General features: G+C 43.5%; 2 protein-coding genes and 1 long non-coding RNA gene across 3 annotated transcripts; all 3 read right to left on the reverse strand.

Moving 5' to 3' along the window:
• Window positions 1–258: 258 nt before the first annotated feature.
• KCMF1 (potassium channel modulatory factor 1) lies at window positions 259–83,267 on the reverse strand. Its single transcript, XM_055378197.2, has 7 exons — window positions 82,822–83,267; window positions 27,489–27,656; window positions 20,358–20,497; window positions 11,835–11,936; window positions 9,219–9,393; window positions 5,836–6,118; window positions 259–2,356 (listed from the first exon to the last, which is right to left on the reverse strand). The coding sequence occupies exons 1-7, from the start codon at window positions 82,859–82,861 to the stop codon at window positions 2,095–2,097; spliced, it is 1,170 nt and encodes a 389-aa protein (XP_055234172.2). The 5' UTR covers window positions 82,862–83,267; the 3' UTR covers window positions 259–2,094.
• An 8,319-nt stretch (window positions 83,268–91,586) lies between these two features.
• Window positions 91,587–129,063, reverse strand: LOC129531654 (uncharacterized). Its single transcript, XR_008676962.2, has 3 exons — window positions 127,707–129,063; window positions 113,714–113,799; window positions 91,587–92,273 (listed from the first exon to the last, which is right to left on the reverse strand). It is a non-coding gene; the product is annotated as an uncharacterized lncRNA (long non-coding RNA).
• A 9,270-nt stretch (window positions 129,064–138,333) lies between these two features.
• Window positions 138,334–139,237, reverse strand: LOC101146120 (small ribosomal subunit protein uS5-like). Its single transcript, XM_055378163.2, has one exon. The coding sequence runs from the start codon at window positions 139,231–139,233 to the stop codon at window positions 138,352–138,354; it is 882 nt and encodes a 293-aa protein (XP_055234138.2). The 5' UTR covers window positions 139,234–139,237; the 3' UTR covers window positions 138,334–138,351.
• Between the last annotated feature and the right edge of the window lie 4,942 nt (window positions 139,238–144,179).

Here is a 144,179-nt window from a genome sequence, read left to right on the forward strand (position 1 = left end):
ATTAAACTGCTCTGAATGGACTTACAGTTGTTCCCTAAAACCATGTTAAAAAATGAAGGCTTTCACGTTTTCCCAGAATTTGTGCAGAAAAGGGAAAGTACATAATTGGCATTTATTTCTCACATCCAAAATAATGCATTCACACAAAACCAGGATCTCCCATGTTTAGCATAAAAAGAAAAAAAATACTGGATTAGAGATATAAAATCTCAGAGTAATGGTTAGGTTAATCCACCAACACCAAAGAAATTCAAGTGGTCAACAGTCTTGAAAATGCTTTATTGAAATGTGTGACTTATGTGCAGATGTGTTTGAAAGACCACAGCTTGAAAACTGATTTTTGAAACTTCTCAACAACCAATTGAAAAAAAATGAAAATCCCTAATGGGCTTGACTTCTAGTGTAAAGAAGCCTGGTGTAAAGTTTTCCTTTAAACATTATCCATTACAGAACTAAAGAAAACAAAGCTATTGTATTTGGAAATCGTTGGAGTTTGAAGTTTCAGAGGAGAAGCAACAGTTTTTCAGACATGTAGGGTGACTTCTTTTTTGGTTACATTTGGATGAACATGGATTTCACAGTTCTCGGAAGAACACCGGAGGGGTGTTCAAGTCTGTATGCTTGTCATGTTGAAGAAACGGAGATACACGGACAGGAAAGGAAAAGGATGACAGGAGAAAGAGAGGAGACTTTGAAAAGGGCTCAGAGAAAAGAGAACTGGAACGAGACATGATTAGGTTAAGTCTAGTTATAAATTTATCAGAAGCTGTGCGCACCTTTTTAAAAGTCCTAAATTTACATTCCAAAAACTGCCCTCCCAACCCCCAAACCCACTGTCCCTGCCTTGGAGCTATTGTGAAAGTCTATGCACAAAAACTGAAACAGGAAATAAAAAATAACCCGGCCCTTCCAAACCCCAAAACAAACCCAAAAAAAGCTGTACATTTTTTTACACATAGGATTAATAATATAGGCATATAGGTGGCATGATTCAATTAAAAGGCTTTACTTTTTATGCCAGAAAAAACCCAATAAATAAAAGGTGCTAAAATTAGCATTAAGAATTTGGTTGTAATATATTGACAAATCTGGGAAGGCAAATCCTCAAAGCTCCCCTGATACTGATCTGTCTCAGCAAACTACAAAGCAAATACATAAATAATGCAAAATATGATTGAGAATGTGAGATTTTTAAAAACAAAGACAACATAATTCAGGTTAACTCTGTTGAACAGTCAATAAATGAAATTCATCTACACCTGAATAAAACATATTTTAACAATTGAAAAAATTTTAAACAACCACAAAAAGTAAAAACTTTAAACAAACAAGAACAGGATTTGTTTTTAGGGCACACAAAGGCCCCTGCAGCAGATTCCAACAGTAGCTTTACTGGTGTGTCTTCTACAGATGAGTTAAAGAGACAGGCTGAGCTCCACACAGGCAAGATGACTAACAGGGCGACAGGACAGTCACACAGGGCGGAGTGCCACACCCGGCTATAATCCCCAGATTCCACTGCAGAGCTGGCTTTGTGCGTAGGAGGCACACAAAGAAAGGTGATTCAGGCAGACATTATTCAAAAGCTACTTCGTCGTGTAACCATTGAATAATGTTTGGGAAAGCTTTGGGCTTTGTATTTTTTTTTTTAAGTTTTACTCCTTGTATTTAACTTCTTAAATAACAAGGTCACTAAAACTCATGCACGCTGCAAAAAACCTCATGCAGTAGTTAAGGTAAACCATCCAAGCAGTTTTTATTCATTAATATTCATAAATACACACAGCAGCTTCATTAGAGATTTCAATTTTCCTCTTCAGTTTGAATGTGGAGTATTAGGAGAGCCTTTTGCATGTCAAGGTACAGGAAGCAGAGATCACCCCTGCACTGCTACCTACATTTACCTGCTAGAAGTAAAAATTAGTTAAGTGGAAATGATTATCATATATATTTTCTCTCTTCCTTTTGAATGTACACAATGTAACAAGAGTGACAGACCTGAAATTACAATCACCAAACAAACCCAAGATAGTTGTTGTCCACTTTCATTGGCAAATACAGCACAGAGGACATTGTCTGCGAATTGGGATGTCATCAAAGAGGAGGTGGTGGAGGCTCATTTCCTTTATTACTCTCTTTTAAATTTAGGTTTTCTAAAGCAACATCTAAAGGCATAATATCTACACAGCCCATAGCACCAAAATCTGCCATCTCCCCCCGATCATCCTCATCTGAGGATGAGCTCTCTTCACGCACTAAAGTGGACAGAAGGAGCTCTTGGACAAACAGGCTGCGGTCTGCACGCTCGCTTTCCATGGACTGGCGCTCCGTTTCAGACATTTTAGGATCATTCAACCTGTGTAAGTTAAAAAGAAAAGACCTTATTGTTAAAAAGTCAATGAACAATGGCATGGCCAATTTCTACAGTGCTCTCCACTGTGAAGTTTTATAGGTGGCAAAATTCAGAATGAGACATTGCTGGAATACTTGGCTGTAATTTATCCTCAATTATGTTGAGACGAATTCCCCACACTTGTTGCAATACTGTTACCTGGAGGTGCAAATCTATGCTTTAATTAGACTCAATGAGAAAAAAAATACATTTAGACTTTTTCCACTCCAGAGAAAGCTAGGTGAAAATTTTCTAAGGAAAACAGGATTTCTTACAGATTAGATGCTTGGGAAAGTATCTAACCAGAATTTCATGTGGGGGTAAATAAAAAGAGGAAAATAAAACACAAAAACAAAATCTGCAGTGAACAGAATATTCAACTGAAAAATATCCTAAAATTTCCTCTGACTTTTCTCTATTACTCTATTTAATTCTTCCTGGTATATGCAGAAGCTAGAGAGGGCAAGAAAACACATACATACAAACTCCTACATTTCTTCTACCAAGGACCTACAGTGTAGCAGGGCAGACACAAGGTCTACCTGCCTGACTTGCTCCCCTGATGCATGTACTTATGAGATCTGGGCTATGCTGGGAAACCTGGCTCATCTGCACAGAGACTAGACAGATTTCTTGATGAAATATAACATTTAGGATATAAATGAAACTGCAAGGCTTGTGAGGATCTTCAAGTTGGGGTTAGCAAAATGAACTGGTCCCACTGTCAAAAGATTAGATCTGGCCAGGCACGGTGGCTCATGCCTGTAATCCCAGCACTTTGGGAGGCCAAGGCGGGTGGATCACCTGAGGTCAGGAGTTTGAAACCAGCCTGGCTAATGTAGTGAAACCCCATTTCTACTAAAAATACAAAAAATTAGCCAGGTGTGGGGGTGCATGCCTGTAATCCCAGCTACTCGGGAGGCTGAAGTAGGAGAATCGCTTAAACCTGGGAGGCGGTGGTTGCAGTGAGCCGAGATCGTGCCATTGCACTCCAGCTTGGGCAACAAGAGCGAAATTCTGTCTCAAAAAAAGACCGATCTGACTTACACACTCCAATAATCACTTTCTAAAAGGTCAACTATCTTGGACTTCAAAGAAACTGTGACCTTACCATCAGTTGCAGGGCAACATGAATAGGAACTGCCCCTGGTCAAAGAAAAGACCAAAAATAAGACTTGGGCCCTATATATATCACATAAGAGCTGTGTGACCAGAGAGCAGGATCTCCCCTGCATACACTGCAGCCGTTCTCCTTGCCTTGAAAATTCACAATGCATGTTAATATATTTGAAGTTCTGAGAAGCCCAACAGTAAATAATCTCTTAATTTTTCTTACTTTGCTTTCTGCAACCTTATTAATTGGGGGTGGAAGAACATAAGTAATTACATATATTCCTTTGAATATATGAAGTTAAGAGAGTATTTCTGGGGAAATATTGCCTTAAATAAATCATATGAATATAATACAATAAAAGATGTGGAAAGTGGTTTGCAAACTGCATGGTACCATAGAATGTAAAGTATCAGATGATAGAAGGGGGATTTCAAGAAGCTACAACCAGAATCCACAGACAGCACTCAGAGGTCACTCATACCATGCTCTCAGAGTTGGGTGTGGAATAAATGCACAGAAAAAAATTACACATCAAGCTGAGTAGTTTGGGTCTTAAAAAAAAAAAAGGACAGGGCAAGGGTGGGTAGGAAGATGTCTTTTCCAAAGGGCACTGGCAAGACATTCCACCCACAGTTCTGTGAACTCTCAGTAGAAATGCACGCTAGTAGATCTCCTTATTGAGGTAGGGACTTAGATCTGGTATGTTATAGACCTGCTGCTGGTCAGTCCCTATGGGGAAGGCTACATGGCAGCAGGCAGCTCCATCTGTGGCTCTTGTGGTTTTCTTACATTAAAGCAGCATTATCTGGTAATAACCAGGCACAGTTACTGACCTTGCAGAGATAATTCAAAGGTAAATTACCCATTTAAAATGTTTTTCTTGGTTTCATAACAAATGATGATAACGAGTACCATTAAGTGGACCTTTACTATAGGCCAAAAACTGAGCCAGACCATACACATACCAGTATTCCATTTAATCCTCAAAATAATTCTCTCTCTAAAGGCAAAACTTCTGGGATACTGATGATAAAATTGAGGTTTGAAGGAGTGAAATGACTTGCCTGAGGTCCAAAACTTGTAATTGGCAAAGCTGGGGCTCTAGCCCAGGGATTTTCAAGCATTTTTTATTCTGCACCCACAATATGTTATTTATAACTATACACATGCACCACTGTATTAACAGAGTATGAGATAAAAGAAATATAAGTAGAAATTATAATATTTTCCTCTAACATCCCAATGAATTGTCATACACACTGCATTTTGGAAATAATGATGTATTACACAAACTTTATTCTTCATTTTACAGTTCTTCCTTTATATTCCTCTCTGCTCCCTTAAAAGCCCAATTAGTCCAGGTTCATTATCTGTTGAGGCTAAGTCTCCACTCATCATTGCTCTTTTTAAAATTCTTTATATTCCTAAAAGTCACATAAAATGCCTGTGAAGTTTTGGCAGACAAATACATGCAGTTGCTAACAGTTTCAGAAGTAAACAAGAACTCCATCCAGTAGAGTAGTTTACTGTTTTACTAAATATTATTTATACCATAGGAAGCCATTTTTGTTAACAGTTACTTTTGTGTGCCAACCATAAAAATTTAAATCTAGCTTTTTTAGAAATTCACAGGAGAAAACTGCCACTGTATTATGAAATCCTTCTTATACTTTTAATATTTCAAAGCAGATTAAAACTGGCAATAACAAGCAATGTTAATTATGATAAATACACCTAATATGAATCATATACATATAATGATATAGTGTTTAAGTTTTATGGGTACTATGGCAAAACAATTCATATTATATGATGATATATACCTTGAGAACAAGACCAGTTATTTTATTTTAGAGACAGGGTCTCACTCTTGTCACCCAGGCTGGAGTGCATGGTGCAATCTTGGCTACTGCAACCTCTATCTCCAGGGCTCAAGCGATCCTCCCACCTCAGCCTCCTGAGTAGCGGGGACTACAGGTGCGCACCATCACACCTGGCTCATTTTTGTAGAGGTAAGATTTCATCATATTACCCAGGTTGGTTTGGAACTCCTGGGCTCTGGCGATCTGCTTGCCTTGGCCTCCCAAAGTGCTGGGATTACAGGTGTGAGCCACTGGGTCTGGCCCAGTATTCTTAATTTATCTAAAATAATTACTATGTTTCATTCTTGGGGAAATACTGAATATGCGTTTTAATCAGAGATCTGTGAGTTTTAATCAAACACAAAATTTTAAAGAAATATAATGCACAAAAGAGAAAAGATAATTCCAGACTGTAGTGGCAATAAAATATTACTTTCCAAACATAATTCTATTAACAAATGAGCTACCTTGTTAAAAGAAACTGGGAATTCTGGAGAGTCTGCTGACTGCTTTCTGTATTAGCTATGTTGGTTGTTGCTGTGGATTGTGTGATTGTAGTGGTGACACTGCTTGTGTTAGTACGCCGGGTTGCGTTGCGTGCGGTCTCCAGTTGTTGCCGTGCTGCCTGGGCATGCTGCCGTTCTAGCTGCAGCTGCATCTGCAGTTGTTGTAACTGAGAAGCGGAAGGGCCAGAGGAATTAAGCTGTCCTCCTGCAGAACGTCTCACTCCTGATAACTGAGATAAAAGCTCTGCCAATGGAAATGAAGACAATTAATGTCTGCTTAATACTGAGGAAAACAAAACGCTACAGATCACTCTTTTACTGGAACAACATCAAAAGCATTGTGAACAGGTAGGTAACCACCACAGCACACAGTTTCAATTAAGAGCTGGAACCTTCTAGAATGCCTCCTGAAGGCAGGAGTTACTGTGTACAGAGAATGCAAATGCATACGAATATTAACCCAGACTGAATTATGTTTGAAGTAAAACTTAAATTGTCTTTAAAATTATTTGCATAATAGACTAATTCAGTGAAGCTTTCTCTTAGTATTTAATGAAGTGGTTTATCTGTGGGCCCAATTATAATATAAGCTCTCTCAATATGTGTTCCATGGAAGCAGGGATGAGGTCTACTGTTGACTATATTCCCAGCTATCAGAACAGGGCCTGATATAGCAGGAATTCAAACATTTACTGAATGACTGAATGAATTATTAGGACTCAGTCCAAGAGGCCTGGATCATTTCTGATGGTGGCCCTTGCACACTCTCTGCCTCTGCTTTCTCCCTCTAGTACCTTCTGGTACTGCTGTTTCAGAGTACCACTGCAGTAGATACCACTACCAGTGCTCAGCAAGGCTGACTGGCTCCTGAGAACCTGCTGCATCTGACTGTACAGCCTACTTAGTGGCCTGTTATGATCCAGACTGTCTTGTGTCCATAAGGTTGTACTCATTAAGAGAGGTGTAAACTTTTGTCCCCGCATCCTCATCTAAGTAAGGTACAGTGAAATGCCTTCTTCCAAGTGGAGGGTCCACCTTGCTTATAGGGAATCGATGACTGCCTTGCAGACACTTTCATGCCAGCAAAAACTCTTTATCATTAAAACTCATTAACAGTTTGTTTTCTTGCTCACTGTTGCTTTATCCCAGGCTTTTCATAGCACTCTTATACCACTCTTTCATGGAATATACAGTCTATCACTAAAATAGACTAATTTTCACTGACAGAAAAAAAATCAAATGAAGAAAATTTCTCAATTTTGAATTTTGCTCCCAGAAACTACTTTAATTTTTAGTGCCTGCCACCAAAATAGCAGGTAAATATTCCCTTTGGATGAAGAAATATTTTTTAAATTCCCCAAACTCAGTTTATTAGGCTTGTTTTTGTTGTTGCACACCCAAATGTCCAAAGCACATTTGGAATTAAAATTTTACACAGTGTATCTAACTTTTAAATAACATGATAGGTATAAAATTGTTCTTAGGTAGTTTTTCTTTTTTAAATTTTTATTTTAGGTTTGGGGGTACATGTGAAGGTCCATTACACAGTTAAACACCTGTCACGGGGGTTTGTCATACATATTATTACATCACCCAGTACCCAATTAAGCCCAGTACCCAACAGTTACCTTTCTGCTCTTCTCTCTCTTCCTACCCTCCCCCAGTGTCTGCTGTCTCCTCCTTTGTGTTCCTAAGTTGTCATTTAGCTCTGATGTTCTCAGTTTCTATTACAGATTTACACTTATCAATGTTTCAGGTGTTCTGCAGGGTGCTCATGGCTTCCAGGTAGGTGCATACTTCACCACATGGACACATTTCAGAACTGTTCCTTTAAATGTGTGCACACTTCCCATTGTCTTACCACTTGTCTGCTTGGTGTGTCTTGCAGATTACCAGGCTACAGTGATTTCTTGTATTTTATTTTGACCCTGTGTTCTGCTACCAACTTCCCAGGTTTGTCATGTACTAGACTCAGTGACATGGCCAGGTTCAAAAACTGTGTTTTTGGTTTTTTTTTTAAGATTTTTCCCAAGCTATTAAACATGTACCTTTCAGTATGTTCTACAACAATATAGTTCTCAAATCAAGGTCAGGACATTAAGTCCTACTTTCCTTTCTTCCATGAGAAGAGCTTAATTCTTTAGTCTTTTCAATTAGCTATAGATAACAGTTCTGAAATGTGTCCATGTGGTGGAATGTGTACCTGGAAGCCATGAGGTGCCTTGTACAACATCTGAGATAGGCATAAATCTGTGACAGAATTTTACACATAACATGTTCTTAAAAATGTTAGCTATACCTTATAAAACCTTAATTTCAAATGTGCTTTGGACATTTTTTTATGTGTACTTATGGAGATTTAACCATGACATTTTGGCGGTATTCAAGTTGAAATCTTTTATGATTTCCTTGGGCTTCAATAGAGGCCACAAATACAACATAAAACCATTTCTTATCATCTTATGTCTCTAAGAACAGTAGTCTCCCTTTACCTGCAGGAGATATGTTCCAAGACCCCCAGTGAATGGCTGAAATGGGCATTTGGATAATACAGAACCCTATACATACTATGTTTTTTCCTATACATACTTATCTGTTGTGCTAAAGTTTAATTTATAAATTAGGCACCTAATTTATAAATTAGGAACATGAGATTCCCAACAAAATAGAGTAAATCTAAAAATATACTATGAAAGTTATGTGATGTGGTCTCTCTCTCTCTAAGTATCTTATTGTCCTGTACTCACCTATTTTTTGACTGTAGTTGGTTGTGGGTAACTGAAACCCAGGAAAGCAAAACCACATGACGGGGGGGCTACTGGACTTAAGCAATGCCAGAAGAGTATGAACTACTTTATGTTAAGTGTCTGCTTTTAACACATTTTACACTTTTAATGTATTTGGGAATTTTGTGAAGGAACATGGCTTATGATCAGAGAGGTGAGACTTAAGAACACAAATCTCACAAAAAGTTTTTTTTTTTTTTTTTTTTTGAGACAGGGTCTCACTTCATCACCCAGACTGGAGTGCAGTGGTGCGATCTCGGCTCCCTGGAACCTCCACCTTTCAGGCTCAAGCGATTCTCATGCCTCAGCCTCCAGAGTAGCTGCGATTACAGGCACCCACCACCACATCTGGCTAATTTTTGTATTTTTAGTAGAGATGGAGTTCTGCCATGTTGGCCAGGCTGGTCTTGAATTCCTGGCCTCAAGTGATCCACCCGCTCCAGCCTCCCAGAGTGCTGGGATTAAAGGTGTGAGCCACCGCACCTGGCATCACAAAAAGTTTTAAAAGGAGCTCCTCCTTCCCCTGCCATTTCCCTTATTAATGTGAAACTAACTTACCAGCTATAGGATCCATGGCTTCCCTATTGCTTGGAGAATATGAACTCTGAGAAGAAGAAAGTCCACCAGTAGAACTGCTAGTAAAGTGCATGTTTGATCTACGAGCACGAGGACCTCCTAATCCCCGGCCAGGGTGAAACATTCTACGTACATGTCGAACACCACTCGATTCATCATAACCCAAAAGTTAAGAAAAAAACGAAAGTATTTCACAGAAAGAAAAAAAAATCACCTGAGTCCTTGCTAGACAGATATAAAGATTTCCTGAATTGTAAGCATTTAAAAACAGCACATTTAACTTAAAGTGCAAATGTCCCAACTCTATCTATGAGGGCTATTAACCCTAAAAAGACACTCAAATGTAAGGCAACATGTGAGTGTGTGTGTGTGTATTGGGTGTGTGAGGTAAGAAAGTTTCTCTATATAGCTCATGAAATCTCAAATACCACCTATAATGAAAAAGGAACAATATTGAATTTATATTCAGCAGATCAAAGATTCCTTTTGGATTATTAGTTTTAATCTGTCTTCAAGCTTCTTTCCAATGCCGCTGCTAAGCAGAAAACAGATTTGCATTTCTTGTATAAGACACACAGATAGATTAACATGACATTTATCACGAAGTCAAATTCCCAGCAGCCTCAACCATCTTACACAGCTGAGTGTGAGTCAAACTGAAAAAGGTCCTGAGTTGCAAATAGCTGTCAAAACTCATGAAGACAACCTTACGTTTCCACAAAGGCAAATGAGAGGTGGGGGAGGCCAGATCATATAGAAGAGATTTTTCCTTTAAAGTACCAAACAGACCAGCTTTATAATGCAGACTAATTTTTTTGCTGGCTTCTCAGTTTTTCAGCTGATGGTTCTGGAGTTATTTAAGGACCGGATGGGTAGCTCCAAGAGGCCTTCAGGTGTCACGGTACATGCCCTGTTCCATCATATTCATGAGGATGGTTTGGGTTCTAGAGAAAGTGATATGATCATATTTATATATTTGATAATTTTATATTATGATTTTATATATATATATGTATCTTGAGACAGGGTCTCACTTTGTTGCCAGGCTGGAGTGCAGTGGTGCAATCATAGCTTACTGCAGCCTTGAGCTCATGGGCTCAAGTGATCCTCCTACCTCAGCCTCTTGAGTAGCTGGGACCACAGGTGTGTGCCACCAGCTGAACTCATTATTTTGGTAGAGATGGGGTCTTCCTATGTTGTCCAGGTTGGTTTCGAACTTCTAGGCTCAAGTGATCCTCCCACCTTGGCCTTTCAAAGTGCTGGGAGTATAGGCATGAGCCACTGTACCCAGCTGGTGACAGTTTTAGACGAACAATTCATAACCTGAAATCAGAAGCATTGAGTCCACAAAATTAATCGCTCCGGTAGGCCAGTAATCTCAGGGAACATGCCAGAAACTGTTGAGAGACAAGGAAGGGAATGCAGAAATAAAAGCAAGAGGCTGGGCGTGGTGGCTCACGCCTGAATCCCAGCACTTTGGGAAGCTGAGGTGGGCAGATCACCTGAGGTCAGGAGTTCGAGACCAGCCTGGCCAACATGGTGAAACCCCATCTCTACTAAAAAAATACAAAAATTGGCCAGGCGCAGTGGTTCATTCCTGTAATCCCAGCACTTTGGGAGGCTGAGGCAGGCAGTCAGGAGTTCGAGACCAGCATGGCCAAGAGACGAGCCTGGCCAATATGGTGAAACCCCATCTCTACTAAAAATACAAAAATTAGCTGGGTGTGGTGGCGGGCACCTGTAATCTTAGCTACTCGGGAGGCTGAGGCAGGAGAATTACTTGAATCCAGGAGGCGGAGGTTGCAATGAGCTGAAGATAGCGCCATTGTACTCCAGCCTGGCTGACAGAGCAAGACTCCGACTTTAAAAAAAAAAAAAGAAAAGAAAAGAAAAGAAGAGCAGGAAAGGAAATTTAAAGCTAGAGCTGACCTTATGCTATCCTACTCAGGAACTCGGCAGGAAATGGCTCTCTCTGGAGAAGGGGACCCCAAAAAGGAAAGGAACACCGAGATGCACACCTGTCCCCACCATCTCACCACACCACACCCACAACAGGGTAAGGCAGCAGAGGAACAGAGAGGGAAAGCAAATAATGCCTCTTCATATTTAACTAATTAAATTTTAATTTGGATTAACATTTTCCTCTTTTGTATGAAAACGCCATCCTGGAAGACACAATTTGATCAAACTGCCTTAAAAAAAATCTAATTGTAATGAACTAAAGATGAAGGACAAGTCAACTTTCACTTAATGAAAATGGTTCATACAACGGTGATAGTATATAAAAAGAGAAATAAATTGCATCTCAGCACTGAGTCACTTTTAGGAAAAGTTCAAATAAGTAAAAATAATTTAGACATTACTTTTCCTCTTTTGGGGGATATTATCCTTAAAAAAAATCAAAATGACAAGCTGGATGCAGTGGCACATGTGTGCCTATAGTCCCAGCTACTCAAGAGGCTGAAGCAGGAGGATCACTTGAGCTCAGGAGTTTGAGACCAGCCAGGTCGACACAGCGAGATCTTGTCTCTAAAACAAAAAATCAAAATGACAAACATTACAAACAACTCTTTTCCTTCTCATCTCTTAAAAGGATATTAAATCTCTAGGGGCTCTGTGTTCAAGTGTAAGATGAGCTGCAAAGTCATCCGTGACATGATTAGGATCGCCTCCAGGTAACGCTGCACATATTGGACAAATCTGAAATGGAAGTAAAGAAAGCAGCTTAATAAATGAACGTCAATAAGACATCTTTCTGGACGAGTATTCTGCTGTAAGTTTTACTATTATCAAGTTTTAACCGACAGAAAACACAGCAGATCCTAAATCAGTGAAAAGCAGTAGAAGCCTAAGCAAGAACTGTTCACACAAGGTCCCTCAGGGTCAAACACAACAGTTTCAGACACACCAAACTTGATCTCTGGCAGGGCCTTCTAACAGCCTGCCTGATTCATTTGTATGGTCTAGCAAAATAGTTTCCATTAAAAAAACTTTAAAATGTGCTATTTAGTGCACATTTACGTGTAAGTCCAGTCTTGAATGGTAAAGACAGATACAAGCCTATGGCACACTTCTCCAAAGCAAGCTATACTTGAGAGCCAATTCCCAAATAAGACAGCAGAGGTCTGATTAAATGCAACTGTGCAAACATTCAATAGACATGTTGAATGTAAGACAAATTATGATTACTGATAATATGCAAATGTGGTCTATAAATTTATGAATGTGACTTCCAAGGGGAATATGGTATGGAAGCCCATTTTTAAACCTTATTTCCTGAAGAAATGGGTGGTAGGCCAGAAGCTTGTAACCAGGTCAGGCTCAAGGAGTAGAAGAACAACTTTCCATGGGCCTTTTGGCAAGAGATAGGAGAAAGTAGGAATAAAATGGTGTGTACACAGTCACAGTTCGGGGAGCAGGTGACAGGTTGGGAAAGTGGTTTCTACAGTTAACAGAATTGGTGAAACAGAGGGAAGGAGAGGGGAAGGCTAGAAAGAATGAGGAACTTTTTAAAGAAGAAAGGCCCTTACTCTTCCGAAATTCAAATGGACAGATAATGTTCTAACAATGGTAGCCAAGCCTTGAAGTATGAACAACTTCAATCTTAAAGAACAGGGCCGAGAAGAAAGGTCTGAAGCAAGGGGCATGACCAAAGGGAGCCCCAGGAAGTGCACAGTTCAAGTTGTAGACCTGTGTCTTTATCCATAAATAAGAAGGTTAAAGACAGGATATGTGATTCATCTTGCCAGTACATGTGCCGAAATTCTTTCACTTAGGCAAAATCTAGGCAATTGGTCAACCTTATTGTCTGCTGACAGCACAGTGGGAGTAGGTGGTAGCGCTGGAGATGAGGGGAGATGGAAAAGGTGAGACTTGGAAGGACAATCCTGGGGTACGGAGGGAAAACAAACTGCTCTGATTCCTGGAGCCCAAAAAAACACAACTTTCCATCTTCTAACAACTAGAAAGCAGAAGTCCCCTGAGAGTTCAACTCTGATTTGATATCAGTCTCTCTTATGCCTAATCAGCTGTCCTGATTATGTGACTCAGGACTCTCAGAAATATCCTCAGGAAAACCTAAATATGTTCATGAGAAATAACATTTAAGCATGACAGTGTGCAGAAGAACTAGACAGGTCACAATGGAATGTGATGAGGCAAAAGAGAAAAAGAAGTAGATAGACCTGCCTATGCCTTTCTTAGAAGATGCCAGGAAGGTGGTCAGATTCTTTCCTCTGTCAGAAAAGTAGCTGTATGTGTCAAAGTTTACAGATTATCCATCCACTCTCTCTTTATGAGGAATTTAACTTTTACTATCTGTACCATTCCTGTACTCTGACATTACCTGGTTATGTCTGATATACGTATTTTACTTTTCACGTGCTTCTGGTCTTACCTAGCTAAACTGTAAACTCTTTGAGAGATGCAGGACAGTGTGATTTGTCTTTGGTTTTAAACTCCGGCCAGACTTGCTTTTTAAAAAACAAAACAAAAAAAAGACCAGCAATGTTTGGAGAAACAGAAAACAAGTTCCAGTTATTTAAAAATAAAACAAGCTACCTTAGAGACTCATCATTCTGAAAAAGTTAACAAGTGCTGGGTTATAGTTTTATTACAATATTATAAGGCTGTATAAGATTTTTATTTAAAGAGAAAATAACCACCAAAAGGAAAAGGCATCTTTCTTCTAAGATACTTTCCTTTAGATTGGCCTTCGGGTAAAATCTATAAACAACTTGAGCTGTCCAATGATAGCTGCAAAGGCTTCAGTACTTGAGGGGACATAAAAATGTTGGTAGATGAGAAAAGTCTCCACAAGGATATAGATTCCTAGAAGGAAAACAGAATGGGAAGCAGAGACATCAAACGTACTAAGAATGGCCTAATAAGATAGATAATTTAACAAGTAGAAAAGCACCTTCGAGACAAGGATGTAAAATAAAGATCCTTCCTTATCGTGTACTGACTTTGGTTCTATACTCAAAATCTTTTTTATTTCATTGCAGTAACTCTGCTAAGATGGCAGGATGAAGGTATTCAGAACTGCTTCATTCATAGAGAAATAATATAAAACCAACCAATCAACCAACCAAACTTCCATAACTACTAGGGATAAAGGACTACTGAGGATAAGAAATTACTGTGGTGGGAGGATCACCCAGGTTGACAGCTGGCATAGAAAAATCAAGAGGCTAGGCCAGGCACGGTGGCTCATGCCTGTAATCCCAGCACTTTGGAAGGCTGAGGTGGGTGGATCACAAGGTCAGGAGTTCGAGACCAGCCTGACCAACATGGTGAAACCCCATCTCTATTAAAAAATACAAAAATGACCTGGGCATGGTGGCACATGCCTGTAATCCCAGCTACTCAGGAGGCTGAGGCAGGAGAATCACTTGAACCCGGGAAGCGGAGGTTGCAGTGAGCCAAGATCGCACCACTGCACTCCAGCCTGAGCGACATAGACTCCATCTCAAAAAAAAAAAAAAGAAAAGAAAAAAGAAAATCAAGAGGCTAGATTTAGAACCAAGTGGAAGATGTTGCCACACTTGGATCACATAAAGTTAACTCAAATGACGACTTGGAAAGGAAAACCAAGCTCAGATGCTGATGCGATCACAGAGGCCTGGTCATCTTTTAGGTTTTACATTTTGTATTTAGCAAGCTAACTCACGCTTTAAGACAAAAATGCTTGTTCTCAAGACTGTGTTTTCTGAGAGGAAATGAAGGGAAGAAGAGGAAGAAAGAAAAAGGAGAGCAAAGCGGGGCAGGAGAAATGGAAAACAGGTGGTGGGGAGTGGGAGGAGAGACAAAGCAAGCCACTGTGCCACTCATGGGCACAAATACTGCTTAGTTTTGAGTGTGTCTTTATTTCTACATCATGGTGCCTAATATCTCTTACAGGACAGGAAAACTCGACACAAAGGGTAACTTTAGGGTACTGACCCTAAAATTACGACAGCTTGTCAACATTAATATTTATCATACTTCCACTGCCACATGATAGAGTAATATCTATTATTCGTATGGAAAAATTCCATATAACACACAAGCTTAAAATTATAACAACTTGTCAATTAAGATTTACTTAACTGGCTTAAGTCAGTATTTCTTTAATTTGGCTAAGAATATAAATCATCTGGGCCGGGTGCAGTGGCTCACGCCTACAATCGCAGCACTTTGGGAGGCCAAGGCAGATGGATTGCCTGAGGTTAGGAGTTTGAGACCAGTCTGGCCAACATGGTGAAACCCCGTCTCTACTAAAAATACAAAAAAAAATTAGCCAGGCGTGGTGGCACATGCCTGTAATCCCAGCTACTCAGGAGGCTGAGGCAGGAGAATTGCTTGAACTTGGGAGGCGGAGGTTGCGGTGAGCTGAGATTGCACCATCGCACTCGAGCCTGGGCAACAAGAGCAAAATCTCCGTCTCCAAAAAAAAGGAAAAAAAAATTGTATTCACAAATGTCCTTGCTATTCTCAGTGTTGTCTCTGCTATTGCTCGAGTTTCCTCTTCTCCTTCACCTTGCCACTGAGGGTCACCATCAATCTTGCTTTTTATCTGCAGCCCCTTTGGAAGCCTTTACCAATTGAGATGAGGTCCCATCCCAAGAATGTACAGAGTCTCCATTTTTCCACATGGTTCCAGGGCATGACTACCAGCCAGCAACCAGTTAGGGCACATTATAGCACAGTTTGTTGCCAATGTCTTTAAAATATACCTTCTGAAGTCATTACTCCACATATAAACACCGAGTCACTGCTGAATATACAGAACTTTTCCTCTATGAAAGCACCTAAAGTCAGCATGCCTGATTTTTTTTAAAAAACAACAGCTCCATACATTCTTCCCCATACAATTATCAACCATTCTAAAGCAAGTTTGGATTTCCTCTGGCCTCTCTCTTGAACTAATACAACTACATCAGACAGCATTCTCTTGATGGGTACTATTCACAGCTTAAAAAACTATTCTTTATAACCACATTCCTATTTCTAGTTCAAGGATCTATGCTATGAAATCCAGGTAAGTTGGTAAAGTTAAAGTTCTGACTGGCTAAATTTGTTATATTATATAATTTTGTTACCATGGACTAATCCGTTAAGCACTTACTGAGTACCAAATCAGAACTAACTTAACACTTTAGGTTAAAACATTATCAAGAAATGAGCATAGTTCCTGCCAACATTAAAGTTCATATGAATTTCATCTCTTTTTAAAAACTGGGGCCAAAATTGGGGCAGGGCACAGTGGCTTATGCCTGTAACCCCAACACTTTGGGAGAATGAGGCAGGGGGATCACTTGCAGACAAGAGTTTGAGACCAGCCTGGGCCACACGGTGAGACGAAGTCTCTACCAAAATATTTTTTTTAAATTGGTATTTTTCATTATTTCTTCAAACTGGGGTACAATTCACGTCTCTGCTTTTGAGCGGCTCTTAGAACTCAGCTACAGAAACACCCAGGCTTAGTATGCCAAGGGATTTTCTGATCACCTGCAATACAATGGGGGGAATGGGGTTTAAAACACTGTTTTTCCACAGAAGAGTAATGACCCAAAAAGAGCCATCTAAATTTAAAGCCATCACACAAAACCTGTTGACACGTATTATACTTTAGTGCTTATACAAAAAAAGAAAAAAAAGAAGAAGAAGAAGAAAGACATTCTACTGAGTTAACTAAATGCCACGGCCAATGACAACTTCAGGCTTTTGGATCTCCTGCCCAATTAAAAGTATTAGTTGATCCTACAAAATCTGCAGATATAATGAACACAAGACTGAAATTCAAGTCTTGCTTGGAGAATATACATAAAGGACTAGTGGATGATCTATGCTATATGGTCAAGAAACTCCTTTTGGGCCTTGTAGAACCGTCTAGCTTGTAGCCACCTGCACCTTGGCCATCCATTTTGCCAATATAAATAAAGGTCCTTTCAAGAGTTGAGTGAGCATACTGTTCAACTAGATTACAGTCTAATTTTCTGTTGCTGCAGTGAACAGTTATAGTAAGTGTTCAATTATAAGTGAAATTAACTTATAATTGTGAATTACTTCATATTAAATTATTTTCCCTCTCGATTCCATTCTCCCATCATAATGCTGAAGTTAGATTTGTCACTGGCTTCTAAAGAGCAGCATTTACAAGTTAATTTAGAAAGTCCTAAAAAGCAATTATGTTTTACTTTTAAACATGGTTCTTGTACAAAAATTTATGTGTATGATGACATCTTGGGAATTCACAAAACTTGAAATAGTATTAATATAATTTAGCTACACTGAAAAGTAATTCCAAAGAAATCAGAAGGCAGTTCACAAAAGGGATTGCGCTCCTGTGAGAATCTAATGATGTTGCTGATCTGACAGGGAGTGGAGTTCAGGCGGTAATGCCCGCTGGCCCACTGCTCACCTTCTGCTCTGTGGCTCGGTTCCACACAGGTCATGGACGGGTATTAGTCTGGTCCCGTCCGTGGCCCAGGGGTTGGGGAACCCTGGTCTAGAGGACACATGCAGGTAACATGGGGCAAAGCAAGATAGCAAACAGAGCATTTAGAAAGGAATATGTTAAGAGGAATAGAAAAGGAGATATATAGCAAGTTGCTGTGTAGATATAATCTCCTAAACCAAAATGATGTAAATCACTCTTGAATTCCCTAATTAAAAAATGCAAAACATTGAGGGGTGAGAGGGGACACACAGTAATATCACCTGGACATTTACATATAACCGTAGCACACTGGAGCTGATAGTATGTTTCACATATATGCAGAGAGGCATTCAAAACACTTAACAACTGGTACGGCATAGGCACCAATCCTTCAGAATGGACACTAGTCAGCATGCTACACTTGGCTATACCTGCTGAATGTCAACCCTGCCTCTAGGACTTGACCCACATGACCTGAAGAAATGCTGTATTTTTATATTAAAGATTCTTATCTGCTTGCCATTTTTCACTTTGAAACGTCTAGGTGTATGGGTGGGAACATATGTAGATATAGTACTCATGCAAAGATTAAGGGCTAATGAGGAGAGATAAATCCTTAAAATACTCCACAAAAACCAATATGAAAATAGAGTGACAACTGCCTTGGGCTATGTACTAAAAGCCTGGAAACTTAATGAAGGCATAAACACAACTCACAAGAAACAGACCATGATAGCATTTGTAGGTGGTGGGTATTTAATTTTCAAACTGTGTATCAGGTATGCCAGAGTGTAAACAACAAATTTTGAGTATTTACTTTCAGGGGCAGGAAGAGGGGGCATGGGGCAAACCAACCAGAGGCAAGGTTATGTAAAACTGAGGAGTTGCCTTGCCCCTGAGGGGTGATGAAAATACTATACTAGGGACTACTGGCTGATAATAATAACAAAATATAATAATAAATATTATCAATTAATGTTATATATATCATATATTTATTAATAATATATTTATATATTATATATTATAATACATAATTTTTTTTTGGAGACAGGGTCTTGTTCTGTTACCCAGGCTGCAGTGCAATGCAGTGGCACAATCATGGCTCACTGCAGCCTCAACCTCCTGAGCTCAAGCAATTCTCCCACCTCAACTTCCCAAGTAGCTGGGACCACAGATATGTGCCACCACGTCCAGCTAATTTTTAAATTTTGTGGAGACAAGGCCCCACTTTGTTGTCCAGGCCAATCTCAAACTTCTGGGCTCAAGCAATGCTCTCACCTCAGCCTCCCAGTGTTGGGATTACAGGCATGAGTCACTGTGCAGTCTGATAATGATTTTAAGGATGCCTAATTTACAATAAGAACTCCATGTTTGTGTTATGGTATTTAGGTAAAGGACCCAAACTTAACAGAAATTAAATCAAAGAAAAATGACTGCAAGTTTTCTACATCAACCAGCATGGAGATGCAACTGAGTCAGGATTCTTCATACTGTTATGTAGGACTGTACCAAAAGGAAGCAAAGTCACTTTACAGAATAAAAAGAATAAACTAAGAATAGTAATAAAATGTGACAACAGTAGTCTGAGGCTCTCCTAGGTAAAAGATCAGAGCATTTCTGAGCTGTTAAGACAGTAAAATTTGGCTTGATATCTATAAAAAATAAATTTACCTACTGTTTGAACTATACATGTTATAACAACTTCAAACATCAAACTAGCAGTGTCAGTGGGAATAAAAGTAACCCTATATTATATGCATAGCTGTAGCAGAGTTAAGTAGAGACTCTGGAACCCAGAGGGACTCTAGCTGAGTCCAAACACCTGCCCCTACCCCTGCCCCTTACTAAGCTGTTATGTCCTTGAGCATGCTACTTTATTTCTCTGGGTTTCAATTAATTTGTTTTGAGTACATTTAGGGGCTTATTAGTTGATGCAATATGCAATTACTGTGCCAAAATTCTCCCAATTCAGTATCTATAGTTCCATATAAAGCCTTCACTTTACCTATTATTATCAATGGTAAAGAGGTGGGGGAGAGACTCTTAGGTGTACTTTATCATTTCTTGAAGGTGGATGCATGCTGACTCAGATGTCAAGTAAAAAATCCAACAAGCTTTCAAGGTAAGACTTTCTTTGTGTATTATTCTGGGTCCATGGCCTTTAGCCACTGGAAAGATCAGGATAGGAAGAACTTCTAGGGACCCCAGAGCTTGACCTAGGAAGCAAGAGATGTGATCTGATGAAAACCAGGTAAGATCAGCGATATGCTACAATGAGATGTGACAATGGATTATTATGATACTACCAAAGGTTTTTAAATTTCCTTGTGAAGCTCCTTGTAGAAGAAAAGTTAAGCAGATAGCAAGGATACTATACAAGAGATGCACTGCAGGTTGCCATCCTTTTAACCTTTCACAATGCATTGAATAAAGGGCTCCTGAATTTGGTCAAGACTCCATGCTGTGGGTTTAGCTACAGGTTAAGAAACCCAGTGTGGACAGTAAGAGGTATTATTTTGCAAAAATGCAGCCTCCCATGATGTATAAAATTTGTTGTTAAAAGATGATTTTAATAACTATGCAAACGGTATCATTACACTGAGCAGGAAGCAGATGACAGTGACCTAGCTTTATTAATGTTAGAAATAATATACTTTACAACATCATTTTAGTCATAAGGTTGCTGCTTCACTTACCACTTCTGTTGATGTTTCTGCATGTTCAGAAGTAACATGTTCTTGAAGAGATGTCTCCGTATAGCCCATTTTTCCACAATAGGGACAAGTAAAAGACTGTGGCTGCTCTACAGAGAAAGCTTCCCCACCATAGTATAAATCTGAAAAATAAGGTAGAATTGCATTGAGGAATATTAGTTTTTAAACATATGAAAATGTAATCGTACGATACAATAATGTAAAAAAGAAAGTGTGGGCCAGGAGCAATGGTTCATGCCTGCAATCCCAGCACGTTGGGAGGACAAGGCGGGTGGATCACTTGAGGTCAGGAGTTCAAGACCAGCCTGGTGAACATGGTAAAACCTCGTGTCTACTAAAAATACAAAAATTAGCCAGGCATGGTGGCAGATGCCTGTAATCTCAGCTGCTCCGGAGGCTGAGCCAGAAGAATCGCTTGAACTTGGAAGGCAGAGGTTGCAGTGAGCCGAGATCATGCCACTGCACTCCAAAAGAAAGTGTGCCTAAAATATTCAACAACCTCACGTGATCAAGGAGTGCTTAGGTACCTGTTTACATTTGTAATATCCTTATTCCCATGAGGACTCCATGTTATTCCTCCAAAATTCCTTCCCCAGATAGCTACTACATATATAGCCTTAAGAGAGAACGAGACAAACAACTCCATCCTCCTTCATTTATTTGAAACATTGGTCATTTCACATCTGGCTCTAATTTTATTGTAATTTATTTTTTCCTTATCTGTATATACTAGGGCAACACTGACACTGACAGTAAAAATCAGCAGGGTCTACCATGTAACAAGGACAAATGTGCTCAGAGGGAAAGAACAGACAACCATGATCAATATGAGAACTCCCAGATGTAGCTAGTTGTCTATAGAACACGCTGCTTTTAGAGCAGGAAGGACCCTGAACATTCATTTTTTTGTAAATGCTAACTTAAGACACTACCAACAACATTAAGAAATTTTTTTTGAGACAAGGTCTTACTCTGTCGCACAGGCTGGAGCACAGTGGCATGATCACAGATCACTGCAGACTCAGTATCTGGGCTCAAATGATCCTCCTGCCTCAGCCTCCAACATAACTGAACTACAGGTGTGTGCCATCACATCCGGCTAATTAAAAAAAAATTTTTTTTTTTTTTTGGAAAGATGGGGTCCCACCATGTTGCCTAGGCTGGTTTTGAACTCCTAGGCTCAAGTCATCCTCCCACCTCAGCCTCCCAAAGTGCTGGGACTACAGGCATGAGCCACCATGCCTGGCCTGTCACAAAATATTTTGCCCAACTGGGTTACTGGAAAACTAACCAGTTAGTCTGTGGGAATAATTTGTTCACCTTGTAAGTGTATCTGAAGGAATAAGTCTTTTTTTTCCAGTAGGTAATTGCTATGGTTTGAATATGGTTTGTCCCCACCAAAGCTCATGCTGTGGCTTCATCTCCAATGTGGTGGTGTTGGAAGGTGGTGTCTTTAGGAGGTGATAGGGTTGTTAAGAGGTATTAACACCTTTCTCAGGAGTGAATTCTCGCTCTCTCAGGACTGAATTAGCTCCCTTGAGAGTGAGTTGTTTTAAAGTGAGGCTGTCTATCACTTACAACTGTTTGGTCTCTTTACACATGCCCACTTCCCCATCTGCTTCTCTGCCATGTTATGACACAGCTGAGGCCCTCACCTGAAATCGACCAGATGAAGCTGAACAATCTTGGCCCCTTTAGCCTCAAGAATTGTGAGCTAAATAGACCCCTTTCCTTTAGAAATTATCTAATTTCAAGGATTTTCTTATACTAAGATAAAACAGAGAGACAGAAACATAAAATAAAATTAAAGTATATTGTGTGTTACGCCACTACAAAGAATTATTTAATTATTTAGCATAAAACAAACACCAAATTTAAGAGAGCTTTTGTGAGAAAAGAAAATGGAAGGAAGTGTTCAGTACGTGATAGATTTGTTCATATTCATTTTTAGGGAGATTTAAATGATCATAAATGTTTTATGTATTATGTATATATTGACCATTTATTAGGTGCACAAGACTTGTCAGGTGGATTTGGAGTAGCTGGGGATAAATATATTAAAAAGAACAGAACTTCCTCATCTGATAAAGGGCATCTACCAAAAACTGAGCAAACATCATTTACTGGTGAAAGACTGGATGCTTTCCCCTAAGATCAGAACAAGACAAGTGTGTCCACTCTTGCCACTCCTATTTAGTATTTTACTGGAGGATCTATCCAGAGTAAATGAAAGGCATCCAGACAGAAAGGAAGAAGTAAAATGATTTTTATTTGCAGATGACATGACCTTGCGTACAGAAAGACTTAAGGAATCCACTAAAAAACTCTTGGCGCCGGGCGAGGTGGCTCACGCCTATAATCCTAGCACTTTGAGAGGGAGAGCGAAGTGGGTGAATCACTTGAGGTCAGGAGTTCAAGACCAGCCTGGCCAACTCTAGGAAAACCCCATCTCTACTAAAAATACAAAAATTAGGCTGGGCGTGGTGGCTCACATCTGTAATCCCAGCACTCTGGGAGACCAAGGTGGGCGGATCACCTAAGGTCAGGAGCTCGAGACTAGCCTGGCCAACATGGTGAAACCCCGTCTCTACTAAAAATACAAAAATTAGCTGGGCGTGGTGGTGCACGCCTGTAGTCTCAGCTACTCAGGAGGCTGAGGCAGGAGAATCACTTGAACCCGGAAGGCAGAGGTTGCAGTGAGCCGAGATCGCACCATTGCACTCCAGCCTGGGTGACAAGAGCGAAACTCTGTCTCAAAATAAATAAAATAAAATAAAATAAAATAAAAATAAAAATAAAAAAATTAGCCAGACATCGTGGTGCATGCCTGTGATCTCAGCTACTTGGGAGGCTGAGGCAGGAGAATCGCTTGAAGCCAGGAGGCGGAAGTTGCAGTGAGCCGAGACTGCACCACTGCACTCCAGCCTGGGCAAGAGAGGGAGACTCCATCTCAAAGAAAACCAACCAACCAACAAACAAACAAACAACTCTTGGAATGAATAAACAAGTTCAGTAACACTGTAGGTTATGAGATCTATATGAAAAAAAAATCAATTGTTTGTCTATATGGTTGCAATGAACAATTCAAAAATAAAATTTAAAAAACAGCCGAGCATGGTGGCTCATGCCTATAATCCCAGCGCTTTTGGAGGTGGAGGCGGGGACCACTTGAGCCCAGGAGTTTGAGACAAGCCTTTACAATGTAACAAGACTTCACCTCTACAAAAAAATTAAAAATTCAGTCAGCTGTGGTGGCATGTGCATGTGGTCCGGGCTACTCGGAAGGCTGAGATGGGAAGATCACTTGAGCCTGAGATTGAGACTGCAATGAGCCATGATGGCACCACTGCACTCCAGCCTAGGTGACAGTGAGAACCTTTCAAAATAGATAGATAAATAAGTAAGATAAAAATTCCATTTAAGACAGTAAAAAGAATACAGATGCTCCTTGACTTACAATGGGGGTTATATCCTAATAAACTTGATAAACCTATTTTAAGTTGAAAATGCACTTAATACACCTAACCTACCAAACATCATAGCTTAGCCTAGTCTACATTAAACGTGTTCAGAACACTTACGTAAGCCTACAGTTGGGCAAAATCACCTAAAACAAAGCCTATTTTATGTAATTTATTGAAGACCGCACTGAAAATGAAAAACAGCATGGTTGCATGTCCTTAAAGTTCTGTTTCTACTGAACATATATTGCTTTTGTACCACTATAACATAAAAAAATCATAAGCTGAACCATCATAAACTGGGGACCATCTATTCTTAGGAATAAATTCAATGGAAGTGCAAAACTCATACTGTAATAACTACAAAAGTTTGTCAAAAGAAATTAAAGACCTACAAAAATGGAAGCATATCCCATGTTCATGGATCAGCAGATTTAATATTATTAAGATGGCAATACTCTCCAAACTAATCTACAGATTCGACATAATTCCATTCAAAATCCTAGTTGGCTTCTTTGCAGAAACTGACAAGCTGAATCTAAAATACAGAAATGAAACAGACACAGAATACCCAAAATAATCTTGAAAAAGAACAAAGTTGGAAGACTCACTCTTCTTGATTTCAAAGCTTACTATGAAGCTACAGAAATCAAGACAGTGTAGTACTGGCATAAAGACAGACATGTAGGCTTGGCACGGTGGCTCACGCCTGCAATCTCAGCACTTTGGGAGGCTGAGGCAGGCAGATCACTTTGAGCTCAGGAGTTTGATACCAGTTTGGGCAACGTGGAAAAACCCCATCTCCACGAAAAATTTAAAAATCAGCTAGGCGTGGTGGCTTCCACCTGTGATTCCAATTACTTGGAAGGCTGAGGGTGGAGGATTGCTTGAGCCTGGGAAGCGGAGGCTGCAGTGAGCCAAGATCGCACCACTGCACTCCAGCCTGGGTGAGAGTGAGACTCTGTGTCAAAAAACAAACAAAAACACCAGGCATATAGATCAATGTGAATAGACTGAGAGTCTAGAAATAAACCCTCATTTATAGTCAACCTATTTTTAACAAGAGTGCCAAGACAATGCATTGGGTAAAGAACAGTCTTTCCAACAAAAGATACTGGGACAACTGAATATTCACATGCAAAAGAATAAAGTTGGCCCTTTACCTCATTCCATATATAAAAATTAATTCTAAATGGGTCAAATATCTAAATGTAAGAGCTAAAACTATAAAACTCTTAGAAGAACACACAAGTTTAAATCTTCGTGACTTTGAATTAGGCAGTGATTTTCTAGATACAGCATCAAATGCACAACAAATGAAAAAATACATAAACGGGACATTATCAGAATTAGAAGTTTTGTGCTTCAAAGCACACGACCCACAGTCGTGAAACTGTGAAAAGTGAAAACACAACCCACAGAATGGGAGAAAATTTTTGCAAATCATCTGTCAGATAAAAAAACTTATATACGGAATAAAAAACTATTACAATTCAATAACAAAGACATATTATCCAATTAAAAAATGGGCAAAGGATCTAGGTATTTCTTCAAAGTAGATATACAAATGGCCCATAAGCACAAGAAAAGATGTTCAACATAATTTATATTTCAGAGAAATATAAATCAAAACCACCTGAGATACTACTTTACACCTACTAGGATGGCTGAAATAAAAAGGACAAAAAGTGTGGGCTAGGTAAGAAATTATAGCACGAAGCCAGGCGTGGTGGCTCATGTCTGTAATCTCAGCACTCTGGGAGGCCCGCAAGTGGATCACCTAAGATTAGGAGTTCAAGACCAGCCTGGCCAACATGGTGAAACCCTGTCTCTACTAAAAATACAAAAAAAAATTTCTGGGCATGGTGGCGGGCACCTGTAATCCCAGCTATTCGGGAGGCTGAGGCAGGAGAATCGCTTGAACCCAGGAGGTGGAGGTTGCAGTGAGCTGAGATGGCGCCATTGCACTCCAGCCTAGGCGACAAGAGTAAAACTGTCTCAAAAAAAAAAAAAAAGAAATTATAGCATGAAACATTTATATATTTTCTTACAATGTCTTCTAATCAACTGTAGAAACAATCTGCTTTTTTTTTTTTTTTTTTTTGAGATAGCGTCTTGCTTTGTTGGCCAGGCTGGAATGTAGTGGCACAATCAGGGTTCACTGCAGACTCGACCTCCTGGGCTCAAGTGATCCTCCCATCTCAGCCTCCCAAGTAGCTAGGGCTACAGATGCATGTGCACCACCACATCCAGCTAATTTATTGTATTTTTCGGGGGTGGATGCAGAGACAGGGTTTTTGCCATGTTGCCCAGGCTCATCTCAAACTCCTGGGCTCAAGTGATCTGACCATCTTAAGCCTCCCAAAGGGCTGGGATTACAGGCGTGAGCCACCATACCCAGCCAACAATCTGTTTTCTGGTCACTACAAAAGCTACTATTGCTGGGCATGGTGGCTCACGTCTGTAATCGCAGCACTTTGGGAGGCCAAGGCAGGTGGATAACTTGAGGTCAAGAGTTCAAGACCAGCCTGGCCAACATGGTGAAACTTCATCTCTACTAAAAATACAAAAAAATTAGCTGGGCAAGGTGGCACACACCTGTAGTCTCAGCTACTCAAGAGGCTGAGGCACGAGAATTGCTTGAAGCCAGAAGGCAGATGTTGCAGTGAGCTGAAATCCGGCCACTGCATTCCAGCGTGGGCGACAGAGTGAGACTCTGTCTTAAAAAAATAAAAAATAAAATAAAATAAAGCTATTATTTGTGTGTTAATAGCACGAACAAAAGACAGAGCATATTTCTTCTTTACTGAAGCACTCTTCTATTTCATTCCTTGTCAGTTGTGTATATTTCTGAATGGTTTTTTTAAACAAGTAAACTATGATTAAGATGAACAGACAGAATTACTTAGTGTGTAAAAAGTAAGGCCGGGCGCGGTGGCTTACGCCTGTAATCCCAGCACTTTGGAGGCCGAGGCAGGTGGATCATTAGGTTAGGAGTTCAAGACCAGCCTGGTTAACATGGTGAAACCCTATCTCTACTAAAGATACAAAAAATCAGCCGGGCATGGTGGTGCACGCCTGTAATCCCAGCTCCTTGGGAGGCTGAGGCAGGAGAATCGCTTGAACCTGGGGGGTGGAGGTTGCAGCGAGCTGAGATCACGACATTGCACTCCAGCCTAGGCTACAGGGTAAGACTCCTCAAAAAAAAAAAAAAAAAAAAAAAAAGCCAGGCACAGTGGCTCACGCCTGTAATCCCAGCACTTTGGGCGGCTGAGTCGGGCGGACTGACTGAGGTCAGGAGTTCGAGACCAGTCTGGCCAACGTGGTGAAACCCTGTCTCTACTAAAAATACAAAAAAATTAGCCAGGCGTGGTGGTGTGCACCTGTAATCCCAGCTACTCCGGTGGCTGAGGCAGGGGAATTGCTTGAACCAGGGAGGTGGAGGTTGCAGTGAGCCAAGATCGCGCCATTGCACTCCAGCCTGGGCAACAAGAGCGAAACTCCATCTCAAAAAAAAGTAAGATTTATTTCATGTTTAATGAATTTGGGGCTCATGGTATGCTGCTGGGGAGTTTTAGAACACTTTACCTTTACTTCTTCAACGTACATAAAATTCTAAATGATGTAATTCATTAAATTTTTAATTACTTACCAAAATCTACCCTTGTTAATATGCACTGCATTGGGTGGTCAGTTGTATGCCTTGTCGTTGTTGCACCACTTTCATAACAAGATGCACAAAGATCGTAATCGTAGCAAATTAAACACTTATATCTGCGACCTCGAAAATTTCCTTTTAAACATGCATCACAGCTGACACCTATAAAAAAAAGAAATATCTTTAGTTACCAGTTGTAAAGGCCACTCTTGATTTCATTTTTATGAATGTTTCAGGTGCTCATTTAACCCCGTATATCCTTTCCAAAATGACTAGAAATGACTTAGTAAAATGATACAGGAATTTTTAGCCATGTGCTGGATTCATTACTCTGATTTATACTCCACATGAAAATAATTTAAAATGACTGATACAGGCTGGGTGCAGTGGCTCACGCCTGTAATCTGAGCACTTTGCAGGGGTCGAGGCGGGTGGATCACTTGAGGTCAGTAGTCCAAGACCAGCCTGGTCAACATGTTGAAACCCCGTCTCTACTAAAAATGCAAAAATTAGCTGGGCGTGGTGGCTGGCACCTGTAATCCCAACTACTTGGGAGGCTGAGGCACGAGAATTGCTTAAACCCAGGAGGTAGGGTTGCAGTGAGCTGAGATCGCGCCACTGCACTCCAGCCTCGCAACAGAGTGAGGCTTTGTCTCAAAAAAAAAAAAAAAGCCTTGATAAGCCAGCAAGAAGGTAAAAACCAAGATGAAGAGGAACTGGTGACTGGAAGCACTAAAGAAGGCTTTTCACCATGAGGGTATTTGCCCAAGCAGGTAAAAATCTAAGCTTAAGTTCCACAGCATTACTGGACAAAGGCCTAGTGAAGGTGGGATAATTAACAGAAGATTCCTCATAAAACCAAGACCCTAATATACTCTCAATGCATGGGTAGGCTAGAAATCCTCCCTAGGGGATTACAAAAATTACCCCAGTGAAAGCCCCCTGCCCTAGGGGCACAAAATAACACAAAAAGCCATAACCACAAACCAGTCCTCATGGGTTTATAGCCCAAATTCTATCAAATGGTTCCAAAGACCTTGCGTCAAGAATTTTAAGTGGTCTTAAATTAGAATTGATACCAAGCATCTGGCATATATAAACATCCAAAGAATAAGTTCATAATTTAAACCACAAAATACACACAAAAAAACAAAGCACCATCAGAAAGAACTAGCAGGAGCAGCAGAATCAGTCATGAGTTCATATCAGAATTGGACATCAAATAATTCTTGACCTGTTAAAAGAAATAACTGGGTGTGGTGGCTAACACCTATAATCCCAAGCACTTTGGCAAGGCGAGGCAGGGGCATGGCTTGAGGCCAGGAGTTCAAGACCAGCCTGGGTAACATAGAGAGATCCTGTCTACAAAAAAATTTAAAAATTAGCTGGGCATTGTGGCCTGTGCCTGTAGCCCTAGCTACTTGGCAGGTTGAGGTGGGAGGAATGCTTGAGCCCAGGAGCTCGAAGCTGCAGTGACCATGATCAAACTACTGCACTCCAGCTTGGGAACAGAACAAGACCCTGTCTGGAAAAAAAAAATAAAATAAAATAAAATAATAATAATAATAAAGGAAAGAAAGAAGCTTGAACAGGGCTGGGTGCCATAGCTCACACCTGTAATCCCAACACTTTGGGAGGCTAAGACAAGAGGGCTGCTTGAGGCCAGGAGTTCAAGACCAGCCAAGGCAACATAGAGAGATCTCATTTCTATTTGTTTAAAAAAAAAAAAGTTAAAATATGCCAGGCGCAGTGGCTCACGTGAGCCTGTAATCTCAGCACTCTGGGAGACTGAGGTGGGCGGATCACCTGAGGTCAGGAGTTCAAGACCACCCTGGCCAACCTGGTGAAACCCCATCTCTACTAAAAATACAAAAATTAGCAAGGCGTGGTGGTGGGCGCCTGTAATCTCAGCTACTTGGGAGGCTGAAGCAGAAGAATGGCTTGAACTCAGGAGACGGAGGTTGCAGTGATCCAAGATCATGCCACTGCACTCCAGCCTAGGCGACAGAGTGAGATTCTGTCTTTAAAAAATATTTTTAAAAAAAGTTAAAATTTAAAATTCTGTAGGTGGGTTTCATAGTTTTATTCACATGTGATATGCTTGTTTATGCTGAAAACCCAAATACAGCTAAGTTATTAGAAGTCGTAAGCAAAGCTGTTAGATAGAGACCTCCTAAATAAAGTACTGATTGTATTTCTTCACTGCAAAACAGACAGAAAAAATATTATTAAAAATATGTCATTTATTACAAAAAAATTAGTGAGGTATGGTGGTGTGTGCCTGTAATCTCAGCTACTCGGGTGGCTGAGGGAAGAGAATCACTTGAACCCAGGAGGCAGAGGTTGCAGTGAGCTGAGATTGCGCCACTGCACTCCAGCCTGGGTGACAGAGCGGGACTCCTATCTCAAAAAACCAAAAAAAATGTCATTTGTGATTCCATCGAGATGTGCCAAATTCAAAGAGAAGGAAAGTAGAACAGTGGTTGCCAGAAGCTTGAGGAAAGAGAGAACGGGGAGTTACGGTTTAGTGGGTAGAGAGTTTTCAAGTTTGGGATAATGGAAGAATTCTGGAGATGGACAGTGGTGATGGTTCCAAGAATGTGAATATACTTAATGCTACTGAACTGTACACCTAAAAGGGGTTAAAATAAATTTTATGCTATGTATATTTTACTGCAATAAAAAAATACGCCATTTGCAACAGCATTTTTAAAAAGTGCCTCTGAATAAATCTAACCAGAGATAGGCAGCCCTTTATGAAGCAAATTAGTAAAAAATGTATTCAAAGACACTAAAGGACTTTAAAAAATACAAATACCAACTTCATGGACTGGAAGGTTCATAATAAAATGTCAACAGATTTGTGGATTCAATACAATTAATAACCAAAATTTAAAAAGAATTTTTCTGTGGGGCATGGTAAGCTGACTCAAATGTTGATGCAAGTTACAAAAAGGGCCAAGGAGAGTCAAGATGCTCCCAAGAAAAACGAGATAGAGGGACTTGTTTTATATATCAAGAGCTAAACTAATAAATAATAAGTAATACCATAACAAATAATAAACCTATAATAACTATAATAAGATGGAATGGCACCAGGGTAGAGACAAACTGGCCCATGGAATAGAATGGAAAGCCCAGAAACAGATGTTGAAATCTGTTTTACCACAGCAAGGTCACTAAAGAGCACTGAGAAAAGAAGGGAATGGACAACAAATGGTGCTGAACAGGTGATTATCTGCACGTGGAGAAAACAGAATTGGATCTCTCCCCATATCCTATACACACAAAAAATCAATTCCACATGGTTTAAAGACAGATTCAAAAGAACAATGAAAAATATCTCTAGAAGACAATATAGAATACTTTTATGAGTCTAAAGTAGAAAACAATTTCTTAAATCTTTCTCTTTCACACACACACACACACACACACACACACACACACACACACACACACACACACACACACACTCTCTCTCTCTCTCTCTCACTCTCCAAATCAAAAAGTAAGAGATAAGTCCAACTACGTTAAGACTTTTTCTTCGTCTTTTGTTTTTGTTTTATTTTTTCGAGATGGAGTCTCACTCTGTCGCCGGGGCTGGAGTGCAATGGCGAGATCTTGGCTCACTGCAACCTCCGCCTCCTGGGTTCAAGCAATTCTCCTGCCTCAGCCTCCCAAGGAGTTGGGATCATAGGCGCCTGGCACCATGCCCGGCTAATTTTTGTATTTTTAGTAGAGACGGGGTTTCACCACGTTGGCCAGGCTGGTCTCAAACTCCAGGTGATCTGCCCACCTGGGCCTCCCAAAGTGCTGGAATTACAACAGGCGTGAGCCACCACGCTCGGCCTTTTTCTTCGTCTTTTCACAGCCTACATTGATTGAAAATATAAGGTTCAGAAACTGGCGATATGTACAACATACATGACAGACAAAAGTTTGGTATTCAGAATGCATTATGAACTCTTACATATCAGTAAGTAAATGATGAATGCTTAGTAGAAAAATGGAGAAACCTGTCAAAGGGCACTCAAAGAACAACAAACATAAATGGCCAGTAAACATATGAAAAGATGCTCAATCTCATTAGTCATCAAAGAAGTGCATGATTAACATCCGTGAGCTAGCATTTTACATTTACCAAACCGGTAAGAAACTACAAGTTTCATGATATCGAGTGTTAGTGAAGATAAAGGGCAGCAGAAGTGCTTATACCCTGCTGGTAGGAGTGTAAATCAGCACAACCACTTTGAAAAATTTGTTCATATTTTTAGTCAAGTTAAACACATATACCTCCTATGATACCGTAATTTCACTCTTAAAATAAATTCCCAGGGGGAATCTTTTGTCTGTGTGCACCTAGAGAATGTGGAAGAATGTTGACGGCAGTTTTTGTAACTGAATTTTAAAAAGGCTATTCAGGGGCTGGGCGCGGTGGCTTACGCCTGTAATCCCAGCACTTTGGGAGGCCGAGGCGGGCGGATCACAAGGTCAGGAGATCGACACCATCCTGGCTAACACGGTGAAATCCCGTCTCTACTAAAAATACAAAAAAAAATTAGCCGGGCGTGGTGGCGGGCGCCTATAGTCCCAGCTACTCAGGAAGCTGAGGCAGGAGAATGGCGTGAACCCAGGAGGCGGAGCTTGCAGTGGGCTGAGATCACGCCACTGCACTCCAGCCTGGGCAAGAAAGTGCGAGACTCCGTCTCAAAAAAAAAAAAAAAAAAAAAAAAAAAGGCTATTCAGATTCAAAGGCTCAACAGTTCAATATGCACAGAATGAATTCGAAAAAGAATGAATCACAGAATTCGAAAAAGAATGAATCACAGCAACGGTAAGAACATCTGCCTCAGATGAGTGAAAGGAAATCTCAAAGAATACATACAGTATTGGCTGGGCGTGGTGGCTCACGCCTGTAATCCCAGCACTTTGGGAGGCCGAGGCGGGCGGCTCATGAGGTCAGGAGATCGAGACCATCCTGGCTAACACGGTGAAACCCCGTCTCTACTAAAAATACAAAAAATTAGCCGGGCGTGATGGCGGCCTCCTGTAGTTCCAGCTTCTGGGGAGACTGAGGCAGGAGAATGGCGTGAACCCAGGAGGCGGAGCTTGCAGTGAACTGAGATCAGCCACTGCACTCTAGCCTGGGCAACAGAGCAAGACTCCGTCTCAAAAAAAAAAAAAAAAGAATACATACAGTATAAAGTTGAAAACCAGTATCTAGTTTAGGAAATCAAACATGTAGTAAAACTATAAAGGGAAAATGAGGGAATGATAAAATTTTGGTCAGTGGCTCCCTCTGGGGGTTAAGGGGATGAAGAGATGAGTATGTGAAGCTTTTACGGATCTTGAAATGTAACGTTTTTACATCTGGCCAAGAGGATCTGTGGTACCATTCTTCTCTTTTGCATTTATTTTATGAAAATTCTCATATATCCAACCAATATTTTATTTTTAAAAGTCCCTTCCTTCCAAACAAAAACAAACAAACAAAAAAATAGAAAGCAAAGCTGGAATTGTTTACAACCACCTTTGGGCTGTCAGTGGACTGTCAGGTGGAAAACTGGAAAACCAACATAGTTTTGGCAGATTGTAGATTTTTGAGACAAGGTCTCACTGTCACCCTGGCTGGAGAGCAGTTGCACAATCTCGGCTCACTACAGCCTCGACCTCCTGGATTTAAGCAATCCTTCTACCTCAGCCTCCTGAGTAGCCGGGACTACCGGTGTGCGCCACCATGCCCGCATAATTTTTGTATTTTTTTTGTAGAGATGGGATTTCGCCAAGTTGCCCAGACTGGTCTCAAACTCCTGGACTCAAGCAATCTGCCTGTGTCAGCCTCCCAAAGCACTGAGATTACAGGCATGAGCCACCGAGACCAGCCTAGGTTGTAGATTCTTATTGTTTGTTGAATGAATATGTTTTTATTAAAACAAAAAACAACAACAAAAAAAAACAGGCCGGGCATGGTGGCTCACACCTGTAATCCCAGCACTTTGGGAGGCCGAGGCAGGTGGATCACCTGAGGTCAAGAGTTCAAGACCAGCCTGACCAACATGGTGAAACCCCATCTCTACTAAAAATACAAAAATTAGCCAGGTGTGGTGGCAGGCACCTGTAATCCCAGCTACTCCAGAGGCTGAGGCAGGAGAATTGCTTGAACCTGGGAGGCAGAGGTTGCAGTGAGCCGAGATCGCACCATTGCACTTCAGCCTGGGGAACAAGAGCAAGATTTCTTCTCAACAAAACAAAACAAAACAAAACACCACGGGATTCCCTGTTATTACTTAGCCATTAACAATAAGCATTTAGACAAATCAATGTTCTCTGCTCAATTTTTCTTCATCTATGAAGTTTGCTACGAGAATCAAATGAGAAAAAAAAAAGACATGAAAGTCCTAAATTTTAAAGTGGTAGTATTATCTCATTCAGATGCAGTAAGATTTTTTTTTTTTTTTTTTTTTTTTTTTGCGACAGTCTCGCTCTGTTGCCCAGGCTGGAGTGCAGTGGCGCAATCTTGGCTCACTGCAAGCTCTGTCTCCTGGTTTCATGCCATTGTCCTGCCTCAGCCTCCCGAGCAGCTGGGACTACAGGTGCCCGCCACCACACCCGGCTAATTTTTGTACTTTTAGTAGAGACAGGGTTTCACCACATTGGCCAGGATGTTCTTGATCTCCTGACCTCGTGATCCGCCCGCCGTGGACTCCCAAAGTGCTAGGGTTACAGGCGTGAGCCACCGCGCCCGGCTGCAGTAAGATTATTTTATCACTTTCCCAGAATACAATTTGATCTCAATAATATACACAACCTTTTAAATTAGTTTTCAAAATATCCTTCGAGATCCTTGAGATCTCAAAAGCTACAGTGAGACTCCCCGATCAACTTAAGACAACCAAATGATGGCATCATGGCAGCAATTTTCCAGCAATTCAACAAATATTGATTATCTAATATGTAATATGTTTTAGGTGCTGAGGATACAGCAATGAACAAAACAAAGCCCTGCCCCCAAGAAACTAACATTTAGTGCGTGAAGACAAGCATAAAAATAAAAGTTGGCTAAGTGTGGTGGTGCATGCCTGTAGTCCCAGCTACTCAGGAGGCTGAAGTGGGAGAATTGCTTCAGCCCAGGAGGTCGACGCTGCTGTGAGCTATGATCATGCAACTGCACTCTAGCCTGGAGACAGAGCAAACCCTGACTCCAATAAAAGAAAAAAGTTGTAGAGCAAGGTGGAAGTAAGTGCTGTGGAGAAACATAAAGCAGTGAAGGACAGCGTGGGCAAAGAAAGTATTACTAAAAAAGATACTTGAGCAAAGAGATGGAGTACTTAAAAATTTTCTTATTCAAAATAGCTTCCAGGCCAGGCGCAGTGGCTTAGGCCTGTAATCAATACGAACACTTTGGGAGACTAAGGGGGACAGATTGTTTGAGTGCAGGAGTTTGAGACCAGCCTGGGAAACATGGAGAAACCCAGTTTCTACAAAAAACATACAAAAATTAGCCAGGTGTGGTGGTGAGCGTCTGTAGTCCCTACTTCTCAGGTTGAGGTGGGAGGATCACTTGAGTCTAGGAGGTTGAGACTACAGTGAGCGGAGACTGTGCCACTGCGCTCCAGCCTGGGTGTCAGAGTGAGACCCTATCTCAAATAAAAACAAAAAACAAAATAGCTTCCATGCATGACGATGCTTTAAGCATAACACTGAATTAATCAATGGGGGGAGATACCTATGATATCTATTTAGGTTCACGAATGAAAGTTTAACATGATAGCATAATAATATTGACAAACAATTGTAGTGTGAATTTAGGTGCCAACCCAGCTCTGAACTTTTTGGTGTGTAGCCTGACATTATTCTGCAGGCCTGCCTTTTCTTTCTGAGGTGGGGATGCCTACTGGCAAGTATAGATGAACAAAGCTTAAGGCAACTGTGCATGGTGATACTGACACTCTACCTTTCAGTAAAAAGATGCTGATACTTATCCCTTGCTCGCTCTACTCTTGTGATTTAATTCAAAGCTACCTAAATGGTTCACATAAGGGATAGGGGGTGGTAGCCTCAGGCTTCACTTAAACCCAGCTAGAGTTCCGTAACTGTAAGCCCTTTAAAAAGTTAACAGGGTTTTTTTTTTTTAATTTACTATCTGTTTTTGATAAAATCATTTCTGTAATATATATATTTTAGCTTCTCAAACACCGAAAGGCCTTTTATGATTCAAGGTCAGTATTTCAAATACAGATATATATATACATACGTATGTATATATACACACACATATATACGTATATATATACACGTATATATACACACACATATATATGTATATATACACACACATATATATATGTATATATACACACACATATATATGTATATATACACACACACATATATATTTAAGTCAAACAGGTAAGTTTACAGCAGGGTTTCTTACAACATAAGATTCACTTTATTAATAATAATCTATGTGGCAGGCATGCTACAGAGGGTTTTTTGGTGATTAGCATACTATGAATAAGAAGTCGAGGGAAGTAAAAATGTTTTATAACATACAGTTTTTCCATATAGCCTGCTATCATCCTTTCTCATTGTTTACGAAAACTCTGTCCTTTAATTCCTTCTGTTGTCATAAACTTTTTGAAGTTAATATTTAATTTTATAGAACATTCCATACTACCTAAGTCTCTAAATAAAAGTACAGAAGCACAGGCTTTTTCAGTTTCTCAACAGTAGCCCATTGTCCCCTTTAGAATGACTCTCACTCAATACAGAGGCCCTCCTAAGTATATGTGTCAGAATCTGTGTCATTTTATGACACAGACTAACAAAACCTGCTCCACTACTGTCAACTACAGGTAATCTAAAGTTCCTATGGGAGGAAATAAGTTAGCTCTTTGCTGCAGTCCCTTGGTTAACAATAGTGATTTTACCTGGTATCACGAAGTCAGAGAAATCTGAAACAGAACAGATACATGGCATATGTAAAACTATCAATTCCTTCACAGGAAGAATGAAGTTGCTTCTGATGAGATATCAGTACACTCTATTTAAGGTATTAAAAAATCAAAGTTCTGGCTGGGCGCAGTGGCTCATGCCTGTAATCCCAGCACTTTGGGAGGCCGAGGTGGGCGGATCACCTGTGGTCAGGAGTTCAAGACCAGCCTGGTCAACATGGTGAAATCCCATCTCTACTAAAAATACAAGAATTAGCTGGGAGGTCGAGGTTGCAGTGAGCAAAGATCACGCCACTGCATTCCAGCCTGGGTGACAGAGCGAGACTCTGTCTCAAAAAAAAAAAAAAAAAAATCAAAGTTCTGAAAAGTATTATAACAGAAACAAGAGTTCAAATATTGTAAAATAATGCCTTGAGAGGCAAAGCTGAATAACCACTAGTTGTCTAGATAGCACTGACATCCATTACATTAAAAAATATTTAGGTTTCATTTATCTTATACTACATATATTCTGCAAAAACTGAGTTAACCAAATAATAACATGTGCAACCCATCACTGAATAATCTAGCTTAGTCATGGCTGGGTGCAGTGGCTCATGCCTGTAATCCCAGGGCTTTGGGAGGCCGAGGCGGGCAGATCACCTGAGGTCAGGAGTTCGAGACCAGCCTGGCCAACATGGTGAAACCCCATCTCTACTAAATATACAAAAATTAGCCTGGCGTGCTGGCCTGTGCCTGTAATCCCATGTACTCGGGAGGCTGAGGAAAGAGAATCGCTTGAACCTGGGAGGCAGAGGTTGCAGTGAGCCGAGATTGCGCACTGCACTCCAGTCTGGTGACAGAGCGGGACTCCGTCTCAAAAAAAAAAAAAAAAAAAATCTAGCTTAGTCATACTGTGTCATAAAGAAGTTCAGAAATCACTAATTTGTAAAACGCTAACTTGAACAAGCTACATCATAAGGTTACGGTGTTATATTTGTAATCCCCCATCCAATCAAGTTCACCTAGCAAGATAAATGAAAATGCTAGGACATACAGTTTAACCCCTTTTTCAACACTGTCACAGATAAAACCTAAATGAAAAAAATGGTGTATATCTGACAACCACCTATCTGAAAAAGTTATATCTGAACACATTCATATTATCAGCATATATCTTGTATTTAGCAGTTCTGTAAAACAAATGAAAGCTATGAACTAAAATTTTAAGGAGAAAAGGATGCCCTCTAGTGGGAACACATTTTTAAAACGCCACTGAAATAATACGTAGTCTTTTCTTTCTTATTAAAAAAAAAAAATAAAAGAGGTTTTTAATATTTGTTTACAGCTTTTTAAAGGAGAAAATCTCAGGTTGATATACCTTTTACTTTTTAATAAAATTAGTTTTTAGCTAGGGAATAGAGAGTTGATGAGAAAGAAAAGGTCAACAAAGGGCAAGTTACTTTCAAGAAACACACGGAAAAAAGAATACAACAGGAAGTCGACCTCATTTGGAATTTGAAGGCCTGGGATTATATAGCACTTGCCATTGACAGCCGATTTTGACTTCTAGCTATCATGTGATTTGGGGGGGTGGGGTGGAGGGAGGGAGGGCCTCTTTTCTATTCTGTGAAATGTCTGTGTATTATCTCTTCAAGGCCCTTGCATCTCTCCAAGTGTGACTTTTTTTTAAAAAGGGTGTGTATCATATAGGCTATATAATTTTGATACTGAGAACTACACAGAGAACAATACTATTAAATGACAGACAATCTCCAAGAAGAGACTCTGCATTTAAGCAGTTGAAAAATTGTGCAACCCTTAGAAGAGGATCTTAGATGAACACAAAAGCAAGTAAAAAAGATGAACTAGGCTGGGCACAGTGGCTCACGCCTGAGATGGGTGGATCACCTAAGGTCAGGAGTTCGAGACCAGCCTGGCCAACATTGTGAAACCTCGTCTCTACTAAAGATACAAAAATTAGCTGGGAGTGGTGGCGGGTGCCTGTAATCCCAGTTACTCAGGAGGCTGAGGCAGAATCACTTGAATCCAGGAGGTGGAGGTTGCAGTGAGCCAAAATTGTGCCAGTGTGCTCCAGCCTGAGTGAAAAAGCGAGACTCTGTCTCAAAAAAAAAAAAAAAAAAAAAAAAAAAAAAGATAAACTATAGTATAAGTAACTCAATGAAAAGCAGAAGTAACCAGAATTATTTTGCTTAAAGAAAATGGTCAAAGGATACTCCCAGATGTGAAACTGCTGGAGAAAGGAAATCTAAGACAAAGTTTATAATGCTTCATAAACTGGGAGCCTAGATCAGGAGTGGAGAGCTGTTTCATCTTCTACTTAAGAATCACAGAGGAAATATAAATCATCCCTTGCCAAAATAAAAAGAAACTCTAGGGTTTGTCTGGTTTTTTTTTAGAGAGCTTTCCTTAGTTATTTTTAGAAATAGGAAGAGAATAAAAAGATCTATTAAATATACATATAATTCTATATACGCATATTTTTAAAAACCTATGCCCTGTGTTTAAGGGACAGACTCAAGAGGAGAGAGAAATGGGGTATCGAGACCCGTACAAACATACTCTTCAAGAGAAAACCTATGGCTAAAGAGATTCCACAGCAGAGAAAGAGAAATGAAATAGGGGGAGAGCATGATCCAGGAGCAAGATCCAGAAGAAAGAGAACCGGGAAGGTTAGTAAGTAGGTTTTGCAATATGTGTAGTCTTCACGCAGTAGTCTTACTTGAAACTGATACATTCATTCAGCATTTAAAACATTTAAAACAACCCTTTCTGTACTGGAAATCGGCTTTTCTACTTTTTTTTTTCCAGGTGGAATTCTGTGAGTCCTGTGATATGTAACAACAAGGAGCATCCACCCATCCTTTCATTATTTATTATTTATTATATGCCAAGATACAGCAGTGAACAAAAATATTTGCTGAGGACACAGCAGCGAATAAAAATTCTTGCCACACAGAGGTCCCTCTAGTGGTTTAATAGCAAGTTCCTTCACTTTTAATTATGTACCTAATGACTTACATATATTACTTTGTCAATCTTCACAAAGTCATGAGGTAGGTGGAAAGTGTGATAAAACTTCTTTTGTGGCTACAGATGATTTAAAGCTGGTTCAAATCTGCCCAACAAAGTGAATAGAAAAATGGGTGAAATATTGTATTTAAAGAGTTCTTTATGAACTTTGTGAAAGAGGGAAGTTTAATTCATTTCTAAAAGTTTTCAGTATAGAGGAACTTGGTCCACTTTGGAATAACTGATTGGTTTGCCTCATTTTAAAGAACTGATCTACACTCTTTTATTTGTTCATAGAAATGCATCCCTGTTCTGAAAACAGAAACTTATCTTAGCAACAATGGACTTGCTCATGAGTGAGCTTAGGAACAGTCTTTCAGAGCCTCTTATCTGGAAATAGAGGAGCTTCTATATTACTCAATCTACTATTATACTCAGCCATGATTAGAGCTGTTTTCTGACTCATAAAATGAAGGAAGAGGAGGTGGATAAAGAGTGCCTGGGACAATGTGGGAATTCAATAATATCTGTTGAATGAATTAACCAAATGAAAAGAAGGGGACGTTTTCCTAGAGTAATTAGATAAGAGCTCAAAAAGAGAGAAGGGAAAGGAGGGGGGATTAATGTGTGTCTGTAACAGACTTTTTTTTTTTTTTTTTTGAGATGGAGTCTCACTCTGTCACCCAGGCTGGAGTGCAGTGGCGCGATCTCGGCTCACTGCAACCTCCGCCTCCTGGGTATAAGACTTCTTGACAGAAGAATTACTGAATAATGAAAGTAGAGGGGGGAAAAAGAAGGCCCTGAACAAGTACTTGTTTTCTACAGGAGAAAAAAGTAGATAAAAATGCTGTACCAAATACCTCTAGGAGTAAGCCACCAGGTGGCAACAATAGCCCAGGAGAACTAGGTTGCAAGTTTTAACATGTAATAGGGTGGTTAGTGGGAAACAGGTGGCTTTGGGAGGCTGAGGGAAACACTTTGGGAGGCTGAGGCAGGAGGACTGCTTGAGCCCAGGAGTTTGAGACCAGCCTGGGCAACATAGTAAGACCTCATCTCTATTTAAAAACACACACACACACACACACACACACACACGCACGCACGTGCGCGCCAGTATTTCCATATACATGTGCAATTCAGTTTAGTTGCTTTAAACAATGCACACTAGATAGAAACTGCTCTGTTCTGAAAATTCTGCAGACAGGTCTGTGGCAGCAAGGCAAAGAGAGCTTGGTTTAGGCTCCAACTTTCCCAAAAAAAGAAAAGCCCTTTTAAGGGAAGGTGATGATTTTTAATCTGCTAAAGACCTAGTCACTGAACTGTTGATTCTTTTACAGATGGATAAACTGAGGCACACAGGCACTAAGTAATTTGCTCCAAAGGCAAAGAGCCATTACATGGCAAACCAGTGATTAAGATAAAGGGTTGCCTACTGAAGCACATCTTTTGATAATAATCCTTTTTTCCCCATAAGTAGATGCCTTCAGAACTTTATTTATTATGATATGGAGATATATATTTAACACCTTGTTTATTGTTTTTCCCTTGACTTCTTATTTTTTAAGAAGATTCTACTAATTACACAACTTCTCTGGAATGAAATCCTGAGATTGAGGAATTACTCTTGAGACAGGTGCTTACAGATATTTATTTTCAGAGGTTTATCACCAAACAAAACTCTACTTAAAGTCACTATTTTAAGTTCTTACTCTAGAGTAGTGTTTTCTCAACTTTTTGAAAATTACAGGCACAACTTACAGGCAATGCAAAGACTGTGTACCACTGAGCACTGAAAACAGGGTCTAAGAGCTGTTTAGAAAGCCTTCCCATCATATACTCGGCTAATAATATATGCACGGCAACAGGTGACCTCTGGCCTGAAAAAGACACACTACATGTTAAGAGAATAATGTCATTTCAAACAATGAAAGGGGGGAAACACATTTAATGTCTCCCCTCCCCCACCCCTGCCTGGGATTTTTTGGTCTACTGTTTAAACATTCTTTTTTTTTTTTTTTTTTTGAGACAGAGTCTCGCTCTGTCGCCCAGGCTGGAGTACAGTGGTGCGATCTTGGCTCACTGACACTTCTGCCTCCTGCGGTCAAGTGATTCTCCTACCTCAGCCTCCCGAGTAGCTGGGATTACAAGTGCGTGCCACCATGCCTGGCTAATTTTTGTACTTTTAGTAGAGATGGGGTTTCACCATGCTGGCCAGGCTGGTCTCGAACTACCGGCCTCGTGATCCGCCCACCTCGGCCTCCCAAAGTGCTGGGATTACAAGCATGAGCCACTGCGCCCGGTCTAAACACTCTTATACTGACTTTCTGCAACTGTTTGAGGGAAAGGAAAACTGGAAATCCTTAATGTACCGCAAGATGTATAAGGAGGGAGCAGAATACATACTGTTCGCTAAATGTTTTTTTAATGTCATCTAAACTAGAAATGTCTGCACATGTATTTGTGATAGATTCCCAGTCAAGTAAGGCACATGACAGCTCACTGTACTGAGGTGGGAAAAGATCTGCCCTGGGTCTATATTTTAAGACCATTTCTCATTGACTTAACACTACTATTTCTAGCAACCAAAATTTTTGAGCACTTGCAGTACCCACTTAGTGCTTAGAGCCTAAATGGGGAATAAGGATAAGTAAATAAGCATTTAAAACAGTATGAAGACTAAGGGATAGAGACCTACAGAAACAAAGCCAAACATATGAAAATGATGAAAGATGACTTGTTCTAGCTGGGGAAGTACAACAGACTCACCCTGACACAACTCTTCATACCAAGCATTTCCTGAAATCCTCTCTAAGACACTGAAATATAACTTCAGGTCCCTTTGTTCTAATGTTCTCCACATATAGAGCAGTTATCCTAAATCCAGTCTCAAAAACTCACCACAAACATGAACTAAGTCACTTTCCCCTGTTTTGTAGGCTAACCAATTTAAAATGTTAGCAAGTCCTCCAAAATCCTACTGTCAACTGTTAAATTACATTTCTTTATGTCTGCTCCAGTTTCTCCACGGATTTTAAAATAAAGGGACCTACAACAAACATAAAGCTCTGTATATGAGCAGGAATAATTAATACAAAGTATAGAGAATACTCTAGCACTGGGGGAAAAGAGGTGTGGTTTATGTCTGGTTTAGGAGGCATGTGAGTCTGATTTTAGACATGTTTGGTTTGAAGTGATAAGACATGCAAGCTGAAAGGTACAGTAAACAGTTGGTTAGGATGAACTGATCTTTGGGAGACTTTCTCTGAGAAAGGATGTCTTTGTATCACTGAGAGTGATATATGGTAATACGGAAAAGAAAGAAGGGACTAAGCATAAACATAAAACGAGGAAAATGGATAGTGCTTATACGGTTTGATGTGAATCTCAAACCAAGGTATACAAATACAGTATAATTACACAAAATTTAAAAGTTTTTAAACACTGGCTTTAATATTCATTAACAATGCATCAAGAATGACTGAAATGCAACACACAAAAAACAGTTCACTCATGAAAAAATAGTATGGCAATAACTCCAACCCAGAAAATTCAACAACACACTTTAAGAGCATGTAAACAAATATCAACTTTATCAGGAGTTGACTCTTGCCTGGCTATAGAGGTTGCTTACCTGATCTCTGCTTTCCTTGTCAATGAAAAAGAAAAAGAAAAAGCATCATCTCTCTACATTACAGGACCACCACAGGCCCATAAACATAATCCCTTTGCCCTTCCTCTACATTTCAAGAACACTTGAAGTAAAGTTGGTCGATGGTTAGTTATTACTACTGTTTCTCAGCTCCAAGCCCCCTCTGCTGGGTCTAGGAAATGGGTCTCAACCAGTGGCCATGTTGCCCCCTAGGGGTCACTTAGCAATGTACGGAGACACTCTCAGTTCTAACTATTAGCGGGACAGGGAGGGCTAATGGCATCAATTTCATGGAGGCTAAGAATGTTACTAAACATCCTACAAAACACAGGACAGCCCCCTGGCCCAAAATGTCTACGATGCCAAGGCTGAGAAACCATGGTCTAGGATCTGCCAACTCATTTATTCAGAATCCCTTAGCAGCTTGCTTCTGGTTTACATTCTGCCAATGGGAGGCTTCAGAGGGACAGAAAAAAAATGGGAAGAGGTCAGCATCTTTCTGGCAGCAGGTCTTCTTCCATCCAGAGCTCCAATACTAGCGTCTTCGCGCACTCTCATCACCAGCTAGTTGCATCCTGCTCAGAAGGCCAAATACCAACTGTGTGGAGATGTGCAGGTGGGCCTTTGAACTCCTAAATTCTAGTAACTCAAGTTTTTCCTTTTTTGCAATGATGGTTTTACATCTGTACTGTCCAATAATAGCCATTAGCAATTAAAATGCCTTGTCAGGTGACAGGGCCTAGAAGCAGTGATACAATAAGTACACCAAGCAAGCACCAAGTAAGTCTAAACAGCATCCTCCACTAAGAGGAACCAGGGCTCCTCACAGAAATGAAGGATTCTATGGGTTGGGCAGGGCAAATACATGAGCCTGTAATATATCCAGTTCTAAAATGAATCATCTAGAAATGACTAATGAAGAATGATGGGGACATATCAAAAGTACACAGAAGAAACCTTAAAGGGGTTTCACCTGCCAAACCTGGGACAATTTGAGCATCAAGATAAATAATAAAAGTAATAGACTGGCCGGGCACGGTGGCTCACGCCTGTAATCCAAGCACTTTGGGAAGTGAGGCAGGCACATCACAAGGTGAAGAGATCGAGACCATCATGGCCAACATGGTGAAACCCCACCTCTACTAAAAATATAAAAATTGGCTGGGCGTGGTGGCGTGCGCCTATAGTCCCAGCTACTCGGGAGGCTGAGGAAGAAGAATTGCTTGAACCCGGGAGGTGGAGGTTGCAGTGAGCTAAGATTATGCCACTGCACTCCAGCCTGATGACACAGTGAGACTCCGTCTCAAAAAAAGAAAAAAAAAAGTAATAGATTATAACTCACTGAATAACACAGGAATCCACGGCTCCATACTGATATAAAGGAATAAATAAATCAGAAGAAGGAAGCAGAAAAAAAATCTTCCTTGTGGTAGAGACTGACTAGAAATTACATTCCAGCTCCTTACTTCACTGGTACTAGAAGTATGCTGTCCAATATGGTAGCCACTAGGCACATGTCACTATTTAAATGTAATCTGCTAAAATTAAACTAAAAATTCAGTTCCTCAATTGCACTGGCCACATTTCAAGTGCTCATGTGGCTGGTGGCTACTACACTGGACAGTGGTGCACCGGACAATGGCATTTGAGAGACTGAGCCATAACTTTGTGAAAATAAGGTCTAGAACAGTCTTTTTTATTGAAGACAGTCTCAATTTGGTCACCCAGACTGGAGTACAGTGAGGCAATCTAGGTTAACTGCAGCCTCTGATGCCCTGGTTCAAGCAATTCTCATGCCTCAGCCACCCAAGTAGCTAGGGTTACAGGTGTGCACCACTACACCCAGCTAATTTTTGTGTTTTTAGCAGAGACGGGGTTTCACTACGTTGCCCAGGCTGGTCTTGAACTCCTGGCCTAAAGTGATCCCACCTCAGCCTCCCGAAGTGCTGGGATTACAGGGGTGAACCACCACGCCCGGCCAAGAACAGTCTTAAGGTAAGATCTCATTCTGTTGCTTTCTGAAACTCTTAAAATTTTGTAATGAAATTGAAATAAAAGACAATTTCAAAAGGATAAAGAGAATAAAAAGAAACAACAGGAATACAATTGTGGATGCTGAAAAGCAGAATTAGGTAACTGAATTAGGAGATTGGAAAGAACTGAATCCCAGTATGGGCAAAGGGGAAAGCTAAGAATCCAATTTACAAAGCAAATTCAACAAAATGTCTGGGACTGGCAGCAACATTGCTGGAACCCTAGTTAGGGTGAAGAACTGCTGAAGGATAGAAGATGGATAAAAGGTCTTTAAGAAGCAGTTAAATTTCTAAGTTGTTTCTTCAACATTATGCTGCACTTCAAGTGGAAAGTAGAAGTTTATTCACGAAAGAGGGTCTCTGACCCCTAGGAACTCAAGGCATCGTTGAAAACGGAATAAAGTGCATATTTTATTGAAAACAGAGCGATTAGGTAAGTATATCATTTCCAGAAACAGAAAAAAGAAAGAAGAGGGGGGAAGAGAGAAAGAGACAGAAATTAGAACATGGAAGAAAACTGGAACCCTACTCTAGAAGCTTCAATATCCTCAAAGTAAGAAAAACGGAAGGGAGGAAATAACCAACAGAGTAATTCAAGAAAATTTTCCAGAACAGAGAATAGGAATTGCCAGGCTGAAAGAGCCCCTGTACAGCACGACCTCACTGAAAGGGCATCTGTACAGCAATGCCCCACTTTCTTGGCACCAATTTCCTGTATTAGTCCATTTTCACACGAGTATAAAGAACTACCTGAGACTGGGTAATTTATGAAGAAGAGAGCTTTGACTGACTCACAGTTCTGCAGGTTTAACAGGACGCATGACTGGGAGGCCTCAGGAAACTTACAATCATGGCAGAAGGTGAAGGGGAAGCAGACACCTACTTCACAATGGTGTAGCAGGAGAGAGACAGCACGAAAGGGGAAGTGCCACACACTTTCAAACAACCAGATCTCATGAGAACTTACTATCTCAAGAACAGCAAGGGGGAAGTCTGCCCCCATGATTCAATCACCTCCCACTGACATATGAGGATTACAATTTGAGATGGGATTTGGGTGGGGATACAGAGCCAAACCATAACATATACATACAAAAGTACGCATCAAGGCTGGGCATGGTGGCTCACACTTATAATCTCAGTACTTTGGGAGGCCAAGGTGGGAAGACTGCTAGAGCCCAAGAGTTTGAGACCAACCAGGGCGATATAGTAAGACCTCCTATCTACAAAAAAATTGCCAGCTATTTGAGAGACTGAGCGGGGGAGGACTGCCTGAGCCCGGGAGGCAGAGGTTGCAGTGAGGTGAGATTGAGCCACTGCACTCCAGCCTGGTAGACAAAGCAAGACCCTGTCTCCAAAAAAAAAAAAAAAAAAAAAAAAAAAAAAAAAGAGTACATGTCAATACTTGCAGTGCTTTCAGTCTTTCCAGTGAGCAACTGAAACAGGCACAGAGCAGCATGAAAGTTGAGTGGCTTGATACGCATGTTTCCAGCTCAAGTCCAACAAAGCAATGCTCTGCCTCGTTTCAGCTCTCATTTTGTAAACAAGTGTCGTTTTCATGGTCTATTTAGTCCCATGTTTTCACCTTTTTGTGCTGTTTCTTGGTAGTTTCGCTATTTAAATGGCTCCCAAGTGTAGTGCTGAAATGCTGCTAAATATACATAAGATATATGATATATGAGATGTATATCATATAACATATATCTCATATATATGATGATATATATCATATATATCACATAATATATAATGCTATATAATATATCATATATAATATGTGATATATTTTAGCAGAAATACACATAAAACAAGGTTATGTATTGATCCATCGATAAAAATGTTATAACCAGAGGCTCAGAGGAACCTCACCCTGAACTTCCTCTAGGAACAGAGGTTCAGTAATCGCTAACTTGGTGTTCATGTAAACTTTATAGAACACAACTAGCGGCTGGGCACGGTGGCTCACGCCTGTAATCCCAGCACTTTGGGAGGTCAAGATGGGTGGATCACTTGAGGTCAGGAGTTCAAAGCCAGCCTGGTCAACATGGTGAAACCCCGTCTCTACTAAAAATACAAAAAAATTAGCCAGGCGTGGTGGCAGTGCCTGTAATCCCAGCTACTTGGGAGGCTGAGGCAGGAGAATCGCTTGAACCCAGGAGGTGGAGGTTGCAGTGAGATCACACCATTGCACTCCAGCCTGGGTGACAAGACTCTGTCTCAAAAACAACAACAACAAGAAAAACACAATTAGCACCTATAACAAGAATTAATTACACATACATACATAAAATCATACAATATCATACATTTTCTTTGTAACCTGAGGACACAGTGGTACCTGGGGCCCAGTCCCCGTATCTTATCTGGACTTGGCTGGTCTTACCCAAGTGATGTGGAAGTTCCTGATCTCCCCTTAAGGAAAAAGGTTCAGCTGATCTCATTTCACCCGGGGAGTGTCCCCCTCTGACCTGTTCCTGGGAGCTGGAGGTGGGCCAAGTGAAGGGCAGTCCTCTGACTACCCCTGTGCTGGAAATCCAAGCTGGTCCATACAATAACCCTGCTAAAAGCTCCATATATGTTGGGTCCTGAGTCTCCAAGGTGCATTTGTGACCTTGCCCAATGATTTCTCCAGACTCTTGGAAACTCGGGGAAGCCGAAGGCAGACTCTGTTCAGCTTCTCTTCTAAGGGCTTCCACCTAATAGTGCAAACTGCTCTTTCCTCACATGGTGAGACCTGAGCTTGCTAGGGCTTGCTATTCCATGTTTCATAACTAAACAATATGTGGCTCAGATAGAAATGGATATACTGGGAGTAAACCTGCAGAGAAAGGGAAGAGGATTATCAAAACAAAGATCCAGTTAGTGGATATGGACATGTGGATGAGATATTCTATTTCTTTTTTTTTGAGACTGAGTTTCGCTCTTGTTGCCCAGGCTGGAGTGCAGTGGTGCGATCTCGACTCACTGCAACCTCTGGCTCCTGGGTCCAAGAGATTCTCCTGCCTCAGCCTTCCTGAGTGGCTGGGATTACAGGCATGTGCCTGGCTAATTTTGTATTTTTAGTGGAGATGGGGTTTCTCCATGTTGGTCAGCCTGGTCTCAAACTCCCGACCTCAGATGATCCACCTGCCTTGGCCTCCCTAAGTGCTGGGATTACAGGCATGAGCACTGTGCCTGGCCGACATGTTCTATTTCTTAATATGAGTAGTGGATGTGTGGACGTTTGTTTTATTCTCTTTCTACTAGATACATACTTTTGTACACTCTTCTAAATGTTATGACACATTTCACACACATACATAAAAATTCCGTTCTCAAAGAAAAGAACTGGCTGGCCATATGTCTTTAAAATGGCAAATATTATTTAGATTTTTTTAAAAAGACATAAACTTCTTAAAAGAAAATGAGGGCCGGGCGCAGTGGCTCACGCCTGTAATCCCAGCACTTTGGGAGACCGAGGCGGCGGATCACAAGGTCAGAAGATTGAGACCATCCTGGCTAATACGGTGAAACCCCGTCTCTACTAAAAATACAAAAAATTAGCCAAGCATGGTGGCGGGCGCCTGTAGTCCCAGCTACTCGGGAGGCTGAGGCAGGAGAATGGCGTGAACCTGGGAGGCAGAGCTTGCAGTGAGCTGAGATGGTGCCACTGCACTCCAGCGTAGGTGAGAGTGCGAGACTCCATCTCAAAAAAAAAAAAAAAAGAAAATGAGAATATTTAGTGGGTAAGGCCTTTCTAAGCAATATAAGGAAAGCGAAACTATAAATAGGGGAGGATGGAGCACACTGTAAATTTGATCATAAATAAGTATAACACTTTAATATTGGCAAAAGGTTCAATAAACAAACTCAAATGACAACAAGTAGGGAGAAATATCGGTAACAAATATAACAATGGGCTCCTAAACATTAAGAAAAAGACCAGTAGGAGGGGAAAAAAAATAGAAAAATAGGAACTGATATGTGACCAGGCATTATTGAAGAGGAAGTATGTCATTCAAATACATGCTTGGTAAATAAAAGAAGTATGCTTAGATAACAATAATTTATTGTATATTTTCAAATAGCTGGAAGAGAGGATTTTGAATGCTCTTAACACAAATGAGTGATAAATGTTTGAGGTGACAGATACGCTAATTACCCAGATCTGGTCATTACACACTATATGTATTTACTGAAATATCACTATGGGCTGGGTGTGGTGGCTTATGCCTATAATCCCAGCATTTTGTGAGGCCAAGATGGGAGGACCATTTAAGGCCAGGGTTTGAGAACATCCTGGGAAACATAGTGAGACCTCATCTCTACTTTATTAAAAACTAAAAATAAAAAAATAAAAAAGCAAAGTATCACCATGTACCCTAGAAATATGTATAATTATCACGTGTCAATTAAAAATAAAAAAAGTTAGGCCAGGCATAGTGGCTCATGCCTGTAATCCCAGCACTTTGGGAGGCCAAGGCAGGTGGATCATCTGAGGTCAGGAGTTCGAGACCATCCTGGCTACACGGTGAAACCCTGTCTCTACTAAAAATACGAAAAATTAGTTGGGCGTGGTGGTGGGCGCCTGTACTCCCAGCTACTCGGGAGGCTGAGGGAGGAGAATGGCATGAACCCAATAGGCGGAGCTTGCAGTGAGCTGAGATCGTGCCACTGCACTCCAGCCTGGGAGACAGTGTGAGACTCCGTCTCAAAAAAAATAAAATAAAATAAAAAATAAAAAAGCAAAATATCACCATATACGTACCCTAGAAATACGTATAATTATGATGTGTCAATTAAAAATAAAAATTTAGGCCAGGCACAGCGGCTCATGCCTGTAATACCAGCACTTTGGGAGGCTGAGGCGGGTGGATCTTGTGAGGTCAGGAGTTCAAGACCAGCCTGGCCAACATGGTGAAACCCTGTCTCTACTAAAAATACAGAAATTAGCTGGGCACGGTGGCAGGTGCCCGTAATCCCAGCTACTTGGGAGGCTGAGGCAGAAGAATCGCTTGAACCTGGGAGGCGGAGGTTGGAGTGAGCTGAATCCCAGCTACTTGAGAGGCTGAGGCAGGAGAATCACTTGAACCCGGGAGGCGGAGGTTGCAGTGAGCTGAAATTGTGCCATTGCACTCCAGCCTAGGTGACAAGAGTGAAACTCCATCTCAAAAATAAATAAATAAATAAATAAATAGGCCTACAGTCCTCCAAAATTTTCAGTGTCATTCATAAAAAGGCCTAGTTCAAGCAAGACTCATGAAAATCTCAAGATAGAAGACTGAGGCATGACCGGTAATATAAAAGGTAAGTGAACAATCCTATGAATCACAACTGGCTTCATTCTCAGTTAAGACAGACCCTGTGCCCACCTGCCCCCCTCCAAAAAATTCAGTTGTTCTCACACTCTGCAAGAGTTCTAGCTTAGGCACCACCTACAGGTCAGAATATACTGCAGTCCTCCCAGCCCAAAGTTTTGCTTTTTTTTTTTTTTTTTTTGAGATGGAGTCTTGCTCTGTCGCCCAGGCTGGAGTGCAGTGGTGCGATCTCGGCTCACTGCAAACTCCGCCTCCTGGGTTCACGCCATTCTCCTGCCTCAGCCTCCAGAGTAGCTGGGACTACAAGGTGCCCGCCACCATGACTGGCTAATTTTTTGTACTTTTAGTAGAGACAGGTTTTCACCATGTTAGCCAGGACAGTCTCAATCTCCTGACATCGTGATCTGCCCGCCTCGGCCTCCCAAAGTGCTGGGATTACAGGTGTGAGCCACCACGCCCCACCCCAAAGTTTTGCTTTCTGAGGTTTCAGTTATCCGTGGTCAACAGTGGTCTGAAAATATTAAATGGAAAATCCCAGAGACAAAGAATTCATAAGTTTTAAACTACCTACTGTTTTGAATAGTGTGATGACATCGTGCACTGTCCCACTCGGAGGTGAATCATCCCTTTGCTTGGCGTATCTGTGCTGTATACCTGCCCACTAGTCACTTAGCAGCTGGTTATCAGATGAATAACAGGATACATAGGGTTCAGTACTATCCACAGGTTCAGGCATCCACTGGGTGGTCTTGGAAGAATGTCCCCCTCAGATAAAGGGTGACTACTGTAAGGCAGAATCAGGGCCTTTACCCTATGCTAACCCTTTTTAGCTTCCTCACACAATTACATGCTTGCTACATCTTCTTTCATTTGCCCAGTTATCTTGGGCCTGTAAGGTCCTGTACGTGACCCTATTTTATATATGTTTTTATTAGTGACTTAGAAAATGACAGTAGGCCAGGTGTAGTAGCTCACGCCTGTAATCCTAGGCAGGAGGATTCCTAGAGCCCAGGAGTTTGAGATCCACCTGGGTAACATCGGGAGACCTGGTTTCTATTTAAAACAAACAAAAAATTAAAAATAAAAAAATAAAATGACAGCAAACATTTATAAGCTTGTGCATAAAACAAACAGTTAAAATACTAGATGACAGAACAGAGATTGAAGCGAGGCAAATGGGTATGTAAAACAAGTTTTTTTTTTTTTTTTTTTGAGACGGAGTCTCACTCTGTCGCCCAGGCTGGAGTGCAGTGGCACGATCTCGGCTCACTGCAAGCTATGCCTCCGGGGTTTGCACCATTCTCCTGCCTCAGCCTCCCGAGTAGCTAGGACTACAGGTGTCCGCCACCACGCCTGGCTAATTTTTTTTTTCTTTTTTTTTAGTAGAGACGGGGTTTCACCGTGTTAGCCAGGATGGTCTCGATCTCCTGACCTCATGATCTGCCCGCCTTGGCCTCCCAAAGTGCTGGGATTACAGGCGTGAGCCACCGCGCCCGGCCAACAAGATGAATTTTAAAAGGACTTCGTACAAAGTTTTGCCTTTGGATAAAACAATTCATGTGATAAGAAATCCTGGATTAATTAACTAAGCAAAACCTTAGCATCACTATTAGCCCAAGATGAGATGCAGTTGCTAAAAATGCCAGCAAATAAACAAGCAAGCTTAGATTGCATTAATAACCATACAAGATTCATAACTGTGATATATCTACAACATTTTACTCTGCCAGACCATATGTGAAGAACTACATTCAGTTCTGTGTGTCTTGTTTTAAAATGGGAAACAAGTACAGTAGTATATATAGTTATATAGTTAGTATATATAGTATATAGACAGAATGGCAAAGTTATCTAGAAACTACACCAAGAGAAATTACTAAAGGACAAAATGGGCTGTTTAGCAAAAGAGCTGGGAACAGGCAACACTGAGGGGATGCCACAGCTCCACACAGAGCTATCACAAAGAGGCAGTACACTCAGTTCTCTGTAGCTACTAAGGTCAAAACCAGGAGACACTAAATGCAACCTGGTATCCTGGATCCCACACAGAAAAGGGATATTAGTGAAAAAAAAAAAAAAAAAACACAGTTAAGACCCCAATAAAGTCAGGAGCTTTATTAGTAATAATGTACCAGTGTTGGTTTCTTAGTTTTGCCAAATGTACCAATGTAATGCAAACTATTAACATTAGGAAAAACCAGGTAAAGAATATATGGGAAGTCTCTATACTACCTTTGCAACTTTTCTGTAAATCAAAAATTACCCCAAAATAAAAGTTTATTTTTAAAAAGTAAGCTAACAAGAAGGCAGGTGGTTCAAAGGATGATTCTCTGATGGTACAGTGAATGCTCTGTCAATGCATGCGTTATGGTCAAAGATTAAAAGACAAACTGAAATGCTTTTGAAAGGGTTTCTGCATATTTCATAGGACACTGGTACCATCTAAACTGGAGGTTAAATGAATTTAGTAGGGCCATTAATATTTATACTGGAGACTGAAAACCAGAATGTAAAGAAAAAAGCTAACTGAAGTAGATCCATCAATACTAGGAAAGTAACAATTTTGTATTTGCAATAATGTTATTAATACAATCAATTCTTCTACCTGTTTTGAGGAGGATGCCAAAGCCTACCATGGTTAGGTCAATGAACGACTGCATATATGATGGTGGTCCCACAAGTTTATTTTTACTGATACCTTTTTCATGTTTAGGTATGTTTAGAACCACAAATATCATTGTGTTATAACTGCCTACAGTATTGAGTACAGCAACATATTATGCAGGTTTCTAGCCTAGATAAACAACAAGCTATCCATATAGCCTAGGTGTACAGTAGGGGTTTGTGTTAGTACACTATGATATTCACACGATTATGAAATTGTCTAACAATGGATCTCAGAATGTATCTATGTTGCTAGGCAACATGTGATCGTGTGTTTTTCAAACTACAGGCTGTAACTCAGTAAAATAAATTTAGTCACTATCACTCTCAACTGGGAGGTATCACCCACACAGGACATTCTGGAACTGTATGGGGGCTATTTTTTGGTCATCACAATGATTAGGGGCTCTACTGGCATTTATTGAGGAAAAATGCCAAAGATGCTAGGCATTTTGCAAAGCACAGAAAATGCAATAAAGAATTGTTCAGCATCCCAACAGGATTTTCTAAACCTCCTACCAGACATTCAAGAAGGAAATTAAAAACCCAAAACTTTAAAATTATGTAAGGCTGGGGGCTGGGGGCCGGGTGCAGTGACTCACACCTGTAATCCCAGCACTTTGGGAGGCTAGGGCAGGCAGCTCACTTGAGGTCAGGAGTTCGAGACCAGCCTGGCCAACATGGTGAGACCCTGTCTCTACCAAAAAATACAAAAATTAGCTGGGCATGGTGGTATATGCCTGTAGTCACAGCTACTCAGGAGGCTGAGGTGGAAGAATCACTTTAACCTGGGAGGCAGAGGTTTCAGTGAGCCAAGATCACGCGCCACTGCACTCCAGCCTGGGCGACAGACAGAGACCCTGTCTCAAAAAAATGAAAAAATTAATTAATTAATTAAATAAAATAAAATTATGTAAGGCTGGGAGTAGTGGCTCACACCTGTAATTCCAGCACTTTGGGAAGTGGAGCAGGAAGATCACTTGAGACCAGGAGTTTAAGACCAGCCTGGGCAATAGTGAGACCCCATCCCTACAAAAAAAAAAAAAAAAAAAAAGAAAAAAAAGAAAACCCACAAAACAAAACAAAACAAAACAAACCCAAAACTTTAGCTGGGCATGGCGGCACTTATCTGTAGCCCTACCTACTCAGGATGCTGAGGTGGGAGGATTGCTTGAGCCCAGGAGTGCAAAGCTGCAGTGAGCTATGATCGTGCCACTACACTCCAGCCTGGGCAACAACGCAAGACCCTGACTCTTAAAAAAAAAAAAAAAAAAGTAAAATTATCTAAGCATAATACCTAATTCAATTTTTTACCTTAACACAGAATATTATTCACAGTTTTAGTAAACACTTACTTTCTAGTATGTCACTATTGCACAAATTGTTTTGCTTCATTTAGGACTTTACCAAAGACTGTTTAACATTCCAGAAAATTGGATGACAAAGCTGTTTGTAGCTGACTTTCCAGTACACTGTACCTGATCAGACTGCTTTCGGAGCTATAACTTCCAAATATGAAATAGAGACTGAAGAGATTTATTTCCAAACATTATCAAATTACAAGGGGCTTATGAAACACAGGGTTCTTGCTAGATTTTATTGACATTAAAAAATATATTTCATAGCCGGGCGCAGTGGTTTACGGCTGTAATCCCAGCACTTTGGGAGGTTGAGATGGGCGGATCACGAGGTCAGGAGATCGAGACCATCCTGGCTAACACGGTGAAACCCCGTCTCTACTAAAAACACAAAGAAATTAGCTGGGCGTGGTAGCGGGCACCTGTAGTCCCAGCTACTCAGGAGGCTGAGGCAGGAGAATGGCGTGAACCTGGGAAGCGGAGCTTGCAGTGAGCCGAGACTGTGCCACTGCACTCCAGCCTGGGTGACTCCATCTCAAAAAAAATCAATATCGTCTTAGTTATTTTTAATTTTTTGTGACACAATAGGTAGAAATCTATGTTGTAAAAATTAAATATTGAACTTATTTTGAGGTTGCTATTATTTTTCTTTTTTTTAATGTCCCCTGAAGTCTACCACACATCTATTCCTGTTTCTTTTTCTAATCTATCCTTTATTACTCATTGCCTATTAAGGAGTATTTTCTCCAGGGGACATTTAAGTACTAGGGGCTGAATGTAAATGCCACCAGGTTTTCTGTGAGATTTCCTCACTTCCTTGTCTCCTGTCAGGGCCTCTAACTGGGAATTATTTTGACACTATAATTAGGTCAAACTCACTAGTGACTATGTGATACTATTTTTATTTTTCCATGTGGAAAGTATGTAATTTGTCTTATGTTATCCCTACATCAAACAAAATTATTTCCCCCTTTCTCTTATATGCAAATAATTCTGCTTTTACTCATTCTAACAGTTTTCATTCTGGTATCTACCCATATCTATAAATAGCATAGGAAAATGAAAGTTCTTCTGATCTTATTTCTTTTAAGTCCAACTTATTTATTGTAAGTAGGTATAGGTACTCAGTTATTTCACTGTAACGTCAGATTCTAATGTAGTTAAAGACTCACCTATTAACCTTATTTCAGGATAATCAAAAGGCATTAAATTATTTGTTATAAAAAATAAATGAGGCCGGGTGTGGTGGCTCACGCCTGTAATCCCAACACTTTGAGAGGCCGAGGCAGGCAGATCACGAATTCAGGAGTTCAAGACCAGCCTGGCCAACATGGTGAAACCGCGTCTCTACTAAAAAAATACAAAAATTAGCCGGGTGTGTTGGCGGGCACCTGTAATCCCAGCTACTTGGGAGGCTGAGGCAGAAGAATTGCTTCAACCCGGGAGGCTGAGGTGGCAGTGAGCAGAGATCACGCCACTGCACTCCAGCCTGGGCGACAGAGCAAGACTCTGTCTCAGATATATAAATAAATAAATAAGAGGCCAGGCACAGTGGCTCATGCCTGTAATCCCAGCACTTTGGGATTACTCCAGCCTGGGTGACAGAGCAAGACTACGTCTTGGATGGATGGATGGATGGATGGGTGGGTAGATGGATGGATGGGTGGGTGGGTGGGTGGGTGGACAGATAGGTAGATAGATAGATAGATAGATAGATAGATAGATAGATAAAGAGGCCCAGCACAGTGGGTCATAGCTGTAATCCCAGCACTTTGGGAGTCCGAGTTGGGTGGATCACTTGAGGTCAGGAGTTCAAGACCAGCCTGGCCAACATGGTGAAACCCTGTCTCTACTAAAAATACAAAAAAAAAAAAAAATTAACTGGGCGGGGTGGTACACGCCTGTAATCCCAGCTACTTGGGAGGCTGAGGCAGGAAAACAGCTTGAACCCAAGAGGCAGAGGTTGCAGTGAGCCAGGATCACGTATCACTGCACTCCAGCCTGGGTGACAGAGCGAGACTCTGTCTCAAATAAGTAAGTAAGTAAGTAAGTAAGTAAGTAAGTAAATAAATAAATAAATAAATAAATAAATAAGGCGTTGGCTCTGACAGGGTTGAGAATTACAAATTTAGTGGATCTTAACCAGAACTTCTTAAAAACAGAAAAGAATTAGAAATTATCAGACTATACTGCAAATCAGGTATTATTTTATAAAGTGTTTGTTTCCATTATGTATGTGTTTTCTGGGTGCTATAAATATGTATTATAGGCTGGCCATGGTGGCTCATGCCTATAATCCCAGCACTTTGGGAGGCCAAAGCGGGCGGATCACCTGAGGTCAGGAGTTTGAGACCAGCCTGGCTAACATGGTGAAACCCTGTTTCTACTAAAAATACAAAAAAAATCAGCCGGGCGTGGTGGCGTGCACCTGTAATCCCAGCTACTCGGGAGGCTGAGGCAGGAGAAGTGCTTGAACCTGGGAGGCAGAGGTTGCAGTGAGCCAAAATCACACCACTGCACTCCAGCTTGGGCAACAAGAGCGAAACTCCGTCTCAAAAATAAATAAATAAATAAGTAAAATGTACTTTTTGGCTGGGTGCGGGGGCTTACGCCTGTAATCCCAGCACTTTGGGAGTCCAAGGTGGGCAGATCACTTGAGGTCAGGAGTTCAAGACCAGCCTGGCCAACATGGAGAAACCCTGTCTCTACTAAAAATACAAAAAACAATAGCCGGGTGTGGTGATGCACACCTGTAATCCCAGCTACTCGGGAGGCCGAGGCATGAGAACGCTTGAATCCAGGAGGCGGATGTTGCAGTGAGCCAGGATTGCACCGCTGCACTCCAGCCTGGGTGACAAAGTGAGATTCCATCTCAAAAAAAAAAAAAAAAAATGTATTTTTTGCTGTAAGTCAACATCAAATTAGTATGCAAGGCACTGTTAAGTGCTCCCTCAACCCCAAGGCCTTTCAACCCTTATAGATGAGGCACAATAACTGAACAGACACCACTCAACAATTTTACAAGGTACCTCATGCTCCTTGCCTCCTTCAGAAAGGTCTCCTCCCTTCCTGAGATCTGTGTCTTACTCTGTGATCCATTTCCTAATATGATGCCTTCCTCTTAAGAGGAGACCATGGGGAGTGAGGGGTAAGAAATATATGCCTTCTTCAAGTCCTCAATTGCTTTTTCACCTTTTCGGTCTTAAAAGCAAACAAAAGAATCATGGGCATGGTAATTGCCTTTTTAGATATGATGAAATCCAGAAAGCAAAAAGGAAAGGCAGAGGATATGTCTATAATAAAAATGAGTATCTTTTGGGGAACCAAGACACTACGTATAAGCCAAATGAAAAGGAAAAAAAATCCTATAATTAAAAAGGTTTAATATCATCAAGACCTACAACAATCAGAAAGAAACAAGCAATTTTATGAGGGAAAAAAAGTGAGCACCACAAAAAAATTTTCAGTGAAACTAAGTTGCAAACCTGTTCTATGACTGAGTAGTTGTCACGCTAGGTATAGTCATGCACAACACTTAAATCAACAATAGACTGCATAGCCACAGCAGTCTCATAAGATCATACATTTTTATTGTATCTTTTCTATGTTTACATGGTTATTATTCTGTTATAATTACCTACAGTATTCAGTACAGTAACATACTGTACAGGTTTGTAGCCTAGGAGCAATAGCTTAGCCTGGCCAACATACATAGCCCAGATGTGTAGTAGGCTATACCAGCTAGGTATCTGTAAGTACACTCTATGATGTTCACACAATGACAAAATCACCTAACGATGCATTTCTCAGCACGTATCCCTCTCATTAAGCAAAGAATCACTATACATACCCATCTACTTATTAAATTATCTCATTAATTCTAATAATTTTTAAAGAGACTTTTAGGTTAGGCCAGGCATGGTGGCTCACTCCTGTAATCCCAGCAATTTAGGAGGCCGAGGCAGGTGGATCACCTGAGGTCAGGAGTTTGAGACCAGCCTGGCCAACATGATGAAACCCTGTCTCTACTAAAAATACAAAAATTGGCCGAGCGTGGTGGTGCACGTCTGTAATCCCAGCTTCTCAGGAGGCTGAGGCAGGAGAATCGCTTGAACCCAGGAGGCGGAGGTTCCAGTGAGCCGGGATTGCACCACTGCACTCCAGCCTGGGCGACAGAGCCAAGACTCTGTCTCAAAAAAAAAAAAAAAAAAAAAAAAAAAATCTTAGGTTATTTAGGTATAAAGTATTATCAGCAAAAAGGGAGATTATTTTTGATTTTTAGCTCTTATTTTCAAATGCTTGCTTATTTATATTGGTTCTTGATTTCCTGTCTTATCGTCAATTTACAAGTGGTTGGGTGACATTACTTTAGAGGGAGAACACTATCAGCAATTCTAGACACCTGCAGTGTAACAGACAATACTACACAACGAAGACTCACCTTTCACATAACTGTCAAATGTCCCAAAAGAAAAACCTGTTTATAATTACTTGAGTGTAGAAGCTAAATCAATTTTTATATAGGTACTAAGTACTTTTGCGTGATTTTAACATACACACTGAAATCACCAGTAATACAATTGCTTGGAACTTGACACCATGAGCTGTTCAAAAAGAAACAACACTGACGGCAATACTGCTTGTGGTATCTGAACTTCAATACAACATGTCTGTTATGGACTTGCATTTGAAGCCATCACATTTATAGAGTATCTGACTTCTTCATTACTTCTTTAAATAACTTCCTAAGCATCTGTATCTTGAAAGGCATATTATTTTATCATATATTGTTTTCATTTTTCCTTTACATTTGAGCATTTTACTTAAAGTATGTGAATAAGAGTTCTTTTTAAAAATGGATTTTTTAAAGACACAGGGTTTCAATGTATTGCCCACGCTTGTCTTGAACTCCTGGCCTCAAGTGATCTTTCCAACTTGGCCTCCCAGTGTTGCGATTACAGGCATGAGCCATCGTGCTCAGCCAAGAATTCTTTATAAAAGAATTCTAATGAATAAACACAGAAATAAAAATGATAAAGTTGGAAAGTCAACCTCTTGCAATCACTAACAAAGGATAGATAGATCCAAGTAGCTCACATCAGTGACAGACAATAAAGGAACAGCCTGACATCTGAACCTACTGAGACAAACAGACATTGTAAGCCTGTCAGTATGATGTAATAAGAAGTATAACACTCATATTTTTATAAAAACATATTCGGCACCTACGAAATATTCTTACCAAAGACAAAAACCTGAATCAAGACTCTAGAACTGATACCCTGAAACTCTGAACACATCTATCATACCAAGAAAAACAAAATAATAAAATTGGCCAGGCACGGTTGGCTCACGCCTGTAATCCCAGCACTTTGGGAGGCCAAGGTGGGTGGATCACGAGGTCAGGAGTTCCAGACAAGACTGACCAACATGGTGAAACCCCGTCTCCACTAAAAATATGAAAATTAGCTGGGGTTGGTGGTGGGCGCCTGTAATCCCAGCTACTCAGAAGGCTGAGGCAGGAGAATTGCTTGAACCCAGGAGGCAGAGGTTGTAGTGAGACGAGATTGCACCACTGCACTCCAGCATGGGCAACAGAGCAAGACTCCATCTCAAAAAAAAAAAATTAATAAAATTTAAATTTTGAAAAAGGCTCTAGAACTGAGCACCACTTAAAAGAAATACAGGCGATGAAAAGAATGTATTAAAAATATCATTAAAATGCAATCCCAAATATGGGAAATACTATCAAAGGAATGATCCAGTTTTTTCAACAAATAAACAGTATTTTCGAGAAGAGGGCTACTATAAATAGACATTTTAAAGGACCTATCAACCAAATGTAACATGTGGATCTTATCTGGATCCTGATTTTAACAAACTAAAAAGACATACTTGACAAATGAGAAAACTGAACATGAACTGAGTATTAAATATTAAAGAAGTGTTGTTGGCTGGGCGTGGTGGCTCATGCCTGTAATCCCAGCACTTTGGGAGGCCGAGGTGGGTGGATCACCTGAGGTTGGGAGTTTGAAACCATCCTGACCAACATGGAGAAACCCCGTTTCTACTAAAAATGCAAAATTAGCTGGGTGTGGCGGCGCATGCCTGTAAACCCAGCTATTCAGGAGGCTGAGGCAGGAGAATCGCTTGAACCCGGGAGGTGGAGGTTGCAGTGAGCTGAGATCATGCCATTGCACTCCAGCCTGGGCAACAAGAGCGAAACTCCGTCTCAAAAAAAAAAGTATTGTTAATTTAGTGAGGTGTGATAGTAACACTGCAATTCCATATACACACACACAAGTGTGTGTAGAGCATCACTATCCAGTAGTTACAGATAAATACAGAAATATTTGTGAGTAAAAGGATATGCAGGTCTGAAATTTGCTTTAAAATGTTCATACTTGGCCGGGCGCGGTGGCTCACGCCTGTAATCCCAGCACTTTGGGAGGCCAAGATGGGCGGATCACAGGGTCAGGAGATCGAGACCTTCCTGGCTAACATGGTGAAACCTTGTCTCTACCAAAGATACAAAAAAATTAGCCGGGCATGGTGGCGAGTGCCTGTAGTCCCAGCTACTTGGAAGGCTGAGACAGGAGAATGGCGTGAACCCGGGAGGTGGAGCTTGCAGTGAGCCGAGGTCACGCCACTGCACTCCAGCCTGGGCGACAGAGCAAGACTCTGTCTCAAAAAACAAAACAAAACAAAACAAAAAATGTTCAAACTCAAAAATGGGGGGTAGGTCAGGTGCAGTAGCTCACACCTGTAATCCCAGCACTTTGGGAGGCCAAGGTGGGCGGGTCACCTGAGGTCAGGAGTTTGAGACCAGCCTGGCCAACATGATGAAACCCTGTCTCTACTAAAAATACAAAAAATAGCCAGGCACGGTGGCGCATGCCTGTAATCCCAGCTACTCGGGAGGCTGAGGCAGCAGAATCGCTTGAACCCAGGAGGTGGAAGTTGCAGTGAGCCGAGACTGCACCATTGCACTCCAGCCTGGGGCACAAGAGTAAAATTGCATCTCAAAAATAAATAAATAAATAAATAAATAAATAAACAAATAAATAAATAATGGGGGTAGAGAATTGACAAAAAAATGATAAAATGTTGATGTGAAGCTGGGTAATAGATTAAGGGAGTACATCAACTATGTGTTAATCTCGGTCCATACAAAACAAATTATCTCCCAACAGAAAAAAGTGATTATCACCTCGGTGATCTTCTCTGTATTGCTGGTTGACACTATCTGTGGATCAACACTCTGTGAGCTACTCAGTCGTGATGAGCTCCTCTTATATTACCATCCAACACATCTATTATGTCATGAGGACAATCACAGTCTTGTCTGATACTCCCTAATGAAGCAAAGATACTGTCTTTGGTTTTTTTGTTTTGTTTTGTTTTTTTCCTGTTTCTTTTCTTTTTTTTTTTTTGACACAGGGTATCACTCTATTGCCTGGGCTGGAGTGCAGTGGCACAATCATGGCTCACCACAGCCTCAACCTCCTGGGCTCAGGTGATCCTTTCATCTCAGCCTCCCAAGTAGCTGGGACTACAGGCACGAGCCACCATGCCCGGCTTAATATTTTTGCAGAGAAGGGGTTTCGTCAGTTGTTCAGGCTAGTCTCGAATACCTGGGCTCAAGGGACCTACCTACCTCGACCTCCCAAAGTGCTGGGATTACATACTGAGCCCAGCTGAAAGATACTGTCTATGGTGATGCTGTAATCTCAGCACTTTGGGAGGCCGAAGCGAGCGGATCACAAGGTCAGGAGATCGAGACCATCCTGGCTAACACGGTGAAACCCCATCTCTACTAAAAATACAAAAAATCAGCCAGGCATGGTGGTGGGCACCTGTAGTCCCAGCTACTCAGGAGGCTGAGGCAGAATGGCATGAACCCAGGAGGCGGAGCTTGCAGTGAGCCAAGATGGCACCACTGCACTCCAGCCTGGGCGACAGAGCTAGACTCCGTCTCGAGAAAACAAAAAACAAAAAACAAAAAAAAACAACCACATATAAATAAAATCTTTAAAACTGTATGCAAAGTATTTATAAGGATGGTAGACAGCTATTCTTCTGTATCCAAGAAGAAAATGAAGATGGTTACTAAGAGCCAAAACGGGCCAGGCACGGTGGCTCACCTGAGGTCAGGAGTTTGAGACCAGCCTGGCCAACATGGCGAAACCCCATCTCTACTAAAAATACAAAAATTAGCTGGGTGTGGTGGCGTGCATCTGTAGTCCCAGCTACTTGGGAGGCTGAGGCAGGAGAATCACTTGAACCCGGCAGGCAGATGTTGCAGTGAGCCGAGATCGCGCCACTGTACTCCAGCCTGGGCTACAGAGTGAGATTCCATCTCAAAAAAAGAAAAAGAGCTAAAATGATGATTGCTTACCATATGCCAGGCACTACTCCAAACATTTTATATATAAAACCATCTAATAACAACCATTCTCTGAGGTTACTAAACATTAAGCCTATTTCATAAAATGATGCAGAGAGAGATAAACAACTTACCCAAGGTCACAGTAAGTGACCAGGCTGGGGTTTGAACTCAGGCAGTCTGGCTCCAAAGTTCCATTCCTAACTTCACTACTCATTATCTCAGGAAAAACTTAAGAGTAAACAGGAAAATTTCATCCATTGCAGAAGTGTGGCCTTAGGGTACTGATGAACTAACAAATTCTCTCTGAGCCTGCAGTTTTGGGTCTCTCATACCAGCAGCATACATAGTAGAAAATGGGTTGAAATATGAGTCATGGGATCTGGATTCTAGTCCTGACTTTGTCATTAACTTGTAATATGATCTCAAGCAGTATGGTTCAATCTTTCTTCTAGACCATGGTTGGAGGTATTATGAAAGGGGGCTAGGGAGGAGGCTGTTGCGGCTGATTTCCTTCTGGACCAAAAGGTCTATTATTCTATCTTCCTCTTGATTATATTGGAGAGAAATGGACTAAAATAAACTAATTCATTATCCAGCTGCCAAACTGGCCTATTTCCCACAGTGTGATCTCCAGGCCTGGACCTGTCTCACTGAAGCACTGGCACAGAAGACACATCGGGCTTTCTACCTCTCTCCTGCAACTGTGGGAAAAAAGACAAAGTTCACAGGCCACCAAAATGATGTCCACCTGATAGAAAGTTTAAACTAGAGAGAAAGGCAACATAATCACATCAACTCCTGACTTCAAGATTTCTAATGATATTGCTGCTGAGCATGTATTTATTCATATTCATTCAACCAAATTAACTACAGTTGGGTCATCCCAATGGCCTATACAACATCTCCACTTAAACATCTAATAGACATCCCTAATTTACGCCTGAAACAGAACTCTTGACCTCCATCTCCAAAATGCTTCTCCCTTCCTCCTGCCTTCCCCATGTCAGTAAATGGCCCTCTTCTCTACCACTTGCTTTCACAGAGACGACTGAGCTGTCATCCTTGATTCCTCCCTTCCCCTACATTACACCAGCAAGTCCTCATTGTCTCTACCTTCAAGATACACCTGAGCCAGGCCACCACTACTCATCACTGTCGTGCCTTCAACCTAGCTCAAGGCACCTTCATTTTCTGACTAAAGCAGCCTCCCAATTAGGAGTCTTGCCTTCTACTCTCGCCTCACTCCACCCTGCAGCTAGAATGATCTCGAACACAAGTGGTTAAGTCAGTAACTTGCTCAAAACCATCCACTGGGTTTTGAGCAAGAATCAAAATCAAATTCCTCACCAAGGCCTAAAATGTCCCATATAACCTGGGCCCAGCTTATCCCTACCTCATCTTCTCTACTCCTCTTCTTTGCCTAGCAGCTTCAACCACCCTGTTGTTCCTCAACCAACCTACCGTGTTCCAACTCAGGACTTTTATACTTAATGAAGTCTCTGCTCCAATGTCACCTCCTCAAAAGGCCTTCCCTGATCATCCTTTCTAAAACAGCAACACACACACCAATCATCTGACTTCCAAGGTTATGCAATTTTTTTTTTTTTTTTAATTAAAACAGAGATAGGGTCTCCCTGTGTTGCCCAGGCTGGTCTCAAACTCCTGGGCTTAAGCAATCCTCCCACCTCGGCCTCCCAAAGTATTGAGATTACAGGAGTGAGTCACTGCAATCCTTATTCTCTCACTCTATTTTCTTCAGAATATTTATCACCTTCCAAAATTATGTTTCATTTCTACTCCACCCCCCAACCCCCAGTCTCCACTAAAATGTAAGCTTCAGAGTGAGAAGAAGTTCCTCTTATCTTTCATTACTCTATCCCTAGCTTCAGTAATAGTGTCTGGCACAGTATTTGTAGAATGAATGAATTTTCCCAGTCTCTATTATGTGCCAAAATATGCACTAGGTGCTAGAGATACCTCCAGCTGTTGTCATCTCTCCTTCCCTTCACAGCCAAACCTTTGGGTAGTGTCCTCAATTTCTCATGTTCAGTCAGAATTTAACACATTGCAATCTGGGTCCAGCCCACTCCTTTGAAACTGCTCATTAAGTTCCACAACCTTCCCTATTCCAATGGCTCAAGCCAATGAACACGGCATTCCTTATCTTCTTGACCTTTCTGTAGTGCTATTGACTATATTCTTCTTCAGGAAAATCATCTTCTTAAGTTTCAACACCAATACTCTCACCTGGTCCTCCCATTTTCCAGGCTGTTCAGTTAGTTTCCTGCTCCTTCAATGCTCAATTCAGTTTCCTTATCTTCTCAATCCATGTATTTTCACCATCACTGAGCAACCACTCTACAACAATGGACACCTCTTAGCCTAGTCCTCATGTTCACATGTTCAAATCCCCCTGGACATCTCTACCTGGATGTCCCTCAGGCACCTCAAACCTAACATGCCAAAACCAAAGTCCCTTCTCTTTTCCCTGCTTCCTGCACCCACCCCTGAAAGCATGCTTCTCTGTCCTGTATATGCATGATGATGAATGGCAACGCCCAATTATCAAGCCAGAAACCCAAGTTTTCTTAGACTTTTCATTCTTCCACAATCCCCACGCTTAATCGATCACCAGATATGACTCTTATTCACCTCTACAACTACAGCAATTATCTTTTCTTGTGGTAATGAAACTGTCTCCCTCCTATACCTTCCTCCCTGCAGATCCATCCTCCAAAGTGCTATCTTTCAGAGCACAAAAATCAGATGTTACTCCCTGGCTTAAAATTACCTAAAAACTCACTCCTCATCACCCTACCCTCTTGACAAAGCTCATCTCCTGGCATTTGTCCCTCCCTTTCTGCCTCAGCAATGCTATCTATGCCTTCCCCCTACACCACAAGCCTGGCAATCCATCAACTATCATTATTTTTTGAGATGCCTTTATAAATTCACCATCAAAGTATGGAGCCTCTGTATCTGTTTTTTCCACTATATCTGGTAAATATAAATTTATTACAGTTCTTACTACACTGTATTATAAGCACCTGTCTCATAGGACTGAAACTCCCTTTGTTTTTTTGTCACCAGTGCCCAGCACATCTCCACAGAGTAAGTTTTCAATACATATTTATTAGAAGAATCGATTAAAGCAGAGGTCAGCAAACTATGGCCCGTGGACAAAATCTGGTCCCCTATCTGGTTTTGTACAACCTGCTAAGAATGGTTTTTACATTTTTAAATGATGGGGCGGGGGGAACTTAGAATAATATTTGGTGGTGCCTGAAAATTATATGAAATTCAAATTTCAGTGCCCATAAAGATTTACTAGATCATAGTCATGTTCATCTGTTTATACAAAGTCTCATGGCTGCTTTCATACTACAACAGCAGAGTAGAGTAACTGCAATCAAGACCATGTGGCCTACAAAGCCACATTTGCTATGTGGTTCTCCAAAGAAAAAGTCAGATGGCTTCTCAACTAAACATGAATGAACATGGGCTTTGGTCGGTGACAGAGTTTGATTAAAAATCCTGGCTTTCTCTCTTACTGCCTATGGGACCTACGACAAATAGCCTAACCTCTCTGAAACTCAACTTCCTAATTTGTAAAATGGAATAACATATGCCTTGCTGGGTGGATCTGAAATTTTAAGCCTTTAAACTGAGGTCTCTGCTGTAGGAACCAGTCTAAAAGTTCTTGGTACAGAGCTTAATGTTAAGAACCCAAACCCAGGTTTGAATTCCAGCTCTATCAAACACTGTGCCATCTTAGGGAAGGCACTTAACTTCTCAGTGCATTAATTTCCTCATCTATAAAACTGAGATAATGATACATATCTCATAGGACTGTTTAGAGAATTAAATGAGTTGGTACATGTGAAATGCTTACAACAGTGCCTGGCACATAGTAAGTATTCAATAAATATCAATATAGCAGATGCTTGGTTAATATTAGTTTCTCCCCTTGCTGCCTCTTCATCTACTCTACTTCCCACCCCCATTCCCAAGAAGCCTACTTTTTTTTTTTTTGAAATGGAGTTTCACTCTTGTTGCCCAGGCTGGAGTGCAATGGTGCGATCTTCGCTCACCGCAACCTCTGCCTCCTGGGTTCAAGTGATTCTCCTGCCTCAGCCTCCCGAGTAGCTGGGATTACAGGCATGCGCCACCACACCCGGCTAATTTTGTATTTAATTTTTTTTTTTTTTAGTAGAGACGGCGTTTCTCCATGTTGGTCGGGCTGGTCTTGAACTCCCGGCCTCAGGTGATCCGCCTGCCTCGGCCTCCCAAAGTGCTGGGATTACAGGTGTGAGCCACTGTGCCCGGCAGAAGCCTACATTTTTAAAGGAAACAGACAAGTAAGTCAACACTCACATGACAAGTGCTATTATACTATAAAAGATGTCTTCCAAGTCAATACACAAGCAGGGTCCTCCTCTTAGCTCTCTGATTGGGCTGACCCTGACTCCTCTGTCTCTTGCTTCTAAATATGAACATACTTCTCCCTTCTCTATGCTTTCATCCTTAGAAATCTAGCCTATCCCCAGGCTTCAGTGAAGAAGGCTATGAAATTCTTAAATCTAGCCCCAATTTCTCTCCCCTGAACCCCAGAGTAGTATTTCCCACTTCTGATTTCTACCTAGTGGCCTACCATCACCTTAAATTCAAAACATCAAAAGCTGAAAATGATTCTTTTTCCTGTCTCTCCCCTCCTAGCTGCCCAATTTACTAGAAGAACCTGCAATTCTTCCAGCACTCTGGCTGGCTGTCCTGCAATTTATACTTTATTCCCTGCTCTCTCAACAATAAGCCTTTATCTTAAGGCATCTTTTTTCTTTCTGTTCCTATGACGATTGACTAATTCAGATCCTTTTTATTTCAAGCTCAAGCTCATTCCAGCAAAAAGGTCTACAGGTCTCCCTGCTACAGGCACAGGCACCAATCTCTCACATACTACCATACCAATCTGCTTCAGTGATACCAATTTTCATTGTTCCCTTTCTCTGCTTAAAACTTTTAATGCACTACTCCTTCCTCTGTCCCACAATCTGTATGGGAAAAGAACAAGACTGACCTTCACATGACAATCAAAATCCTTCACTTATCTACCTTGCTCCCACCTTCATTTCTTATCTTATCTACCGTGACAAAAAATACCATCACCTTACATTTATGTAGTGCTTTATCTAATTTAGAAAACCTAACATGCACCGCCATTTCATCTTGACAAAGGCCTTAGAGAGTAGCTAAACAGGCATTAGTGTCCTTCTTTTACAGATGAGAAAACAGACTACTAGCATTGAACCCAAGTCTAAACAAATAAGTCCCTGTCCCACTTCACCCTTGGAACCTTAAGTAAGTCAATCAACCTTTCTTTCTTTTTTTTGAGACGGAGTCTCACTGTGTCGCCCAGGCTGGAGTACAGTGGCGTGATCTTGGCTCACTGCAACCTCCGCCTCCCGGGTTCAAGTGAGTCTCCTGCCTCAGCCTCCCGAGTAGCTGGGATTACAGGTGCCCACCACCATGCCTGGCTAATTTTTTTGTTTTGTTTTTTAAGTACAGACAGGGTTTCACCATCTTGGCCAGGCTGGTCTTGAACTCCTGACCTCGTGATCCACCCACCTTGGCCTCCCAAAGTGCTGGGATTACAGGCGTGAGCCACCGCACCCGGCCCAGCCTTTCTAATATACCTCACTCCCACTGCTAACATACGGGAGTCTTCTGTTTCAGAAACTCTGGTCTCCTCACTGTTGTCCCCACCTACCTCTCTCCAACACACTGCATGTTTTCTTAGTTCTGCACTTTACCTCCTACATTCTCTCACTTGGCGGATCCCCTTCCCCCCAACTCATCCTATAAAAATACGATACTTCTTCAAGTCTTGAGTTTAAATGCCATCCTAAGGAAATCTCTTCTCTGACACCCAAATAACACCTCATTCCACTTGCCAACACTACAGAACTTGTAGTAAATGAGCTGACACTTTTAATTGCCCCAGTCATACAACGGTTATTTTATTTTAAATACTTAGACCTTATTGCTTCAGTCATACCACATACTTTAGGAGGAAAAATTCTAAGAGTTTTCTAAATGCCTCATAGTACTTATCATAATACCTTGCACATAAGGACCCAAAGTTTTAGGTTAGACATCCAAGGCCAGTGTTTTTCAATATGACGTGACAATCCATGAATAGAATGTGAAATCAATCTAGAAGGTCACAACTAGTATTTTGGTTTTTAATGAAGCAGAATAGAAAACAAGGTATATGTTTCAAAGTAGTGGTAAGTACTATTTTGCATTACTCTTGCTTCATTACATATGTATGTGACTACTGCATCAGAATATAAAATATATTTCTGTGTTATATTTTTTTAAAAGTTTGAGAGCTGCTAATGTATGTAGATGACCTAGTTTCTAGGCCCAAGGGCTTTTTTTTTTTTTTTTTTTTTTGAGATGGAGTCTGGCTCTGTCACCCAGGCTGGAGTGCAGTGACACAATCTCGGCTCACTGCAACCTCCACCTTCTGGTTTCAAGCGATTCTCCTGCCTCAGTCTCCCCAGTAGCTGGGATTACAGGCACCCACTGCCATGCCCAGCTAATTTTTGTATTTTTAGTAGAGACGGGGTTTCACCATGTTGGCCAGGCTGGTCTCAAACTCCTGACCTCGTGAGCCGCCTGCCTCGGCTTCCCAAAGTGCTAAGATTAGAGGCGTGAGCCACCGCGCCCGGCCAGGCCCAAGGGTTTTACATTCAAACTAGGAAGATTCACCTTCCACCAAACCCCACACCCTTCAGGAAACATCGGTTAAATAGAGTAACAGGGGTCAAGAAAGACAAAGCTTAAAAGAACGGTAAATGTAGGGAAAGTTTGTAAAGAAATGTTCTTAAGAGATGTTTGGGACACAAACTGAGTATGTACTTTCCACCCTCTGCCATTTAGTTAGTCAAAAAGACCTTTCTATAGAAGCAGGGCTTCCGAAATGTGTTTCTCAAAGCATTCACAGTTCAACAGTCCTCAACACAGCCTACAATGCGAGGGTGTCCAAGACCTGGCTCGAACTACGCCAACTTCACTTCCTACCCCTTTCCACCCTAATCATTGCCCTCCAGCCACATGGCCTCTGTGCTGTTCCAAGAACATTCCAATTTCAGGACCTCTACACTTGCTGTATCCTCAGTCGTATTTTTTTTTCCTTTAAATCTCTTTCATTTAACTATGGCTTTTCCTTAAATGTCCATCTTCAGATAGGCTTTTCCTGACCACCCTATCTAAAGTAGCCCATACTCTGGCCGGCCATGGTGGCTCATGCTTGTAATCCCAACACTTTGGGAGGCTGAGGCAAGGGGATTGAGCCCAAGAGTTCGAGGCCATCCTGGGCAACATAGTGAGGCCCCAACTTCACAAAATAAATAAATAATAGAAGTTTCTTTCTTTCTTTCTTTTTTTTTTGAGACAGAGTTTTACTTGCTGCCCAGGCTGGACTGGAGTGCAATGGCGCAATCTTGGCTCACCGCAACCTCTGCCTCCCGGGTTCAAGCAATTCTCCTGCCTCAGCCTTCCGAGTAGCTAGGATTATAGGCATGCGCCACCACACCCAGGTTATTTTGTATTTTTAGTAGTGACGGGGTTTCTTCATGTTGGTCAGGCTGGTCTCGAACTCCTGACCTCAGATAAGCCACCCACCTCAGCCTCCCAAAGGGCTGGGATTACAGGTGTGAGCCACTGTACCCAGCCTCTGCTAAGCTTCTTTAAATATAAAAGAAAGAAAGAAATAAAAGGGTCATGAAACCAGTATATATTAAAAAATAATTTTAAGGTGAAAAAGAAATGAAAAATCTAAGTTCTTAGGACAGAAACTGAAGCAGAAATCCACAGCCAAGTGTGATGGCTCACATCTGTAATCGTAGCACTTTGGGAGGCTGAGGCGGGAAAATTGCTTGAGCTCAGGAGTTTGCGACCAGCCTGGGCAACACAGCAAGACCCCATCCCTACAAAAAATACATATAGAGTGTGGACTACTTTATTTACTTATTTTTTCAAAGAAACTTCTATTATTTATTTACTTATTTTGTGAAGATGGGGTCTTACCATGTTGCCCAGCTTTGTCTCAAACAATCCTCCTTCCTCAGCCTCCCAAAGTGCTGGGATTACAAGCATGAGCCACCATGGCCAGCCAGAGTATGAGCTACTTTAGACAGGGTGGTCAGCAAAAGCCTAGCAGACCCTCAACGCATAAATGTGAATATGTTTTTCAACGGAGGCATTTTTTAAATGAAAATTTAGCATTTGAATTAAAATATGCTGAATGTAAAATTTAAGATTTAAGACTTTGGCTGGGAATAGGGACTCACTCCTGTAATCCCAGCACTGTAGGAGACCAAGGTAGGATTGCTTGAGGTCAGGAGCTCAGGACCTGCCTGGGCAACATAGGGTGACTCCATCTCTATAAAAAATACAAAAGTCAGCCGGACGCAGTGGCTCACGCCTGTAATCCCAACACTTTGGGAGGCCAAGGTGGGTGGATCACCTGAGGTTAGGAGTTCAAGACCAGCCTGGCCAACACAGTGAAACCCCATCTCAACTAAAAATACAAAAAAATTAGCTGGGTGTGGTGGCAGGTGCCTGTAATCCCAGCTACTTTGGGAGGCTGAGGCAGGAGAATTGCTTGAACCCTGGAGGTGGAGGTTGCAGTGAGCTGAGATCGTGCCATTTTACTCCAGCCTGGGCAACAAGAACGAAACTCTATCTCAAACAAACAAGCAAAAAAAACAAAACAAAAGTTAGCCAGGTGTGGTGGCACACGTCTGTAGTCCTATCCACTCAGGAGGTTGAGGTGTGAGAATCTCTTGAGGATGGGAGGTCAAGGCTGCAGTGAGGTACGATCACACCCCCACACTCCAGCCTGGGCAACAGAGTGAGACTCTGTCTCTTAAAAAAAAAAAATTTAAGACTTTGTAAGAAAAAAATGTAAATATATCATAAACAATTCTATGTCAGTTACATGTTGAAATGGTATTTTGGATATATTGGGTTGTTATTTCATTATTAATTTCACCTCCTTTTTTAAAAATGTGGCTACCAGGGAATTTAAGATTATGTATGTGGCTTACATTAGATTTCTATTGGATAGCAATGGTCTACGCCAATTCTGCAAGTAGATTTGCTATTTCTCTTCCAATGGTGGCTTTTAAAAAGCTTGTAGAAAATATGATCTAGAATAACGAAGAAACATGAAAATATACAGCATGTCTGACTCAGAATGAAGACCCTTGATACTGATCTAATATAGGAACACTTGTATTTCTCATCTACTGTCACTTGACATTCTTATCACCAGTTTTCCTAGAGAAGAGAAAATCAGTCCCACCTCTGTGACCACTATGCATATTCATATGTATAGCCATACAAACACACTGTATAATTTACATTGACTTAGAACCGCAATTAACTACATACAAATCCCTAACAGTGTCAGACTGAACATCAAGATCTTTGAACATGAAAACTACCTGGGTTCCCATTCACCATCCAACCATCCTCAACTCCCAGCATGTATTTCACTATTATAGAAAAGAAGGGCCGGGCATGGTGGCTCAGCCTGTAATCCCAGCACTTTGGGTGGTGGAGGCAGGTAGATCACCTGAGGTCAGGAGTCCAGGACCAGCCTGGCCAACATGGCGAAACCCCGTCTCTACTAAAAATACAAAAATTAGGGCATGGTGGTGCGTGCCTGTAATCCCAGCTACTCAGGAGGCTGAGGCAGGAGAATCACTTGAACCCAGGAGGCGGAGGTTGCAGTGAGCCGAGATTGCGCCACCGCACTCCAGCCTGGGCGACACAGTGAGACTCCGTCTCAAAAAAAAAAAAGGAAAATAAGGAACACATCTGTAACTCCTTTATATAATCCCTGCCTGCTCTACTTCAACATCCTTAACTCCTAATTTAGAAAACTTCTCTGCTTACACTGCCAAACCTCTACAACCACAGAGGACACCAAAGGAGAATACTGGTGGAACAAGAACAGTAGGGTACAGCTATTCACCCCAACAGTTGTTAGTTATCTAACCATTCACAAAAAACCGTAACACAAAAAACTACACTGAACACAAAAATAAATGTTTAATCCCTTTAGCTCTTTTCTAAGTATCAAAAGATAATCACAAATCTATGAGGAATTGCCAGGCACAGTGGCTCACGCCTGTAATCCCAGCACAATGGGAGGCAGAGGCAGGCAGACCAATTGAGGTCAGAGGTTCGAGACCAGCCTGGATAACATGGTGAAACTGTCTCTACTAAAAAAAATACAAAAATTAGCTGGGCATGGTAGTGGGCACCTGTAATCTCAGCTACTCAGGAGGCTGAAGCAGGAGAATCATTTGAACCCAGGAGGCGGAGGCTGCAGTTGAGCTGATACTGCGGTACTGAACTCCAGCCTGGCCGTCAGAGCCAGACTCCATCTCAAACAAACAAACAAACAAAAAGCCTGGAGAATAAGACAGGAGTGCTGCTGGAGAGACCCTTTACTTGGCTGAGTAGGGAGGATGACAGAGTCTCAAAGGAACAATAAAAGTCATAACCAAATAATAAATTATAATCAAATATACCTGTGACTGTTCCAAGTCAACTCATCAACCTAGTACTCTAAAAAGTGACTCTCCTAATGAAAATCCTCCTACTGTAAAAAAAGTTGATATCACGACACTGGCACTGAGTACCAGCAAAAGAGATTAAAAAACATTAAAATTCAACAGAAAAGGCCAGGCGCAGTGGCTCACGCCTGTAATCCCAGCACTTTGGGAGGCCAAGGTGGGTGGATCACGAGGTCAGGAGATCGAGACCATCCTGGCTAACATGGTGAAACACTGTCTCTACTAAAAACACAAAAAATTAGCCGGGCGTGGTGGCAGGTGCCTGTAGTCCCAGCTACTCGGGAGGCTGAGGCAGGAGAATGGCATGAACCCGGGAGGCGGAGCTTGCAGTGAGCCGAGATCGCGCCACTGCACTCCAGCCTGGGCAACAGAGTGAGACTCTGTCTCAAAAAAAAAAAAAAATCAACAGAAGATAATGTGCAAACCTAATTAGTCATGATATCAAGATGCTTCATCCACTTATTCTTCTGCTATTTCTTCTAGCTGAAGGTAATACAACTGACCCACTCTTCTGACTTCAGTTTTGTTTTTTCTAGTAGCAGTGATCAAGTTACAGGGATCCATCCATACTTCTTTGCCAGTACCCCCGTGGCCACTGGCAAAGTTTGATGGACTGCTGGCTGGCACTGTGGCCATAGAAGAGATGAGACTAGGCTGGGTGTGGTGCTTCACACCTATAATCCCAGCACTTCGTGAGGCCGAGGCAAGAGGATCGCTTGAGCCCAAGAGTTCACGACCAGCCTGGATGACACAATGAGAACCTATCTCTACAAAAATTTCAAAAATTATTCAGGCGTGGTAGCACATGCCTGTACTCCCGGCTACTTGGGAGGCTGAGGCAGGAGGATCACTTAAGCCCAAAGGTTGAGGCTGCAGTAAGCCTTGTTTATGTCACTGCACTCCAGTCTGGGTGACAGAGTGAGACCCGGCCTCAAGACAAAAAAAAAAAAGAGAGATGAGACTAATTGACTGTGTATATGAATTGGATGAACTCATAATTCTACTTTGCTACAACTCAGAGAGCCAACAACTAAAAACAATTCTACAGGCAGTTACCATGGTTAACAAACACCAAGACGGCCATCAGGGTGTAGCAGAGAGGGAATGGTGGACGGTGCCTAACAAGGCAATTCATTCATCTCTTGTTCATTTCATTGGGCAGTGTTTTCACTTCCTGGTACCCAGCTCTCAAGACATTCCATCAGGCGTGAGAGCTGGTTTTCTGTTTCCAACATCCTGTAGCTACAGATCCATTTCCAAGCTTCACACCCACCTTGCCTGTCTTTCCTCTGCCAACACCCACCTGGCCACTGGTCCTTACCAACCCAAGAACAGCCTATCTTTTCCTGGCTCCTCACTTCCTTCTCATGTAATCTAGGTAATATGTTCCTTTAGGAAACTGTCTGCCTTATCCCAGATCTTTAACATAAATCAAGACATGGCTAACATATAAAAATAACTGGCTGGGCGCAGTGGCTCATGCCTGTAATCCCAGCACTTGGGAGGCTGAGGTGGGCAGATCACCTGAGGTCAGGAGTTCAAGACCAGCCTGACCAACATGGAGAAACGCCATCTCTACTACAAAAAAAAAAAAAAAATACAAAATCAGCCGGGCGTGGTGGTGCACGCCTGTAATCCCAGCTACTTGGGAGGCTGAGGCAGGAGAAACACTTGAACCCGGGAGGCAGAGGTTGCGGTGAGCCGAGATCGCACCATTGCACTCCAGCCTGGGCAACAATAGTGAAACTCGGTCTCAAAAAAAAAAAAAAATTACCAAATTTTAAGATGCTCTGATCTGTATATTGCTTACGGGTTCTTTTCTCAATTTTAATGAATAACTTCAAAGACTGAAAAAAAACCTTATAATTTTAAGGAAATGAAAAACATCATGGTCCTTAGCACAACACTAAAATTAATAAAAAATTAATCTTCTATAAAAAAAGACTTTTATTAGGAACAGCATTCTACTTTTAACTTTTATGAATATGCAGTTTAGGGAGCACTTTCTTTGAGTCCATATGCATGAAAGTAGCCCCACAGCAATATTTATAAAGTGATTTTTTTTTTTTTTTTAAGAGAGAGTTTCGCTCTTGTTGCTTAGGCTGGAGTGCAATGGGTGATCTCGGCTCACTGCAACCTCCGCCTCCTGGGTTCAAGAGATTCTCCTGCATCAGCCTCCTGAGTAGCGGGGATTACAGGCGCCTGCCACCACGCCCAGATATTTTTTTGTATTTTTAGCACAGACGGGGTTTCACTATGTTGGCCAGGCTGGTCTCAAAATCCTGACCTTAAGTGATCCACCCATCTTGGCCTCCCAAAGTGCTGGGATTACAGGCATAAGCCACAGCGCCCAGCTCATAAAGTGATTTAAAAAACATTATTTCTAGGATAATTCAATGACACCTTAGCCTTCACTAAAAACTTTTGGAGCTTCTAGTTTAAAAACAAAAAAAACATGGCCGGGCGTGGTGGCTCACACCTGTAATCCCAGCACTTTGGGAGGCAGAAGGGGGGATCACTTGAGGTCAGGAGTTCGAAACCAGCCTGGCCAATATGGTGAAATCCCATCTCTACTAAAAATACAAAAATTAGCCAGGCACGGTGGCTCATGCCTGTATCCTAGCACTTTGGGAGGCTGAGGTGGGCAGATCACCTGAGGTCAGGAGTTCGAGACCAGCCTGACCAACATGGACAAACCCTGTCTCTATAAAAACACAAAATGAGCCAGGCATGGTGGCGCATGCCTGTAATCCCAGCTACTCGGGAGGCTGAGGCAGGAGAATCGCTTGAACCCAGGAAGTGGAGGTTGTGGTGAGCTGAGATCGCGCCATTGCACTCCAGCCTGGGCAACAGAAGCGAAACTCCATCTCAAAAAGCAAACAAACAAAAATTAGCCAGGCATGGTGGTACATGCCTGTAATGCAGCTACTTGGGAAGCTGAGGCAGGAGAATTTATTGAACCTGGGAGACAGAGGCCGCAGTGAGCCGAGATCATGCCACTGCACTCCAGCCTGGATGACAGAGTGAGACTCTGTCTCAAAAAAAACCCAAATACATTGTGCACATGTACCCTAAAACTTAAAGTATAAAAAAAAAAAAAACCCAAAAACCAAAAGACAAAAAACCTAGGCAAATATATATGATAGATATCATAAAGTTGATGTTTTGAAAAGTAAGTTATGATGCATGGATTTCTTTTAAAAAGGTTGCAAAGCTTAATATGAAGGCATCTGTTTAGTTATTTCACATCATAAGTTTCATAAGCTGCTATTGTGAAAAAGTTACCATCTTACAAGACTGCTGCTAAGGCTGGGCGCGGTGGCTCATGCCTGTAATCCTAGCACTTTGGGAGGCCGAGGCGGGTGGATCACCTGAGGTCGGGAGTTCAAGACTAGCCTGACTAACATGGAGAAACCCTCTATCTACTAAAAATACAAAATTAGCTGGGGGAGGTGGCTCATGCCTGTAATCCTAGCTACTTGAGAGGTTGAGGCAGGAGAATCACTTGAACCTGGGAGGCGTAGGTTGCGGTGAGTTGAGATCGCCTCATTGCACCCCAGCCTGGGCAACAAGAGCGAGGAAAGAAAAAAAAAAAGATTGCTGCTAAAACATCTTAAAATCTCAGACTAAAAGGAATCTCTTCCAAATTGAGTTCCCAATTTGAAACAAGAACATGTAGTTATGTTTTACTACATTTTAACTTAAACATGAATGTAAAAATATGGGAAAATGAGCTTCAAAATGAACTTTAAATGAAATTATGAAATCAAAGAACCCAGAAATTAAAATGTGATTCATTTTCCCATAAATTTACATTCTTATATATTCTCTATTGAAAGTCAAGGTAAATGTAATTTACAATTTATTCAAACTGAAAAAGTTGCTGGGCATGGCAGCTCACACCTATAATCCCAGCACTCGAGAGCTGAGGTGGGAGAATCACTTGAGCCCAGGAGTTTGAGACCAGCCTAGGCAATACTGGAAGATCCAGTCTCTACAAAAAAGAAAAAAAAAAAAAGTCGGGTGTGGGGCGCACACCTGTGGTCCGACCTGCTACGGAGGCTGAAGTGGGAGGATTCTTTGAGCCTGGGAGGTCAATGCTGCAGCGGGCTATGCCGGTGCGCAGCATGGGCGACAGAGACCCTGTCTCAAAAACAAAAAACGAACTGAAAAAGTCTTAAGAATGTCATAATCTGTTAACAGATTACAGTTAAAGTACAATAAGTTGTAAGAAGACCTGATGGTAAGGATCTTATCAGTGGGAGTCCACTTACATTTCTATAGGGAGGCAAAAGGCACCGCATTAAAATCACATGCTAATTACCAATCTTGGCTTTGCAGTCCCCAAATCCCAAAACCAAATTATTTCTGTCTATATGTGTGCTTCAGTGGCAGATAACATTTTTTGAGAAGAGAAAATTAAGGCTAGGAGCAATGGCTCACACCTGTAATCCCAACACTCTGGGAGGCTGAGATGGGAGGATCACTTGAGCCTGGGAGATGGAGGTTGCAGTAAGCCAAGATCCCACCAATGTACTCTACTCTAGCCTGGGCAACAGAGAGTAAAAAAAAATAATAATAAAAAAGGAGAGAGAGAGAGAAAATTAGAATCTACTAAGAAAAGAGTGGTACAACTTTCAAAAAGTTGGAGCTGCCATTCTACAATGTATACATATTTCAAAACATCATGTTATACATGATAAATATATACAATTTTTGCCATTAAAAAAATAAAAACAAAAAAAGTTGGGACTAACTAGATTAATGGCCCACGTAGTCTTGTATTTTACATTTTAAAAATAAATAGTATCAGATACTTCTGAAACTAGCATAACAATATGACCACCTGCTCATTTATCCACTATCATTTTTACATGTGAAAATCTTCAAAAAGCTAGAGAAATTATAAATCAGATAAAGATAAGGACTCTACTTGAAATCTCAATTTGTTTTTTTTTTTAAAGAAATAGGGTCTCTCAGCCTCCCATCTAGCTGGGACTACATGTGCACATCACTGCAACCGGCTTGAAATCTCTAACAATTTTACCCAAAATCAAAAGTAGCCCAGAAAGAGTTAAGGTGCCGGGCGCGGTGGCTCATACCGGTAATCCCAGCACTTTAGGAGGCTGAGGTGGGTGGATCACTTGCGGTCAGGAGTTCGAGACCAGCCTGGCCAACATGGTGAAACCTGTCTCCACTAAAAATAGAAAAATTAGCCAGTAGCAGTGGCAAGTGCCTATAATCCCAGCTACTTGGGAGGCTGAGGCAGGAGAATCACTAGAACCCGGGAGGTGGAGGATGTAGTGAGACAAGATCACGCCACTGCATTCCAGCCTGGGCGACAGAGCGAGACTCTGTCTTAAAAAAAAAAAAAAAAGGAGTTAAGAAGGCACTCAAGAAAAAAGTGCTAGAATCACAGTAGAGTACCTCTCTGAAATTTGACAAAATTAGTAAAAGTTGGCAATTACTTTGTCATCAGTGTTTACCCCTTCCTTATGGCATGTTTCACAATGCACTGTGGTAGCTACGTAAAAAATGCATCTTCCTCGCCAGACTTAAAGTAAGGAGCTGCATCTTATTCACTTAGCCCCACATTCCTTGGAACCTAGCAGACTGCCTTACACATAGTAGTGACTGAAAGGTTGAATGATTTAAGGCGACACATGTACCTAGATCCAGGTAATCAATTAGGCTCTAATCTATGCAAGAACATTCATGATTTCATTTTAGCTAATAAGCAGTGAGCAATTTGTTAAGTTGCTTTATTTGGAAAGCTTTAAAAGTAGATTTTAAGCTCTGAATAACATACTTACATTTTAAATGTATTTGAAAGTATGATAGTGAGACATTTTAAAAAATACATCAAGATAAAAAATGATTGGGTTCACTGTGAACTAGACAGTGTTGGCAGGGTGAACAGAAAGTGGGTGCTATAGTCTATAAAATGTTAACATGACAAGAACACCACAGAGTGAGTTAAAAGTGGCCCCACAATTCTCACTGGAAAAGTATCAACGGGCAAACAGGAAAAATGTAGAGTACTGCCATCTCCACTAAGGGTCTGCAGGGTGGGGAGCCTGTTGCCCACTCCTGAGGAACAATTATTTCCATTCCTCATGGTGCTGCTGAAAAGTGAAGTACAGAGGAGCTGGTTCAGTCTGTGAACTCATTTCCCATCACCCAAAGAAAATGATGGAATACCAAGCTGACTGGGCCCCTTCTAGACTCTTGATAGTTCAAGCTCTATCAACTCTCTAAAGCGCCAGTCTAGGGCAGAGGTAAAGTAAGGCAAACTACAGCCCTCAGGCCAAATCCAACCACCACCATTTTTTTTTTTTTTTTTTGGAGACGGATTCTCATGCTGTCGCCCAAGCTGGAGTGCAGTGGCACGACCTCAGCTCACTGCAACCTCCACCTCCTGGGTTCAAGCAATTCTCTGCCTCAGCGTGAGCCACTGGACGTGAGCCACCACGGCCGGTCCACCACCAGCTTTTATATAGCCCGAAAGTTAAGAATGGTTATTTGTATTTTTGAATGGTGGGGGTGTCAAATGACAAATCATATTTCATGACACATGAAAATTATATGAAATTTGGCCAGGTGCGGTGGCTTACGCCTGTAATCCCACCACTTTGGGAGGCCGAGGCCGGCGGATCACGAGGTCAGAAGTTTGAGACCACCCTGGCCAACATGGTGAAACCCCATCTCTACTAAACAAAATACAAAAATTAGCCGGGCGCAGTGGTGGGTGTCTGCAATCCTAGCTACGCGGGAGGCTGAGGCAGGAGAATCACTTGAACCTGGCAGGTGCAGGTTGCAGTGAGCCAAGATCACGCCACTGCACCCTAGCCTGGGCGACAGAGCAAGACTGTGTCTCAAAAAAAAAAAAAAAAAAATATATATATATATATATATGAAATTAAAATGTCAGTGTCCACAAATAAAGTTTTAATTGGAACAGAGCCATGATCTTTCAATTACAGGTTGTCTATAGCTGCTTTCGTACTATTACAGCTCGCTAAGCCTGCAATGTTTGCCACCTAGCCCTTTACAGAAGAAGCATGCTGAACCCCAGATTAGAGCATCTCTCTATGCTCCTGGTTGCATTGCCTTTCTCAGAGGCACTGCTTCACAAGGTTGAGCCTTCAAGCTTGACAGGTGTCCATCTCAGGACTGTGTCGTCCAAAGTTACATTAATAAAATCATAAGATTTAGTGTAATTCATTAGAGTGGGTACAAAGTAACATATTACCTGCACACACAAGGCCCTGAAAAGGAAGCACCAAGCAAGTACAACATGATAGGCTTGTTCAAACCTTTTACCAGACTATTATATCCAGTTCAGGATCACACTACTGAAAGGAAATGAGAACTACAGAGAATTTGGAGGTGGAGAGATGACTGAGAGTGCAAAAATTACACCACTAAAGAAACACTGAGGCTGGGCGCGGTGGCTCTCGCCTGTAATCCCAGCACTTTGGGAGGCCAAGGCAGGTGGATCACCTGAGGTCAGGAGTTCAAGACCAGCCTGACCAACATGATGAAACCCCATCTCTACTAAAAATACAAAAATTGGATGGGTGTGGTGGTAGGCGCCTGTAATCCCAGCTACTTGGGAGGCTGAGGCAGAAGAACTGCTTGAATCTGGGAGGCAGAAGTTGCAGTGAGCCGAGATCACGCCACTGCACTCCAACCTGGTGACAGAGTGAGACTCCAGCTGAAAAAAAAAAAAAAGAAAGAAAGAAAGAAAGAAAAAGAAAGAAAGAAAGAAATGCTGAAAGAAATGGGATTCTTTGGCCCAAAAAAGGGAAAGGTAAGAAAAGAACTAATAGCAAGGGTACCAAACACTGTATTTACTAATAGGTCAAAGTCTTACTGATGACAATAATGACAGTCTGAACTAATATTCCACAAAATATGTATCTAATTAGTTAAATGTGATTCGTGAGACTGCTATTCCTGTCTTAGGCCATAAACTAGACCCTTGAAAGAGAATCACTTGTCGAATACTGTACTGTAAGTCTTCAACAGATGTATTTAGGTATGTTCCTTTTTCATGAGGTATGTTCTATTTTCTGACATTAACATAAGTTACTAGGAAAGGTGTGCTATTAGTGTGCTGAGGTTCAGCAATATTCAAGTAACTAAAAGGTAATATAAGTTTCATAACCACACACCTTTGCACAGGACCAAATGGGGGGAAATGGGCTTCAATTACAGAATATATGTTACATTCAAGAATGTTCCAAATATGAGATTTTAATTACTCTAACAGAGCACTGGGGGTGAAGGAATTTTCTTCCCAGGACACTTCAATTAGAATGCTCGTCTGGAACTATCTGTATGCTTTCTTAGACCAAGGAGAATGGGTCTGAAACACTCTTCCATGGCTGTGATTCTGTAACTAACCCTCCCAGTTTTCAAGAGTAAGAGAGCTTGCAGCCATTGCTCACTTTTGTTTTGTCTTGAAGGTGGTCAATGTACACAGGACTACAGTTTAAGATAAACTTTAATATCCCAAATTGAAAACTGATTATAACTTTAATTACGAGTTCTTAAAATTACAGAGATAAGGATACATTTCGATTAAGCAGACGAAGTGGGGAAAAGAGGCATAGCTTCCTACTTCTGTGTCCCTTTCAATGAGGCTAGGTACCTCATTATTTCAAAATGCCCAACACTTGAACTCTGTAAGTACTCAGCAAATGCTTTGCGAAGAAAATATAGTATATTTCATATTAGTTTTGTAACTTTTAAAATACAGAATCGTTGAACACAGAATGTTGAGTCAATTTCAACGTCGCAATTAGTAATGCGAATTTTGAAACTTGTCCTAAATACAATTTTAATCAGAGTTTTTCAGCCTTGAAATTCTAAGGTCCGTATTTCCCAAAGAATATCCTTCCCATAGTGCTAAGCACACACTAAACTGACTCACTAAACTTTCTCCACTCCTACATCACCTATACAGGATTTTAAAATCCGGAGTACACAAACTTTCAAGCCACTTCTACAATCTTGTATTAACCTTAGCAGGACAAACTTTTCGCCAAGACTCTTAACACTTTTTATCCAAAAACCTGTAGTAGTGAAACAAAGAAAACACAACCCCCTCCTCCTTTTCTAAACCATATGGCAATAAATTAAAGTTAACTTATTTCTTACCAGCTCAAAGCCTATACATCGACCCTAAACATTTGTCTCTTTGTGCCCTGGGACTGGGCTTAGAGCTGTCTGCTTATTTGCAACTGTACTCCAATCGTGTTTTAAAATCGCAAAACAAGGTCCAAAACGACCCCCGACCATGAACAGACCTCACCATCGTCATTTTCCAAAATCTGGTCTGGTAGGCAGCACATGCCGGCGAGGGCACCAGGGCCGCGGGGAGCGAGCCCTGCTCCGCCTGGGTGACTGAGCAGGGAGTTTGCTTGCTGCGGCGGGGTCGGATCCACCCCGGGAACTTGGTTACCCGAGCCCAGGGACGCGCCGAGGCCTAGCCGCGAGGCCGGGGCGGGCTCCAGGCGGCGAGGGCTTCCCGTCCCCTGGCCGCAGAGCCTTCCCGCCAGCCCCGCGGTCGCCTGCAGGCGGGGACACTCGCCGTCGTCTCCCGGCGACCGGACGCGCCTGCCGGGTCCCGGGCCGGCTCTTTTGCCTCCTGCTGCCGCCCGCGGCCCGGCTCTGCGACCACACCGGGCTCTTCCGGGGCGGCGGGAGCGCTAGGCCGCGCTGGGGCCCGCGGCTCCTGAACCGGCCGGGCGGGCCTCGGCGTCCGGTATCAGTCCCGAGGGCCGAGCTCCCGCCGGTAACGGGCCCCGCCGCCTCCCCTCCCCCCCCGCCCCATGACAGTGCAAACCCTCCGGCCGCCCGGGCCGCCCCGCCTCCAGCACCAGGCCCAGCTAAGGGCCGCGGCCGTGGCGGCAGCGGCGCCGCGGCTCTCCGCCCTCGCTCGCTCGCTCCCGGGTCCAGCGCCTCGGGCCCGGCTCGGGCTCGGCCAAAGTCTCTGCCGCTTCCCGGCCGCCCTCCGCCGCGCCCGGCCCGGGCGGGGTAGGCCGAGGCCCGGGCGGTGCGGGTGGGGGCGGGGGCTCCTCTCACCTTCATGTCGGGACATCCTAGTTCAGACGGTGGCGGCGCGGCCCCTCCCGGGCTCCGGCTGCAGTGTCCCCCGCGGGGTCCCGGCGCTGCCCGCGCCGGCCGGCCGACTCCCACTCGACTCCCGGGCTCGGCCGCGGGGGCGGGGTGGGCAGGGGAGCGCTCCCGCGGCGGCGGCGGCGGCGGCGGCGGGGAGGCGGCGCGGGGCGGGAATGGGGCCGGGCCTGGTCGGGGCTGAGCTCCTCCAGGAGGCGGGTCCGACGCCGCAGCTCCGCCGGCGCCCGCCGTGACTCCGGTCACTCTCGGGCCTGCCGGCTCCCGGCAGCGGCGCGGCGCTCCGCAAATCCCGCTCCTCCCCTCCCCCGGCCCACCCCCCGCCCCTCTCCCCCGGCTCCCGTCCGCCGCCTCCTCCTCCTCCTCCTCCTCTTCCTCCTCCTCCGCCTCCTTCCGCCGCCCGCACGCCAGCCCCGCCTCTCGCTGCCCTCGCCGGGCCCAGCCGCCCGGAGGCCCCGCGGCCGGCGGTCGCGACGGGGGCGACGCGGCGACGGCGGCTCGGGGCGCGGCGCTTGCCCGCGCTAGCCAGCACGCCGCGATCGAGCGCCCGTGCCCAGCCTCGGCCTGGCCGCCGCCGCCGCCGCGCCGCGCGTAGGGAGGAAGAGGAAATGCCCGGCGCCGGCTCCCGCTGCTCACCGGCGCGGCCCGAGGGGCGCCTGCCCGCCACGCCGCCCCTAGCCCCTAGCCCCGCCTGGGGCGGGCCTAGGCCGGGCTATAGGGGCCAGGGCCTTGGGCTGGGCCGGCCGCGGGAGGTGGGTGCTTCTCGGCGGCGAACTGCGACTCGGAGAGACTCCTGTCCGCAGGTGCATGGCTTCCGGGCGGGCCTCGGGCAGCGAGCTCCGGCCCCACTGAGAGGCCGCGGACCGCCTGGGGACTTGTGTTTGTGTGTATTTTAAGCCAACAGCCCAGAAGGGGAAGGCGACTGGCCCCCGGTCTTCGCCGGTGTTTCCCGGCCGGGTTACTGGCGGTCGGGAGGGAAGCCAGGAGGCTGCCGGGCTCCGAGGCCGATACCTTGCGAACCATCTCCGTTAAAGACTCCGCGCCGGGCAGCCCGGGAGTCCGGCGGTACCCGCGCAAACTTTGTCCCAGCGCCTTGGATCACCGTGAATGCCCTGCCTTGAAAACTTGGAGTTTTTTGTTTCCTGAAAGTGGTCTGCTTTTCCGATTTTATCTGTGTTTTCCATTTTTACCTTCTTATTGTCAACTTTGTTTTCAGGCATTATTAATTCAACAAATCTTTGTACTGCCCCTTACCACGTGTCGGTGGTAGCGTGGTTTGGTGGAAATAGATCGCGCTTTGAAGTCAAGACGGATCGGCCATGGAATTTTGGCTCTGATATCCTCTGTAACCGTGGACGAGCTACGAGGCCTGCTGAGCCTCCATTTGTCTGGTTTTTGTGGTTGTTTTAATTTATCTTTTTCCATTTGAAGTTGTGGGTTTTGCATAAAATTGAACTGTTACCAGGCTAAGTCAACTGAAATTGGAATCTGGGGTACTGCTTGCTTTGAGGTTACTCTTATACTGTCCACCATTCGCTGGCTGTGTGATCTCTTAACCTCTCTGTGCCCTGACTTTTCTATCTTTAAAATGGACGTAACAACAGAGGTTTAATAATAAGAGGTTTGGAGGTTAAGTGCTAAAATGCATATAAAATACCTAGCACAGGACACAGTAAAAAGATTGTTACCGTATTTCATTGAATCTGGTTTTAAGACACTTCCTGATTTCAAAGAAACTAAAAGCTCATCTTGAAGTCCAGGAAGTAGGTTTTGGGTCACTCAGAACTCCCAAGGGACTGTATTTGGTAGTAACTAGTGATAAACAAACTGGAGTTTAAATGAGGACTTTGTCACCAGAGATATTTTTATTGCCCGTATGGAGCTCCTGCACAAATTTATTCCATTTCTCTTGTAGAAAGAGATCCAACCTGGCCGTAAATGGGGTGTGGTGGAGTAGAAAGAAGGGTATTAAGTAAAGCTAGTTAACGTTTATTGAATGCTTACCCTGTGTGGATGCCTTTCTGAGCATTTTACGGTGTTGGCATATGTGATCCTGGGTATCAGGAGCCTCAATTTCTTGGGCTGTAAAAATGGGGAGAACAACGCTGATCCCATTGTCTCCTGATGGGTAAGTGATGTCTATAAATAAATTGTATAGAGATTAAGGCATTATCAATGCTGTAGTCTGATAAAATGGTGGAGCAGATAGGAAAGCCTACAACAGTACTGAACTGCAGGGGGGGACTAAGAGTAAATATAGAGATTTCATTTGCTTGGTTTTGCAAAGGGTTAGCTAACTAAACAGATAACTTTGTTTTTGACAGTTACTTCATTTTTTTCAGTCAGGCAAGAGTAAGGAGAGAGTAACTAAACCATTTTTTTTCTTCTTTAAATAAGAGTAAGCAGAAATATTATGGTTATTTGGGGTTTTCATGACCTTCATTCAGTTAGCGGTCAGGCTGTTCAATTTAAAACAACCTTTTGCTTGCTGCCCTGCCATATGGGAAATTTCATTTCCAAAAAAAGGATTAATTTCCAGCCTGGGCGAAACCCCATCTCTACAGAAAATACAAAAATTAGCGGCCAGGAGCGGTGGCTCATACCTGTAATCCCAGCACTTTGGGAGGCCAAGGCGGGTGGATCACGAGGTCAGGAGTTCAAGATCAGCCTGGCCAAGATGGTGAAACCCCATCTCTACTAAAAATACAAAAATTAGCCGGATGTGGTGGCACGCGCCTGTAATCCCAGCTACTTGGGAGGCTGAGGCAGAGAACTGCTTGAACCTGGGAGCATTCCAGCCTGGATGACAGAGTGAGACTCCGTCTCAAAAAAAAAAAAAATTAGCTGGGCGTGGTGGCATCCGCCTTTGGTCCCAAATACTCAGGAGGCTGAGGTGGGAGGATTGCTTGAGCCCAGGAGGTCGAGTCTGCAGTGAGCCGTGATTGTACCACCACATCCTAGTCTGAGTGACAGTGTGACACTCTGTCTCAAAAAAGAAAAGAAGATCAAGAAGGATTAATTTAAATCCTTGTACCAAATTGTCTACCAAATGATTTTTGTTCCACTCCAGAAATGTTTTCCTCCAGTCCCTTCCTCTCTCTGCACCCTCCTGAGTTCTCCTTTCTTCTGTGGACAACTGTAACTAATGCGTGTTTTTGCTAGGCTGACCCTTCTTTCATACTATGGCCCAATTATGTTTTTTCAAATAAGCTAATGGATGTAAGCACTGGTGAAATCTGAATAAGGTCTGTAGTCTACTTGATAGTATTGTACCAATGTCAGTTTCCTGGCTTTTGATATTTTTCCATAGCTCTGTATGATGTTCCCATTTGAGAAAGTGTACCTGGGCCCTCTTTGCAACTACCTATGGGTATATGATTATTTCAAAGTAAAAAATTAAAGTATAGGGACAGAAATTAGATCAATGGTTACTGGCAACTGGAGCTGGGGAAGGGTGGACTGATCACACTTTTTGAGATGATGAGAATATTCTCTAACTTGATTGTGGTATTTACATTACTGGATGACTCTATGAATCTGTCAAAACTCATAGAACTATACACCTAAAAGGGTGGTTTTTTTGTTTGTTTGTTTGTTTTGTTTTTTTTTTAGACAAAGTCTCGCTCTTGTCCCCCAGGCTGGAGTGCAATGGTGTGATCTCAGCTCATTGCAACCTCCGCCTCCCGGGTTCAAGCGATTCTCCTGCCTCAGCCTCCCAAGTAGCTGGGATTACAGGTGCATACCACCACGCCCGGCTAATTTTTTGTATTTTAAGTAGAGGCGGGGTTTCACCATGTTGGCCAGGCTGGTCTCGAACTCCTGACCTCAAGTGATCTACCCGCCTCAGCCACCCAAAGTGCTGGGATTACAGGCGTGAGCCTCCGCACCCAGCCAAAGGGTGGTTTTTACTTCTATATAAATTATACTTCAGTAAACCTGAATTAAGATAAGGAAAGCAAGCTCTTGGCCGGGTGCGGTGGCTCACGCCTGTAATCCCAGCACTTTGGGAGGCGGAGATGGGCGGATCACGAGGTCAAGAGATTGAGAGCATCATGGCTAAATGGTGAAACCCTGTCTCTATTAAAAATACAAAAAAATTAGCCAGGCGTGGTGGTGGGCATCTGTAGTCCCAGCTACTTGGGAGGCTGAGGCAGGAGAATGGCGTGAACCCGGGAGGCGGAGCTTGCAGTGAGCCGAGATCACGTCCAGACCTGGGCGACAGAGCGAGACTCCCTCTCAAAAAAAAGAAAAGCAAGCTCTCATCACCCCAGCCTCCTGGGGCTTGTAGGATGAAATGTAACTTTAAGGCCCAACGTGCTTTTCCAGCATACGGACTCTTCCTGCCAGCGCACCCTGGGCTTCCTTGTACTGTATTAATTCCTGCCCCTGCGCCTTTGTGCATACTCTTCCTTCTGCTTAGGTGGAGCATAGGAAAGTAAAGTCAAAATTCGGGTTCCCTGTACTCCTGTAAGCCTTCCCTGCCTCCCTTAGGCAAACCAGTAATTTCCTAACTTCCTCCTCTGCTCACTCATGTCTTGCTGTAATTTTTAATTCGTTTTCATCTTTTTTCTCAACTAGACTCCTCAAAGGCAGCGACCACATTGTTCTTTGTCTCTGGGATCCAGTAGTGTTGAATGAGTGAGTGAATGAACAAATTATTTATTTATTTATTTATTTATTTTTATTTTTTTTTGAGACAGAGCCGCTGTCTGTCGCACAGGCTGGAGTGCAGTGGTGCGATCTCGGCTCACTGCAACCTCTGCCTCCCGGGTTCAAGTGATTCTCCTGCCTCAGCCTCCTGAGTAGCTGGGACTACAGGAGGGTGCCATGACGCCTGGCTAATTTTTGTATTTTTAGTAGAGACGGGGTTTCACCATGTTGCCCAGGCTGGTCTCAAACTGCTGGCCTCAGGTGATCCACCCACCTCAGCCTCCCAAAGTCCTGGGATTACAGCCATGAGCCACCGGGCCCGGCTGTGAATGATGTAGAGCTGAAAGAAAAAGTAATGGTTCTCAAAGTGTGGTCCAAGGTCCCCAAGAGGTGAGGTGAGGTGTTAGGATTTTCATGCTTTCAGCAAACAGCACATCCTAATAGATTGAATGCAGAAGAAGAGAATCCAGCTGTCTTCATTTAAGCCAAACATTAAAGAGATCTGAAAAACAATATCGCACTTCCACATTTTTTGGGAAAAAATAAGTTATTTTTCTTTAAAATGTGTTCTGTTACTAGATAGTGGGTTTATTACTGTTTTTAAGTGACTATGTTTTTTTTTGTTTGTTTGTTTGTTTGATACAGTCTCATTCTGCCGCCCAGGCTGGAGTACAATGGCGCCATCTCGGCTCACTGTAACCTCTGCCAACTGGGTTCAAGCAATTCTGCCTCAGCCTCCCAAGTAGCTGAGATTACAGGCCCCCGCCACCACGCCTGGCTAAGTTTTTTGCATTTTTAGGAGAGATGGGGTTTTGCTGTGTTAGCCAGGCTGATCTCAAACTCCTGACCCGCCTTTGCTTCCCAGAGTGCCAGGATTACAGGCGTAAGCCACCACGCCCAGCCGACTACGTATTTTAAAAATATTTTCTCAGTTTTCTAATATGAAAAATATTGACAGATATAATACTTTTTTTTAAAGTTCTTAGGGCTGGGCACAGTAGCTCATGCCTGTAATCCCAGCACTTTGGGAGGCCAAGGCGGGCAGATCACGTGCAGGAGTTCAAGACCAGCCTGATCAACATGGTGTAACCCCGTCTCTACAAAATATGCAAAAAAAAAATTAGCCGGGTGTGGTGGCACACACCTGTAATCCCCGCTACTCAGGAGACAGGAGAAGGCGGTTCGCTGAAGGCAGCGAGCCGAGGTCGCACCACTGCACTCCAGTCTGGGCAACAGAGTGAGACTCTGTCTCAAAGAAAAAAAAGGTTCTTGGCGTCTTCGACAATTTTTAAGAATGTAAAAAGATTCTGAGACCAAAATATATAAGAATCTGTGCCTTAGAGACTGTTAACAAAGCCCTCATTGTTCAAATGAGAAATGGTCGTGATGCTGACATTTAGTGCTCTGGTACATGTGGCAGGCCTTATTGTAAGCACTTTACTTGAGGGTACTATTATGTCTTCATGTTACTGATAAGGCAAGTGAGGCACAGAGAGGTTAAATTGACTTGCCCAAGGCCATGTAGCTAGTCACTGGTGGAACCACAATTTGAGGCCCTGATGTTGGCTACAGTTTTCTGCCACTTCCATGAAGTCTGGAAAGGGTCAGAAGGCCCAAATGCCATCTGGTTACTTCACCAGTTCTCTGTTATCTATCAATCTCACAGTCACTATGCAGGAGTCACTGAGGCCTCAGTTCTGCTTTGCAGTCTCCATCCCAAATTCTGCCACCCTGAATGTTTTCAAGCATGGCCTTACAATTGGCCTTACAAGGCCTTGATTTTTTTCAAATCTGTGTGCACTTCCACTTCAACCACCCATTCCTCTCTTGTGACCATGCTCGAAACTCTAATAATCTGTCTTATTGTAACTTCCTATTTTTCAGTTTTCTTACTCTCTACCACTAAACCTTTTTTTTTTTTCTTTTAATGTACAGCGTCTTGCTGTGTCACCCAGGCTGGAGTGCAGTGGTGCGATCATGGTTCACTGCAACCTTGAACTCCTGGGCTCGAGCAATCATCTTTATTTATCAGTGGACACTGAGTAGCTGGGACTACAGGCGTGCACCACTGCACCCAGCTAATTTTCTTATTTTTTGTAGAGACAAGGGTCTCGCTTTGTTACCTAGGCTAGCCTTGAACTCCTGGCTTTAAGTGATTCTTCCACCTCAGCCTCCGAAAGTGCTGGAATTAATAGGTATGAGCCACCACGCCTGGCCTAATCCTTGATGTTTGCACTTGCTGTTATGGTTTTTGTTTGTTTGTTTTTCTGAGACAGAGTCTTACTCTGTTGCCCAGGCTGGAGTGCAGTGGCCTGATCTCAGCTCACTGCAACCTCCGCCTCCTGGGTTCAAGTGATTCTCCTGCTTCAGCCTCCCGAGTAGCTGGGAATACAGGCGCCTGCCACCACGCCCGGCTAATTTTTATATTTTTAATAGAGGCAGGGTTTCACCATGTTGGCCAGGCTGGTCTTGAACTCCCCACCTCAAGTGATCCATCCGCCTCGGCCTCTCAAAGTACTGGGATTACAGGTGTGAGCCACCACGCCCAGCCGGTTTTTTCTTTTGTTTTTTCCCTTTTTAACCCCATTCTCTACCTTACGCAACTGGTGCCCTGTGGTCAACTCAGACTTCTCATTCATGCCCTCAGCTCCTTAAACCCCTCATCCTCAAACTCTACCAGCTTTGCAAGCTTCCAAGCCTGAATTGCCTGACTCAGTTTATCCCTGTGTGTATCTGCTTGGGGTGTAGAATATAACAACTAAAAATGATAGAAGTGTACAGATTGTGGCTGTTATGAATCTAGGGCATTCAACTGTGGTTGGACCTCAGTGCCATTGAGCAATCTTTGTCTTTGGTCAGAACCCTCTTCTATAAACATTCACCACTTGGTTCCAACTGCTTACTCACCCACGTGCCTAATAGATAACCTCACCTCCTAATTCACAGAGGGAGGAAAGTTCAAAATGCAGGAACTTTCACTTCCCACTGTGAGCCTCCAAGGGAGTGTGTACATCTGCGTCCTGCTGCCTCATGCGTGGAGATAACCTTTCTGTTCAACCCGTCATCTGTTATGATCCCACTTCATCCCATCAATGGGATCTTACTCCTTCAGCCACCCCCTTGGCACCTGTACTTTCAGCTGCTCAGCCTCTACTGGTCCGTTGCCCTCAGCCAAAAAACGCCCCTTCAACCCTGCACTCCTGGTTATTACCCTATTGTTTCTCTCCGTGGACAATCTTCTTGAAAGAATTGTCACTCCTCTTCCTCAGCTTAGAAACTGGTTTATCTGATTGCCTGACTTTTGGTGCTGTTGGTTACCCTCTCATTTTCTGGGATACCACTATCATCATCTTCTCTTTCATGTCTTTGCTGTTTTTGTATCCCCTATTGGATTGAGCAAAGTCACCAACCTAGTCAAGTCACCCCCCAACAAGATGAAACACAACAGTCATCCTAGACTCTTTCCTCCCATTTATCTTCCATAGCCAATTGTCAAATCCTGTGATGTTTACCCATTAAACATCTGTCAAATCAGTCCCTTTCTCTTTATTCCCATGGCCACCAAACCATTCCAGGCTGCTACCATCTCTTCTCGAGATGTGGAGTGATCTTGGCTCCTCACTAACAATCATACTCCCTTATGTGGTCCTTTGTACTGACCTGAGCAATAATGATGCTGAAGGCCCCACTGTTCGCCGCCCGCCCACAGAGAAGAAGTCTATGCCAGAGAACAAGAGTGACCAGAAGAGGCTATGCTCACAGAAGTCAGAGAAGCAGAGTCTTCAGGAAGGGAGACCATCGGTGTCCACCAAGCAGAGATACCTCATGAGATAGATTGAAGTGTGGCCCCTGGATTTCAGAAATGGATGTCATCTGTCCATGGAGGAGTAGGGTCAGAAGCTGCATTGCAGTAGGCTGAAGGGTGTCCTTGGAAGCCTAGAAACTGACAGTAGCTATAGATGACTTCTAGAAGATGAGCTGAAATAAGAATGTGAAACAAACTCAACCACTAGGAATCAAATCCAAATTAGAAGGAGACACCATTTCACCTCTTCAATTGGCAGAAAAATACTTTTAATAATACTTGATAATGAGGATGTCAAGAAAGGAATATGACTTGTTACAAGCATTCCAAATGGGATTTTATGGTAGGTTTCAAGAGCAATAGATTTTTGCCCATTCTTTGCCACAGCAATCCCAGCTCAATTCAGTCTATTTAAGTAATTACTGATAGATGCAAAGATTTTAGACACAAGAATGTTTATCACAGTGTTCTTTTTAATATTTAAAATTGAAAACCTATAAATTATTGTCTATCCAAACCAAAAGCAGCAACTAAAAATGGGTAATGAACTAGAAATATGATGTGTTTTTAGTGAAAAAAGCAGGTTACAAAACATTCTTTTCTAAATTATGTGTGTACAGCCTGATGTCATTATTGTTTTTGTTTTTTTGAGACTGGGTCTTGCTCTGTCACCCAGGCTGGAGTACAATGGCATGATCATGGCTCACTGCAGCCTCAACCTCCCAGGTTCAAGCGATCCTCCCACCCTCACTCTCCTGAGTAGCTGAGCCTACAGGCATGTACCACCAGGCCCAGCTAATTTTAAGTTTGTTTTTTTTTTGTTGTTTTTTTTTTAGAGTTGAGGTCTTGCTATGTTGCTCATGCTGGTCTCAAATTCCTGGCATCAAATGATCCTCCCACCTCAGCTTCCCGAAGTGCTGGGATTACAGGCGTGAGCCATGGCACCTGTCCTCATTTTTTATTTTTAATAAAACACGTAAAGATTGGATGGCTATCAGAGTCAATATGGTTATGGGGGTATAATATGGATGATGTATTTTTTTTTATGTTACCCAGGTTTGTTATCTGGTATATAGCATGATGCTGAGGTTTGGGGTGTGAATGATTATATCACTCAGGTACTAAGCATTGTACCCAGAAGGTAGGTTTTCAGCCCTTGACTCACTCCCTCTCTCTTCCATCTAGTAGTCCCCAATAAATACATATTTATTGAGTCTTCTGGGTCCACTGAGGACACAATCATGAAAAAGAAAACCATGTCCCCATCCTGGAGGTGTTTACATTCTGGTGACAAAACTAATTGAAGCAGTTCTGATTGATGTTTTGAGAGCTTATGATAAGGTATGAAGGACTTTTTTTCCTTTTAGTTTTGAAATTTTCTGTAATGAACATATACACTGGTTTCATAGCCCTTTTGTTTCTTTTTTCTTTCTTTTGTATTTAAAGAAGCTTGGCAGAGGCTGGGCATGGTGGCTCACACCTGTAATCCCAGCACTTTGGGAGGCTGTGGCAGGTGGATCACTTGAGGTCAGGAGTTGAAGACCAGCCTGACCAACGTGTGAAACCCTGTCTCTACTAAAAATAACAAAAATTAGCTGGGCGTCATGGCACACTCCTGTAATCCCAGCTACTTGGGAGGCTGAGGCAGGAGGGTCACTTGAGCCCAGGAGCTGGAGGTTGCAGTGAGCCAACACTGTGCCACCACTCAACAGTGAGACTCCGTCTCAAAAAAAAAAAAAAAAAAAGCTTGTCAGAGAAATAAAAGATGGTAAGTGGAGGCCCCAGAGTGAAGGGAAGTGTTTTTGGTTTTAGGAATAGGAGAGTCTAGTGTGTATAGAGGTTTAGGGGAAGGATCCAGGAGAGGCAGCAGAGAACTGAAGGGTGTATGTGTGTGTGGAGCAGGGAGGTGGGGGTGGTGAGGGTGGGAGATGGAGGGGAGAAGGAGCCCAGATAAGTTTAGCTTCCACCAGGAGCAGGATGCCTCTTCCTCTGCTGGTGCTATAGAAAGGTTGCCAATGGGCCGGGTGCGGTGGCTCATGCCTGTAATCCTAGCACTTTGAGAGTCCAAGGCAGGTGTATCACGAGGTCAGGAGTTCAAGACCAGCCTGGCCAGTATGGTGAAACCCTGTCTCTACTAAGAAAATACAAAAATTGGCCAGTCACAGTGGCTCGCACCTGTAATCCCAGCACTTTGGGAGGCCGAGGCGCGTAGATCAGGAGGTCAGGAGGTCAGGATTTCAAGACCAGCCTGGCCAAGATGGTGAAACCCCGTCTCTACTAAAAATACAAAAATTAGCTGGGCATGGTGGCTCGCGCCTGTAGTCCCATCTACTCAGGAGGCTGAGGCAGGAGAATTGCTTGAACCCGGGAGGCAGAGGTTGCAGTGAGCCGAGATCGTGCCACTGCACTCCAGCCTGAGTGACAGAGTGAGACTCTGTGTCAAAAAAGAAAAATTGCCAGTGGAGATAAAGGTGTCCATTTGGGTAGGTCAGGAAGCTGTGGTATTCATGCCTCATGGCCTTCATTTTCTTAGAGCGTAGGGTAAAATCATGCCATGTTTTGCCTCTGTGCCTCATAAGTTTGTACTCCTTCCTCCTTTAAAAATCAGCTGTAAGAGCTGGATGTGCTGTAAGGGCTGGATGTGGTGGCACATGCCTGTAGTTCCTACTTGGGAAGCTGAGATGGGAGGACCACTTGAGCCCGGGAGGTTGAGGCTGCAGTGAGCTATGATTGCACCACTGCTCTCCAGCCTGGGTGACAGAGCAACACCTTGTCTCTTGGAAAAAAAAAAAAAAAAAAAATCAGCTCCAGACCCCTGCCTTTGTGAACCTTTTCTTGAAGGAAAATGTGTGGGTTGGGGCCACTTCCAGTGGAATCACCAGGAGGGGAGTGGAGGGAGGAGGGAAGGTGCTCAGAATAAACATTCAATGTCCCTGAGCATTCCTAGATCAACCGGATCAGGATCTCTGAAGGATGGGGCTCAAAGATTGGCATTTGAAAGAACACCCGTGGGGATCCTGATGGTGCAATAAAGTTGTAGAACCACCTCACTAAGTGCTCCCAATTCCTTTTACAATTCTCTATTATTGCAATTTAATCCTTTCACTTCCCCCACTGGGCTGCCCTTGGGCAGGAGTAGGTGTCTTTGTTTACATACTTGTAGCACAGCCCTGCAGTTGGCTATCATAGTGGGCTTTGGGTGCTTATTTGTGAAATGAATGATGTGTACAAAACTGGAACCCAGATGTCCTGATTCCCAGACTCATAATTTGCTCTATCACATTCTATCTCTAGAAGCTGCTGAATTCCTCATGAAGGCATTTCCTGGTCCAACTGTGCCTAAAACTCATATGCCAATTTAAAAAGCACAAATCCACATAGAAAGATTCTCTGAAGAAGGAGACAGTGTATGGGGGATTGGTTGCTCTAAGGAAGATTAGAAAATGAGGTCACCTGAAAGTGAAGGGAGCGGGATGTACACAAAGTAACAAGCCCCTGGAGCAGGTCTGTTCCAAGTGTGTCACCCAGGTCTCCCCCAAAAACCATCAAGGAGTTAGAAACATACTGTGGAAAAGATCCCTAGAATGTAACAGTTAAGAAGCTGGATGCTCAGGAGGTAATGAGTCATGGAATGCTTGTGTGTGGACTGCATGGAATCCAGAAAAGGGGAAGCCGTAGGTTAGAAATTATAGCGTCTCAGCTGGGCGCGGTGGCTCACGCCTGTAATCCTAGCTCTTTGGGAGGCTAAGGTGGGTGGATCACCTGAGGTCAGGAGTTCGAGACCAGCCTGGCCAACATGGCTTCACCGTCTCTACTGAAAATACAAAAATTAGCCAGCGTGGTGGCGGACGCCTATAATCCCAGCTATTCAGGAGACTGAGGCAGGAGAATCGCCTGAACCCAGCGGGGTGGAGGTTGCAGTGAGCCAAGATCGCTCCACTTCATTCCAACCTGGGTGAAAAAGCAAAACTCTTGTCTCAAAAAAAAAAAAAAAAAAAAAAAAAAAAAAAAGAAATTAGAATTTATAGAGTTGTTGTAATATCCAAAGGTATAGATGCTCTGATACCACTGGCTAGTGCTGTTAATTTAGAAAGAACTGGTCCAAAAGAATGCGAATTCATCTTAGGAGAAATGGGTGTTTCCGCTAAGAACAGCTCATCCCTTTTCTTTAATCATTCAGTAACTCTTTATAGAGTACCTCCAACGTGTCAGGGGCTGTATTCACTGTGTCTTGTTGGAGATATGACAGTGGGCAAAACAGGTACAGGATGTACCCTTGAGAACTCACAGTATTATTCTTGTTTATTCATCAGGTTTCTAACCTGTAATTTGATATGCTTTGTGGATTTGCCTGGCACTCTGAACAAATGACCAAAACCAATTATTTTGCCAGGTAGGCCTCTGTTCTCACGTTAATAACATTCTAGTTGTGAGTCATTTATGACTTTGGTGAGAGAGTATAAAACAAACAGTTCCATTAGGGGTTGATTTTTCCCTGGACAAATGGGTACAGAGCTGTGCCTGCTGATGAGCTCAGCAAGAAGTCCCCACCCTGGGAAGCCCTGCCAACTGCCAGCACCTTGTATTCAGCAGGCTCTCAGCCACACACAGGCTAAGTCACAGCCCCTGGCCCCATTAGGAATGTGTGTATCCTTTCCTGCCTGAATGGCCCACTGAGAGGTCGTTGGGAAAATTCTTGGAGCGTCGGATTCCTGGATGTCTTGAATTCCAAAGAGCTTGAATCAGCACAAAGCTTAGGGCCCAGGGCTGTATTTTAAAGGAAGACGCAGCAGGGGCAGGTGATGGTAAATGGAGGAGAGTGAACATGGTGGGAACAGACTTTAGGCTGCACCTGTGACTGAGGACAGCCCCCAAATTCTTAGTTCTGAGAGAAACCCCTGAGGGCCAAAAACAGCATCCTCAGTTCCTGGTAATTCCTTAAAAACAGGCTTCTATCAGACCTGGCTCTAAAAAAACATTCACTCAGGCTGGATCCAGGTTTGGGGCCCTGAGGCTTATATATTTGGGACAGGCAACTCTTAAGAAAGAAGTGCAAAATTAGATATAGGGCTTGGAAGCCCTGTTTGAGGAAGCAAGGGACCCTGAAGTGTAAGCTTCAGTAGTTTCACAGTAAATCCACCTATGTGTTCATGCTGGAGAGTAAAAATATCCCATGTCTATGATCCCAAAGGATCAGAGGGCTCTCTGGATGCTTAGAGGAAGGAAGGAAGCAGGGATGAGAGCAACTTCAATGTTTTAATTCATTGATCTTATTAATAAATCACATTCCCAGCCGGGCGCGGTGGCTCACGCCTGTAATCCCAGCACTTTGGGAGGCCGAGGCGGGCGGATCACAAGGTCAGGAGATCGAGACCATCCTGGCTAACATGCTGAAACCCCGTCTCTACTAAAAATACAAAAAAAAAAAAAAAAAAATTAGCCGGGCGGGGTGGTGGGTGCCTGTAGTCCCAGCTACTGGCTGAGCCTGGAGATTGGCATGAACCCAGGAGGTGGAGCTCGCAGTGAGCCACAATCGCGCCACTGCACTCCAGCCTGGGCGACAGAGCGAGACTCCGTCTCAAAAAATAAAAATAAAAAATAAATCACATTCCCTTTTCTTCATCCCTTACATTCAGTTAAAGGTTTAAATGCTAGACTTAGCCAGGCATGGTGACACACGCCTGTAATCCCAGCACTTTGGGAAGCCAAAGCGGGTGGATCACTGGAGCCAGGACTTTGAGACCAGCCTGGGCAACATGGCGAAACCCCATCTCTACAAAATAAAAATACAAAAAAATTAATCTGGTGTGGTGCTGCATGTCTGTAGTCGCAGCTACTTGGTAGGCTAAGGCGGGAGGACCACTTGAGCCCAGGAGGTCGAGGCTGCAGTGAGCCATGATTGTGTCACTGCACAACAGCCTGGATGACAAAGCAAGACCCTGTCTCAAAAAAAAAAAAAAAAGTCTAGACTCTGAGCTACTCGAGGACAGCAATCATATCTTATTTGTCTTTGAATCCCAAGTACTTTGCAAATAGCATTTGTTGAATGGATGAATGAATGAGTGAGTGAGTGAGTGAGTGAGTGAGTGAGTGAGTGAGTGAGTGAGTGAATTCTCCCAGGAACTGAGACCTGATAGTCATATATTCCCCTCTCTCTTCCTCTTGACTGCTCCGGCAGGTGGCATAGACTAATCATGAACTCTGGAGTAAGACCTGAGTTGAATCCCAGCTTTGCCACATACCATCAGGGTGACCCTGGGAAAGTTACCCAACATCTCTCAGCCTCAGTTTCTTTAGAAGGGAGCCAATAATACTTCCCCTCAAGGTTGCAGTGAGAATCAGTAATAAAGTGCCTGGTATGTCACAGTTCTCAACAAATGTTGACTATTGTATTATTACTTTAGGTGTCTGGGGTAGGCAAACCAGGCCATGGGCCAAATCTGGCCCCCCGCCACCATTTTTGTAAATAAAGTTTTATTGGAACACAGGGAACACAGTCATGCCTATTTGTTACTTTTTTTTTTTTTAAACAGAGTCTCTCTCTGTCATCCAGGCTGGATTGCAGGGGTGCCGTCTCAGCTTACTGCAACCTCCACCTCCCGGGTTCAAGCAATTCTTCTGCCTCAGCCTCCTGAGTAGCTGGGATTATAGGCATGCGCCACCAGGCCTAGCTAATTTTTTTTTTCTTCTTTTTTTGAAATGGAGTTTCGCTCTTGTTGCCCAGGCTGGAGTGCAATGGCACGATCTCGGCTCACCACAACCTCCGCCTCCTGGGTTCAAGCAATTCTTCTGCCTCAGCTTCCTGAGTAGCTGGGACTACAAGCGCATGCCACCACGCCCAGCTAATTTTGGTATTTTTAGTAGAGATGGGGTTTCACCATATTGTCCAGGCTGGTCTCAAACTCCTGACCTCAGGTGATCTGCCCACCTCAGCCTCCCAAAGTGCTGGGATTACAGGTGTGAGCCACCACGCCCAGCCCTAATTTTGTATTTTTAGTAGAGGCTGGGTTTCTCCATGTTGGTCAGGCTGGTCTCGAACTCCTGACCTCCGGTGATCCACTCGCCTTGGCCTCCCAAAGTGCTGGGATTACAGGTGTGAGCCACCTCACCCAGCCTGTTACTTCTTATCCATGGCTACTTTTGTGCTACAACAGCATAGTTAAAAAATTGATACAGAGACCTTATGGCATGCAAAGACTGAAATATTTACCACAGAAAAAGTTTGTCAACCACATACCATCAGGGTGACCCTGGGAGAGTTACCCAACATCTTTCTGGCCCTACAGAAAAAGTTTGTCAACTTCTGATTTAGGCCTTTATCACTTTACTCTCAACTTGTAGTTGTCTCCTAACTGGTCCCCAAGCCCCTCGTCTTTCTCCCATTCTGTTCTTTCTCTACTCTGTGGCCAGTTGTTTCTTTTCTTTTCTTTTCTTTTTTTTTTTTGAGACAGAGTCTCGCTGTGTCGCCCACGCTGGAGTTCAGTGGCCCAATCTTGGCTCACCGCAAGCTCTGCCTCCCAGGTTCAAGCAATTCTCATGCCTCAGCCTCCCGAGTAGCTGGGATTACAGATGGGTGCCACCACACCCAGCTAATTTTTGTATTTTTAGTAGAGACAGGGTTTCACCATGTTGGCCAGGCTGGTCTAGAACTCCTGACCTCAGAATAATCCTCCAGACTCAGCCTCCCAAAGTGCTAGGATTATAGGTGTCAACCACCATGCCCTGCCCTTCTTTTTCTTGTTTTTTTAGATGTGGTGTCCCTAAAAAGCCATTGCGGCCAAACTTTTTTGTTTTTTTTGTTTTGTGTTTTTTGAAATGGTGTCTCTTTCTGTCACCCAGGCTGGAGTGCAGTGGCATGATCATGGCTCACTGCAGCCCCAGACTCCTGGGCTCAAACAATCCTCCCACCTCAGCCACAGGAGTAGTTGGGACTACAGGCACACATCACCACACCCAGCTGATTACTTTTTTTTTTTTTTTGAGACGGAGTCTTGCTCTATTGCCTAGGCTGGAGTGCAGTGGCGTGATCTTGGCTCACTACAACCTCCACCTCCCGGGTTCAAGCAATTCCTCTGCCTCAGCCTCCCAAGTAGCTGGGACTACAGGCGCCTGCCACCATGCCTGGCTAATTTTTGTATTTTTAGCAGAGACGGGGTTTCACCATATTGTCCAGGCTGGTCTTGAACTCCTGACCTTGTGATCCACTCGCCTCGGCCTCCCAAAGTGCTGGGATTACAGGCGTCGGCCACTGCGCCTGGCCCCAATTTTTTTTTTTTTTTTTTTTTGTAGAGACGAAGTCTCACTATGTTGCCGAGGCTGATCTTGAACTCCTGGGCTCCAGCAATCTGCCTGCCTTGGCCTTCCGAAGTGCTGGGATTGCAAGCATGAGCCACCGTGTCCAACCCAGATGGACACTTTGGATAGAGTCTACTAGGCTTGCCTTTAGCTTTCTGCTGTCCTGTCGTCTCGTCGCATCCTGTTATGTAGTCCATAGCCGACTTCATTCCAGGGGGCAGGTTGAAAGCAGACTCAGCTCTGTTTGTCCTGGGCTGATCCCTGAGTTCATGTTGCTGTTTCCCATACCTTCGCTTTATAATCTGGCACCAGGAGCCAGTGGCCAGGGACAGTCAGTGAGCTTACATGTTTTCTTGGAAATCATCACACATCCCTGGGCTTGGCCTTTAGTTTTCGTCTTGCGGTCCTGTCTTGCTGTCTTCATTGCTTGCCCTGTAGATTGGATTTCTGACTCTGAGTACCTGGAGCATTTGATCCTGCCTTTGTTCTCCTAGGCACTGATCCATCAGAACTCAGGGAAAACACAGGCTTAGAAATCAACACTGGCATCATCCCTGCACTGCATGGCCAGATCTGTGCCTCACTCCACATATCTTGGCCCCAGTATGATTTCATGTACATTCCCAAGAACTTTTGATGTAGACCTGGATTATATCTACTATGTTTTATTGGGATTCGGTGTTGTAGCATGGGGTGTTGACATTGTCCCTTTTTGGGAACCCACCCCCAACTCCAATTTCTTTACCAATCCCAGTCTGCAACCTAATTCCTGATTTTGAGCTTCAACTTGTTCTTCTGTTTTTGGATACTGTCCCAGGCTATTTTCTATCAGTGTTCTGAGTTTTCTTGAGTTTTTTGAACCGAGTTCCTGTGCTCTCTCTCTCTGCACCACTGCTGCCACCATCCTAGTGCTGAGGCCAACTCTCAGAACTCAAATGGGCAGACATCAGGGATCACGGGTCCAGAAGTATAAATAGTGGCTCATCTCACACAATAGAGTTCATTCACTCATGGAAAGCACTTAGCGTAGTATCTGGCCCAGAGTAAGTCTATATAAGCATTACTGATAATTAGGATGTGCCAAAATGAAGCACATACTCTCTCTTATACAGGGAGATCTTTGGCATAAAAAATGAAGGCAAATCACCAAGGAATGTGGTTCATTGGCATAATAATATGTAATTTTTTTTTTTTGAGATGGAGTTTCACTCTTGTTGCCCAGGCTGGAGTGCAGTGGCACGATCTTGGCTCTCCGCCTCCCGGGTTCAAGCAATTCTCCTGCCTTGGCCTCCCAAGTAGCTAGGATTACAGGCATGTGCCACCACACCTGGCTAATAATATGTAGCTTTTTAGAAATTATTATTATTATTTTGTAAGACGGTCTCACTTTGTCACCCAGGCTGGAGTGCAAGTGGCTCAATCACAGCTCACTGCAGCCTTGACCTCCTGGGCTCAAGCAATCCTTCCACCTCAGCCTCCTGAGTAGTTGGAACTACAGGCGAGTGCCACCACATCCGGCTAATTAAAAAAATTTTTTGTAGAGGTGACGTCTTGCTATGTTACTCAGGCTGGTCTCAGACTCCTGGGCTCAAGCAGTCCTCCTGCCTTGGCCTCCCAAAGTACTGGGATTACAGGCACGAGCCACTGTTCCCAGCCTAATCTGTAGTTTTTAAAGAAATGTTATTCACATACTATAAAATTCACACTCTTCTAAAGGTTTTTAGTATATTAACAAAGTTATGTAACCATCCCCGCTATCTAATTCTAGAACATTTTCATCAGCCTATACCCATTCGCAGTCATTTCCCGTTTCTCCCACCCTCAGTCTCAGGCTGCCATGAATCTACTTTCAGTGTCCATGGATTTGCCTATTCTGGACATTCCATAAAAATGGAATCATATATACTATGTGGCCTTTTGTTTCTGGGTTTTTTTTTTTTTTTTTTTTGAGATGGAGTCTCGCTCTGTTGTGCAGGCTGGAGTGCAGTGGTATGATTTTGGCTCACTGCAACCTCTGCCTCCCGGGTTCAAACGATTCTCCTGCTTCACCCTCCTGAGTAGCTGGGATAACAGGCACACACCACCATGCCCGGCTAATTTGTGTACTTTTTAAAAATAGAGATGGGGTTTCACCATGTTGGCCAGGCTGGTCTCGAACTCCTGACCTCAGGTGATCTGCCCGCCTTGGCCTCCCAAAGTGCTGGGATTACAGGCATGAGCCACTGTGCCAGGCCTTGTGTCTGTTCTTTCACTTAGCACAACGTCCTTAAGGTTCATCCATGTTGTAGCACGTCTCAGTACATCTCATGGCTGCATAATATAGCCTATTGTATGGATATACCACATTGTGTTCAGCCATTCATCAGTTGATGAGCATTTGTGTTGTTTCTACTTTTGGCTATTGTGAATAGTGCTGCTATGAACATTTGTGTACAAGTTTTATGTGGACACTTGTTTTCATTTCTCTTGGGTGTATACCTAGGAGTGGAATTGCTGGGTTATATGGTACCTCTGTTTAACTTTTTGAGAAATTGCCAAATTGTTTTCCACAGCAGCTGCACTGTTTTACATTCCTACCTTCAGTGGATGAGGGCTTCAATTTCTACACACATCCTTATTGACACTTGTTATGGTCCCTCTTTTTATTATATCCATTCTAGTGGATATGGAGTAGTATCTCGTGGTTGTGATTTGCACTTCTCTAATAACTAATAATGTTGAGCATCTTTTCTTTTCTTTCTTTCTATTTCTTTTTTCTTTTTTGAGATGGAGTCTCGCTCTGTTGCCCAGGCTGGAGTGCAGTGGCACAGTCTCAGGTCACTGCAACCTCCAACTCCTGAGTTCAAGCGATTCTTTTGCCTCAGCCTCCCGAGTAGCTGGAATTACAGGTGCCTGCCACCATGCCTGGCTAATTTTTTTGTATTTTTAGTAGAGATAGGGTTTTGCCATGTTGGCCACGCTGGTCTTGAACTCCTGACCTCAGGTGATCTGCCCGCCTCGGCCTCCAAAGTGCTGGGATTGTAGGCAAGAGCCATCACGCCCAGTTGAGCATCTTTTCTTGTGCTTATTGGCCACTTGTATATCTTCTTTGGAAAAATATCTATAGCAATATATAACTTTACACACACATATCCATCTTTTCTAGTACAGTCTGAGACTGTGCAGGAAGTCTGACAATTGCTTCTTCAGTTACCATCACTGGTTAGAGTGGAGGGGACATATCCCGAGACATGCTTGGAGGAGAAGGAAACTGTGTTGGTTGATATTTTTCGTCAAAGTTGCTTCTCTTGACTGTCAAGTGGCATATGACTGTGGGGATTAAATTGAGTACTGAATATGGGCAGTGTGATATTCAGCAGCTCACACTGGTTCAGTGATATCAATTATTTAAGTCCTGCATCTGGCCGAGTGCAGTGGCTCATGCCGGTAATCCCAGCATCAAGGAGGCTGAGGTGGGAGAATCATTTGAGTCTGGGAGGTTGAGGCTGTAGTGAGCCATGACTGCACCACTATACTCCCGCCTGTGTAAAAGAGCAAGTCTGTGTCTCAAAAAAAAAAAAAGGAAGAAAGAAAGGAAGAGAAGGAGGAAGGGAAAGGAAGGAGGGAGGGAGGGAGGAAGGAAGGAAGAAAGGAAGGAAGGAAAGAAGGAAAGAAGGAAAGAAAGAAAAACACAAAAGTTCTTCATCTGTTCTGATTGGCTGATGTCTGAGCCATAATCCTCATTGAACATTTGGAATACCGTGCCTGCCTATACAATATCAAGCACTTGTGCCTGGCAAATGCTTGGTAATTGCTACTTTCCTTTCTTTCTTTCTTACCTTCTTTCCTTCCTTCCTTTCTTTCCCTTCCCTTTCCTTCCCCCTCCCTCCCTCCTTTCCTCCCTGCCTCCCTCCCTTCCTTCCTGCCTCCCTCCCTTCCTCCCTTCCTTCCTCTCTCTCTTTCTCTCTCTCTTTTCTTTTTTTTTCTTTTCTGAAACGGAATTTTGCTCTTATTGCCCAGGCTGGAGTGCAATGGCACGATCTCGGCTCACTGCAACCTCTGCCTTCCGGGTTCAAGCGATTCTCCTGCCTCAGCCTCCTGAGTAGCTGGGATTACAGGCACCCGCCACCATCTAATTTTCTGTATTTTAAATAGAGACAGGGTTTCACTATGTTGGTCAGGCTGGTCTCAAACTCCTGACCTCAGGCAATCCACCTGCCTCAGCCTCCCAAACTGCTGGGATTACAGGTGTGAGCCACCGCGTCCGGCCTCTCTCTCTCTTTTCTTTTTTTCGACAGGGTCTCACTCTGTTGCCCAGGCTGGAGCACAGAGGTATGATCATGGCTCATTGCAGCCTTGAACTGCTGGACTCAAGCAATCCTCCTGCCTCAGCTTCCCGAGTAGCTGGGATTACTTACAGGCATGTGCCACTGTGCCCAGCTAATGTTTAAAATGATATCTTTCCCTTTACTTTTGGGCTCCTTTATGTCACTCCATCACTGACAGTAGGCCATCCACGGCTCGTATCTATGTTTCACTGTTCAGCATCCCTGAATTTTCACCTCATCCTGGATCCTGAAGCCTGCTTTGATGCTCTTTGGTGAGTGTCCTGGTTCTTTATTATGAAAATGAGATCTTTCTGTACAGCCCTTTGCCTTGGCAACTTTGGCAATTGCTCCTATTTCCAAAGTTGCCACTGGAGCCACAATGTCTATTAATGTGAGGGTCCACTCTTAAAGGAAACATTTCTGTACGGATACATTGGGTTCACACTTACTAATGTTCTCACTCACTGATAAGCCGTGGTGGCCATCAACTGATGTAAATGTTTTTTTTTCTTTTTTTTTTTTTTTTGAGACAGAGTCTCGCACTGTCACCCAGGCTGGAGTGCAGTGGCGCGATCTCGGCTCACTGCAACCTCTGCCTCCCAGGTTCAAGCGATTCTCCTGCCTCAGCCACCCAAGTAGCTTGGATTACAGGCGCGCACCACCAGGGCCAGCTAATTTTTGTATTTTTAGTAGAGACGGGGTTTCACAATGTTGGCCAGGATGGTCTTGATCTCTTGACCTCGTGATCTGCCCGCCTCAGCTTCCCAAAGTGCTGGGATTACAGGCGTGAGCCACCAGCGCCCAACCAACTTATGTAAATGTTGAAAACGAAAGTGTTAATTTTGAGATTGTTTGCTAATGCTGAACAAATGGAAACAATTTAAATGTTATTAACAGGGACTGGCTAAATAAAGCATGATACAGCCATATATTGCACAGGTTGGCATACTTTTTCTGTAACGAGCTAGATAGTAAACTCTCCGGGCTTTGTAGGCCACAGTCTCCCATGCAACCTTTCAATTCTGCTTCTATAGTGCAAAAGTAGGCTGAGACTCTATGGAAAGGAATATGCATGGCTATGTTCCCATACAACTTCATTTAGGTGCTGGGCCATATTTGGTCTAGAGGCCATACTTTGCTGACCCTAATATAATAAGTCTTACTATGTGACCATTAAAAAGAACCAAATAGAATTACATGTACTGACAAAGATATCCATCAAGTTGTTTTTTTGTTTTGTTTTGTTGAGATGGAGTCTAGCTCTTGTTGCCCAGGCTGGAGTGCAATGGCGTGATCTCAGCTCACTGCAACCTCCGCCTCCCAGGTTCAAGTGATTTTCCACACTCAGCCTCCTGAGTAGCTGGGATTACAGGCGTGCGCCACTACACCCAGCTAATTTTTGTATTTTTAGTAGAGATGGGGTTTCACTATATGTTGGCCAGGCTGGTCTCTAACTCCTAACCTCAAGTGATCTGCCCACCTCGGCCTCCCAAAGTGCTGGGATTACAGGTGTGAGCCACCACACCTGACCCCATCAGGTGTTTTTTGTTTTTGTTTTTGTTTTTGTTTTTGTTTTTAAAAAGAAAAGAATATAAGGCCAGGTGTGGTGGCTCACGCCTGTAATCCCAGCACTTTGGAAGGCTGAAGTGGGAAGATCACTTGAGGTCAGGGGTTCAAGACCAGCCTGACCAACATGGTGAAAACCTGTCTCTACTAAAAAATACCAAAAAATTAGCCAGCCGTGGTGGTGCGCTTCTGTAATCCCAGCTACTCGAAAGGCTGAGGCAGGAGAATCGCTTGAACCTGGGAGGCGGAGGTTGCAGTGAGCCGAGATCGTGCCACTTCACTTCAGCCTGGGCAACAGAACGAGACTCTGCCTCAAAAAACAAAACAAAACAAAACAAAACAAAAACAAAAAATATATATATATAGCTGGGCATGGTGGCTCATGCCTGTAACCCTAACACTTTGGGAGGCTGAGGTGGGTGAATCACCTGAGGTCAGGAGTTCAAGACCAGCCTGACCAACATGGTGAAACCCCGTCTCTACTAAAAATACAAAATTAGCTTGGTGTGGTGGTGCATGCCTGTAATCCCAGCTACTCGAGAGGCTGAGGCAGGAGAATTGCTTGAACTCAGGAGGTGGAGGTTGCAGTGAGCCGAGATCAGGCAACGGCCTGATCTCCAGCCTGGGCGATGGAGCAAGACTCTGTCTCAAAAAAAAAAAAAAAAAAAAAAAAGAATAAGAATATATAGGCTGAGCACGGTGGCTCACGCCTATAACCCCGCTACTTTGGGAGGCCAAGGTGAGAGGATCGCATGAGCCCAGGAGTTTGTGACCAGCCTGGGCAACATAGTGAGACCTTGTCTCTACTAATATCAAAAACAAAAAACAACAAACAAAAACAAAACAAAAAGAAAATATATATATATATATGTATGCATGTACATTTTTTGGAGGGGGAGGAGAAGGGGTCAAAGTTACACACACAGACACTTGTGTTTCTATAGGCTGACAGGACACAGTAGTCACACCAATTTGGGACCCATAGGCACTTTTTCTTACTTTATTGTTTGAATGTTGTACAATGAGAGAGCTTGGTTTTTGAAATAATTAAATGTAATTGAATTGAGATTTGTTTTGTTTCGTTTTTTTGAGACAGGGTCTCACTCTGTTGCCCAGGCTGGAGTGCAGTGGTGAGATCATGGCTCACTGTAGGTTCCACCTCCTGGGCTCAAATAGTCCTCCTGCCTCAGCCTCCCGAGTAGCTGGGACTAAAGGTGCATGCCACCACGTCTGGCTAATTTTTTGATTTTTTTTTTTTTTGTAGAGATGGGGTCCTACTATGTTGCCCAGGCTGGTCTCAAACTCCTGGAGAACTGGGCTTAACCAGTCCTCCTGCCTTGGACTCCCAAAGAGCTAGGATTACAGGCGTGAGACATCACGCCTGACTGGGATTTGTTTTTAAAGTTCCAAAGAGCTTTACTAGTCTTAATCGTAATGTACATAAACTTGTATTCTATGTGAAATATAACAACTTCACAATCATAATAACAATACAGCCATCATTAGCACAGCGCCTCTAACCCACAGCCTCTTACGATTATAAATGGGAGTTCAGACAGATCCATGGACGCAGGGGAGGTTTGGTTGAGGAGCCAGGTCAGAGTCTTGGTTGGAAACACATGCAACTGTATCTGGAACCAGGGTCTGAGGCAAGCTGGGGACAGAGGGACCTCACTTCCAGCCTTCTCTATCAGCAACCCTCTCACATAGAGCTATTTCCAGCTCTAAAGGGTCTCAGAAATGTTCCAACAGCTTCTAGCTTCCTGGGCATTAGCTGCATTTTCACCTACTGGTAGCCTTAGTTCCGCATTTGCCAAAGGCCCACTGCAGGCCGGGCCCTGGTGCCAGCAGAGGAGGTCTGCACCCTCACAGCTGTAGCAGGAGGGAGACGGGCAGAGAGGTGAAGCTCACGGCCCTGGAATACGTGCATCACGGAGGTGAGTGCAAGTGGGAGGGGACTTTGTGGAACAAGTCACATCTGAGTCACTCTGAAGTATGAATAGGAGTCCACCTCATCAACCAAGGCAGGGCAGGAAATTCCAGGCAGACAGTAGCACAGGGATGAAGGTCCAGAGACGGAAATACTTTTGAAGGCACCATATGAAGTTTATGAACAGAGGTGGAGCTGAGACACCACAGATCAGAAAGGGGAACCAGCAGAGGGTAGCAAGCAGGGGAGACAGGAAGTCAAATTTGAGCTTTAGGGAGATTTTTCTGATGGTAGGGGAGGAGAATGTGTGGGTAGAGCAGTTACTGGCCTCTTGTCCGTATAAGAAGTAATGTGGGCCTGGACTTGGAGCAGAAGTGATTCAGACCTTGCTCGCCTCGCCTCTGAGCCATATTCAAAGCTGCCCTACCAGCCTGCTGTGTCCTCTCCCCTCCCCTCCCCTCCCCTCCCCTCCCCTCCTCCCTCCCCTCCCCTCCCCTCCCCTCCTCCCTCCCCTCCCCCTCCCCTCCCCTCCCCTCCCCTCCCCTCCTCCCTCCCCTCCCCTCCCCTCCCCTCCTCCCTCCCCTACCCCTCCCCTCCCCTCCCCTCCCCCCTCCCCTCCCCTCCCCTCTCCCCTCCCCTCCCCTCTCCCTCCCCTCCCTTCCCCTCTCCCCTCCCCTTCCCTTCTCCTCTCCCCTCCCCTCCCCTCCCCTCCCCTCCCCTCCCCTCATATACTGTTGGTGTGCCAGCTCTCCTTTAGTCTTCAAACTTAAAGCTTGGGTGTCACCCACATCAAGAAAAGTCTATTGACTGGGTGTGGTGGCTCATGCCTGTAATCCCAGCTACTCAGGAGGCTGAGGCCGGGGGATCCCTTGAGCCCAGGAGTTCAAGGTTGCAGTGAACTATGATCACACCACTGCACTCCAGCCTGGGTGACGGAGCAAGACCCTGTCTCAAACAAAGCAAAACAAAAAACCCCAAAAAACTCCACTGATGTCCCCACCCCATCCCCCACCATTCCCGAGCTTGGTCAGGGACCCCTGCCCTGGACTCTATGATGCTCTGTGCATTTCTTTTCTTTTCTTTTCTTTTTTTTTTTTTTGAGACAGAGTCTCGCTGTGTCATCCAAGCTGGAGCGCAGTAGTGCGATCTCGGCTTGCTGCAATCTCTGCCTCCCAGGTTCAAGTGATTCTCCTGCCTTAGCCTCCTGAGTAGCCGGGATTACGGGCATGTACCACCACGCCCAGCTAATTTTGTATTTTTAGTAGAGACAGGGTTTCACGATGTTGGTCAGGCTGGTCTCGAACCCCTGACCTCATGATCCGCCCACCTCGGCCTCCCAAAGTGATGGGATTACAGGCATGAGCCACCACGCCCAGCAGCTCTATGCATTTCTGAGTGTGAATCCCATTGCTTTATGATTGTGTTCTGGTTTTTGTTTTAACACTAGATTGTGATTTTCCTACCAGGTCTCATTCATTCTTCTGACTCCAATGCCTATCACAAAGCCTGGCACAGAGAAGATAAGAGCAAATATCTGTGATTGAATGAGTAAATGATGAATGAAAAGTGAAGACGGGAGATGAGAGAGGTATTTGGGGGTGGAATCAGGATAACTTGGCAAGTGATTGGTGGGGATAGTGCAGAGGGTGGGTGGTGAGAGGGTGGCATCGAAGATGACTCCAGGTTTTCTGGTTTGGGAGTAGGGGAGCTCTGAACTGTTTTTATTCACAATACTTCTGCCACCAAATGTGTGAGTTTTTTCTTATACTGACCAGTTATTCAACTCTCCAGATACCAATTGGGTATCCAACAAATCAATTCCATTCTGACATTATCTACCTAGAATTAGTGTCAATGCCACCAAAGAGCTCCATCCCGCAAGACTGCCCTGATTTCAGATGTCGGTTGCTGGTACCAGGTTACCATCTGTATTTCTGACCAACCAGCTATAGAAGTCCTAGGTTCCCACAACCCCCTCTTCATGTTCAATAATTTGCCAGAATGGCTCACAGAACTCGGAAACACTTTCGTTAGGCTTACCACTTTATGATCAAGGACATATGCTCAGAGACAGCCAGGTGGAAGCATAGGGCATGGTATTTGAGGGGCACGCAGGGCTTCTATGTCTCCTCTGGGCAGGCCGCCCTCCTAGCACTTCAGTGTGTTCACCAACCGGAAGCTCCCCGAATCTCATCATTTAGGGGTTTTTATGGAGGTTTCATTACACAGGCACAATTGATGAAATCATTGACCAATGCTGATTGACTCAATCACCAGCCCCTTTTCCCTCCTGGAGGTTGGGGGATGAGCTGAAAGTTCCAATTCTGTCATGCCTTGGTCTCTCTGGTGACCAGCCCCCATCCTCAAGCTATGTAGGGGACCCCCAGCCACCAGGCACCTTATTAGCACACAAAAGATATCATTCCAGGGATTCCAAGGGTTATAGGAGCTGCGTGCAAAGACTGAGGACAAAGACAGAATACATATTTACCACAGGAGGTGCTGGTGCCATTAGCCAACATGGGAGATATGAGAAGAGGAGCAGGTGCCGGGCGCGGAGGCTCACGCCTGTAATCCCAGCACTTTGGGAGGCTGAGGCGGGTGGATCACCTGAGGTTGGGAGTTCGAGACCAGCCTGACCAACGTGGAGAAACCCTGTCTCTACTAAAATTAGCTGGGCATTGTGGCGCATGCCTGTAGTCCCAGCTACTCAGGAGGCTGAGGCACTAGAATCGCTTGAACCGGGGAGGTTGTGGTGAGCTGAGACTGGGCCATTGCACTCCAGCCTGGGCAATAAAAATGAAACTCCGACTCAGAAAAAGAAAAAAAAAAAAAAAGAAGAGGAGCAGATATGGGAAGGAAGATAGTTTCAGTTATCTACTGTGTCGGTGACACAAACAACAACAATTATTTATTTATTTATTTATTTTTTGAGAGAGTCTTGCTCTGTCACCCAGGCTGGAGGGCAGTGGCGCAATCTCGGCTCACTGTAACCCCTCCTTCTCCCGGGTTCAAGCGATTCTCCTGCCTCAGCCTCCCGAGTAGCTGGGATTACAGGCGAGCACCACCAAACCCCACTACTTTTTCATATTTTTAGTAGAGACGGGCTTTCACCATGTTAGCCAGGCTGGTCTCAAACTCCTGACCTCAGGTGATTCACCCGCCTTGGCCTCCCAAAGTGCTGGGATTACAGGCGAGAGCCACTGCACCCAGCCTTTAACAATCATTTATTATGTCTCCTGGTAATTGGGGGTGACTGGCACATTCATTCCCACTCCTGGACCAAGTTGACAACCCCAGCTTGGCTTGGCTTCTGACTGACCCATTTCCCTTTCTCTCCCATATGTTTATATACCTGTTGTATCTCAGTGGAGGCAGAGTGCCTTTTGTTGACCTTGTTTCACCCATGTATCTACGGATCTTTCCTCTCAGTCTTCATGGGGGGGCCTCTTACCTGTATGCAGACCTATAGCTCAGGCCTCCAGCAGCTTTGTGAAATAAAATTTGTCATGTGACTGATCTTCTATAGTCAGAGAGAACAGAGAATATATGCTAGAGCTCTTTCTCACATGTAACTGAAAGCCTCACTTTAGGCATGACTGGATCTAGGGATGTAAATGTGGCAAGGCCCTTGATTTCACTCCCTGATGATTCAGTCTCACTTCCTATCTCTCAGCTCTATTCTTTGGGGGGGGGTTCTCTGTGTGGTAGCAAAAAATGGTGATAGTAGGCCAGGTGCAGTGGCTCACGCCTGTAATCCCAGCACTTTAGGAGGCCGAGGCAGGCTGATCACTTGAGGTCAGCAGTTCAAGACCAGTCTGGCCAACGTGGTAAAGCCCCATCTCCTACTAAAAATACAAAAATTAGCCGGGCGTGGTGGTGGACGCCTGTAATCCCAGCTACTCAGGAGGCTGAGGCACCAGAATTGCTTGAGCCCGGGAAGCAGAGGTTGCTGAGCTGAGATCACACCACTGCACTCCAGCCTGGGCAACAGAGCGAGACTCCATCTAAAAAAAAAATGGTAATAGTAGTTCCAACTCATTCCTTTCCAGATCAAGTCAAGCCAAAAAGGGCAAGCCTTTTATCCACAGGTGCCTGCAACAGTGCTGAGAGTCACTCTGATGGGGCCAGTAGGGTCATTTGCTGGCCCCTGAATGGATCTCTGAGGTCAGGAACCTGCAGCAGGGTCTTGTGCTGGAGAAAGAGGGGTGGTGAACAAGCAACAAGTATTCACTTTAAGGGGCAATGCTCTGAAATCCCTCCCCTATGCAGATGGAGCTCAGACCACCAGTCCAGTGCCTGGCACATTGTAGCCCTCAAGAAATACTTCTACTTCTAAAAAGATGGCACCCCAGAGCCATGACTAGGATTCTGAGACAGAAGCTATGTCCTGGCCTTGTGGCCAGTGTGGGCCCAGTGAGCGGAAGATATCTCCTGGCTGAGTCAGGATACTCTACATGCTTACAGGGCACTGACCCTTTTTGTTTTAGATGTTTAATTACTAGTCTGTCTAGGGAAATATAGGTGAGAAGACAAAAATCCCACACATGGGGAAGTTGCAGAGTCATGAACTCTCTTAAGGTGATTATAGCCTTAGTCCTTACAGTATATAGTTTCCAGTTGTTTTCCTGAGATTGAACCTAGAAGCCCAATTTATCATTTTTTTTTTTTTCCTTGAGACGGAGTCTCAATCTGTGGCCCAGGCTGGAGTGCAGTGGCACAATCTTGGCTCACTGCAACCTCCGCCTCCCGGGTTCCAGTGATTGTCCTGTCTCAGCCTCCCAAGTAGCTAGGATTACAGGCACGCACCACCACACCTGACTAATTTTTGTATTTTTAGTAAAGACAGGATTTTGCCATGTTGGCCAGGCTGGTCTTGAACTCCTGACTTCAGATGATTGTCTCAACTTGGCCTCCCAAAGTGCTAGGATTACTGGCGTGAGCCACCACACCTGGCCCAATTTATTAATTTTTTTCACTCATCTAATAAAACCCTTATTGATCATCTAAGAGCTCTGGGCCAGACACTACAGGTGTAAAGGTGAATAAAGGCCTAATCTTTTGTTTTTGTTTTTCTTGAGACATGGTCTCCCTCTGTCACCCAGGCTGGAGTGCAGTGGTATGATCTTGGCTCACTGCAACCCCAGCCTCCTGGGCTCAAGTGATCCTCCTGCCTCAGCCTTCCGAGTAGCTGGCACTACAGGTGTGAGCCACCACGCCTGACTAATTTTTATATTTTTTGTGGAGATGGGGTTTTGCCATGTTGCCCAGGCTGGTCTCCAACTCCGGAGCCCAAGCAATCCACCCACCTCGGCTTTCTAAAGTGCTGGGATTACAGCATGAGCCACCACACCGGCCAATAAAGCCGAATCTTAGCTCCTGAGAAGTTCACAGCCAGAGTGGGGAGAGTGACTAAACAAATGACCATGGTGAATTTCATAACTTCAGATAAGAAAGGTATAAAGGAAGAGCTTTGGAAGGAGAGAGCTGCCCCCTCCTCCAGGGGCTCACTCACCTGTGGGCTCTGTAGAAGCCCTCTGAAAAGCAGTTTCTCAGCACAGTGAGCTCGAAGTCGTCTCCATTCACACCTGGAGCACTGCCCTGTATTGCAAATGGGAGGGTAAAGTTGGTGTAAATTTTATGGAGGGCAATTTGGCAATAACTAACAAAATTTTGCCACCATTTTCTCTTCTAGGACTGCTTCTTTCCTTGCATGTGTATGAAATTACATTTGTATAAGGTGTTGCATGGCAGCACTGTTGGTAATAACTAAGACTGGAAGTAACCTCTGTGCTCAACATAAATAACAATGATGGTTCAACTGCATAAAGAAATACTATGCAACTATAAAAAAAAAGAGGAACCTCTTTAGGTACTGATCTGGATCATTCCAAGATATCCTGATATATGAAAAAGCATGTATCTGAACCCTGTTATATTAATAATATGCTGCCTTTTGTAGGAAAAAAAGGAAAAAAGTATATATATGCATACACACTCATATAATTTGTATATGTATAAACTAGCTCTGGAAGGAAACAAAAGAAACCAATAGATCCTCTGGGGAAGGGAACTGGGTGTCCCAGAGTGGGAAACTCCACTGTGTATTTTTTTACCATTGGAATTTTGAACTTATTATGTTTTGTTTATTTATTTACTTATTTATTATTTTTTTGAGACGGAGTCTCGCTCTGTTGCCTAGGCTGGAGTGCAGTGGCGCAATCTCGGCTCACTGCAAGCTCCACCTCCTGGGTTCAAGTGATTCTTATGCCTCAGCCTCCCAAGTAGCTGGGATTATAGGTGCCTGGCTAATTTTTCTATTTTTAGTAGAGATGGGGTTTCACCATGTTGCACAGGCTGGGATTACAGGTGTGCGCCACCACACCCTGCTAATTTTTGTATTCTTAGTAGAGACAGGGTTTCACCATGTTGGCCAGGCTGGTCTCAAACTCCTAACTTCAAGTGATCTGCCCACCTCGGCCTTCCAAAGTGCTGAGATTACAGGTGCAAGCCACTGTGCCTGGCCTGATTTTTTAAAGAGCTCCCTCCCCCAGTCTGCCTAGCTGAGATTGGGGGGTGAGGGCAATTTGCATCTCAGGGAAGGTATGCTGGTCTCATTTCATCTCAATGATCCTTTTTCTCCTCCACCAGAAAGCCCATCTTTGGTCATTTCTTTCTTCACATTGACTTGGCATAAACTTTTAATGTTATCAACAACTGCTTAGCCTAATATTAGCTTTCATTTCCCTTCTCCTTCCCACAGAAGGCTTTGTGCTTTCACAAACTCCCGGTTTGGTCAGGGTAAGGTTCTGGATTTCAGTCTTGGCTCTAGCGGCTGGCAGCTGTGTGGACACTCCACCATCTCAGTCTTTATTGCTTGACAATTGTAGCTGCTTTCGGCAAAGTTTGTTAAGCTCAGGGGCTGTTCCAATTGTCAGCCCTTCCTCCTCTGGTGGGGAAAGTCCCCTTTAAAGCCACGTGCTTAAAACTGAAACCTGCAGGCCATCACAAAGGCGGGGTCTCCACACCCATCTCAGCTCCACCAACTGCAGGCTCCCAAGTACCTCTTACACCCTTGCTGATGACCGCCCTTGGAGGAAGTTCAAGGCCAAGGTGGCTTGAGAAACCCAGCTCTTGGCAGTTCCTAAATCTAGATTAATTTTCCCTCCAGAGAGGAAATTTTGTTGGTTGCAACCTGGTTGCAGGCTTGGCCAGTCCAGATCTTCCCCCAGGTGGAAGGATCTGGATAGACTGATGGCAGACAAATAGAGACTGTTCTCAGCAGCCATGGCAGTAGACTGCAGACTGCAGCCTTAAGTAACCACCCCCCCACCCCTACCCTCATCCCCTTCACTTTCACCACTACCCTTTCACATCACCACCATCCCTTTCACATCACCACCATCATAATCACTACCCCCACGGTCACACCAAGGTCACCTTACAACTCCATTTGTCTAGCAGAGACTTCACTGAAAGATTGGGGTAATAACTAAATAACTGCAGAGGATGAACATGGTCATGTATCTGTGTAGCTAAAGGAACAGTCCCAGTGCATCCCATGGATCTGAAGGAGGCCTAAGGAGCTCTACCAGGAACATCCCTTCTCTGCAGACCTGCTGGTGGGTCCGTAGCTCAGCAAACTAGAAAACTGTGGACACGGCTGGGTGAGGTGGCTCACGCCTGTGGACATGGCTGGGTGAGGTGGCTCACGCCTGTAATCCCAGCACTTTGGGAGGCCGAGGTGGGCGGATCACCTGAGGTCAGGAGTTTGAGACCAGCCTGGCTAACACAGTGAAACCCCATCTCTACTAAAAATGCAAAAATCAGCTGGGCGTGGTGGCGGGCATCCCTACTCGGTAGGCTGAGGCAAAAGAATTGCTTGAACCCGGGAGGAGGAGGTTACAGTGAGCCGAGATTGTGCCATTGCACTCCAGCCTGGGCGGCAAGAGCGAAACTCCGTCTCAAAAAAAGAAAAAAATAACTGTGTAGACTCTGACACTGTGGCATAAATGTACTCTAACATGCGTGGGAACTTGTTTCTAACTTAGCATGTAGTGTGATGAAATGAAAAATAAGGTCTGTTATACCACATAAGGGTTCAGTTAAAGTCTTACCTCAGGATGTTTCTCCTCTGGTTTCACTTTTTAAATGAGTAATAAATCACACACGTGTCATCTTTATAAGAAACTCCAGGATAGAGTTTTATTATTTTTTTTTCTGGTCTTATATAAAAAAGAGTTGTACTTCTTTAGATTCAGGAGTGTGCCTTTTTTTTTTTTCTTTGAGACAGGGTCTCATTCTGTCTCCCAGGCTGGAGTGCAGTGGTGTGACCACAGCTCATGAGGCATCCTCCCACTTCAGCCTCCTGAGTAGCTGACCACAGGCATGTGCCACCACACCCTGCTAATTTTTAAAATTTTTTTGTAGAGGTGGGGTCTTACTATGTTGCCCAAGCTGGTCTTGAACTCTTGGACTCTTACATGGACCTCCCAAAGTGCTGGGATTACAGGTGTGAGTCACCGTGCCCGGCCAAGAGTTTGCCTTTATCACATAGATATTGTAAACTGCATAACTAATCAGATTTCCCTTTTCACACAGGCTGCTAGGAAACTTTGAGTCAAATATACGGCCCAGCTCTGGCAAGCATTGAATTCTTTAAGCTCTGAATTTTTTTTTCTTTTTTTCTTTTTTCTTTTTGAAATGGAGTTTCACTCTTGTTGCCCAGGCTGGAGTGCAATGGCGTGATCTCGGCTCACTGCAACCTCTGCCTCCCGGGTTCAAGTGATTTTCCTCCCTCAGCCTCCCAAGTAGCTGGGATTACAGGGGCCCACCACCACGCCCAGCTAATTTTTTGTATTTTTAGTAGAGATGGGGTTACACTATGTTGCCCAGGCTGTTCTCGAACTCCTGACTTCAGGCGATCTACTGGCCTCAGCCTCCCAAAGTGCTGGGATTACAGGTGTGAGCCACTGTGTCTGGCTAAACTCTGAATTTTTTATTTTTATTTTTTGTTTTGAGACGGAGTCTGTCACTCAGGCTGGAGTGCAGTGGTGTGATCTTGGCTCACTGCACAGCCTCCTCCTCCTGGGTTCAAGCGATTCTCCTACCTCAGCCTCCCGAGTGGCTGGGACTACAAGCACAGGCCACTGCACCCAGCTAATTTTTGTATTTTTAGTAGAGACGGGGTTTCACCATGTTGGTCAGGCTGGTCTCGAACTCCTGACCTCGTGATCCGCCCGCCTGGGCCTCCCAAAGTGCTGAGATTACAGGCGTGAGCCACTGCACCCAGCCTAAGCTCTGAATTTTTAATCCCTATTCCTGGCTTGACTTTTTCTTTACTTTTGCCTCAGTTTTTTTTTTTTTTCCTTTTTTTACTGAGACTTGCTCTGTTGCCCAGACTGGAGGACGATGGCGTAATCTCGGCTCACTGCAACCTCTGCCTCCCAGGTTCAAGTGATTCTCCTGCCTTGGCCTCTCGAGTAGCTAGGATTACGGGCACCCACCACCATGCCAGGCTAATTTTTGTATTTTTGTAGAGATGGGGTTTTACCATGTTGGCCAAGCTGGTCTTGAACTGCTGACCTCAGGTGATCTGCCCACCTCAGCCCTCCCAAAGTGCCGAGATTACAGGTGTGAGCCACTGGGCCCAGCCCTTTTGCCTCCGTTTTAATTTCTGTCTTGTTATAAACTTGTAAACCACCATAAACCCTTTCCAGATCAAGATGGAGATTAGACCAGCAGATGTGTCTTGTCTAACCTCCCTTTATATGCAAGTTGAAGAGGTTGTACTGAAAACAACATGGAAGACTACTGGACATTGCACATTGAAATTAAGGTCATCTGTTTTTTTTTTTTTCTTTTTTTTTTTTTTTTTGAGATGGAGTTTCGTTTTTGTTGCCCAGACTGGAGTGCAATGGCTTAATCTCGGCTCACTGCAACCTCCGCCTCCCAGGTTCAAGCGATTCTCCTGCCTCAGCCTCCCGAGTAGCTGGGACTACAGGCACATGCCACCACATCCGGCTAATTTGTGTATTTTTAGTAGAGATGGGGTTTCACCACGTTGGCCAGGCTGGTCTCCAACTCCTGACCTCGTGATCCACCTGCCTTGGCTTCCCAAAGTACTGGGGTTACAGCCACCACACCCGGCCTAGTCCAGGACATCTTTTTTTCTTCCTCCCCAAAAGGAAAACTACCCAGTCTGAATGAGTATCTTCTAAATCATTTTTAGATTTTGGAAGTCTCAACGTCAAGACTCAGGCATTTTGTTTGTCTTTTGAGACAGGGTCCCACTCTGTTACCCAGGCTAGAGTGCAGTGGCGTGACCACAGCTCACTGCAGCTTCTACCTCTTAGGTTCAGGCGATCCTTCCATTTCAGTTTCCTGAGTAGCTGGGACCACAGGCGCATACCACCACAGCCGGTGAATTTTTTCATTTTTTATAGAGATAGGATCTCCCTATGTTGCCCAAACTGGTCTTGAACTCCTGGGCTCAAGTGATCCTCCCACCTCAGCCTCCCAAAGTGCTGGGATTATAGGCATAAGTCACCATGCCCAGTCTTTTTTTTTTTTTTTTGAGATAGAGTCTTTCTCTGTTGCCCACGCTGGAGCACAGTGGCGTCTCATCTTGGTTCACTGCAACCTCCACCCCCTGGATTTAAGTGATTCTTGTGCCTCAGTCTCCTGAGTAGCTGGGATTGCAGGTAGCGCGCCATCACACCCAGCTAATTTTTGTATTTTTAGTAGAGATGGGGTTTCACCATGTTGGCCACGCTGGTATCGAACTCTTGGCCTCAAATGATCCACCCGCCTCAGCCTCCCAGAGTGCTGGGATTACAAGCATGAGCCACCCCACCCGGCCTGTTTTGTTTTTTGAGATGGGGGTCTCACTGTGTTGACGAGACTGGTCTCAAACTCCTGGGCTCATGCAATCTTCCTGCCTCAGCCTCCAGAGTAGCTGTGACTACAGGCATGCACCACCAATTCTGGTTAAGCCTCAGACATTTTTGATCTCTGATCCTCTGTAATCACCCATCCATGAGTCAAGAGGGGACTCTTGATATAACTGCCTGGGTAGGGAAGATCATGGGGTAGTAGAAAATACCAGGGAAAAACACATATAAACACTTACATCAAAATATTATTCATCAGTTTAAGGATACTATTTATTTATTTGTTTATAGATGGAGTTTCGCTCTTGTCGCCCAGGCTGGAGTGCAATGGTGCAATTTTGGCTCATCGCAACCTCTGCTTCCCAGGTTCAAGCGATTCTCCTGCCTCAGCCTCCCAAGTAGCTGGGATTACAGGCATGCGCCACCATGCCTGGCTGATTTTGTATTTTTAGTAGAGACAGGGTTTCTCCATGTTGGTGAGGATGGTCTCGAACTCCCAACCTCAGGTGATCCGCCTGCTTTGGCCTCCCAAAGTGCTGGGATTACAGGCGTGAGCCACTGCACCTGGCCTAAGCATAATATTTTTAAAAAGAAAAAAAAAAGACTACTTTTAGAACACCTTTATTTTTATTTTAATTTTTTTTGAGATGGAGTCGCACCCTGTTGCCCAGGCTGGAGTGCAGTGGTGCAATCTTGGCTCACGGCAACCTCCACCTCCCAGGTTCAAGCAATTCTCCTGCATCAGCCTCCTCAGTAGCTGAGACTACGGGTGTGCACCACCATGCCCAGCTAATTTTTGTATTTTTAGTAGAGACAGGGTTTCACCATGTTGGCCAAGCTGGTCTTCAACTCCTGACCTCAGGTGATCCGCCTGCCTTGACCTCCCTAAGTGCTGGGATTACAGGCATGAGCCACCGTGCCCAGCCCACCTTTATAGAAAATTGAATTTATAGAAAATTTATAGAAAAATTGAACAGATAGTAAAGGAAGTTCCCATATATTTTCCTCTCACTGTTTCTCCTATTATTAACATCTTGCATTAGTGTGGTACATTAATTACAATTAATAAGCCAATATGAACACATTATTATTAGCTAAGGTCCATAGTTTAAATTAAAGTTGACTTTTTTTCTTCTTTTTTGTGACAGGGTCGTGCTCTGTTGCCCATGCTAGAGTGCAGTGGGACGATCTTAGCTCACAGCAGCTTCAACCTCCCAGAGTCACGGTATCCTCCTGCCTCAGCCTCTTGAGTAGCTGGGACTACAGGCACGTGCCACTACACCTGGCTAAGTTTTGTATTTTTTGTAGAGGTAGGGTTTTGCCTAGGCTGGTCTCGAACTCCTGAGCTCAAGCGATCTGCCTGCATTGGCCTCCCAAAATGCTGGGATTACAGGTGTGAGCCACTATACCTGGCTTGTTATCTTCTAGAAGTTTCATAGTTTTCCATTTTCCATTTAGGTCTATGATCCATTTTGAGTTAATTTTTGTGAAAGGTGTAAGTCCTGTGTTTAGATTCCTTTTTTTTTTTTTTTTTAATTGAGATGCAGTTTCACTCGTCACCCAGGCTGGAGTACAATGGTGCGATTTTGGTTCGCTACAACCTCTGCTTCCCAGGTTGAAGCAATTCTCCTGCCTCAGCCTCCCGAGTCGCTGGGATTACAGGCATGCGCCACCACACCTGGCTAATTTTGCATTTTTAGTAGAGACGGGGTTTCTCCATGTTGGTCAGGCTGGTCTCGAACTCCCGACCTCAGGTGATCTGCCCGCCTCAGCCTCCCAAAGTGCTAGGATTACAGGCATGAGCCTCCATGCCTGACCTAGATTCTCTCTCTCTCTCTTTTTTTTTTTTTGCCTATGTACATCTAATTGTTCCTAACTCTTTGTTGAAAAGACTATCTTTTCTCAATGTATTGCCGTTGCTCCTTTGTCAAGGATCAGATGGCTGTATTTGTGTGTATCTATTTCAAGGCTCTGTATTCTGTTCCATTAATTTATTTGTCTATTCTTTTGCAAATACCATACTGCCTTGATTATTGTAGCTTTATAGTAAGTCTTGAAATTGAATAGTGTCAGACCTCTGACTTTGTTCTTTCTCTTCAATATTGTGTTGGTTATTCTGGGTCTTTTGCCTTTCCATGTAAACTTTAGAATCAGTTTGTAGAGATCCACAAAATAACTTGCCAGCCTTTTTGTTTTTTTTTAATTGGGATGGCCTTGAGTCTACAGATCAGGTTGGGCAGAATTGTCATCTTAATAATATTGAAACTTCTCATTCGTGAACATGGAATATTTCTCCTTTTATTTTTATAGGTTTATTCCAAAATATTTCTTTCTTCTATTTTGGTGTTAATATAAATTGTATTGTGTTTTAAATTTCAAACTGTGGCCGGGTACTGTGGCTCACGCTTGTAATCCCAGCACTTTGGGAAGCCAGGGTGGGCAGATCACCTGAGGTCAGGAGTTCGAGGCCAGCCTGGCCAACATGCTGAAACCCCATCTTTACTAAAAATACAAAAAATTAGCTGGGTGTGGTGGTGGGCACCTGTAGTCCCAGCTACCTGGAGGCTGAGGCATGAGAATCGGTTGAACCCAGGAGGTGGAGGTTGCATTGAGCCCAGATCGGGCTACTGTACTCCAGCATGGGTGACAGAGTGAGACTCTGTCTCAAAAAATAAATAAGTAAAAAATAAAAATAAATTTCAAATTGCAATGGTTCCTGCTAGTGTATAGGAAAGCAATTGACTGTTGCATATTGGCCCTGTGACCAATGGATTCTGCAACCTTGCTATAAGGCTTATTAGCATTAGAAGGTTCTTGTTGATTTTTTGGGCACAGAGACATTAATGCCATCTGTGAGGAAAGACAGGTTTTTTTTCCTTACCAACGCTTATACCTGCCCCCTACTTCTTCTTCTTCTTTTTATTTATTTATTTATTTATTTATTTATTTATTTATTTATTTATTTATTTTATTTGACAGGGTCTTGCTCTGTCACCCAGGCTGGAGTGCAGTGGCATGATCATGGCTTACTGCAGCCTTGACTTCCTGGCATCAAGTAATCCTCCCACTTCTGCCTTTCCAGTAGCTAGGACTATAGGTGCACACCATCATGCCCAGCTAATGTTTCTTTTCTTTTTTTCTTTCTTTTTTTTTTTTTTTTTTGAGTCACAGTCTTGCTCTGTTGCCCAGGCTGGAGTGCAGTGGCTTGATCCCACTGCAGTCTCTGCTTCCCAGGTTCAAGGGATCCTCCTCCCACATCAGCCTCCCAAGTAACTGGGACTACAGGTGCACACCACCATGCCCAGATCATTTTTCTGTTTTCATAGAGACAGGGTCTCACTATGTTGCCCTGGCTGTTTTTGAACTCCTGGGCTCAAGAGATCCTCCCACCTCGACCTCCCAAAGTGCTGGGATGAAAGGCATGAACCACCTGCACCTGGCCTTTAAAATTTTTTTTGTCTTCATATTTTATTGCATAAGTTAGGATTTTCAGTGTAATGTTTAATAGGAGTGTTGAGAGTGGATGTAATTTTCTTGTTCTTGAATTTAGGGGGAAAGCATGTAGTTTGTTACCACTATGTATGATGTTAACTGTGGTTTTTTTTGTAGATTTTATCAACTTGAGGAAGTTTCCCACTGTTCCTAGTTTTCTGAGAGTGAGTGTTCATTTAACATGAATGAATGTCGGGTTTTGTCAAATGCATTTTTCTGCATCAATTGATATGATCATATGATTTTTCTTTTTTATTCTGTTGATGTGATGAGTTACATTAATTTATTTTGAATGTTGAACCAGCCTTGCATACCTGGAGTAAATCCCACTTAGTCATGGTGTATAATTCTTTTTATACATTGTTGGATTTGATTTTCTAATGTTTTGTTGAGGATTTTCGCATCTATGTTCATGAGAGATATTGATCTGTAGTTTTCCTTTCTTATAATGCCTTTCTCTGGCTTTGGTATTAGGGTAAGGCTGGCCCCATTCAATGAGTCAGGAAGTTGCTCTAAAATGTGCACCTGGGATTTGTCTTAATTAGGTGTGGTAAGGTGACAGACACACAGACAACTGTCTTTGAAAGAAGAACTTATTATTTGTGTTTCCCAGGAGAAGGGGGTATGCAATAGAGGGCCACATGGGGAAGCACCAAAGTAGGTCAAGAGGCAGAGTGAGCCAGGGGACAGCCCAGCCCAGAGCCTATGTTGTGTTTTCCATGGGAAAGGCAAGGCAGGGCAAAGGAAACAGTTTAGGATTAGCCGGTTAGAAGAATTCCAGTGGGCTTTGTGGCATAGAGGCTGTCCCTAGTTGTCTGGTACCTGACCCTGGGTTGATTTAGGGAAAAGAAAATATTGTCTTGATATCTGAGAATTAGATACAAAGGGTGGTTCAGGGTATGGACTCTGGATTGCAGGACAGGTGTTAAACAACTTTGGCCATTAGTTTGGCCCTGTGACTAATGGATGTGAAACAGACAAATATAGACTGTAAAACACAAAACAGAAGTACTGTCACTGCTTCTATTTTCTGGAAAAGATGAGAGGAAATTGATATCATTAAAAACATGTTTGTTAGACTTCACCACTGAAACTCTCTGGGCTTGGTGTTTTCTTTTATGGAAAACTGTTATTTATTGATTTTTTTTTTTTAAGACGGAGTCTTGCTCTGTCGCCCAGGCTGGAGTGCAATGGAATGATCTTGGATCACTGCAACCTCTGCCTCCTGGGTTCAAGTGATTCTCCTGCCTCAGCCTCCCAAGTAGCTGAGATTACAGGTGTCTGCCACCATGCCCAGCTAATTTTTTGTATTTTTAATAGAGTCGGGGTTTCACAATGTTGGCCAGGCTGGTCTAGAACTCCTGACCTCGTGATCCATCCGCCTGGGCCTCCCGAAGTACTGGGATTATAGGCGTGAACCACTGCGTCCGGCCAGATTATCGATTTTTGATTTTTCTTCTTTTACATTTATATGCAATGCTATAAATTTACCTTTAAGCACTGCTTTCACTATAGCCTACAAATGTTGATGAGCTGTAGTTTCTATTTTTTTTTTGAGATGAGTCTCACTCTGTTGCCCAGGCTGGAGAGCAGTGGTGCGATCTTAGCTCACTGCAACCTCCACTTCCCAGGTTTAAGCGATTCTCCTGCCTCAGCCTCTCGAATAGCAGGGATTACAGGTGCCCGCCATCACACCCAGGTAATTTTTGTATTTTTAGTAGAGATGGGGTTTCACCATATTGGCCAGGCTGGTCTCCAACTTGTGACCTCAAGTGATTCACCCGCCTTGGCCTCCCAAAGTTCTGGGATTATAGACGTGAGCCCCCGCGCCTGACCTGTATTTTCATTTTTATTTAGTTCAAAATATGTAAACATTTCTCTTGACAGCTCTACTGTCACCTATTTATTTGGAATATTTAAAATTATGTTGTTTATTCTCCATATATTTTGGGATTTTCCAGCTATCTTTCTCTTACTGGTTTTTAATTTAATTCCACTGTGGTCTCAGAACATATTTTGTATTATTTCTATTCTTTTAAATTTGTTGAGGCATGTTTTGTGGCCCTGAATATGGTTTATCTTGGTGAATATTATATGTGAGCTTGAGTATAATGTGTATTCTGCTGTTGCTGGATGAAATATTCTATAGATGTCAATTAGATCCAATTGATTGATGATGCTGTTCAGTTCAACTATATCCTTACTGATTTTTTGCCTCATGAGTGGGTCAATTACTAATACAAGGGCGCTGAAGTCTCCAACTAAAATGGTGAATCTGTCTATTTCTCATTGCAGTTCCATCAGTTTTTGCTTCACATATTTTGATGCTCTGTTGTTAGGTATATCTAGGTTAAGAATTTGTTATATCCCTCTGGAAAACTGACTCCATTGTCATTACATACTGCCCTCTTTATCCATGATATTTTCCTTGTTTTGAAGTCTGCTTTGTCCAAAGTTAATATAGCTATTCCAGTTTTCTTTTTGGATTAGTTTTAGCATAATATATCTTACTTCATTCTTTTATTTTTAATTAATCTGAGTTTTCATATTTAAAGTGGATTTCTTGTATACAACATCTAATTGGGGTTCTTTTAAAAATCCATTCTGATGATCACACCATCAGAGTAGATTTAAAAAATGATTCAGATTTAAAATGACTATTGATATAGTTAGATTAATATCTACCATGTTTGTAACTTTTCTATTCACGTCACATTTTTTTTTTCTTGCTCTGTTGCCCAGGCTGGAATGCAGTGGCGCAATTTTGGCTCACTGCAACCTCCACCTCCCAGCTTCAAGAAATTCTCCTGCCTCAGCCTCCGAAGTAGCTGGGACTACAGGTGTGCACCACCATGCCTGTCTAATTTTTTATATTTTTAGTAGTGATGGGGTTTTGCCATATTGGCTAGGCTGGTCTTGAACTCCTGACCTTATGTAATCTGCTTGCCCCAGCCTCCCAAAGTGCTGAGATTACAGGCATGAGCCACAGTGCCTGGCCACGTGTTATTTCCTTTTTTTTTTGAGATGGAGTTTCACTCTTGTTGCCTAGGCTGGAGTACAATGGTGCGATCTCGGCTCACTGCAACCTCTACCTCCCAGGTTCAAGCGATTCTCCTGCCTCAGCCTTCCCAAGTAGCTGGGATTACAGGCATGTGCCACTACACCTGGCTAATTTTGTATTTTTAGTAGAGATGGGGTTTCTCCATGTTGCTCAGGCTGGTCTCGAAACTCCCAACCTCAGGTGATCCGTCTGCCTTGGCCTCCCAAAGTGCTGGGATTACAGGCATGAGCCACCTCTCCTGGCCTATTTCATTTTTTATTGTGGTAAAATATACATAACATAAAATTTGTCATTTATTATTATTATTATTATTTTTGAGATAAAGTCTTAATGCTATTGCCCAGGTGGGAGTGCAGTGCTGTGATCTCAGCTCACTGCAACCTCTGCCTCCCGGGTTCAAGTGATTCTCCCACCTCAGCCTCCCGAGTAGCTGGGAGTACAGGTGCAGTCCACCATGCCCGGCTAATTTTTGTATTTTTAGTAGAGATGGGGTTTCAACTATGTTGGCCAGGTTGGTCTCGAGCTCCTGACCTCAAGTGATTCACCTGCCTCGGCCTCCCAAAGTGCTAGGATTACAGGTGTGAGCTACCGCGCCCGGCCCCAAAATTTGTCATTTTAACCTTTGTTTTGTTTTTTTTTTTTTTGGACAGGGTCTTGCTCTGTAGCCCAGGCTGGAGTGCAGTGGCATGATCTTGGCTCATTGCTACCTCTGCCTCCCAGGCTTAAGGGATCCTCCCACCTCAGCCTCCTGAGTAGTTGCAACTACAGGTGCACACCACCACACCTGGCTACTTTTTAAAGTTTTTGTAAAGCTGAGGTCTCACTATATTGCCCAGGCTTATCTGAAACTCCTGGGCTCAAGTGATCCACCTTTGTCTCCCAAAGAGTTGGGATTATAGGTATGAGCCACCATGCCTGACAAATTTTATTTTATTTTATTTTATTTTATTTTATTTTATTTTATTTTATTTTATTTTATTTTATGAGTATTGTCCTGTAGCCCAGGCTGGAATGCCTGGAGTGCAATGGTGCAATCTCGGCTTACTGAAACCTCTGCCTCCTGGGTTCAAGAAATTCTCCCTGCCTCAGCCTCGTGAGTAGCTGTGATTACAGGCATGTGCCACCATTCCCAGCTAATTTTTGTATATTTAGTAGAGACGGGGTTTCACCATGTTGACCAGGCTGGTCTTGAACTCCTGACCTCAGGTGATCCACCCATGTTGGCCTCCCAAAGTGCTGGGAATACAGGTGTGAGCCACTGCACCCAGCCACGCCTGACAAATTTTAACAATATTTAAGTGTATAATTCAGTGGCATCATGTACACTCACAATGTTGTATAAACATCACTGCTGGACCAGGTGCAGTGGCTCACACCTGCAATCCCAGCACTTTGGGATGCCGAGGTGGGCATATGACAAAGTCAGGAGTTCGAGACAAGCCTGGCAAACATGGTGAAACCCTGTCTCTTCTAAAAAATACAAAAATCAGCGGGGTGTGGTGGCGGGCGCCTGTAGTCCCAGCTACTTGGGAGGCTGAGGCAGGAGAATTGCTTGAACCGGGGAGGCGGAGGTTGCAGTGAGCCGAGATCGGCCACTGCACTCCAGCCTGGGCGACAGGGCGAGACTCCATCTCAAAAAACAAAGCAAAACAAAACAAAAAAACACTGTTTGTCTCTAGATTTTTCCACCATCCCAGAAACTCTACCCATTAAATAACAACTCCCCATTTTTCCCTTGACTTAGTCCCTGTGAACTCTGTACTACTTTCTCTCTCTCTAATTTGGGCTATTGTAGGCTACGATATAAATGGACTCATACAATATTTGCCCTTTTGTGTCTGGCTACTTCCACTTGTAAATAACGCTGCAGCACTTCACAAGTGTTACAAGTGGTGCAGGTACCATTTATGCATTCACAATTCCTCCTTCCCACCCTTTATAACATTGCGGTTATTCAGTTCACTTATCCATATGCTACAATTGCCTAATACATTGTTGCTATTAGAACTTTGATCAGTTATCTATTAGATTAATTAAATATAAGAAAAAGGATTTCATTTTACCTTCACTTATTCCTTCTTGGATCCCTCTCTGAAGAACTTCTTTTTAGCATTTCTTTTTTGTTGCTTTCTGGCCTGGTGTGGCCCTTAGGTATTTAATACTACATTACTCTCCGAATTGCTTCTGCTTTAGTCAAGTCATGGAGCGGTGGAAACAAAATATAAAATATGTTCCAGTTATCTGCTGTCACTCCAGAGATGACCACCAGATGGCGCCCGTTCCCACTTCCTAAGGCCTCTTGTCTTACGCACTGTAGCCGAGACACGCACGCGGGGTACCTGCAATCCGCTGATGGCTGCCGACTGCAGGCTGGTAGTTGAGTTCGTCAGTCTCCCTCCAACCCTGCATGTGTTTAGGACTCTGTGTTTAGGCGTCCCTTGTAGGAACCAGGGCGGCAGCCTTTCCTCGGGAGCCTGGACGCCTCAGCTCATCATATAGTGATGATGATGGGGGTCCCGCCGGTGAGAGGGATCAGAGGCTGGAGGCACACCCCTCTTAGCACTGGCAGCCATGCCATGCAGGGCCACCCCACTATCCTGCAGGGTCACACACGCACGTCCCTCTGGACCAGGGAAGCTACGCATATGGGTGCAGCTGGGGGGTAATTACAGACTGTAGGAGTGGTGGGGTCTGTGGGAGCGCAAGCTCGTCTTGAAGGTATTCACATCCAAAATTGCTTAAGACACTGTGCTGCTTGCCCGGCACGATGGTCGTAATCCCAGGATTTTGGGAGGCCTTGGCGAGAGGATCACCTGAAGTCAGGAGTTCGAGACCAGCCTGGCCAACGTGGTGAAACCCCGTCTCCACTAAAAATATAAAAATTAGCCAGGCGTGGTGGTGGGCGCCTGTAGCCCCAGCTATTCGAGAGGCTGAGGCAGGGGAATCGCTTGAACCTGGGAGGCGGAGGTTGCAGTGAGCTGAGATCACGTTATTGCACTCCAGCCGGGGAGTGAGACCCCGTCTCAAAGAAAAACAAACAAACAAACGACAACAACAAAATGTGCTGGCCTCAAAACGCACATCTGTAAACTACTTACCACCTTTAAAATGTCTGGCGCGGGATAAAGTCCAAACGCGTTAGCAAGGCCCTGGGGACCCTTCATAGCTCTTCCCACCCTCCTTTCCATCCTGTCTCTCGCCTCTCTCCAATGAGCTTTATGCTGTGTCCAGACTGAACGTGCCACGCCCCTCCACGCCCTTTATCCAGGGCGTAAGCCCTTTGTCCGGAAGGCCCTTTCTCCCCGTCTTCATCTCATTCAAGATCCAGCTGAAGTGTGGCCCGGCCTCCCCGGTGAGCTGTGGGTACATCCCAGGCTAGCTGCTGCAGGACCGTCGCGCCGTTCAACTCCAAGGAGCACCGTTTGCTCTGGAATGTGTGAGAATGGCGCCCCCTGGTGGCCCGGGAGTTGTGCAACGCGGCTGGGCACGCAGCCAGCGCTCACTGCAACTTGTCACTCGGGTCACCCTTCTCCGAGGCCACCTCCACAGCTGGCCACCAGAAGGCACCCTTCACCTTTCCGGGGCCTCCGTATTCATAAGCGAATTGATGACTAGGGAACCGATTTATGCACGGTGGGTGGCACTGTTGGGTCCCAAGCTTGCCTTTCTCTGCCTAGCCCCGGGACCTCCTGAACCCAGTAGAGGCCTACCTTGAGGTGTATTTCTGCCCCTCTCTCCCCCATAGCTGCTCCTGAATACTCCTCAGCCACAATTTCTTCCCAGGTGGACAATATGGGCTCAAGAAATTGCTCCCTGAGTCATCAGATCCTCTCATGATGCTTAAGTTTTAATACAACATCCCTGCATGCCCCACTTGCCTAGACCTGCCCTGGATCATCAGTCTGTGCCCTCTTGGCTTGGGGAGGCCAAGAATGGGGCCTGCCTGTGTGTGGGCCAGGCAGACAGCCTCCTAGAGAGGTGACTTAGAGGCTCTGGAAGGCTCCCTCGGCTCCCTAAACCTGTGGGCAGGTGGAGAGGACCCAGCGCTGAACATCTCCCAGAAGAGATGGGAACAGCTAGTGGCTGAAGGGACATGCATCATATTCTCAGTAGCGCCTCTAGAATTTCTAAAAAAGAAGAGGCTCAAAGGCAGCAATCTGGTTATGTTATGGGTGGAGGGTGTCCAGGTTGTTGGCAGTTTGAACAAAGGATTGGACAAAATGCACAAACAAAGCAAGGAAGGAATGAAGCAACAAAAGCAAAAATTTATTGAAAACGAGAGTACATTTCACAGGGTGTGAACAGACCAAGCATAGGATTTTCTGGGGTTTAAATACCCTCTAGAGGTTTCCCACTGGCGACTTGGTGTACACTCTAAGTAAAAGAAATAGTGGCCCACTATCAGTCTGATTGGTTGCAGAAATTAACCAATCAGAGGCTGAAGTGAAGTTACAAAGTTACACTCCTATGCAAATATCTGGTTGCAGAAATCAACCAATCAGAGATACTTTCAATTTTCCGTCGGCCCCACAGAAAAGGTGGGTGGGGTTTGCAAAGGGAGTAGCCTCCAGTCCTTTTGTTACTTAGGTGTGGAAAGTTGGGGTTTTCCTTTTGATTTAGTTCTAGAAAGTCAGCGTGAATCGGCCTTAGGTTCCCTGCCTCCAGACCCTATTTTTCTGCTTCAGTCAGGAGGGGGTGGTCTGGGGATGTGGGGGGCAGCTATGGGTTTGCCTTGAAACTCTATATGCGTTGTAAGGATGAAGGGTTTGCAGCTTAATTAAAACAGAAACATTTCCAGAGATGCCTTTATTCATGTTTATATGAGGATATTATAAGTGCTTATTTTATTTAAGAGGTTGATGAAGATTACAGTGGGGAAAAACATCCCTTGGTACAGTTCAGGTCCTGGTGACAGGTTTGTTCACGAGCAGTGTTGGTGGTAAGGAAACTCTGATGGGTTTTAGCATTTTAGTGGGCTAATCCAGGAAGGAATGGGCTGCACCGGGATTATGTGGGTTGACCCCAGGGGAACAGAATGAGAGGAAGTGTCAAGACAAAGGGAGAGAGGTTTGGGAAACTCCCCAGGACTGGGAGGAGCCAGAAGCCTGCAGTTTCCTCATGGACCTGAGACTGTCACCCACTCTCTGTGTTCAGGGAAGTAGCCTTCCCTGTAGGAGCACTGATGTGGTAGATATACTTAATAGTGGGGTGCAGGACCAGATTGAATTTCTTTTTTTTTTTAGACAGCTGACTCTATTGCCTAGGCCTGGAGTGCAGTGGCTTGATCTTGGCTCACTTTAACTCCTGCCTCCCAGGTTCAAGTGACTCCCCTGCCTCAGCCTCCTGAGTAGCTGGGATTGCAGGTGTGTGTTACCACACCCAGCTGCTTTTTTTTTTTTTTTTTTTTTTTTTTTTTTGAGACGGAGTCTCACTCTGTGGCCCGGAGTGCAGTGGTGCGATCTTGGCTTACCACAACCTCCACCTCCCAGGTTCAAGTGATTCTCCTGCCTCAGCCTCCCAAGTAGCTGAGACTACATACAGGCGCACACCATCATCCCTGGCTAATTTTTGTATTTTTAGTTGAAACGGGGTTTCACCATGTTGGCCAGGATGGTCTCGATCTCCTGACCTCGTGGTCCTCCCACCTCGGCCTCCCAAAGTGCTGGGATTACAGGCGTGAGCCACAGCGCCTGGCCTAGGAAATGAATTCTATACAGAATAATCAGAGCGGTTCCTGTGCCCTTTGGCTGCTTGTGCAGTTAAGCACATTTATCATGACTATTATAAATTATTTCCTTTTAATTATAGCCAAGTTAATCATATACAAAATTTTTTATAACTTTTCTTTTTATGAACCTTATCATGATTTACACAGACAATTGACAACATGCTTGAACTTTTTGTTTTGTCATAAATTTCCCTCTTTCTTAAATAAACAGTCATTTTACTGTAGGACAAAAATTTACCATAAAAGATTATTTCTCATACAAAATTATTCTCTTTTCTTCTTAATCTTTGTTACCAAAAATACATCTTTACATCTGTGACTCTCTTTACATCTCTTTCTCCTATTTACTAGTTTCTTTTTACCTTCTTTCATAAATAGCCTTTACATAATCTCTGTATTACACACAATTCTTTTTGTCAAAAGAATATAACTTTATGTCTTTCTTGTATTTTTTAAATGTGCATATTTTATACATAGAATTATATAACTAGAATCAATCCCTCCCTCCCTCCCCTCCCTCCCCTCCCTCCTTCCTTCCTTCCTTCCTTCTTTTTTTTGAGACAGGGTCTTGCTCTGTTGCCCAGGCTGAAGTGCTATGGCATGATCATGGCTCAATGAAGCCTCCAGTTCCTGGGCTCAGGTAATCCTCCTGCCTTAGCCTCCTGAGAAGCTGGGATTACAGGTGCCCGCCACCACACCCAGCTAATTCTTTGTATTTTTAGTAGAGACAGGTTTTCACCATGTTGGCCAGGCTAGTCTCGAACCCCTGACCTCCCACCTTGATCCACCCACCTTGGCCTCCCAAAGTGCTGGGATTACAGGTGTAAGCCACCGAGCCTGGCCTAAGAATAAATTTATTATGAGGAGTAGACTCATGCATTTATGGAGGCTGAGGAGTCCCACAATCTGCTTTCTACAAGCTGGAGACCCAGGAAAGCCTGGGCTATAATTCAGTCTGGGTCCAGAGACCTGAGAACCAGAGGAAATGATGATATAAATCTCAGTTTTGGGGCGGCAGAAGATAAAAGATGTCCCAGTTCAAGCAATGAGGCCGCATAAATACTGGGGAGGGCAATCTACCCGGCCCACCAGTTCAAATGCAATTCTCATCCAGAAACACCCTCACAAATATACTCAGAAACAACGTTTAATCTGGGTCCACTCAAATTGACCATAAAATTAACCATCACAGGCTCATACCAAGATGAGCATATTTTGGCTGGGTGCAGTGGCTCACTCCTATAATCCAGCACTTTGGGAGGCCAAGGCGGGTGGAGCACCAGAGGCTGGGCATTTGAGACCAGCCTGACCAACATGGAGAAACCCTGTCTCTACTAACAATACAAAATTAGCCGGTCTTGGTGGCACATGCCTGTAATCCCAGCTACTTGGGAGGCTGAGACAGGAGAATCGCTTGAACCGGGAGGTGGAGGTTGTGGTGAGCTGAGATCGCACCATTCCACTCCAGCCTGGGCAATGAGCGAAACTCCACCTCAGAAATAAAAAATAAATAAAAATAAAGATAAGCATATTTTGCTTTACCAGTTAATATGCTGAATTATGACAACAGATTTCCTAGTATTGAAATTTTATTGCATCCTTGGAATAAACCTTATTTGGCCATGTTTTGTTATTTTAATATACTTTTTTGATTAAATTTACTAGTATTTTATTTAGAAGTTTGCAACAATATTCACAGTAGATTTTGTTTTCAGGATCATATTTGCTTTGTAAATGTTTTGGAAGGCATGTTAGAGTGCTCCAGAGAGAAAGAGCCAATAGGATATGTATATATACAGTTGGCTTCTCATATCCAGGGTTTCTACATCAGGGAATTCAATTAATTGTGGATTGAAAATATCTGGGAAAAAAGCATTTATACTGAACATGTATAGACTTTGTTTTCCTTGTCATTATTTCCTAAACAATACTGTTTAACAACTATTTACATAGCCTTTACATTGATATTATAAATAATCTCGAGATGATTTAAAGTGTACTGGAGGATGTGCATAGGTTATATGCAAATACTATGCCATTTTATAGCAGGGATTTGACCATCTCTGGATTTTGCTATCTGCAGGGAGATAAGAATTCCTGTCCTACAGGATATATAACAAAATAGTGATTATTTTAAGACGCTAAGTCTTGGAGTTATTTGATATGCAGCAATAAGTCAGAACAAAATGTGTTTAAGAATATAGTTTGGCCGCACACGGTGGCTCATGCCTGTAATCCCAGCACTCTGGGAGGCCGAGGCGGGTGGATCACCTGAGGTCAGGAGTTTAAGACCAGCCTGACCAACGTGGTGAAACCCCGTGTCTCCTAAAAATACAAAAAATTAGCCAGGCATGGTGGCGGGCACCTGTAATCCCAGCTACTTGGGAGGCTGAGGCAGGAGAATCACTTGAAACTAGGAGGCAGAGATTGCAGTGAGCTGAGATCATGTCATTACACTCCAGCCTGGGCGACAGAAAAAGACTCTGTCTCCAAAAAAAAAAAAAAAGAATATGGGCCAGGCACAGTGGCTCATGCCTGTAATCCCAGCACTTTGGGAGGCCGAGGCGGTCAGATCATGAGGTCAGGAGATCGAGACCATCCTGGCTAACATGGTGAAACCCCGTCTCTACTAAAAATACAAAAAAAAAAAAAAAAATTAGCTGGGCGTGGTGGTGGGTGCCTGTAGTCCCAGCTACTCAGGAGGCTGAGGCAGGAGAATGGCATGAACCCGGGAGGCAGGGCTTGCAGTGAGCCGAGATCGCACCACTGCACTCCAGCCTGGGTGACAGAGTGAGACTCCATCTCAGAAAAAAAAAAAAAAAAAGAATATGATAGTCCTAGCTACTTGGGAAGCTGAGATGGGAGGATAGCTTGAGCCCAAGAGTTCAAGGCCAGCCTGGGCAACATAACCTGGAACCCATCTCCCATAGATATGAGGGGGGACTGTATATAGATATATGAGAGGGGATTTATTAGGGGAATTGGCTCATGAGATTAGGGAGGTGAAAAGTCCCACGACAGACTGTCTGCAAGCTGGAGACCGTGGAATACCACAGTGGGGCTCAGTTCAAGTCCTAAAGTCTCAGAACCAGGGCAGCTGATAGTGTAACTCTCAGTCCAAGGCCAAAGGCCAAGAACCTGGGGGCTGCTAATGTAAGACCCAGAGTCCAAAGGCCAGGGAGCCTGCAGTTCTGATGTCCAAGGGCAGAAGAAGAAGGATGGCCCAGCTTCAGGAGAGAGAAAAAAAGAATTTGCCTTTTCTCTGCCTTTTGGTTCTATCTGGGCCCACAGCCAATTGGATGTTGTCCGCCCACACTGAGGGCAGATCTTCCTCAGTCAGCCCACCCACTCACATGCCAATCTCCTGTGAAAACACCCTCAGAGACACACCTAGAAAGAATGCTTTACCAGCTCTCTAGGTTCTCGACTCCCCACTTTATTCAGTTTTGCTTTCTGTAGTTTTAGTTACTCCTGGTCAACCTTGGTCTGAAAATATTAAATTAAAAATTCCAGAAATAAACAATCCGTAAGTTTTAAATGGCTCATCGTTCTGTGTAACATGATGAAATCTCATGGCATTCCACTCTGTCCCTCCCAGGATGTGACTCATCCCTTTGTCCAGTGTTTCCACGTTGTATACACTACTCACCCGTTAGCTAGTCTCTTAGCAGCCATCTCAGTTACGAGTGACTGTCACAGCATCACAGTGCTTGTGTTCAACTGTTTAATTGTTCTATTTTATTATAGTTGTTGTTAATCTCTTACTGTGCCTAATTTATAAATTAAACGTTATCATAGGTGTGTACAGGGTTCGGTACATGTGTGGCTTCAGGCATCCACTGGGGATCTTGGAACATACCCTCCATGGATAAGGGGAGACAAGTGTATTACTTAATCAAGTCAAGTTGACAGCTAAAATTAACCATCATAGGAAGCATATGTCCTTTTCTAACTACTGAAACAAATTTTGAGGTATTGAAGTTATTGCTTTCTTGCAGCTTTGAAAGCAATCGTCTGTGAAACCATCTGGGCCTGGCACTCTTCTAAGTGGTAACAATGTGTGGGTGTGCACGCGTGCGCATGTGTGTATGTGTGTATGTGTCAGAGAGAGAGAGACATTATTCGGTGCATAGATTTATGGCTGATTTAAAAATATTGGACTGTCTGGCCAGGCATGGTGGCCCACGCCTGTAATCCCAGCACTTTGGGAGGCCAAGGCAGATGGATCACCTGAGGTCAGGAGTTTGAGACCAGGCTGGCCAACATGGTGAAACCCCGTCTCTACTAAAAATACAAAAATTAGCAGGGCATAGTGGCGCAGTACCTGTAGTCCCAGCTACTCCGGAGGCTGATGCGGGAGAATTGCTTGAACCTGGGAGGCGGAGGTTGCAGTGAGTCGAGATGGCGCCACTGCACTCCAGCCTGGGCGACAGAGTGAGACTCTGTCTCAGGAAACAAAAACACGACCAGGCGTGGTGGCTCACGCTTGTAGTCCCAGCACCTTGGGAGGCCGAGGCAGGCGGATCACCTGAGGTCAGGAGTTCAAGACCAGCCTGGCCAACATGGTGAAACCCATCTCTACAAAAATACAGAAATTAGCTGGGCATGATGGCAGGTGCCTGTAATCCCAGCTACTTTGGAATCTGAGGTGGGAGAATCGCTTGAACCCAGGAGGGGGAGGTTGCAGTGAGCTGAGATGGTACCATTGCACTCTAATCTGGGTGACAGAGAGACTCCGTCTCAAAACAAAAACAAAACAAAACAAAAAAAGAAAACAAAAACAAACAAAAACCCAGTGACTTATATATCATAATAGAAGCTTATTCATCTTCCTGATAAAGATTAAAGATGTCTGGAAGGAGCAGTCCACGCCTGGTATAGCAACTCTGAGATCCCAGTCACCTTAATGCTTTCTGCTGCACCATCCTACATCTGTTTCCATCCCTAGTGTCATTTCGTGGCCCTGGGTGGGAGTGGGAGCTGGGCTTCTGCATTCAGTGGCCCTTGTGGTGGGCCAGGCCTGGCATGGGATGTACTGGTGCCCAGATCCAAGGAGAAAATGTCTGCTAGAAGCCAGGTGCCTGTGCAGATGAAATGGAAAAAAAAAACCAAAAAACCTCAAACAGTGTGATGGTTAATTTTATGTGTGAACTTGGCTATGGTGTCAGCTATTTGGTCAAACACTGTCTAGATATTGTTGTGAAGGCATTTTGTAGATGTAATTAACATGTGCAATTAGTTGACTTGAAGAAAAGGAGATAGTCTTTGTGGGTGAACCTCATCCAGTCAGTTTAAGGTCTTCAGAGAAAAAACTGCAGTTTCTCTGAGAAGAAGGAATTCTATCTTAAGACTATAACATGGAAGAACTGCTTGAATTTCCATCTTGATGACCTATCCTATGGATTTCAGACTTGTTAACCCCTGCAATCATCTGACCCAATGATACAGGAGTTAAAAAGAAATTATTTAGGCAGAGAGTGAGGGGAAGGAAGTCCTCGGTAAGGTTTTCCTTTTAATGAAAAGCAGCCCCCATATCATTTTCTTTTCTAACAAAGAGCAGCCTGTAAAATTGAGCTGCAGACATAGACAAGCAAGCCGGAAGCCTGCGTGGGTGAATGCCGGCAGTTATGACAATAGGAAAATGTTACCTGGAACTAGGCAAATTCAAAATGGCGCTCCACCTTCCCTTCTCTTTGCCAGCCGTGTGTACAGTAAGGAGCAGACAACATGGTGCCCACCAAATGGAAAGCCCATTTTCACAATAAGATTAGGATGGGGTGGCCAGCCTTCCTGAGCACGACGTAAACGTCACACCTGGTCCAACCAATCTGTGGGCCCTACGCAAATCAGACACCACCTCTGCAAGCCTGCGGAGCACTCCCATTCTGGGCCAGATTTCCCATTTGGAATCCCCTCTCTCTCGCAAGATAGAGAGCTGTTCTCCTTTCTCTTTCTTTTGCCTAGTAAACCTCGGCTCCTAAACTCACTCATTGTGTGTGTCCGTGTCCTTGGCATGAGACGAGGAACCCCAAGTATTTACCCCAGACAAAAACAACAACGGCACTTCACCAATTTCTTAAAATCTCTTTCACTCCGTGTGTGTGTGTGTGTGTGTGTGTGTGTGTGTGTATCTCCTATTGGCTCTGTTTCTCTGGAAAACCCTAACTGATAGAACCAACGAACAGTTTGGGGACTCAGGAACCACTTTAGCTATTACTATTGGTGTCAACACATTCCAAGGCCTGTTTACACAATCCCTGAAATTCAGCTTCCTTACTCAGCCCCCAAGCCATGTTGCTGGGTTGCATGCACCATGGCTTTCAGCCTAGACTGTGTGAGCGGTAACTATTATTGTGTCCATGGTTTGGTTTTCTATTCACTTTAATGGATCATTCTAAAGGTAAATGTTTCCTGAATAGCCCAGTTTACTAGCTTTTATTTATTTCTTCAAAATTAGGGCACAAGATAAAATAATTTCATGATAGGTTAAATCCATTGTTGGTTTAGACCACATGCGTGATCTTCCACAGAGTTGGACTGAGTACTACTTATATATTACTCTCTCTCTCTCTTTGGCGACAGGGTTTCACTTACTTGCCCAGGCTAAGTAGAGTGACGCGATCATGGCTCACTGCAGCTACCACCTCCCAGGTTCAAGTGATCGTTCTACCTCAGTCTTCCAAGCAGCTAGAACTATGGGCATGTGTCAAGATGGCCAGCTAATTTTTGTCTATTTTTTGTAGAGATGCCAGTGGGCGGGGGGTGTCTATGTTGCCCATGCTGGTCTCCAACTCCTGGACTCAAGTGATCCACCTGCCTCAGCCTCCCGAGGTGCTGGGATTACAGGCATGAGCCACTGTGTCCAGTCCACTCTTTCTTTTTTAAAAATCTATTTTCTGTGAATGATGAAATATTCGGATTCTTATTTTTTAAATTTTTTTTTCAGGCTTAATTCACTTTATTTTTCTTGTATAAAAACCCTATGTTGTAGCCACATCTGAAGCCTGGGTCCGCTGCACCGAGACTCTGGTGTGGGTCTTGACGAGGTGGTCAGTGAATTCCTGATAGGGAGACTTGGTAAATACAGTCTCCTTCCAGAGGTCGGGGGTCAGGTAGCTGTAGGTCTTAGAGATGGCATCAAAGGTGGCCTTGGCGAAGTTGCCCAGGGTGGCAGTGCAGCCCCGGTCTGAGGTGTAGCAGTCATCGATACCAGCCATCATGAGCAGCTTCTTGGGCACAGGTGCGGAGAGGATGCCAGTGCCCCTGGGTGCAGGGATGAGGCGCACCAGCACAGAGCCGCAGCGGCCTGTCACCTTGCAAGGGACCGTGTGGGGCTTGCCGATCTTGTTCCCCCAGTAGCCTCTGCGCACCGGGACAATGGAGAGCTTGGCCAGGATGATGGCCCCACGGATGGCGGTGGCCACCTCCTTGGAGCACTTAACACCCAGACCGACATGGCCATTGTAGTCTCCGATAGCAACAAACGCCTTGAACCTGGTGCGCTGGCCAGCACGGGTCTGCTTCTGCACGGGCATAATCTTCAAAACCTCATCCTTGAGAGAGTCCCCCAGGAAAAAGTCAATGATCTCAGATTCCTTAATGGGCAGGGAGAAGGGATAGATCTCCTCCAGGGACTTGATCTTCACGTCCTTGACCAAGCGGCCCAGCTTGGTGACAGGCATCCACTCCTTATCCTCGGCCTTGCCTCCGCGAGCTCCGCGGCCTCGGCCACGGCCCCGTCCACGCCCGCGACCCCGGCCCCGGATGCCACTGCCGAAACATCCGCGGAAGCCACCGCGGTTCCCCATCCCATGGCCACCAGGGACTCTGGGCCCCCCCGCTGCACCGGCGTCATCCGCCATTTGGTGTTTTCTCGGAGAAGAAGCAATTTTTTATTTTATTTTATTTTATTTTGGGGCAAGATCTCATTTTGTTGCCCAGGCAGGAGTACAGTGGCACAATCGCGGCTCACTGTAGCCTCGACCTCCTGGGCTCACGTGATCCTCTGACCTCAGCCTCTGGCTGATTTTTAAAATATTTTGTAAAGATGAGGTCTCACTATGTTGCCAGGCTCGTCTCAAGATCCTGACCTCAAGTGATTCTCCTGCCTCAGCCTCCCAAAGTACTGGGATTACAGGTTTGAGCCATTGTATCTGGCAGGACTTTTTTTTTTTTTGAGACGGAGTTTCGCTCTCATTGTCCAGGCTGGAGTGCAATGGCATGATCTCGGCTCACTGCAACCTCCGCCTTCGAGGTTCAAGCGATTCTCCTACCTCAGCCTCCCAAGTAGCTGGGATTACAGGCGTGAGACACCACTCCCGGCTAATTTTTGTATTTTTAGTAGGACGGAGTTTTGCCATGTTAGCCAGGCTGGTCTCAAAATCCTGACCTCAGGTGACCCGCCTGCCTCAGTCTCCCAAAGTGCTGGGATTATAGGCATGAGCCACCACGCCCAGCCTATTTTTTGTATTTTTTTTTGTAGAGACGGGCTTTTGCCATGTTGGCTAGGCTGGTCTTGAACTCCTGGGATCAAGTGATCTGCCTGCCTTGGCCTCCCAAAGTGCTGGGATTACAGGTGTGAGCCACGATGCCCGGGCTGTCTTTTGTAATCTTGACATTTTTGAAGGATATAGGCCAGTTGTTTTATATAATGTCCTTTAAATTGGGTTTGTCTGGTGTTTCCTCATGATTGGATTCAGGCTATGCATTTTTTGTCAGGAGTATCATGAATGTGATGCTGAATTCATTTCAGTGTATCATATCAGGAAGTACGTAATGTTGGTTTATTCCGTTATTGGTGATGCCAATTTTAACATGATTAAAAAAAATGATAGCATGTGACCTAGATTTGTAACAATCTCTGTCTTCCCTCTCCCTAGCCAATGTGATTAGATCAGGGGCGGGCACTTGACCTAATTCAGGCCAGTGAAAGTTAGGCCCAGGGTTTTTGTTCAAACTGGATGAAGAGAAATTCTCTCTTCTGCCGCTTCTACACCTGGGAGGAATGTAATTTTTGAGCTGCAGCAGCCATAATGTCGCCATGAGGGGAGGGTCAGCCTGAGGATGAAGATACAGAGCTGAGAGATAGAGAAAGAAAAACCAGGCCCCTGTGACGTCATTTAACTATCTCCATCAGCCACACCTGAAGCAAAACCTACTCCATGGACTTCCCATATACGTGAGTAAATAAATCCTTTTTGCTTAAGCAAGGTTGGATAGAGTTTTTGCTTTTGCTTTTTTCGTCACAAACCAAAGAATCCTCATAATACGATTATACACCTCACTCGTTTTTTTCCTAAGAACATGCCAGATCAAAAAACCTGAACATCTGAGTAGCAGGAAACACAATAAGAGATAGCTTGGCAGGAGATAACATTTGGACAAAAAAAGCGACTCAAAGAGTGGGTTCTTTTTAGCTACAGATGCTTCCATGAAGGTCTTGGGGCTGCATTGATGTAAGAGTGGGCATTTTTCCCTGCAGCATTGTCTTCCGAGAGAATAAGGTTTTTCCACAATATAGAATAAATTCCTAGCTATGGATTGTTTGACAACCTTGAATAGCATTTGTAGGGCCAGTGGTTTTTATCTTCTAACCAATAGTCCTTCTGATCTTGTTGACTTCTATGAAGCACACCAATGTAATATTGAAGAAATAGACATGGATGCCACAGGACTTCAGAGTAAATGTAGAGTAAAGCCAGGGCTAAGCCAACAGTGCCGTCTCTCAGATACCTCAGTCTTCTGAATTTCACAGGGGAGGTAAAAAATCATCTTAGTGCCCTTTTAGTTTTAAACCAGGATACATAGTTCCATGATCCCATGTTTTGTCATTAATCTGAGTTATCTCATCATTTTATCTTTGAGAGAATTACGTTACAAAGAATAAATTTTGTAGCCAGGCCTGGTGGCTCATGCCTGTAATCCCAGCACTTTGGGAGGCTGAGGCAGGTGGATCACCTGAGGTCAGGAGTTCGAGACCAGCCTGGCCAACATGGTGAAACCCTGTCTCTAGAAAAATACAAAATTAGCTGGGCATGGGGGCCCACAACTGTAGTCCCAGCTACCCGGGAAGAATTGCTGGAACCCAGGAGGCGGAGGTTGCAGTCAGCTGAGATCGCACCACTTCACTCCAGCCTGGGCAACAGAGTGAGACTCCATCTCAAAAAAAAAAAAAAAAAAAAAGAATCCATATTGTTTATCCTGATCAAGTACCTAGCCTAGGACCCAAGTACTTAGCAGATGCTTAATATATTGTGGTTGAATGAATGGAGAAAGCAATAGATCAATTAATAATTTTATTGCTTCTTCAATTTGTTTGGCCCTAACTAGCCATTAACTCCCACCAGTCCAGCCTGCTGTTCTCTCACTTTGTGCTTCTACCCACACCACCCCCAGTGTCAGCTTCCTGGGTTTTGCTTGATGCAGCTTCTATCATACTGTGATATCTTGTAAGTTCACCTAGCCCTTCACCGGGATCACCATAGGCACCAACTTTATTATGGCCTTGTTTTATTGTCTGTCTGTACAATATGTTGGCAATAAATCTAATTTATAATACTCACTTGGGAACTTGTAAAAAACACTTTCTCTCTCTCCAAAGCAGTATTGTGTCTCTCTACGTACTTTCTGGGAAATGCTCTGGTTATAGAATGCTTCAGTTTTCCCCTCTGAAACTCAAAGCAGAAAAATGAAGTCACATAGATAAATAAAAATTTATTTTCATCTGTCAGATTACAATTTCTGTAATTTCCCATATAATCTGAAGTCTTGCTAATTCTCCCTCTGCAATATCTTTTATATCAGCCCTGCTTTCCTATCCCTATAGTCAGTGGTGTTCTGGAGCCAACTGGCAGCAGCTCGCGAAGAGCCAATTGTTAAATTTTCAGAAAGCAGGCAAGTTGGTTGTTAAACTGTTGGCAGCTTGAAATTAGCAATATTTACACCACGGAAATCAGCAAATGCTACAAATCAGCTCCTCCCCACCTCTACTCAGAACTGAGCTGATTATTAGATATTTGCCATCATACTAATATGTGAGGGTCTTTCCTTGATTAAAGTTTTTCCTACCTTTTGTCTGAACTACTATAATATCCTACTAACCAGTATTTCTTTTTTTTTTTGAGACAGAGTCTTGCTCTGTTGCCCAGGCTGGAGTGCAGTGGCGCGATCTCGGCTCACTGCAAGCTCTGCCTCCCGGGTTCACGCCATTCTCCTGCCTCAGCCTCCCGAGTAGCTGGGACTACAGGTGCCCGCCACCATGCCCAGCTAATTTTTTGTATTTTTAGTAGAGACGGGGTTTCACCATGTTAGCCAGGCTGGTCTCGATCTCCTGACCTCGTGATCCGCCCACCTCGGCCTCCCAAAGTGCTGGGATTACAGGTGTGAGTCACCACGCCTGGCCTACTAACCAGTATTTCTGCAGTTAAACTTTTCTCTTTCCAGCTGATCGTTGTTAGAATACTTTGACTATAAGTAACAGAAAACCCAACCATAGACTTCCTAAATGTAATAAATATTTATTGTTTCACATAACAAAAAGTTCAAAGATAAGGCACTTTTAGGAAAACTCAGCAGCTCAACGGCTTACCAACTACCTAGATTCTTTCCATTTTCAATCTTTGCCACCCTCATGATGTTAGCATTTCCCCCAGATGACTGTCATCTTTCACATGTCACATTCTCACATCACCACATTTGTACTTATGCCTGTCTTAAAAAGGAAACAAAATCTTCCACGAAGCCTGTTTACAGGCTTCCTGTCAGGTCTCCTTGGCCTGGATCACAACCCATGCTTATTCTTAGATAATGGAATTACCATGATTGGTTCAGACCACTGGTTCCCAACCCTTCAGAACCAACTCCTTCTTACATATCAAGTATTTTATAACACTCCTCTTTCCTGAAATGAAAATCAGAGATAATATAACCTGCCCCTACACACACATTAAAAACATAAATATAAGCCCTAACCAGAATATAAAGGTAAAATAAAGGTAATTTATAAAGAAAATAGGTATATGCATTTTAATATATATAGTAAATTGTATTATGAGTTCTAATTATTTTCTGCTTTCCGCACAATGGAATTATACATCCCAGCCTGATGACTTGTAATTTACATTGCCTCTTTGACCAACGTAACATGAATGGAAGTGCTACGTCTGAGAAGACGCATGACTTTGCCATAACAACAACATGTCTCAGATAGGGGTTGCTCCTTTAGCCTGGCTGTCAGAATGAAAAAGACATGTGGAACAGGAGCAGAGCAGCAACTGATGTGTAATGTAAACAAGAAATAGATTTTTCTTATTTTAAGCCATTGAGATTTTGAGGTTTTTTGTTACTGCAGCATAACTTATCAAAAGTTGACTAATACAAGATGGTACAACAATATTCTAGCATATAAAGAAGTAGTCTTCACTTTATGTATGTTTTCACTTATATGTAATATTATCATGATCCAGCAGCTTCAGATGGACATGATACAATTGTGTTGTATGAAAAAATTCAGAAACCAAGAGGATATTTCTATTAGTGAAATGATTTTCTGCAATAGTGATCAATTCTTAGTGAAGCTGCAAGTTGAAAAAAAAAGGCATCCCTCTATTACATGATAGTTTACATTCTTGGCAAATAAAGTCTATAGTAAAATTGGGCAAAATTAGTTGTTGCTGGACTCATATAAAGAGATGTTTTACCTATATGAATAGAAGTCATGCATCTATTTATATTACGTTCAAAAACAGGCAAAATGTATACATGCTGTTAGAACACATATAGGTATATGACTGGGAAGAGGCATTAGGGT

This window comes from Gorilla gorilla, chromosome 12 (assembly GCF_029281585.2).
Source record: "Gorilla gorilla gorilla isolate KB3781 chromosome 12, NHGRI_mGorGor1-v2.1_pri, whole genome shotgun sequence".
In the NCBI taxonomy this organism is placed as follows: Eukaryota; Metazoa; Chordata; class Mammalia; order Primates; family Hominidae; genus Gorilla; species Gorilla gorilla.

Bases quoted from the DNA above. Each gene is read 5' to 3' on its own strand.
- KCMF1 (XM_055378197.2), bottom strand. From the start codon at position 82,861: ATGTGCTGCCTACCAGACCAGATTTTGGAAAATGACGATG. The intron at 27,657-82,821 runs GTGAGGTCTGTT...TTTTTTTTATAG, and splicing joins GATTTTGGAAAATGACGATG to GTGTCAGCTGTGATGCATGT. The intron at 9,394-11,834 runs ATATCCTTTTAA...CTTTTGGGTTAT, and splicing joins ACAGAGCCCCTAGAGATTTA to GATGAATCGAGTGGTGTTCG.
- LOC101146120 (XM_055378163.2), bottom strand. From the start codon at position 139,233: ATGGCGGATGACGCCGGTGCAGCGGGGGGGCCCAGAGTCCCTGGTGGC.